Source organism: Zonotrichia leucophrys, chromosome 9 (genome assembly GCF_028769735.1).
Source record: "Zonotrichia leucophrys gambelii isolate GWCS_2022_RI chromosome 9, RI_Zleu_2.0, whole genome shotgun sequence".
Classification (NCBI taxonomy): Eukaryota; Metazoa; Chordata; class Aves; order Passeriformes; family Passerellidae; genus Zonotrichia; species Zonotrichia leucophrys.
Genome location: NC_088179.1, coordinates 18,466,340 through 18,583,788, shown reverse-complemented (window position 1 = coordinate 18,583,788; position 117,449 = coordinate 18,466,340). Strand labels below are relative to the sequence as shown.

The 117,449-nt window shown below is 39.4% G+C and overlaps 1 protein-coding gene across 9 annotated transcripts; it reads right to left on the bottom strand.

Annotated features, from left to right (window-relative positions):
* Positions 1 to 1,857: 1,857 nt before the first annotated feature.
* On the bottom strand, positions 1,858 to 104,351 carry PEX5L (peroxisomal biogenesis factor 5 like). Of its 9 annotated transcripts, XM_064721637.1 has the most exons (18): positions 104,290 to 104,333; positions 103,515 to 103,611; positions 43,777 to 43,842; positions 41,919 to 42,023; positions 40,583 to 40,621; positions 29,991 to 30,102; positions 27,954 to 28,163; positions 26,768 to 26,894; positions 26,166 to 26,262; positions 25,662 to 25,736; positions 20,554 to 20,649; positions 13,745 to 13,861; positions 12,698 to 12,841; positions 11,761 to 11,831; positions 10,776 to 10,973; positions 9,323 to 9,488; positions 8,802 to 8,959; positions 1,858 to 8,167 (listed from the first exon to the last, which is right to left on the bottom strand). In XM_064721637.1, the coding sequence occupies exons 1-18, from the start codon at positions 104,298 to 104,300 to the stop codon at positions 7,963 to 7,965; spliced, it is 2,094 nt and encodes a 697-aa protein (XP_064577707.1). In that variant the 5' UTR covers positions 104,301 to 104,333; the 3' UTR covers positions 1,858 to 7,962. The 9 variants fall into 9 exon arrangements, with proteins under 9 accessions (XP_064577707.1, XP_064577713.1, XP_064577709.1 ...); XM_064721643.1 differs by lacking the exon at positions 27,954 to 28,163 and having other exon boundaries at positions 104,290 to 104,351; XM_064721639.1 differs by lacking the exon at positions 43,777 to 43,842 and having other exon boundaries at positions 104,290 to 104,339.
* Positions 104,352 to 117,449: the final 13,098 nt, after the last annotated feature.

The following is a 117,449-nucleotide window of genomic DNA, read 5'->3' as shown; positions in this document are numbered from 1 at the left end:
GAATAGTGCTGTCATTTCACTCCAAATTTCTGCTTTATCATGGTCTGTAATTCCTCATACTCAGAAATTTCTTCTGCTGCTCAGTAAAGGAGAAAGAACTCTGTTTTCCTCACGTGTATTTCTTCACATAGAAATGTGACTTTTGGGACTCTGGTAGATGCAAGAGGCTGAAAAAGAAGACTGAGAGGTGACAGCTTTTTGTAGGATCACAGGACCAGCAGCTGGAGCAGAGGTAAGAGGTAAATCTGCTGGCCTCAGTTATTGACATAGCAGAGGACATGTTCCATGCTGAGTGATAAGAAATGTAGAGATGGTTCAGCTTCTGAAGTCTAAACTTAATGATCTGTTTTGGTTTTCTCTTCTATCACAGATGTCCCTTGTGACCATGGCAACCCAAGCCACGCTGTTCACACCACTTGTGGCAACTGGAAGAGGTGGGAGAGGTGGAGAGTGGCTCTCTGTAGAAGCTAACCAGCTCTGTTCACAATTTCCAGGAGTTTCCTGTATGGGATTTGTGCCTGGCTGTTGCAGGCTGTTTGTGGGAGGCAGTGTTGGATACCTGACAAGTTCCCACCCTCTGCTCCCCCTCACTGAAGTGGGAAATTGTCCCTCAGGTGTACAAGCCTTACCCAAATAAGGGCAGCACTGACAGCCTGTAAAATTACTGAAATGCTGTAAAATCATTGAAAACAGTTACTGCATGACTGACAGCTGTTTGGAGTGGGTGATTATGTTTTCAGATGTCTTTAGCAGTGATTTTTGAGCAGTTTTGCATGTGGATTTGGTACTGATGCTTTTCTCCCACTGCCTTTGGCTTTAGGACAGCAGTGCTGTGTTCCTGATCTGGAGCACAGAACCAAAGGATTTTCCTGCTGCTGCTTTGTCAGTGCATTTGAGCAAAAAGAACTAAACTAGCAAAAAGAACTAAACTAGCTTTAATATCTCCAGCAAAACACACCAGTGTCAAGAGCCCACAGTTAATTTTGTCCTAACCTAAGGGTTAGTGTGGTTTGTGTGTCTGTTCCCTTTTGTTCCTTGGTGGAAGGTTCTGGTTAAAGCCATAGGTTTTTGCCAGTTTTTTTTTCTGACAGAGCTTTCCTTCTGCAGGCAAACCATGGCTGTGTGTTCTGTTTGTTTTCTGGAGCAGCCCCATGTCCATGGAGAGAATCCTGCTTTTTCCATGGCCCTGTGCTGTCACTGTCCCAGCCCCTGCTTGGCTGTCAGCTTTCCTGTCCACAGCAGCACGCAGGAATTTTTATCCCTGGTGTCTGTGCCTGTGTTGGTGTCTCACAGCAGAAGCAGAGCAGGAATGACATCAGCCTTGTCAGCACTTTCACCTCATCCCATGGAGGACAGAACTGGGAAATGCTGAGAGCCAGCTCCTACAGTGGTATGTGGGAAATTGCCTGAGTAGTGATTTCAGTCACTGCATGTTGGCTTTGCTTTTCATAAAGGTTGGTTTGGGATATTATTACTTCTGTTTTAATTATTGCACGGCCTTCAGGAAAAATTCTTATCTACTTTTTTCCTATTTTCCTCATATGGGCTGTATGTGCAGAGCCCTTTGGGCCAGGCCTCAGCTGGTATAAATTCCAGTTGTAAGTATAATTGAGCAACATGTCAAAATGAAAATCAATTCTAAAAATAACTCTGCCTCAGAAAAACAATGAATTTAGGAAAAATGAGAACAAAAGCATATTCTGAACTTTACTTTTAAGCAGAGAAGTGTGTTCAATTGGTAAACAATAGAATAGAATACCTTATTGAAAAAATCCTTTCAGTTGGAGACTTAGATCCCTCCTTTCCATTTAAGTAATTGAAGTCAAGACCCTTTCAAGTTGAAAAGAGATTTTGAAATATTTGAAGCCACAGACAAAGTTTATTTTTAAAACATATTTAAAAATTGCACAGTTATAAATACAATTAATAAATACAATTTAATATGTGGAAAAGAACCCAAGGAAGGCATGCTTCCATTACAGTACAAAAATACTACATTAAGTGTGGTGCTTTGCAAATAGTCATCTATGACCTTAATAAACTTAACACATCCAGTATGCACATCATTCTTTTTTGAGGAAATAGATTATTTTAAACAGCAGTGCAGGGAAACACCAAATTAAAGCATCAGTAAACTATAGTCTGTGTTTAATATTGTACACAGCTGATAATGCACGAAGCATACAGAGGCAGAGTTACCTGTGGTAAGAAACTGACCTTGCACCCAGGATGTTCTTACATTCAGATTCTGAATCTGGGTCAGTGTGAGCCTTGGGAAGGGAATGTAAACATTCAGGTGTGGGGCTGAGCTCCCACCTGGGCAGTGCTGCCCAGCCCTGCCTGCGCTGCCCCACGGGCCCAGGGAGCTCTGCAGGGCTCTTCAGATGGCCCAGGTGAAAGGATCTGCCAACCCTGGAATCACTTCTTTCCTCTATGTTGGCTTAAAAATAAAGCCAAAAGAACTGATGCAAGATTGCAAAGGTTTTCAAACAGTTTACAGCATATAGAAGAAGCCACACAGAATGCCTCTCAAAACTATATAGTTTTATTTTACTCTAGATATGTTATACTCTGATATATAAAATATATTTATAAATTTTTTTTATTTTTCTGAATTTACAATAGCTTACTGATATTAAAAAGGCTATTTAAATTAAAGGTTCAGCCAATGTCGATGGCATTCTGTAAATGTAGAAGGGGAAAAGAGATCAAAGCACATCAAGTCTTGACCATGCAAGCTTGCTCAATGGGCTGTCACATATTGCAAGCATTTGTAAAGTTACAGCATATTGTAGGAAAATTTAGATTCCTTCTGTCTCTTTACCTTGCCTAACACCTGTTACTTTGTGGGCTGAGGCTCTGAAGCTTCCCATGGATTCTCTGACATGCCTATTTTTCATTTTCCTACCTTTGTTCAAAGTGTCAGTGATCTCTTCATGCATGGCACTCCTGTTCTCTCTGATTTATTTCACCAGTCCAAAAATCAGTAGAACCATAATGAAGGAATCTGATTCTAGCCTAGGTAAGGTTTGAATAGTAGATAATACTGTATTGCATATCCACCATTTTTTTTTCACAACGTGCAGTGCATTTTGTCTTACCATTTTTGTGAATAATTGGTATATTATTAACATTTATTACATAGATTCACTGTACAGACTGCTAAGCTGACAACACTGGTGACCAGAAATCACATTTTTTCAACTGTGCAGGTAATTCATGCGAAAATAACTAATATGTCTCCTTTTGCAGATGCAAGTTTGGGCAAAAGAGATCTACAACCAATTTATGCTCTGCTCCATTTCTCACTGGCTCCAGCAGACAATGATTGAGGCCTCAGGCTCTGGCTGTACCAGTGAGGACAGCTGTTGTTATTTCTGCCATGGAGTGCGCTGTGGATATTCCTAGGATAGCTGGCTGTTCTGTGGTTGAGACTAGAGTTGAAAATGTGAAAATCCAAACAACCCAGCTTCACTGTGAAAGCTGTGCAGATTTAGCTTTTTCATTCTTGAGAGGGTCCTGCTCTCAGGACTAAAAAGCAGGACTAAAACATGTCTGCAAAAGCTGCTATACAGATGTCTGTTATTAATTAAACACTTGGAGCAACAGTGAAACCCACAACACAAAGTGAATTCTAAGGAGGGGATTTTAAAAGGGCTCTGTGTTTGGTCTGGCCTGTTCCAGGTAATATGAACAACTCAGATTTGAGTCTGGCAGATGCAAAGGACTTGTAAAATGTTCCACAGATGATGTGAATCAAAAGTTTTGGAATAGCCTATGTGTGAGCCTTCTGCATGCATTCTCTAAACACATGCTCAGGTAGTGTTGCTGCATGCTGGGGGTTAATATTGCAGAGTGGTTACTGGTTAATGCAGTTGCATGCAATATTGTCACATGAGCTTTTGTGTCATTTGAACCTCCCCCTCGATATTTTTACAAGAGCTGTGATTTGTCAGATCATAAGGAAACGCCACTGGACACAGGTGCATTTATGTATGTGCCTAAAAGTCAGATTGGTTCTTCCAGCTGACATAAAGCAGCCTGTGGCCACCAGGCCCCTGTGACATCCCAGTTCAAAGAGGTCAGGCAGCCAAGAGCCCTTTGCCTTCATGGCAAAGCCTCACTCCCTGCACAGTCCCTGGGATTCCTGCCCAGCACCTGCAGTGGTACCAGAGCCAGCCCTCTCCTGCAACACCTGCATGTGAACTGGTCATGCAAAGTGCAGACTCCAGGCTTACAGGCTCAGCAGTTTCATGGATCAGGCTTCTGGGTCATAACTATTCCTAAAGCTTTGCGGAGGACAAGGTCAATCCCATGCTCGGGGTAGGAAAACTTTTTTTTTTAATTGCATGAAGTATAAAGTAGAAAAAAAAAGTTTGTTCAAAAACTTGGAATCAGTTGCCTGGCAGTGATCAATCACCTCTGGAAAAAGAGAGGAGTAACAAGAAAAGGAAAGAGGAGTGGGACATGGTGATACACCATTGCAGCAGTCTAATTGGGCCTCACCTCATGGATGCTCCATAGCATCCTGAAATGCCTGAGTCTCTCCTCTGCTGAAATCAGTAGTTTCTGTGTGAAGCTGCTTCCCTAGACCTAAGCACCCTTGTGTTTGTGTCACCTTCCTGCCCAGGGGAGGGTGACCTGGCCCCTGCAGTGGGAGGCAGTGATTGCCCCCTGCTCCCAGGGAGTGCCAGGAATGCTGTCCCCATCTTCCTTCCCTCCTTGCACACCTGGGCAGGTCAGGGATGGCAGGAGGCTTTGGCTTGGTCGAGCTCCCAGGGAGTGCTGAGAACAGGACCCAGATTTGCTGTCTCTCACTCTCAGGCTCAATCTGCTACTGTTCAGCACCCGCCTTATTTATCTTTATCCCACCTCATGCTTGGTTAGAAGCACAAGGAGATGAATTTTCTATTCAGGTTGTTAATATGCTGCAGCCTCCTCACATGTTTCCTCTTGCTGTTTCAGGCAAATATACAAACTTGTCCTGAATATTTAAGGAAAGCCAAGAGGAGGTCAGCTCAAAGCTGTCTCTAGTCCTGCCTGCTGCACTGGCAGTGCTTGGCAAGGGGGCTGAAGGAGGGTGATAAAGCCCAGGATCCCAAGGAATGCCCAGAAGTCTCAAGAGTTGCTGGGTCTGACCTGTTAGAGTGAGGTGAGCTCAGTCTCCGGGCACTGCCCCACAGTGACCAGTCCAGAGCGGTGTGAGATGTGCCCCTGTCCCCTCCCATCTGCCCTGCTTTAGCCTGTCAGTGGCACACAGGCTAACTAGAGCAGAGAGAGCAGCTGGGATCAGAGCTGGGATGGGCTGGGGGCTCAGCCTGCCTGGAGGGCACAGCCCAGCCCTGCTGAGCTGTCTCAAGGTTACACACACAGCTCCTGCCAGTCCCATGGGTGTGGACATGTGTCAGCAGATAAATGCAGTTTTCAGCAGTGCATCCCAGGATAAACCAAGAGCTACCTACTTAGTCTGTACTTTTTGGAGAGGCTTGGACTTGCATAACATTTTCCTAATGGTTTCTGTGTTACTCATCCACAGGCTGGAGGAGATGTTTACTGAACTGCCACAAGTATCAAATACCCCTTGTCATTTTGACTCTGAGAAATACTTTTTTGGTGTTGTTGTTGTTAATTTCAAAGATACAAAAATAAAGTCCCTGAACAGCTAATTCCTCTGCATAAGCACTGATTATCCTACACCCCAGCACAAAGGATATCCTAGAAGAACTTGTGGTGATGGCAGGGCATCAAGCAAAACCTAAGCACATATGCCTTTGCTTTACAGCCTCTTCTCAAAGCTGCCTCCCTTCTCTCTTATCACTTCCCAGATTCAATTGCACTGCACCTTCTGCTCTGCCTTATCAATAAAGAGCTGTCATCAGACATCGCTGTCAAAGCAAAAGAGCAAACTGTTGTCAGCAGATATGCACACAGCAGCCCACTTAGCCAAAGTGACATTCCCAGCACTCCCATCCTCAGAGAAAGCTGCAGGAATCAGTTATGAAACACCTGATAGGTAAACAGGAATATATGTGTAAACAAGGCATTAATATAGCACTCCTAAAAATTTTGGTGGCTGTTTTGTCATCTCTACTGAGTGGGAGAGAGTGAGGAGTAAGACTTTTATTTTCCCAATGAGAATTATTTGTATTTAACAACCTATAGATGGTGATTAGATGCAGTGATTACACTGTCTTAACATGGAATTTTCCTTTAAGTGGTGGCTCAAAATAACAGACAGCTGCAAGAAACTTTAGGTTTGTACTGGTGAAACTGTCCAACTCCCACAGAGCATCTTTCTCTGTGATCTGTGCAGTTGGATTTCTTTTTTTAGACCTCTGAGCTGGATTTTTCTTCTAATGTTGTTTATGGGAAATGTGCTATTTGTCCCACTTTAACACATTTCCATAGCTACTCTGCAAATTGAATTCCTGATCAACACATCCAATAACACTTTTTATCTTTGCTATTCAGGAAAAATATTTAAAATATCAACAACTGAAAATCACCTCCTAAAAATCTCTCTGCCTTTTTTTGATTGACACATTCACCCTGAGCTAAATGTGTTTGATTGTAGCTGAATCCATCCATTCATCAGGGATTGGTACTGCCCCAACCCTGCTCCCCATTCATCCAGCCAGGGAAAATGGAAATAGTGTGTTTATGCACACATTTGTGAGCAGCCACACATACTGGTGTTATCTGAGGATTTTCTCTGGTATCATGGAGGTTGTGGAGACTTTTGCTGCTGTTTGCCATAACAGCAGGATGGAGCCTTGGTCTCAATCCTACAAGCATTGTACAGACCAATTTCTTTAGGGAAGGTTTTCCCTTGAGCATGGTCTGCAGGCAGTAATCCCTACAAATATTTTTCTTCATTTGCAACAAAGATCTGTAGCTTTTTATGTTCTGAAATGACATAATTTGCATTCAACATGTATGTGCATGCACATGCATGTATATGTGCAGTACCTGATGGATGCATATAATAATCTTTCTAGCTGTTAATGCAGTTTATACTGTATTTCCATTTTTAAACATAAAAATATTGAGAATCCTCTCATTACATTTCAGGAAGTTATATTTGGTCCTCTCTGCCAACAAGGCCATCCTGTACATTTCATTGTTGGTGACTAAAAGAAAAGCATAGCACTATTTTACAAAAAGAAAGATTAAAGTGCATTAAGTACACAGAAAGGTGCAGACCCTGCCACGAGCTCCTTCAGGAGCTGGTTTGAACAGCAACAATTCCAGTGCAAATTGCCTCTTCTGCTGGCAACACCTGGCTTCCCCAAATGTACCTGGCCTCACTCCATAGCCCTGCATGGACTGTGCTCCTCCTGACACTGCACATGGCCCATGAGCCTGCAGAACTGGGCCCAAATTAAACCAGGTACCTTTGGAAGCAAAACATTGATTGCCAGCTAATAAATACATTCAAAACAAAACACATCCCTGTACATGTATCTATTTTCAGAGCTGTGTTAAAAATGGACCTTGGGAAGATTTTTCATCAAAGAAACCAAAGGATAGGGAATCCCCAGTGTGGGGCAAAGTGGTGTCAGCATAGTGCAATGAGCTACTAAGCAGGTTCCTTGGATGCACTGCTTGCCACTCTAAGGTGCAATAACCATTATCTAGGTTTCTTGTTAAGATACTTTTCTTTTTACAGCTGTATGTATGTAGAGAGATATAGCTTGCATGGGATGGAGATTCTTCAGAAATTGCTATTTCATCTAGTTCAGGGCTTTGTCCGATTAGCCACAGCTCATTTCAACCCTTTGACTTTGAATTTATTTACACTATTTTTGTGCTTTTGAACTTTCCCTTTATGAATAATGTCTGAAGGAATTCCCCTACTGATCTACAGTCATGATCTTTTGGAAAATGTGGTCATTTGGGGATGAGTAATAAAAAAGTTCTCTGTTTCCTAACACAATTTAATCAATTTGTGAATCCTTTTTATTACGGCTCTAGGTTAAAAGCTCTTAAGAGAATGTCTAAATCACCCACATTGGCAGCTTGGAATAGTTCTGGCTGGTCCATCATAGACAGAGCAATCCGAAGTGCTGTCCAAATATTGCCTGATAGAGCAGGGTGGGGAACGTTCTGCTGATTCCTGCTTTTCCTTTGCAAACTGAGAGCAGTGAGGAAGTTGCTGACAGCCTCTCTGTTGGGAAGAAGAAAAAGAAAAAAGAAACAAGCATTATAATTTGCTTAACAACTACAGGCAAACTTTTTAAAGTTCCATGCCAGGCTTAAATACACTATTTTACAATGTAAAATAATACAATGTGTTGTTCTTGCTTGATTTTCATCAAACAGGAGGGCCTGGCTTGGGGTAACACAAAACTCAGTCTACCCAAACATTTGGGGGCACTGTCTTCATTTCAGCAAAGCTCCCCTTCATCTTCATGTCTCAACCTGACAGCTGGGACCCTGGAATATCATCTTGAATATCACTTTCATTCCTGTAGGATGTCTTTGATGGCCCTACTAGAAGCAGTTTAACTCAAGTTTTCCTTTAAAAGACAGGCTCTTACATTTTCTTTTACAGAGGCTCTTAAGAGCTGGACTATTTTAAGTGCAAGAACAATCCCACTGATTATAAGAGTACTTACACATAGAGCTAAAAAACTGCATTTTAGTCCTCTGTAAAATGATATGACAACATTTTACAATAGCTGACCTTATGTAGCTATATTCTGATTATTTTTTTTCTTAGATGCCTCCAGCTTGAGAATGAATTTTTCCTTGGCAGTTGTGATGCCTGACTCTTTGTTCACACATCTTTTTGTGCTCACCTGTATGCCCCTAGGTTGATGCAGCTTATCCCCAGGTTGTACCTGGACCTGATGAAGCCAGGCTGGATTTCCAGAGCTCTTGTGTAGGCTTCCACAGCTTCCTCACTGCGGTCCCCGTTCGCCAAGGTTGCCCCAAGGCGGTTCCACAAGGTATAGTCCTGGGGAGAAAATGGCTTTTCTACAGTATGTCTCATTTTTGCTTGCAAAGGAAGAGGACTGCATAAAATAGTAGTATTGTATCTTAATTGATAAGGAATGTGAGGCTCTGACTCGTGATCAAAAGCAATTTTATGTATTTAATATCATTAATCAGCACATAGGTAGGAATTGGACATGCATAAATCTGCTCCTAAACAGAAGAATGACCATGTTAATTATGTCTTGTAATTAACATTTCTATTTTGGGTTTTAAAATTTTAATAGCAGAAGTGACATGTCATTAATAATAGCCTGATCCAGACAGGAAAGTGGAAATGGCCTGTAAAGCTAAATTTAAAAAAATGTAAAAGTTTAAAATGTACCTCTGGTCGAACAGTTAAAGCGGCACTAAATGCATCTATTGCTCTGTTAAATTCTCCATTCAGGTGAAAAAGAACCCCAAGTCCTGTCTGCAGGTCAGGGTCTATCATATCACCATTCTGGTGAGCAGCCTCCAGGTACAAATCCTTTACTTCTTCAAGCAATGAGCTAGACAAGGAAGAAACATAACTTACAGTTATTTTCAAATATTTCAATGTTGATTGCATAGCCTCAAATTAAAATCTTTGTAGTGGATTTATCAGAAGTGTTATATTCCTAAAATTTGTGAATGAGCTTCTTCATCATGGCAAAGGTTTACTTCAGGGTGCTGTTGTAAACTCACGTCTGAAATAAAAAAAGTTCATCTATGAAATGAGGTCAAAGTACAGCTGTGAACCCAAGTGGAATGACATGAAGGTTTATTAAAATTATTCAAATTAGATGAGTTTCTCAGACATAAAACAGTTCTTTACTAGCAAAATTAGTAGTATTTTTAAGAGGAATACATAAGGGACCAGCCAAGACCCTTGAAGAAAGATGCCAAAACATAAGACTTCTGTGCCCACTTAAAACCTTTGCACTGACAGCACCAGATGTCAGTAGGATGAAGCCAAAGTAGAATAACACACTTAGCAATTAAGCAAAACCTGCATATTTTATTTTTACTCACATGAAATTATCTTGTCAACCCAAGACTTGTAAGTGATGAGGGTAAAACATAAGGCCTGTCTTCAAAATGACAAGCAGTGAGATAGCCTGAGTGGTTTGGTTCTCTAAATCATGTTTATGCCTTTAATGACTTTATCATGCATCTCACAGCCCAGAGGTACTTGTTTCTTGTCCTCACGAAATCATGATGAGGGGCTGCCAAATCATGATTTTTTTTAAAATTTAAGATGGCCAAGATAAATCAAATGGCTGTGTTGTCTCTTGGTTAGACAGGTGCCACCTCCCAATATTTTCAGAGAACCCAGGTTGCACTGCAAAATGGCTCATTCCTGGATTCTGCTGGGCTGGGATATGGAAAACAGCAGGAACAGTGAACAGTAGGAAAAACACACACAGGTAGAGCTGGATAAAGGCTCAGTATGGATATGGAAGCAGCTGAAGGATGAGGGTGCAGGATATGGGAATAGAAAGGCAGGAGACAGGGATGGAGGAAAGGGATGGGATTTGAAGAGAAACATCAATTTTAAGCTGTTGTTTGGTTGTGGGTTTTTTTGGCTTTTTTTGGTGTTTTTGTTTTTTTTTAGCTTCCAGGGATGGCATAAAAGATAAAGCCTTCAGTCATTAAATCAAATGTTCTCTGTTGGCTTCCCTCTCCTGCTATTAGAGACATGTTCTTCCAATATAGAAAACAGGCTGGACTTCTACAGAACAAGGGGACACAGCAGACACCACCAGTTCTAGGGCTATCATTTGTATTTCCACTGTGAGGATTTCCACTGCATTTACCTGTCATCTGCTGTCTTAGACATCCTCCTTGTCAGTGCTGGGGACCCTTTTTTGCTTCTCACTATGTACTTGTACTTTGGATTTTGCTTTATCCAGTTTCTCAGGGCTTGATAGGCCTCTTGTTGATGGCCAGTGTTGGTGTAACTCACAGCCAGGGCCATCAGGGCTTTCAGGTTGTTTGGCTGCAGTTCCAAGCACCTAGGCAGAAAATAAAAAATATATTGAGAAATTTCTGCAGCCAAGCACAATGCTTGAATTGTTCCAAAGTAATCCATGTAAAGAAAATCACAATCATCACTGTTGCTCTTTTGAAAACTGCTGATGATCAGTTTGGTTTTTTTTGCTCCTAACCAGGCAACCCCTTGGATTTCTATCCAGGTAAGCTAATAAGGGACATATAAACAAGTTTGAGTATCCTTAGGTGAAATAACTTCATGGTTATCAGTGCTGATGCAATTGAATATTGCTTGAAATGGAAACATAAAAACCCATTACAGAAAGATAATAATAGTAATAATAATGCTGATGTTTTGGACCTCACATTTTAAGTACAAGAATTCTGTGATCTTTACATCTCCATCAACCTAAAGCTGTTGGCAGTTTAGCATTCAGCAGCTGAAGGGAGCTCACTCCAATTAAGAAAACCTCTTCATTAGAGGACAGACTACAGAAAATATGCCAAGTGGCTGGAATGTAAAAAAAGCACTTCATTTGCATCATGCCTAACTCGTATTTATTAGGCAATGTAACTTTTCTTTTGTGCATGTACTTGAATTACTCCATGAAATATTTCACTTATTTAATAAAACAGAACTATCAATCACTAGTCATCCCTCTGAAGTCACTGGGAGTTTCTGTATCTGTCAATGCTCTACTCTGCTGAACAAATGCTTCTCATTCCAAGGTAGGGATGGCATTAAACATCCCCAGGTCTCCAATACCCAGCACTCATCAGACCCCAGGTTTTGGACAGATCTTCCTTTACCTTTGGAGGGCCACGATGGCTGCCTGCTCATTTTCATTTTCTGCCTGTGTAATACCCAGGAACTGCCAGGCCTGCAAAAATAACAATCATTTATTTAGTTTCTTCCATATATCCAACTGCAAACAGAGTTACAACCAAAATCACTGTTAAACACAGGGGTGAGGAAAAGCAGCAGATATGTCCAGCACTAACCACAGATTTTTCTACAGTGTGCACACCAACAGTCCGAATCAATGCAGTTCTGAATATCTTTGGGGCTAATAAATATTCATAGTCAATAAATGTATGGGCATTCTGTCAGTGTACAATCACATGCTGATCTCTTAAATTTGAGTTACTGTACATTTTTTATTTTGCTTCAATTTTATGGAAAATATAGAAGAACAATTATTTAGTTTTATATTATATATAGGGGTTATTCTAAATATATTATATGTATATTATATATTAGGGCTTCCTAGGGAGATTGGGATTCTCTGATTTTTTGAAGTGCTCTGTTTAATTTAATGTAGGAGGAGATTCAAAGAGCCCTAGATACAGCATAAATATTTTTAACATTTCACAAAAAACAGACTTTAAATATAAACCAGTCGAAACAGCAACATGAAGAAATTTATATAACTTTAAAATTTTTTCAGCAGTCTTGTTAAATCAAAAATATTCATCTTTTGATAGCAGTGTTTACAAGACAGTTTGAAAATATCAGGATGTGAAGGGAAGGTTTGAAATACTTCAAACAAAAATATTTCAAAACCAGATTCTCATCCAGTGAAGAACTCGTTATCTATTTAAAGGCACACACTAATTCATAACCCTTGGAATCCAATGTTTCAGTCAGTCATGCCTGGCACAGGTTTGAGCCCAGAAACCATTCCCTCATTCCTTGCTGCAGGGAGCTCCCTTTCCCTTAGCCAGGAGGAGGCAGAGCAGTGAATACCTCAGCATCGTTGGGCTCCTGGAGAATTGCAGCCTCCAGGTAGAGGATTGTAACAGGCAGGTCACCTTCTTTCATTTTTTTCAGTCCTTCCTCAAAAGCACCAGGCCAGTCTTTGAAGGGATTGTCAGTGTGGAAATAATAACCCTGGAGCAGAGAGATAATGGAGCCGTGGTGAATGGCAAGTTGCAGGGAATGACAAGTCTAAAAAATGCAGTGACTCACTGCTTTCCAAATGGTGTAAACAACCTTTGCTCTGTGGAAATGGCACCAGCTCCCCCCGTGGGATTTCAATGACAAAAAGTGGAAAAAGTCACATCGCCAGGCATTTATGTTTCTGCTCTTTATTTTTAATTTAGCTCTGCAGTTGTACCTAGTGGTGCTTGTGCTGGGCTCTCCATCACAGGCAATGTCAACATCTCACAGCGCCCAAGAGCAGAGCTGAACCTCTGAGCCCAGGACATCCAAAGTGGTGCTAAAGAACACACCAAGCAGCTGAATCCCTGCAGAGCTCATAACCTCACAGCTGCTCAGCTAAAATCCTGAAATCCTCAATTAACCTTCCAGACACACAACTGTGCTGCAAGCACCTGAGTTTATTTTAGTATTCCTTGAAGTTTTGCCTTTTTCTCTTGTCACTGCAGTGTAAAGGGTGTGTGGTAATATCAGCTACATAATAGAAATCAAATTGAATATGGAGTGGAAGGAATGAAGAACAGAGAAGGAATCTCCATAATTTTTATCCTCAGCACTTTGAATGTGCTAGCCCAGGTATTTTTATTTGGTGCTTTTCCTTAAGTGCCTGATTTCAAAAGTGCTCATAAATCCAGCAGTTGCTTTGTGATCCTTTCAGCTGAATTTAGGCTGTGTGCAAGCCTAAACAGATTCTCACTGTGTCAAGGTCTTCCAAATCTGCCCCACCCACAGGCAATTAAAGAGGATGAACTCTTTGGGGCAAAATTATCTTTCATGTCCAAGAGTTTCCTTGGGTTCCCTGGAAGAGCTGAGGCTCATCTCAAAGCTGTACTGCAATAAAAAACCTGGTGTTACCTTCTCAATGGTTGAGATGGTGACTTGTCCTGGTGCTTCCTGGTTCTCTGAAATCCAGTTTCTGCGAGCCATTTCTTCCCACTCTGCTTGCATTTTATCCCAAAACTCTGTGTCAGACTAGAAGAAAAGGAGGAAAAGAGAAAATGAGCAACAAAACTTTAAAATAAAGGTTTCTGCTTTTTTTTTAAACAACTTTTGAATTTCTTTCTACCAGTGGTCTGGGTGTCGATTTTGCTGAGCAGTATTAATTCTATTAATAATCACATGGACTGAAATGCTACAGCTCCTGTTTGGAGTTCCAGATAATTAAATCTCATCTCTTATATTGGAATGCATTTTGTCAACAGAGCACTCTTTATCTCAGAGGCAGTGTATGTCCTGTTTGAAGCAGGATTTGCAGCAGCTTACACTGCATCTTATTGATGCTAACAGCAAATTGTTACATAAAATTTGAAGGCAATCAATGCTGCAAGTCCTTGGATAAAGAAAAGAAAGAAAAAAAAAAGGAAAATCAACTAAGTGCATATGCAAAAGAATAACAATAGATAAAACAGCTTGAAAGAGAGCAAGCATTGCTTGCTTTGGTATATTCAGCATAATTTTCAGCTGTGAGAAAGAGAAATGCCAAGCTTAGACAGAGGGTGTTTGTGCAAGGGATGTAATACAAATTGGGCTTTTTGACATAGTGGAGAATTGTATACTCTGCTGAGAAAGGAATCTACAAGAGATCATAGAATCATACAGTAAGATTAATATTCAGCTCAAAGATGAGGGAAAAATGCTCATACAAGGGAAGGAGAAATTATGAAAAACAGATGAGATTTAGGACAAGGAATGAGATTAGCAACGACCAGAAGGAGGGAACAACTGTGGCTACTAGGAAAGGATGCCAAGAAACAGAAATAGAATTATGGAAGGGGAGAAGCCAAATTAAGGTGCTACTTTTTCAGCCTCCACACACTAGTCATGGGACTCTGAGGAGGAGATCCATAGCAGAGTATTTGCAGAGCACTACCAGCCTTTCCAAAATTCTCCAGTTCCTACAAGGACATGGCCAGTGTTTCAGTGAGCTGACAGCACTGGGGGCACAGTTTCTCAGCTTATTTATATCAAAGACAACAGCACAAATATATCTATTGAGATTTAGACAGAACCATTTGAGAGCAAGGTGCTAATCAAAATTAATTGAAGGTTTTGTGAACTGCTCCAGATAGTTTTGTGTGAGGGTTTGTTATAAGGCTGACAGCTTTGGTGCAGCTCCACAGCCAGGCATGACTGGAAAAATAGAGCTTAAAATGTGATTGCATGGCTTGCTGTAAACCTCCATAGGTGCTGGGGAAAAGGAAAGCAAACTGTCCTCCATTCAGGAAGAAATTCAGGATTGTCTGAATCATGCAACTATTGGATCTGTGAAGGTATCTGCTATGCTCCTCTGTGCAAAAGGAAATAAGTTGGGAATCATTCACTCTTGGAGAGGAGATTTCACTCCAGGTAACAGCAGTGAACTGCCCCTGACCACTCTGTTGCACCACTTCAGAATTTGCTCTCATTCCAGACTTGAAGAAAATACTTTCATATAAAGAGTTGTGAGATTGCACTGAAATGTCCATTTAGGGTCTGAAAAGGCTGGGAGCATGAATCAGATCACTCCCTCTTTAACTCTTAGCAGCCATGACCAGAGGCAATCGAACCCCCAAAAGGATCCTGTTCAACAGATGCCTCCATCAACTGATTCTCGTTCAGTACAAATCTGCCCAGCACTGAAATAAAAATTATGTGATCATGTTTAACTAGCAGTAAATTTGAGATTCAGCATGAGGTAAAGACGTGAAATTTTTCCTTTCCTTCAGATAAAAATTGATACAAGTACTGAAAACTAATCAGTAATGGCCTTATTTAGCCAGATTAATTTATAGAAATAATTACATAATATATAATATGTTATATATAATATAAATATAAATATAAATATAAATACAAATGCAAATATAAATATAAATATAAATATAAATATAAATACAAATATAAATACAAAGATAAATATAAATATAAACATAAATATATAATATATAATATATAATATATAATATATAATATATAATATATAATATATAATATATAATATATAATATATAATATATAATATTATATAGGTATAATACATAATATTTTTATATTATATATTATATATTATATATTATATATTATATATTATATATTATATATTATATATTATATATAATTATTTATATATTATATATTTATAATTTCATCTATATATTTTTTAATTAGAATTTTTGCTTGCATTTTTCTGACAAAAAATTCTTTATGAATCAATGGTGTGGAAATATCACATCATATTTCTGTGGTTAGTAAGCAAGTGGATTTAGGTCTTAAATTCAAATTTTGCTGTTTAATTATATATTTATATATTTATATATTTATATATTTATATATTTATATATTTATATATTTATATATTTATATATTTATAATTCTCACAGAAGTTCACTCCATGTAAAAACCCAGTGAATTGCTGTGCACTCAAGTAGGTGCCCTGAATTTGCATTTACAGAGTCAAAGGATGGGGGAAATGCAATGAGACCAGCTCTGCTGTAATCTCTCTCAGCTCATCCTGCACTCCTTGGACACAGGACCCAGAGTGACTTTGCAGGGATAAGGGGAGGTTTGGGCCAGGCAGAATTCTGAGGATGTTCAGCACGAGGGGTGTCTGAAACAGCCACAGCAAAGCTGCCCTGAGCCCCTGGACCAGGCTCTGACCCAATGCTGGTACCAATGTCAACGGCAGAGCAGTTCAGTGTCCTTGAGGAGGAGAATTGTAAATATTACAATTGTAAATATTGGAAATATTACAGTCTTTGCTGGAGGCCTAAGTCTATTTCAGCTGCCTTTAGCAATTTTTTCATTGACTTCAGTGGCAGGAGGGTTAAATTAATATTGAGCCTTTCTGAAACCTGGCTTTGGATCAAGGCTCCTAGGTCTAATTTTAGCTCCATTTGCTACACCACCAGTGCCAATTAACCTCATTTCAATGTTTTTGCCACCTTAAGGCTGGCAAAGTACTTTGGATAAACCAAGAGTTTTCAGCCCAGTTGAACACATTTAACACATTCTCAGATCATCTGCAGCAGTTAAGAGGAATGACAACCAGGAAAAATGTTCATACCATCTGACTTCTTCCAAGCAGAAAATTCTGCATTTTGTCAAAAAGGCTATTTTTACTCTTTGTATTTAAAAATATGCTGAAGCAGTTAAACAAATGGGAGGCAAAATATTCCCAGGCTCTTTATTTCCTATGATCCAATGAAAGAGGGCAGAGGAAGTATTTATAAATTTACCTATTGTCATAATTTCTGGAATTTTGCCTGTCCTGTATTGCCAAAAATTAATTTGAAATATAGCTCACTGACCAATGCATGAGCAAGGTTCTGTCATTGTTCTCTGAATTACTGCATTACCAAACTCTTTGATGTGAAAAACCCAGTAAGTTAAACTTGTGTGCTTAAATAGGTAAAATTTCCTTAGCTGATATCTTCTTGAAACAAAATCTGAAAATTTTACTGTGGTTTAGATATAAAAAATGTTTATCAAGGCAAAGATTCCCACTGTGTTTTGAAAGAATATCAAATGAAATGCATCTGAATGACTCAAGTTCCTGGTTCCTAATTTAACATATGGTTTGGCCAGTTTTAGGCCCATCCAAAGAAATGTCTAAATAGTGAGACAGGAATGATGTAGGTACAGAAAGGATCCAACCAGCACTCATGGGAACCACAAAGCTGATGGTCCTGGAATGTGTTTTCCTAGGCTAGAACAAATTAATCCCATCTTTTTCCTCCTATTGTCACATAATTTAGCTGTAATGTGCTCTGATGCTTCAGAGCAGTACATTATAGAGCAGATGGTTCATGTGACATTGTGTTGTAAATAAAATGATGCTGGGAAGGACAGCTCAAAATTTCTTATGCATAAGCTCACAAAACAGTGTGGCATCTGCAGTTTAATCAGAGAAATGTGGAAGAAGAAAATAGCAAAACAGCTTTTCTTTCCATCTCTGTGAATTCTCAGTTGGAAGTTTTTGTACCTTGTTGCTTTTATTTTTATTTATTCTAACTCATCACCGGTAGGGTGGTGGTATAATAAACAATTGTTTTAATGGAATAGAAGTACAGGATGGATCTGAATCCCCATCCTGGCATTTTTAAAAAATTCAAAAGTACATATTTTTGGTGAAACAGAGCTAATTATCAGAAGGATTGTGTTCTTATGGAACTTGGAAAATATTGAGACAAAAAATCATGAGGCAAAAATCAAATCCAATTTCCAGAATAACAGAAAAGGTAGCAAGGTCTGCAAGCACCCAAACACTGCAAGGGAATCTGCCCCCTCTCTAGTAAAAAAGCTATTTTACTCACCACTTTATTCTTAAAAGATTCCCCAATGGCATAGACATCTTTAAACCTTCTTAAGAAAGAATTACCTCACAAATCTTCATTAATCTCAAAGTTTGACATCTTAAAACCATTCCCCAAGCGCTGAGGTGAATACTGGGTGGAGGATAAAGTTTGGTGTCTTCATTTACTGAATTGTTAATTAATTCCTTTCGAACTAGGCCACCAAGAACCTCAGATTTACTTCCTTTTCTTGATCAGTTCTCTGGCTAATCTTCCCACTTGGAGCTTTCCCAACTGAAGAATATTACACAGAAACATCCAAAGCCTAAAAAATGAATTTTTGACCTGTATCTATTCTCTGCTTAAGAAAGAACTAATCTTTCTGAGATGGGCTCCAATTTATTTCAATCACTCCAGCTTTCTTACTACTTCATTTTAGCTAGGATGAAAATTCAGCTCTTTTCAGATGCAAATGGAAATAACTGCTCTGTGAGTTCTTAAAGAATCCTTTCCTTTACATTTTAACTACCTGGCCCAAGTTTCTATTTTAAGCAGAAAGAATAACTTAAGGCTGCCAGCTACAGCTGGGGAAACATTTAATTTAATTCTTTTTAATAGCCATTTTTGAGAGCATGTTAAAGTATTTTAACAACCTGTCTCTGTTGCCTCAGAACGACCTTTTGGTCTGTAGGGTTTTGGGGTTTTTTACAATATATTCTCCTCCTCACTTTACTCTGCACAGTAATTCAATAATGTCTTGTAATCTGTTGTTGGACTCAACTCATATTTCTTACTGTGAGTGTCTGGAAACTCCCCACCACACAAGTTTCTGGCGATTGCAGGAGTTCTGTCATCATTTGCTTAACCACCAGCACTGAGACGTTCAGCATGAGATTCCCTGTGCTGCCTTCCCAGCTCTCAGCCCAGCACATCCCACCCTGAGGATCAGCAAGAAGGAACATCTAAAGCATCTCCAGCAGTGGCAAATTGAAAGCAGTTCCCTCCTTTCCTGCCAGGAGCAAATATGTGTGGGATGTGTAACACCAGAAACATCTCCTGTGCCTCACCAGCAGTTGCTGATGAAGAATTTATTTGATCTGGAAAGAAAAAATACCTTCTGCGCTTGGTTTATGAAAGAGTTAATTTACTGATTTTGTGCATTTTAGCTTTGTATGCTGAGACCAGATTGTTTTTGTGTGTGCAATAAAATCCCAAGAAACCATGGTACCTGCATCTTACCATAGCATAAAATGAAAAAACTCCTACAAATCAGATTAATTACTTCAACAAGAAATTCTCTTTCTAGTTAGAAGCCAGTATCAGACTTAGGCATAGTTTTGTTTCTCATCAGCCAATATTAGTCTAGAATAGTTCATTTGTCGACCCTGGAATTAGAATGGTCTATAACTTGAGTTAGAAGAGTATTAAAGTACATGACTAAAATTTAAATCTAAACTCAAACATCCCTACAGTGTTCTAGATGGTTTGGAGACTAATGAGCCTGCAGTGCTGAAAATGCTAAAAATAACCAGTTTTGAGGAACTAGTTTCACAGCTTCATCCTCTGCACCCTAAGAACTCATTTCAGTGGCTGTTACATAATTTAGCCTGAAATTCTGTCCTTGCTGGAATGGAGCTGTCTTGGCTCTTTGTGGTAATGGGAACCCCTAAGAAGATAATGAAGATAATGATGCTTCAGATCAATGCTTATATCAAATTTTGTGAAGTTCTGCTAAAAACCTGTGTTCAACTTTGTGTCTAGACAGGATCAATTTGGACTAGTGGTATAGGACAACACACAAGAGATGTTTTAGATGCTGGAATTGTAGAAGTCAGTGAAAAAAACCCAGAAGTACAATAGGAGAACTATCCAAATACCTCTATCTTCTCAAACCAAATAGATTTACCAGTAAACAAGAATACTCCTGTGCTAAGCATTCTGCCACTGGTTGTAAAAATGTGAAAATGGTGCATGGTTGGTGCTTCTGCACAGCTCTGCTTTACAGCAGGTAATTGTGCTGTTCATCAGTGATTCTGAACTCTGGTTGCACAGGGAGACTTGGTTTGTGTCTGGGTGTAAAGAACTGATGGCACACAATTCCCTCTTTTCCTTGTGGTTTGGAATTGCTACATTTATGGGGCATTTACTCATTTGCTCTACCAATAAAAATCCAGCTTAAAAACTTGATTATCTCTAATGCTTTTTTATAGCTCAGTGTTTTGGATTTCCTTTTTTTAGAGAGACAAGTTGCTACTTTAAATTAATAGCTCCAGGAACGGCATATTTTCTCTGTTTTAAATAATCCAATTCCAACTCTCCTCTGCTTGTGCTGCAAGATAAAAAAGAAATCTGTAGAACTTCAGCTGAAAATGAAAACAGTAAATGAAATAATACCTCAACAGCTGCCTTTGCTCTTTCAAATTCCTCCTCCAAGGAGTGATTTCTGGAGAGAAGAGGTGTTCCCCAACGCTGCTCTTTACTTGACCGTGCCTAAAAAATAGAAGAATAAATCAGAAAGGGATGATAGACCCTCTGTCACACTTCTGAGTTATTTCCTTAATTGTCTAGAGCCCCAAATGACCTTTTTCTTGGGGAAAACTACTTCTTTCCCTGCATGAATTCCTCTGAATTCTCTTACGCTGTAGCACAGTTCCCACTTCTCATGGGAAGCAGAGAAATTTATCTTTTGTAGATTTTTCATTTCACTCAAGATGTGTGAAAGATAAAGAGACATACAAGAAAAGGCAATGCAAGGCTTGGACTACAAAAGGAGAGAGCTGAATATTTTGTATAAGATTTTTACCTTCCTTGTTCCTTCTGCACTGTGACTGTGGTGATGCTTTCCACTGACTATGAGCCAGGAACATTTTTTTTCCCTGCACAATTTGTGGTTTTCTTTCAGGTTTTCTTTTGGGATCACATTGGAGAGCCAGGTTTGCCCTGGATATCACTGGAAGGGCAAATCCTTTTCACAATCAGCATCTCTCTTATGTACCATAATATTGGTCAATCCCACTGGAAGCACATAGTAACTTTTTCCCTGTTCTTTTTCTAAAAATAATTTTTTTTTTTTTTTTACAAAAAGCACTGTACAAAACCAAACAATATTTAAGGATGGCAGAAAAAGCACAAAGTGGCCTAATCTTGCTAAACAAAGCTCTGACTGCTAATCCCTTCCCCAGTGTTTGTCAAGAGGTTAAACTCATTAGCCACTTGTGTGCCCATGCTTCCAATTGCATTAATTTCCCTGATTATATTTCTGATGACTGTACTTGTAATATTAAATTTCTGTGAACCACACTGCTAAAAGACTAATTTTGATCACATCAGACTCATTGAGCTGTCTCTGCAAAAGTTGAAACGGGCTCTGCTGGGATGGAACATCTGACACTCATTTGTCACATGTGATGTATGGTCAAACACATTTCTCTGTGGTTGAACACACACATGGATTTTTTCCTAGAAAGATGACATTCATTTGTCAAATGAGCCCCAGGTTTTCTGTTTTGTTCCTGAGGCTTTGGTCTCTCAGTTAGAGAGCAATGAGTGAAATGCACATTGAGTGGATGAAACACATAAGGTAAGCAAACAACAGTACAGCACAATTTCTGTGAGAAGCTCGTGGTGGTGGTGGGAACTGTGAGTGCTCTCCTGTGCTGGCCTCTGGACTCTGCTCTGACAGGAAACTCAGAGTGAGGGAATGTCCACACTGAGGATCTATTGCTTCTGCTTTCACATCTTCTTCCTCTAGTCCATGTTTAGAAAATATTATTTTCCTTTGGTGAGGCCAGGAAGAGATTTCAGGTTGTCATTGAAAACAAATCAAAACCCAGTCCTATACATAAAACAGGTGTTTTACTGATTAGTAGAACTTAGGGCAGAAGAGATAACTGGTTCAGATAATTTATTTGTCAGTGTATCACATGATGGCCTTTGTCTGTCAACACCCATGGAACCAAAATGATGTCTCGAATAAATTTCTTTGAGAAAGTTGCTTGGGTTTAATTTAAAGTTATCAAGAGACCTTAATGTCATCACTTTGTTTGCAATTTGTTTAACTGCCCTCCTTGTTTCTCTTATTAATTTTAATTTCCGTTTCTCTATTACTTCTTTTTTTTCATACTTTTTAAATACTCCTTATTTTCTCTGCAGAAAGATACTGATGATTTTAATCAGGTTTTAGTGATATAAGGACATTTAATAATATAAAAGCATAAAAATATTAAAAATTCTCAATATGAAATATTCAGATTTTAACCTTTTTGTGTCACTTTTACTCTCCCCCTTTATTTTTTATAGCCATCCAGACAACCAAAATGAACCCTTTATTCCAGCACCTGTGTTGCTGCTTCTCTATGCAGAAATCAGGTGATCTCCTGTCTCCCACTAATTATGTTTGCTTCTACAGATTCCTCTTCCCCCAGCACTGCACAGGGAACACTCCTGTTGTTTCAAACTGCTTTCCAGCACATCGTTGTAAGCAGAGCCTACATTCTTGCTCTGAAATGTGTGATTTTCCCAGGGACTGTATTGCAATATGTATTTAAACAGTTGCCTTGATCACCAGCTCCTTTTTACATATCCCTTATTTTTGTTTTTTATTCCACTGTTGCATCATATGGAAATTCTCTGAGGAATTTGCTTGCATGTTTATTTTCAGATCAATAACACTGAAGAACATTGTTTGTCTTTGGAATCCCAGAACAATCCCTGTGTGATTACAACTCCTAGTAAATAACTACTGCTCCTGAGCCCTCAGGTTGGCCAGTTTTAATCTGTTTAACAACTGCTTTATTTCACATTGTGTCATGCCAATTTTACAAGCAGAATATGACATATTAATTCAAAACTCTTGTAGAGTATCACACATCAACATTTATCAACTCAACCTGTAATCCGATCAAGGAATTAAATTTGTTTTCCTTGACACAGGACTCTATTGATAGGCTCTAATTATGGTCCTGGCCTTTTCATTATTTATGACTTGGCTCCTGCAAACAGTTTGATTACTTCTGCTTTTTACCCATTTGTTTCCAGTGACTGCCATTCCTTGGGTCAAGGACAATGCTGTAAATGAGGATATTCAGATTGAGCTGTACTGCAGAAGGGCAGAGAGAACTTCTAGGGGCAGCACAGAGGGGAAAGAGGACAAGAAGCAGAGAGCTCCCCTCCTCTGCCACATGGCACTGTCCCCACATCATCCCCACAGAAATAGATGTTCTCCTCCATTAAATGAACCTTAAAAAACCCACATAAACTGCATTTGCACATAGACAATGCAGAGCTGTACTGTGGGCTGTGACACCCTGAAATGAAGAGCCCCTTGAAAAGCCCCAAATTTGCTGCTTTTTGCTGGTCCAGGGAGAGGGGATGGGAGTGGAGGGGCAGCCCTGGAGAGCTGCACAGCCCCAGCAGGGGATGGGGCAGAAAACTCCACAGATCCAGGAGGTGATGGAGCATCCCTGGACAGCTGAAGAGCTCCAGAAGTGATGAGATGGGGCAGCCCTGGAGAGCTGAAATATTTTAAATGCTCAGGAAAATATTTAAAGAGTTAAAATATGAGCAGACTTTATGCATAGAAAATGGAACATATTATCTTCCTCTGCAGTTTATAATTTTAAGATTAAAAATAACCCTTCAAAATCCCCCTTTCCCCCCAAACACTGTAGGACATCTCAGTACCAATAAAAGCACAACAAGGAAATTTTCAGAATGGAAAATAAAAGAAAGAACAAGGATACTCTGGGTCAATACAGTTTAAAAGTTAATAATATATAAAATATGATCTGAGTAAATGCTGAGAAGCCACATCCAGTGACAGCCACCAGTGACCACTGCCCATTACAGCCTTCAAACACATTTCTCCTTGTAGTTCAAAGCTTGTCCTTTGGATTTTGTATTGGCACAAGTGCTGGTAAATAAAGGATTTTCTTAAGAAGATTGCATAATTTTAATGAAAATATGACCTAGTTACTTAGCATTTCACTTTGAGGAGCTAAATCTAACATGTCAAAGATGAGTGATGAGGTGATTGGGAAACTGCTGATGGAAAACTGCAGCAAGTTTGACAAGATGAAATCTTTAGGGTATGGCAGAATGTGTTGCATTTGCAAAGGTTGCCCTTAAATGAGATAGACAAGACCTATAGAGGACAAAGTATGGAAAACATATGCTTTGATAAAAGCCCTAACGTGATTTCTCCTGCAAGCAGATTAAGAATTCAGTCAAGACAGATGAGCCTGAGTGCTGGGAGCTGACAACTCTGACAGTCCAAGTGTGAGCGGGATGAAACAGGCAGTGAACAATACCACATTTCCCTGTAACCTACCTAGAATAAGAGCAAATTCTCACTTCATTTCTCTGCATTATTAATTTCACATTTTTTTTCTTGAATGGACGACAGGTTTGAAACAAGCAGGTTACGACAAACCGAAACAAAACATGAAATGTACCAAGACAACAGATAAGAAGTTTAGTCTCTGCTTTTTTTTCAAGTTGACTTATTCAACTTCATGTTTTTTTAATTTTGAAGTAATTTTAAAAAATATTATGGAGCCTTAACTAACTGAACTTAAACTGTGTGAAAAGTGTGGATTTTTGCTTCTGCAGTTATTCTAGTGGAAGATAAAAAGGAAATAGACCTTATAAAGTAGAGATTCACTGAATTTGTAATTGCTTTTACAAAAGCCAGAGCATTTAAATCCTGTGACCGTCTACCTGGCTTACACACATTCTTGGTTGAGCACAAACGTGCTGGAATTTGGATCTGCTGGGCTGAGGAACAGCTTCCTAAAAGAAGGTCAGAGGTGCTTCAATATCAGCCCAAAGCAAGTGAGAACACAGCATCCATTTCAAGTGGATGGCACTGTGTAATAGGTGTTCTCCATTACTGAGATGTACAAATCTATTGTAGAGAAAGGAAAGGTATCATGCATTACAACTTGTGTAAGGCTTTCTAGAGGGGAAGAAAAAAAATCCCTGTTTGTACTGTAGAGACAGCAGGGAAGTAAAGAACATGTTTTTGCCTAAGAGAAACCCAAAATGGATCTAATAACTGGGTTCTGTTTCTAATTTCTGGGAAAAAAAGTATAATCTTAGCATACACATTTGGCACGTAGTGTCTCATTTTTTTCATTTTTCCATTTTTAAATGAGGCAATTATTTTTCATTAATTTCCAAATTTTCTATCTGACAGAAGGTTTTTCAGCCTCATGCCTAAAAATAGCTGTGGGAGGCGAGAAAATGATTTTCAACTAAAAGCCAATCCACAAGAAAACTCTCTCTTCCCCCCTTCAAGTGGCAATGGCTGAAGTCTTTCAGTTAAAAAGTAAGTAGCAGCAAAGAAGGTGTGTGAGCAGCCTGATCTATCAGAATGCATACATAAATGTATTTGTGTATATTTGTACCTGTGTGTGCATACATGCATGCAACCCTCAGCAATCATTTCCAACAAGACCTGTCCAAGACACAATACAACAGTGGAATTGGGCAAATCTACAAACCTTCAGCCCAGAGCCCTCGGTATTAGAGTTCCTTTTCCAGCAGGAAAAAGTCCTGTGACCACACTGCTCCCCCACCTGTGGAGATAAACTGCTAATGAACGTTGCTGCAATGATTGCTTCCTGTTTTCCTCAGCAATTTCCCACTTCTGGGGGTTCCTGCCTGACCAAGAGACCTGAAGGATTAAATTTAACATGGGTAGGGAACCACTACAAGTCTGAATTTCAGAGCTGGAGCGAGGGGAAAAAGATGATGCTGTAAATTGCAGTTTGACGTTTTTCCCTCTGTACAGGAAAGTCTCAATCCACTGCAGTATTAAACTCTGAATGTTTCAGGTGCTGACATACTCAATTTCATAACCTACTCATTTCAGAGGTGTGTGAAGATATTTTCCCTGATGATCCTGAAAATATCCCATGAGCAATTCTCCCAGAGTGTCAGTGATTAGCCAGTGGGAAGTTCCTCCTTGCCTTTTCATGGTTAACAAACCTACCAAACCCTCTTACCTGTATTGCAGGTGCAAGTTCTAATTCTGATGCTGAATCAGAGTCCAAGGCACTCTTGACATTAGCCAGCTCAGACTGTGATCTGTTTTCTGTGGACCTAGAAATAATGCATTTACACACTCAGCACTAGGACACACTGCCCTGTGTCTTCAGCTTCACAAGCACACAATGATGAATCAGGTTATTTCCTTCAACTGAATTGTTCAACTTGCACTAACACTTAACCAAAAGTGCCTGGACCCTTCTTTGTGCTCTCATACTCTTCCATTTCAACTGAGGCTAGACAAAGACACAAGTCTGTGCCTCAGTCAGTGTCTAAAAATCAATCACCACAATAAAGGATTTCCCTGCATGTCTCTGTAGAATTCTCACCACCATTTATTAAGTAACTGCACCTGCTACTTTCCACACCATTAAAAATTGCTGGCAAAATGGCATTTTATCGTGCACTTGTTTGTGATACATTGTCCAAAATATATGCTTGGACACATTTAATGTCACCATAACAGGTTTAAAATTATGATTTGTTATCAAGCAAGCATCTCTGTGAACTAAGAAAGCCAGGCTGGAAATATTTTTTTAAGGAAAGCAAAACGTTGTACCATAAAATCTCCTTTGATGGAGCTCTGGATGATGATGATGTTCTTTCTGCAGAAGGGTGGGCCTTGCTACTCCTGTCTCCATGAAAACTGACATCATCCCATTTCTCTATCTGTGTCTGAATATCAACTGAAAAACAAGAATAAATATGAATCTTTTAAAGAAACTACTGCTGAGAATTTTATCTCTGTAAAATGTGTGTTATAGAGAAAATAATGCCACCAAAGCCTATATTTTTATAAAGGTCCAACATAAAGAAATATTGTGCACCTTTCTAGTCGATACAGTGTGAAAATATTTGGAAATTCACAACACTTTTCTAAATCTGTTAGCATTCATAGTCAGAATGTCAGTGTAATTCTTGAGTTCAAATCAGTAATTTCTATGTAATTTAAACAAATTGTAAAAATGAAGCCTCTTTTAGAGACTAACATGTGAAAATGACTATGTAGGCAACTGATATTATTTGGTCATGTCAGACTCATTTTGCAAAGATCAGATGTTCAGCTCCTGTTTGAAGATAAAGGTCTCTAAAAGAATTTCTGTGATGATGAATGGAAAATTTGCTGCCTTGGTATAAATTACATTTACCTTGCAAATTTCTCAGTTGCACTGCAAGTAATTTAGTTTGGATGGAACTAAATCAAATTCACCTTTTCCAAAGCTTGTCGATAGATCAGGCTTGGCAGGAAATTGAGCTGTTTTGGGGATTTTTTTTTCAGTCTGTATAAATATATCTCTCTTGTCAAGAATGGATGATTTTTTTCTCTCCTATGCAGAGATAAAGCAGTATTTACAAATATAAATGTGCATTTCTGACACCTGCAGTTCTGAAAAGGACATCAGCATGGGTGCCTCTCATTTGTGTCCTTTACCAATTTCTCATCACACCACTACAGATTTTTCTACCATTTTACACACCCTGACTAAATTCCTTTTTCCAAAGAAATTTCAAAACTTTATTAGCACACTTAGGGTCAACTTAATAGGTATAATGGCAGAGGCAAAATGAAAAATGTGTTTAAGGTTTGAAGTGCTTCAGGTAGTTTATAATGGGGAGCAAAGGCTACACTGCTGAAATGGGGTGCAGCAAAAATTCTGGTGTTGCTCATTATTTTGTGAACGCAGCCAGGAGAAACTTGTGCTAAGCAGGGCAAGGGAGCACTGATGAAACAGCTGCACTCTTACCTAAATCTAGAGAAGACTTGTCTGCAACTCTGGCAGCCTGGACTTTCTGCTCAGAATCCACACTGATCAGGTCAGGATTCTCTGTCTTCTTTCTGAGGGTTGAAGCTTTTACGCCTTCAGTTCTTGAAGGATTCTCTGATTTCTTTGCTTTGTTTTGGGTTTGTAAGACAGGTTCACTAAGATCCAAGAGATCCAGACCTGTTGATAATACTTAGAGACAAAATGTTAAAATTCAGTGTTGTTTGAATTCAAATAGCTCACTTTTTAAGATTTGTTTTAGTTGGGGAAAAAAATTACTGATGTGTTTGCATTTGACCAGAGTAAGTGTGTATTTCCTGGCTAAAGATGATGACCAGTATATTAAAATCTGCCTGGGGATTTCAAGTGCTTAACTGAATGCTGTTAAGTGGATTTGCTAAAAAGGCTTTTCCTCTGAAAATCTTAAAGACATCTGAGGTCTTATGGCTGGGGCCTTCACAGGGTTCTCTCTTTTGTGAGGGTTCCCTGTCCAATTCAGCTTTTCGATAAGATTTGCTTTAATATTAGATTTTTAAAGTCCTGGTCACAGCTGCTTAGGGCAGTGCTGTTGTGCCACAATCCATTTGGGAATAGCTCCCAGGGTGGACCTGGGTCAAACAGGAATGTGGATGTTTATTAAAGTTTTCTGCTGTTGTTGGTGTTTGTCCTTTGGGCCATAAATACTGAATATAAAGTCTAATGCCATTTCTATTAAGGACTGTATCAGTATGGAAAAAATGTTCAATTTCAGCTCTTCTTTTAATATTTGCCTAAAGGGTAACATTAACAATTCTTCTGCATGTAAAAGGTAGAAAAACTCCTTTATCATCGTGTAACAGGGCAGGTGTTTTTGACAAATCAATTTGCATTACCTCTTGCAGTGCTTTATCTGTGTTCTTGTAAATCACTAAATTTCATCAGTCTTCATAGAATATTTTTTTATTTTATTATTAAATAAATCTAATTGACACCCCCCACTCCAATCTGATAGATATTCAAGGCAGGTGTAAAATTGACAGGTAAATTTTAAAACAAACACCATTCTTAAACAATCTGAAAGAGTTCTATTCATCCCTGTAATATCTTCAGCTATATTTTTTAAAGGGAAAAATTATTAATTACATTTGTTATCTAATTCAGTATTTCAGCTTTTGTTACTACAGACACATTAATTAGATGTGCAGAAAATCACTCAGCTGTCAATTATTCATTTAATAATTTGCATGGGTGTAAATTTTAATTAAATGGCTTCTAACAAGCCAAGTCCTTTTCTGAGGCAGGAAGAGAGCCCAGTAGGGCTGTGCTGATATTATTGTCTCAGCTGATCTCTCAACAGCATTGATTACCTCTGCACAGACACCAAGGAGGAGTGGGATGATTTCTAAAAATTATTTCCAAATGACAATATACTTCAAATAGAATTCAATATAATTCAAAAGGTTTTCAGGATTCACTCTTAGATGTCATTATCTTCTCTACTGCCTCATTACAACACAAAGAAGGTAAGAAATATATTAAATCCTTTCACCAACAAAATGTCTGAACTCAGCCTGGTTTAAGTGTTCTGATATTTCCCCCCTTTTTCTCTCTAAAAACTCATCCAAGATTTCATTAAAAAAAAATCTTTCTAGAGTAAAGAATGAGTTTGATTAAAACCAGACTAAATATGAGTTTTCCCATAGGTTAAAATTTTGCAAAACCAAATACAGAGAATTGATTCAGACTCATATGTACATCCTGTGAGACTTAAACAAATTGCATAAATTTCAGCCCCAAAGATGTCATTAATTTCACATCTATCTGCTAGAATTTATGTGATTTGAATCACATCAGATTTCCCCATAAATGTAATGAACAAAGTTTTTCTTCTAACAGGTCAGGCAATCACAACTTAATGCCAGCTTGTGATTTTGTGCACACAGTAACAAACTGAGAAGTCACTTGACAAAAATTTGCCATAATGAAGCTAAAACTAAAACTATTTTTCTCTAGTGAGGGATAATAAAACATGTTGTTTACCTGCAGTATTTGATGTTACAGGCCTGGCAACAGCTTCTGGCTTAGTTTCACAGAGAAAGTCATCAATGGAGGGGCTCAGGAGGGGTCTGCTCTCCTGTTGCTCATTCACCAGCTAGCAACAAAGAACCCCAGGTCACAGAGTGTTCTTGGGATGCAGAATTTACAGAAATCAAACATATTCTCACAATAGCATGTGCTTTATTTTTAATTGTGAGAGTAAGATATTGCAATTAGATGATGCACAAATAGCACTGGGATTAAAATAAAATAAGCTTTAGTTACTCTTTTGGGGCAAAATTATCTTGCAGTTTAACAAATCACACAAAGATAAAGCAGCAAGATGATTTTTCCTTAGCAGTTATTGCATACTATTGCTTATAGGACTAAAGTTTCAGGGCCTGATGCAGCTCCCTTCAAATCCATGGTGAAGTTGCCCTTCTCTGTCACCAGGATGATAAGCAGGGCTTGTTTTGCTTTTTTTGAGGTGGTCTTTTTTCCCCCACAAGTAACATGCTTCCCCACAGAACTTCCACAATAGCATTTCATCTTGCAAATAAGCATTAGCCCACTAAACAATAACCTGCTGAGACAGAAATTCTCTGCCATAAATGATATGTGAATGACAGTGGATGGAGCCTGGTGAGTGTATGAACTTCCTGCATGAGCTCTGACTGTGGGAGGACTCATAAAATGCTTTTTATTTATGAGCAGTTTTCCATTTTTATTTGGACGAATGCACTGGTGCTCTGCTACCTGAGAGAAATCTCTGTGTTACAGGCTATTTAATGTATCAGAATTACAAAGATAAATCTGTACAAATCTCAGAAATAAAAGTCTCCTCTTTGCCATCTATCTCTGATTAGAGGATTAAGATCTCAGCTGAGCTGGAGGGATGTCTGGTGGTGTGCCCTGCACTTACATTATCTTAATATCTTAATTTCTTTATCTGAAAAAATGCTTTCCCACTGTTGCCTTTGTCTGGAGGTGTCTCAGCTTTATTTTATCCTCTCCATTTCTTCTCAACCTTCCGTTCTAACTCTTCTTCCATTGTTGAATTTTTAAAGTTTTCTCTCAGATATGTTAGAATTTTTAAATTTAGGATGCTAACAAGGACTAAAACTGGCCAAAAAGGGTATTTACTCACCCTCATGTTTGTTAAATACTGGCTCTGAGCTACTCCAGCAGCAGGATTATCTCTAAAGTTATTACAGCAAACCAGATTAGATTCACTGCTGTTCAGTACTTGATTTCTGTAGTGCAAAGCTGCAGCAAAATACTGGAGCTATTGCAATAAGAGACCCACTATTTTGGGTCAAACCTTTAATCTGATATCCAGCACTGACTTGCGGTGCTGCAAACCTTGCCCAAATGCATCTGCCCAGGAGCTCAGAGCTCTGCCCTGAAACACCATGGAAGTTTCCATGGAACACAGAGGAGGGATTGCCTGCCCAGCTGAGGGCAGATGTGGCATCTGAGTTCAGAAATGTGGCAGTGACGCTGTCCCAGCTCCAGATGTGCTAAACCCAGACTGCAGATGCAGCTCACCAGGGAATTCATCCTGGGGGGTTAACTCTGGGTTGCCTGTCCAGGTTGCTGTCTCATTCAATGCACAGAATTCCTGCTTGATTTCATTGGAAATTGCATTTATATCAACTGCACACCTTTGATTTCCATTATGCCCTGGTCTACAAATTTACCTAATGATTATGTTTAGGAATTAAGCAGACCTATATTTTCTTTCTATGATTTGGTGACAATCCTTACTCATGACTATTTTGAAAAACATGTGGATGCCTTAAGAGTTGAGTCTTTTCCAAACTACTTTTAGTATTTTAAAATTTAATCCCAATATCAGCAAAAGATGCTTGTATATATTTTTCTTTTTGCATTCACACAGCATAAAGAAAAGTCCTAGATCATTTGGAGAGGGACAGGAGGGAAAGAAGAAAAAGAATCATTGAAAATATAAAAACTTCTTAGGAAATAAGTTTCTTTATCTGTAAGACTATCAATAGGATACATTATCACATAAGATTCAGATGCTTATCAGGTTTTCCATTACATTCCATGGAAATTTTTTTCAATAGGAAAGAATGGGGGAAGGATGAAATGAAGAAAGAATTATGAGAACCAAAGTACCCAAGCTCACTCATTGCAGACAGTGAAGAATAGAAAGGCAATTTATTGCCCAAACCTGCTGCAGAGGTCAGAGGATAAACTCTGGGAAGACCAGAAATAATGTTAAGAATCAGAGTCACGGAGGGGAAGGAGATAAGACTTAATAAAGAGCTGAATTTTACCAAGGTCTAACTGAAATATGAGGTCTGACAATTTCTTCTCCTTTTCAAAGATGGCTATCATGTCCTTAGAATTTTTTTTCTTGTGTTCATTACATTTATTACATTTTAAGGGAACACTATAAGAGTTCAACCTAGGCTAAAAAAATGAAGATTGAGTGGGACTGCAGTTATTCTTCATGTGCACATGAAGGGGGAGTGGTCAGATGACACTGGAGGAGCAAAGTTATTTCAGCTGTAGAGAAATGCTGGCCCAATAACAGAGTTCTACACTGGGCATGAGAATTAAAATGCTGGTCTGGGAATTAAAAGAGCTGAACTATCACAGCAGCGAACTTTATGAACAGGATTATTTTCTTATTGTGGGGGGACAAAATGCCCACCTATTTAAAACAGCTTTTGCCAAGCCTTCTACATTGCTGTTTGTGATGTGACTGTGACCCACTGAACCCCTCCTAGTCCTGGGTCCTTTGCTCCCATGGCTAAGGACCAGAAGCTGTAGGAATGTCTTATTTAAAGACATTTCATGTCTGTGAAAAATAATCTGCTTTCAATTCAAACATTTTTGTCAAAACAGATTGCAAAAACATGACCATGGCCACTAATTCTCAATAAACACAAACTACCTACGTATAGCAATAGAAAATATTAGAAAAACTATTTTGACATTAAGCAGACATTTAATGATGAATTAAGACTTAAGTTAGAGTGCCATGAGATGATATTTTTTTTCTGCAGAGAAGTGGGCAGGGGGGTAGGTTTCTGACATTACTCTGTAAGAAATGCCACTTGTAAGCCCTTGGTCTCACACTTGGAATTTCATTTTGCTGCCTCATATACTGTACCAAATTTATCCCTTGCTTAATATTGCACAAGTTATTAGAGTTATATCAGGCATGAATTTGGAGTAGTACATAAAAGATTTATGAGATGAAAACTATGATCTATATTAAACCAATAATTTATGGTTCTCAAGCACCTTTCAGGCTGAAAAATCACAGAATGCCTTAAAACATTCATGAATCAAGGCTGGCACCACCACAGAGCTGAGGAATATTATCTCTGTGTTGCAGATGAGGGGAGCAAAGTGAAATTAGGGAAGTGACCCAGCATCCCTGGGTGCTGGGGAAGCAGCACTGTGGGCAGGAGCTGATCCCACACTGGATTTATGTGCCCAATATCCTCACACACACCAAGTGGTGCAGACTTATGGAGGTATCTCAGTAGTAATTTAGCCAGTGGGTGCCATAAATTCTCATAATGTCTCTAGGAACTTAAATTCTCTCTGTAAGATTCACTTTAATTAAAGAAGAAGCCCACACACTCCTTTAATTGAGGGATTTGTGAAATCTGTGGAGGCTGGTATTTCCTACTACCAACACATCTGAAGACACTCATCCATAGTACAAGATACTCCTAAATTCAAATGAGTCTTCTGGGAACAGCACAGCAGAAAAAGGTGGTTTTCCTACCCCAGTGCTGCCACTGTAATCTTTCATTCCAAAAAGCATGAAAGTTCGTTTTGGAATTAAATTAAGTGGGGCTTTTGGGTCCTTTGGGAGAGATACTGGGAGAGTCAAAAGTGTCTGATATCAGCCCCACTGCTTCCAAATATGCAAAGCAAGGGGCATTTAGCAGTAACTAAGGTATGGACCTTCCATCCCATTTCGTATTCTCTCCTACTGCATTCCTGATCTTGATCTGTTTGCAGTGCACAAAGCATGCTGGTTTGTTTCTTTTTTAAACTTTTACTAGGCCATAACACAATGCTAGTCTTTAAGATAAATTATTTAGACTCTAAACTGGGAGGGTTTCCAGTCAGGCATGGGCAGCTAATTAGCACCTATGTTTTGAGCACAGAGTGAACTAGTTCTCTTAAATTAAGTGCCTCAATTCCCTCCATGTTCAATAGGGAGAGATAAATGCCCAGAAAAGCTACTCCAGAGGGAGATTGTGCCTGCCCAATTTAGGCTGTCCCTAAGGAGGCTCTCAAAGGCACCTAGCTTTCCCCCTGCTATATATGGGATTTATTTTAGAAGGACTGGCTCAAAAAGCATCTAAAATGTAGATGTAATTTGCTACTGAAGTGAGTTGGATTGAATTTTGGATTGGATCCATTTTGTTGCCTGAGCCTGACTGAATTACTCATGGCACTAATTTAGGAAACCCCAAACTACTACTGGGTAATCCCCTGTGCAGTTCAGCATCAAAGCTGCTCCTGGGCACTGAGGCTTTTCCCTGTAGTGCCCCCTCAGTGTGTGAGAGGGTGGCAGGGCTGCCTCAGGGACATCAGCTGCTCCACAAGGCTCAGAGTGAAAATGAACATGGGGGAAGGCAGGAAACATTGAACTCAGGTTTTCTACTGGAAAAATGTTGTATTTGAACTTTGCTCTGAGAAACTTTTCTGCTCTTTGGGTGGCACTGGAAAAACTGGTACAAGAGTGAGATTGATTCCAGCAGCTTGTAAGTGTTGTGCTTAGGCAGAGACACCAGCTAATTTCTATCACTGATTATTTTTATGCTACACAGCAATGGTATCCTGACAGACAGGCTCCCTGCACACACCTGGCACGTTGGTGACACTCCCTGGGATAGGAGGAAACAAATCAATTGATTTCTGGCTCTTTCTAAAAACAGATAAATGGGAACCCCAACTTAGAATGTAGGTTATTGTTTTCTAGAGCATGACTGGAAGTATTGGCCTGACAGTCATGTCTGGGGATCATTATCTTGGCAGGATAAGAGCTGGAAGAACTCCTTTCCTGGTTGCAGAGGGTGTTTGGAGAGGGAAGTCCTGACTAACTGGGTAGTCTCGTGATACAATTTAATTGCATGAATTTTGCTTTTCTTCTTTTCTCACTTTAATAGTATGCTTATAAAGATTTCACAAACAAAACTACTGCTTCACACGCTTTATTTACTCTTTTGTAGTAAGTGTGATTACTACATTATTATGATTACTATTTTTCTTAGCTTTTTGCCCCATCCTTGTGCCAGAGTGATACATTTATTTTTCTCTGTCACTCTACTATGAATGTATGTCCCAATGAAGCTGACATAAGAGCCAAATACCTGGTTTGCACCAGAAGAGAGAATAGATTCACATGGCCCATGGAATACCTGACTTCTGCCTCTCATGAACTGTGGGAAGCTCTAAAACCGAGATGAATTCTTTGCTCCCTCCTCACAGAGCCCTCAGGTGCTGCTGCCTGTCTGGAGGCCAGCCCTGCTCCCAGGTGATAACCAATGCTCTCTGGCCAGGCAGGAGGAGGTGTGGGGTGTGAACCAGAGGTGACAATTCTTACCTGAAATCACACAAGCCAAGTCACCCCAGCTGCCATGGTTTGTCTGAAGTCAGAGAAGCTGTGGGAGGGTTACTGTAGACACTGCATTGGATATTTGAATTCAGCTGTGTTGGTTTTAAACAACACAGTTTATTGTTAATGTTGCATCTCCATAAAGAGCAGTTGATTTGCTGAGTGACAACTCTTGTGATCTCTGTGTCACACCAACACCCTGCCTGTGCTTCTACGTGCTGACCTGTGCAAGTTATGGTGTGTTGTTGTAAAAGTAAACATCTCACAGCTCAGTGTCTCCTTCCCTCTGTTCAACCTGCTCTGCTGAAAGGAGGTTTAACATGGCAGTCGTGTCTGGCTCCTGCATTTTGGCCTGGCTCCAGCTGAGCACTTAAACTTGCCCTGCAAAACTCAAGGTTAAGCATGTGCTTAACTGTCCTGCTGGATCAGAGCCATGGGGGAAGAGGAGGAGGAGGAAAGTCACTCTTGTCATACTTTAACTGTGACTGTGACTGACAGTTTGGCCTTTACCCACACAGAAACGTGATTTATTGTAAATCTGCCACTTGCATTCATGCCTGCATGCTCCATGCTCTTCTCTAAGTTAAAGGAAGCTGTTATCAAAAATGGAGTGCCTCTCCCTCTGGGTGGTAGGAGATTTTATTTCTCATTTGGCCGTGAGTTTTCTTTGTGGTGATACCTGGTGATTTCTGTTTTAGCCTCTCCCCTGCCCCATATCATTGTCTAGGCTGAAGATCTACAGCAGTGATCCAAGACAACATTTTGTCATCACCACAGATTATTTGACATCCCTGCTATATTTTTGCATATGGGCTGTAATTGCTTGAAAACCACATGGAATTTTTCTTGTCCTCCCTGTGGATTTTTCTTCTCAAACAAAATTCTGCAGCATATCTAGAGTTAGGCTGTGGTTTTGGATGTGTTACTGTGTCTGGTCATAGGAACCAAATCACAAGTTCTTGTTAAATGGCCTTTCCCTGTCATGGCATGTCTGGTTGCTTTGGGATGTTTTCAGCAAATTGGAGAGCTTGAAACTCATAAGCTGTTAGTGAATTGCAATTCAGTAGAGCAGTTTCACTGGAAAAACAGCAAATTCAGTGAATCTAGAACTGTAGTAGCACATGGTTTGCAACTCTTTAATAGGGCAGTATATTCAGGCTTGGAGTATTAATGAATGAAGACCCAAAAAGTTTCTGAAAAGTAACTCCTATAAATTAATATAAAAACCAGAGCTAAACTTACATATTATATAATTTGCAAAAAATAGTTTGTCCAATCTTTCTGTCCTTAAGGAATAGTAAGGAATTTTGCAGTTATGAAATGGTATGGTTAATTTTTTTACTTTATTAAAAAAATACATCATCAATTCCCATGGTAATTTCAAACTAAAATTGCAATTTTGTGAAAAATGTATTTAATTTATGTGACAGAGAGATCTACATAACTTCAGGAAAGCAGGCAATTTATGACTCTTAAGGATATTGTCAAGGCAATTTTATTGTACTCATGAGAATATTCCTGCTGAAATTATGCACGTGGCCCTAAAAGCAGTAAATGTTGAGCAATATTTAACTTAGAAGTAAAGAATCAATTAATATTTGTACTGCTAAGCATGCATTTATTCATTTTTATATTTCTTTATTTTTGCTCTTCATGTATTTACCCTGTCCCAATGGTAGATTAAAAAGAGTTATCAATAGGAGTGAGGATGTGTTCCCTGATAAAGTATTCAAAGCTTCTGTAATAAATCAGATTTGAGATGTATAGTATTAATAAATTTATCATTAATCTTTTAAAAAGAGTCCAAAAAGTAGGATCTCAAGCCTAGTTATCCTAAGATCAGTGAGGAGATTGCCACTATTCTCAGAAGGCAGATTGGAATGTACAATGAATTCTTGCACTGCAGACTTTGATAATGACAACAATTAAAACTGGGATGATTCTTACATTTTTACCTGAACATATTTAACTTAGATAAAACAGAGTGAACTCTGGTTTAGGTAGGTGTAAAAGAGAAGGGAAGCTAATTGCATCCACAGGAACCTCCCACCATTCTGTTTTAATCTTATTGAGAACACATTTATGGAGTGGGCTGGAAGTCAGTGCAAGCCTAATGCTAAGAAGCTTAGAATGAACATGATTGATTCAAATGGGACTGTTAAGTTTATATGGAAAACTGTGATTATACAACCAAATCCATGTAGTGAGCCCTTGATACACACATCAGAAAATCTACTAACAACATTGGGAGCTGAATATTAGCTATCTTTAATCTGTTTCCTTTATAAAATTGAATGGAAGCATTTAAAAATCTCCTGTTAGAGACTTATAAAACCCCAGACAACCCACCAAAACCCACAAAAAAGCCACAGAACAAAACAAATATAAGAAAAGCCTAACAAAGCAAGCAAGAAAAAAACCAAACTAGACCTAAGCAGAAATATACCACCACTGCCAAAATAAGTAAATAAATACATACACACATATATACATACATACAAACATACAAAAAAGCAAATGAAAACCAAAACACCAAAACAGTGGAATTTAGGCAGTGGAAATGTTGAAGTATTTTGTTCACAAGCCCTTAAGCAAATATAAATGTGCTTAGATCAACTAAGTATCGGCATGCAAATGAAGTTCCCTTAAAAAAAATAATAGTTCCTACTTTGAATGCTAACTAATACCTTATAGACCCTAAAAAAGCCTTAAGCATCTGGTGGAGTTAATTGGGGGGTAGTCATGAAACATATCTCTTTTTCTGACATGTGCTGTAAGCCTGCATTTTTCACAGGGGAGGATGAATTTCAGCGTTTTTCTTATAATGTAATTCCAGCTTTTTAAATTTCTTCTTTCCAATTCAAATTCTAAACCCTAAGTGTTTTGTGGGCTAACTTTTTAAATTATAAGTGCTTGAGATCAAAACTGTGCTCTGAGCAATGTCTGTGTGGGTCCCATAAATTCTAGGTAGGCAGCTCCAATATTTTTCAGATAAAAGCAAAAGTGGGGAATGGCTTTCAAGATAAACTTTGCTTTTCTTTTTGCTGTTGATGAAGTTTTCATGGACTCCAGTTTCTGTTCTGTATCATTCCAGAGTGTATTTGCCATAGGACTTTCATGGACCACTGCAGTTCTTCCTTCTGTTGGCTTTATAGGGATCCTACCATGAGTATCTTTCCAACCTGTGTACTCTAATAAGGAACCTAAATTAGGTGTGATGGATCTGGGACAAATAACTCCAGTGACACTGTGAGATTTCTTTTGTTTTTGCTGGCAAAGCATTTAAGCATGAATTTTTTACTGCTCAATAGAGCAGTTAATCATATTTTAAAGTATAAGTCTGGGTCGAAGTGTGTGATTGAATCAGATCCTTTGAAGTTCACTGACCTGTAGTAAATTGGGAATTTCATAGCTGACTGCACAATTAAACTTTGACTTCAGGGCATATTTAGGTATAAATTTCTCATTAGGAAGTAATTCTGAAGTAAGATTTTTTTTTCTCCTGACAAATGCAAAGTAGCTATGAAGAGGTTAAAACAAAAGTTTTATTTTGCAATTAAAACCAAATTTATGCATGATTTTTCTAATTTATTTCTCTGCTTCTGGTAGAAGTAATTGGTTCATATTCAGGTAATCTTTGAACCTTCAGCAAGCTTTCTTACACATTTTCTAGTTTCAATTCATATGAAAAAATACATTTTTAAAATTTGTCCCAGTCTCTTATGAATTATCTTTTAAAAGATAAAGGGAGACAGCAACACGGATAGAGTTATATTCTACAAAATCCTATTAGAACTGAAAGATCGCTCTCTTGATGCTTAAAGTATTAAATTTGGCAACTACTGAATCCTTTTTCACACCAGTAAGTGTGAAGAAAGTGACTTTTATAGAAGGTAATTGAGACAGGGAGACAGGATTACAAAAAATAGATACTGAGAGGTCCATTCAATTACCAGGAATACTCCTCTGCCTACTGTAGTACACTCATTACTGCTGGAATGGTGATTGAGGCTCCCAGTTGCCATATACTGCCACAGCCCCACAGGAGTCTGCAGTACATTTCTGGTTCATGTTATTTGAAGATTTGCCTTCAGTTTTGATGATGTAAAACCATATCTGATGGTATAAAATAATCTGTGAATTGGAAACATAATTTAAATTTAATTCACAGCACTTATTCAAAAAGTAGGTGTCATGTTTTAAAAGCTGGGGTTTTGCTAGGAGCATTAAAATAAAATGGGGCTATTTATCTGTCTTGTTCTGTGCTGGATGTGTTTTTATCACTTTCCAGAGGAAAAGAGCAAAGATATGTATTTTGAATTACAAATTCAGGGGTGTATGTACATTATCAAAAAGCAGATTGAGAGACTCATCTTTGTGTATCAGATTTCAATTATGCTTCCTGTGGAGTCTGTCTCCACAGTCAGACATGATTAATCATTCTTTCATCAAGGACTTTGGAAATTAGGGATTTCACTTGTTTTTTTCTCTTGGAAAAGACAGTGCTCTGTCTGGGCTTGATCCTTTCATTTCAGTTGCAGGTTTTTTGCTCAGGTAGCTGTAAGGTTGGAGGAGCATGGATACCTAATGCATTAAATGACTCCCTAAGATGTGGACCTGCCCACTCTGGGTTTGGTGGCAGTGGGACCTTTGGAAAGACCAGGCTTTGTTCTCCTGACCCATCTGGCTTGGGAAGTTTGCAGTGAATCTGGAACTGGTTCCACCCCATGATCAGCAATGATATCCACCTGTTTCACCATGTAGGGAGCAGAGACAGACACTGGGATGGGGATGGCTGGCACAGCAGAGCGTGTTCCTGCACGGATGGTGGGGATGGAGGCTCACACGGACACACTGCAGGGACAGCATCTCAAACCAACACTGCAGCCACAGTCAGGGACAAACGATGGATGCAACGTGGTCGTACAGCTGCACATCACACACACATGATGCAGAGATGGCCATGGAAAATACTCACTTTTTCACTTGATTCTGCTTCCTTTTGGCTTCTGCACCCCTTTGGTGCATAGCAGGGAAGTAGGTATTTGTGTTTAGTGGAAGAAATTACACTGACTAACAGACACAAGCATTTTACTCATAAATTTATCATAGACTATTGCTGAGGAGACTGACAGACAGCCACTACAAATGGTGTGTTAAACATTTAATGAACCCAGGCTGAACTCCTGGCCCTGTTGAAGCCAATGGAAGTTTTTTGCACGTCAATCTTTTTTGGGGTGCAGTGAAGGTTTAGAGGGGGTGGCATTTTATGTGTGTTTTTAATTGCTTGTTAATCACTTAATGGAAAATTAGAAATGATGCCTTAAACAGAGCATCTTTTTCCTCTGTGCAATTTCTTCACAGACATTGGAGTTCACCATGAACAAAACGTGGTGTTCAACAGGGCCTGAGGAGGAGGTGCCAGACCTGGTTTCCAAATTAGTAGATGATATTTCTAGAATGTGTATTAGTGCAGCATATCTGTGATGCTCTGCTGGAGAAGTACGTGCTGGTGTTTGTGTATCTTAGAACTTTCTAAAGTACAGTAGCTGTTATCCTAAATCATGAGAGGAATAAAACAAGACTGGGGATTTCGTTTAAGGCTCTCATGTAAAACCATCTTCCAGCAATTTCCATTCCTGGTGAGCTGGAAGCATTAATGTGCAGTAAATATCGTCAGTAAACTAAATGCACTTGCCTGGGGAAAAAATTCATGTCAGCAACATGAGGGAATAAAACCCAGTCTCATAAAAAGAGTAGTTTACAGTAGGGTTCAGTCACTGTCTTTAAGGAACTAATGGAACCACCAAATGCTTGGTGGCTACTCCAAGGTAGGTGTAAGGTTTAGTGTGGGGACGTACATCCTTCCTTTGACTGGAGGTGTAGAAATGAAAGCAATGAGATGTGCCAAGTCACATATTCTGATCCAGACCAGGAGCAGAACCCCAGTGAGAGCTTAGGAATGGGATCTGAGATATTGGAAATGACACTACTGTGAATGGGTTGTTTCTTATTTTACATATGCACGGAATGGGAATATTTTATATATGAATTGCAAATGAGTATTTATGGCGTGACAATTGATGGCATGAATTAGAACCGAGATTTTAAACTAGCTTTAAAAAACTTTCTGGTAACTGAACTGGGGAGAAAAAATGCATTTTTGTTTAAATTTTCACGTCAAACCATCTACACCCCCAATATTCACCCCAAGCTATTTTCCCCCCTCAGTGAAGCAGCGGGATGGGTCACCCAGCGGGGCTAGGGACTCGCGCAGCCCCCGCGGCCCCCTCAGAGCCCCGCGCTCTGCCCACCTGGGATGCCACAGTGAGGAGGGGCTTTTCTTCTGCAGACTCCTCCCTCGGAATCTCCTTCATCACCATGGCCACAGCCTTATCGGCCGCCCTAGCGCCTTTGCCCTACAACAGCGAAACCAACAACGGGGCCAGGTCAGCAGTGGGCTCCGGTCGCCCTCACGCGCGCTCCCGACCCGGCCCGCGGGACCCGGCCGCGCCTGCGCCTGGAAGCGAAGCTTGGTTGGAAGCAGAACACACACACACACTGGTTAAAAATAGTAAAAATAATAATAATAATGTAACAAGTGGTCCATCAACCCAATGGTTAAGGAGGCAGTTGGGGTCTAGCCGTGGTCTGGTGGCTCGTTTGAGTTGCCCCAATGAAGTCAACAGGAATCTGGCACTTTCCTGCTGGGCCAAGGCCTGCTGGAAGATCCCCCGTGCCAACCTTCTGTAGCATAGGATCCCCAGAGCAGCAGGGGTTGGAGGATCAGCCCGTTGATTTAATTTTAGTAATCCAAGTTTGTACCCAAAATACCTCTTTGTGGTTTTTCTGTTTTTTTCTTAAAAATAGTGTCAAGCAGAGTTTTCAAATAAAGCACAGTTCCTTGTTGTTCACTGAGGCAAACTCTCCCTGAAATTTGAATGTATAATCTGGACCCACAGAGTTTATAGCTCTAGTAACATTTTAAAAAGCAATTCACATCATATAAACAGTCTGGGTTTTTGCTAACAGAACATACGGAGCCAAATTCTGCCATCATAGGCATTGCTACAGCTCTCCCTAAAATGATCATTGTTGTAGAACTTACTGTATCTTAAACTTCTCTTAACACATTGTAAACATTCTGGACAAGGTTAAGATATTTTAACATTATTTAATATAAATTAGCCACATAAAAATTGCACCAATATTATGTGCCGCCATGCTATTTGATGCCATTCTTTTTATTTAATGAGGGTCTTTATCATCTTGGGTTCACATGGGTTTCTGTATCTTGATCTTTGGTCTTATTTTGATCTCTGCCTCTTGCAAGTGACAGAGAAGGTGGGAGCTTACACATAAAGCATCACAGCAGAGCTGCATTATGCCAGTGACCCCGGGCAGGTCCTTATTATTACACTTTAAAAGCTCCCATTGATTTCCATGGAAGTTTTAGCTGTGCAAAGACTGCAGGATCTGGCTCCATAAAAAAAGTATTTTACACTGGACTTAAGTATATTTAAATCCTTAAAAGTCTATTAACAGAAGGGGTTCTTTGCTAAGACATCATATACAAGAGTTATCTTCACTAGCAATATATTCTGTGTCAAGTAAACCCCCACTATTGCTTATATCAAACTACAGATGGTTTCAGGAACATTTCATTAATTGCAGGTAAAACCACTACATACTATTGCAGGTTCTAAAGGTTTTATTACTGGTCAGGTCAATATTAGATTAGCTTGCTTGTGCAACACATCACAGATACCCTACAGAGAGTTCTTTGCATGCTGTAAGAAATTCTCAGAGCAGAAGTGTCATAAATGATAAGCATGCTGGACTTGTGATGCCTTTGATATCCAAAGAACTGCAAAGTCATTGTAAAATTAAATATATTAAATTCAATGAGAATTACATTTAATTGGTAAGCATATCAAAGGTTCTGGGCCAATTACGTGTTTGTTCATGATTCACATGACATATTCCAGGTCTATGAAGCTTGTTTCCAGTATGACACATGAGCTATCATTAGCTAGCACTAATAGCATGCTATTGGTCTTTATCAAATGTAGTCCTTTTGTGCTGAGTGCTAGAACAAAATCGTTTATCAGCTAGGAAGGATGCATTGGAAAGCATGCAGTGCTTTTTATTTCTTGCAGAGTAAAAACCCACCAAAGCAAAGGTCAGGTCACTTTTTTGAAGACAGAGCCACTTTTTCTTCAAGGTTTCACCTACTGCCTGAAAAGAGTCATGATACTCGAATTAGTGCCTGCTGTTCATCCTCCGCACACGTAACTGCAAAGCTCTGGGAGTGGCTGACACCAAATATAAAATCTGTCTCACCAGTTTAAAGTGGCCATGCTACAATGGAGAAAAGCAACCCAAAGGATACCTCTGTGTTGTTTTTAATGAGCAGACTTAGTTTATTTGCTGGGCAAAGCAAGTGGTTTGATGCTACTTTTTTTAAAAAAAGTTAGAACTTTGCCTTTCCTAAAAGTTAGATCTTTAACTTTCCTAAAAAACTTTCCTGTGTGAAAGTCAGGTTGACATTTCTGGCTGTTTAGCCCATGCTGTGTGAAACATTTTGAAACTAGAACTTGGTAACAATTTCCTGGATACCAAAGAGAAAGCCAATGCAGTGGAATAGTTTAAATTGTCAGATTCTGCTGGAGAGGTACACAGGGGAACAATTCACTGGAAAATGTAGCCTTTTATTCTGTTGACTACAAATTAAATTGTTGTCCTATGTAAGGTAGGTAACCTTGAAAATGTTGGTCTCTCTTTCCTGCAGTGACCACTGTGTAGCCAATTCTTGCCTATGAAGCCATTAGGCCAAAGAATTGGAGAGAAATACAACCAGTTTTTCTGTGGTCAGGATGACCTTGTTACTGTTGTCAACTGCAGCTGAAATTAAAATCTCCAGCACATTTATTTCAATAACCATTAAAGAATTATTTTTAAGGTGCTATTTACTTAGCCTCTTCTGATATTAAGTGTTGTTTCTTAGCAAGCCAAAGTGCTATATGAATTTACCTGGCACAGCAGTTTATTGCTCAAACCCTGTAATTCTGTAACAACTCATTTTAGACATGTCAGAACTCCAAAACAAAGAGTTTGTTGGTAGTGGAGGTTTGCAAGGTCAGTTACTTTCTCATGTAAACCACAGTTTAACAATTTAGTAAATAAATTTCATCATTCCCTATTGGTTTGCAATATAGAAATGGAAACAATTGTGATGTAGAACATGACAACCCATGTGCAAATTATGACAAATGTAAATTGATGAAGGAAAAAATGTATTATTTGTTTTAATGGAACATACTCCTTAAGAGAAACTGAGAAAGATGTCAATGTTTTGTTATTTGATACATTAAAAAATGCAGCATTTCCTTTAGGTAATATCTCCATAGCAAAATAAGGACTAGAGTTCAGAGTATTCCCCTGATGCTAAATACTTATAACAGCATTGGGTTCAAAACTTAATAACAATTTCTGTAAGCTTTTCCTTTGGGATCAGATAATGAGTAGTAATAGATATTTCCATAAGAGAATGCTGATTTAGCAGGATTTTGTAAGGAAATACTTTTATTCTGCTGCTGTTTCTAAATAGTTCCAAATTCAATTTTGTACAAGTCACACTATTTAGATGTGGTACTTAGTAATGAGTATTTAATTAAATTACTGTAAGAGCATCTTAATGTAAATTTCTAGTGCAGCATAAAGTTGATTTTTTAAAATAAGTGATGCATATAGCTTTGTAACCATGCTCATCCAGGATAAAGCTTAAAGTACTTGGGACCAACAGATCACCTTCAGGTCCTGATGGAATGAACACATGCTCATACTTGAAACATTACTATTTATTGCAATACTCTATAATTCTGTAATTATTTTCTTCCATTACAGTTATTTGCAAATTTGTTCTTGCATGTGAAAAACCAACAGCCAGTGCTGTGTAAATGTTTAACATTTTGACAACAGTATTTCAACTATAATGATTAATTGCAGAAATTCTTTGTTGTCATCTATACAATAAAAGGATTTTATCTAAAACCATTTCATAATTATAAGTTTGCTTTTGAAAAATATTTAAGGTACTTGAGTCCTAAATTCATTTTTCAGGAATATTTATAGCATCTGTTCTTGTGAGAAAGTGAGCAGAAAGAAATGATCAGATTTTCATTTTTTAAAACATGCATACATGAAGAAAGTATTCCTTCATTACACAGACCTGTGTCTGTGTAATTTATTTTTCAAGGATCCTACCAAGCTGTTTCAGCTTTAATTGACACACTACAATGCATCCCTGTTCACAGAAATCATCTCAGCATGGGCATGTTTAAATTTAAGCTTCTGTAAAATAGAAGTTTTATGACAGCTTTCCTTATAAATAAATTTGATAGACAAAAGAGTCATCTTCAGGCAGTGCTGTTACAGGTATGGCAGGATTACTGCTTTCATGGGCATCTCCCTTTCTAGCTGAGGAGAAACAGAACAGCATTTATAAATGTAATGCCAAAAAATATGGCCAGATGTCCTGACTTTTCCCACTGGGCTGTTGAATTGAAATGTTTGAAAACAAAACAAAACCAAAACCCACCAGTTCAGGACATCTTGAAACACCAATCTGCACTTTAAATATCTTTAATAGGTTGGAAGGGCCTTTTTAAAGCAAACTTTGTGCAAGATGCATTAGTGAGAACTTGGAGTTTGAGGAGCTGTTGTCCTCCTGTGCTGGGAGAAGGAGCAGGGAGAGCGGCAGAACGTGCTGGATCTGGGAGCCTTGGCTGCCCTCCAGATCCCCCAGCAGCTGATGTATTAGAGTACCAGCTAAGCAGCCTATTCCAAATGGCTTTATGCTCCACAAATCTTCCTGTTTTGTGCAAATTAAAAATAAAAATGAAGGGAAAAACTTGGCTTTATTTTTTTTAAATCGTGCAGCGCTAAGGTTTTTTACCTCTCAAAATGAGCACACAGAGCTATGCAATGGTACCATCGGAGTTCTAGTCCCCACAATTCAACTCTGAGCTCTTGATTTACACAGGATCTGTTTATGACTTCAAATTTTTCCCTTCTCAGGCTTTTATGTTCATGTTTTCTGCATATGTCTTTCATCTATACTTTTCTACCTTTTTCTAGTGAGGTTTTGTCCTGCATTTTATATATAATTAAAAATAATGAAGAAACATATGGTGAGGCAGTTTTATGGACAAATACAAGATCGATAGTTAAACAGAGAACTCTGTTTCATCAGAGCTCGTGGTAGTATTTTTATTACAAGCCTAATAAAATCAAGTATATATCTAAGACAAATGGGAACACAATTCCTTTAAGCAGTGCCCGGTTGGCCATGGTGAGGAAAACTGAACAAGCTCTCAGTCCTGAACTGGAAGCAGCATTGTCAGGGTTCAGACTAGATTTCAGAACCTGAGCTTCTATTTTGATATTGTATTTGCATCATTTGGAACCTCTTATCAAGCTCTCTGTAAGTGATTATCCAAACTCTTTTGACTCGTGACCTTCAGTAGCTCATTCTTACAAGATTATGATGAAATACAGACAGAGCTGGTTACAGACAAGGAAGCAGCTATAGGAAGACTTGCCCAAGAAGTAATTTATAGTAAAGCAGCTAAATCCATGTTGGCTGAGTTCAGTGTTCTACTCCTCTTTCATCCCTTTCCCTGTATTTTCATTCTTATATTGGTGGAATAACAGATTTCAGAGTTAAAATGGGAAGACTTTACTGCATTCAGGAAAAATGGCAAAGAAAGGGACATAAGCTTATAAAAGGCAATCAGCATAAATATTCACATTTACTGCCTCTGGGCTGTGTCTTATGCCCATTTAAATGTCGATAGGGTGGTTAAATTGAGTTCCAGTTTGAGAAGCATTTGCATGGAAATGGCACTGGGAGGTTTTCTGTTTATTGACTCAGTAACTGTTGCACCACATGCGCTCCCTTGAGAGGCTGTCTCAGTCTGAAGCTATAGATCCATTCCCAAAGCCAAGTGGGACAGCTTCCAAACATCTCTGGTGGAAGCTCTGCAAGACCCATTTTGCTCTCAAGAACTTGTGCAAAGTCACTTGACCTGACACATCTGAACACAAATTATGACTGGAAATTAATAAACAATTCTGCCAATCTAACTCATTCTCTATAAGCTAGTATGATTCCTGCAGGCTAAGAGGAGGAGGAGTAGGATGTGAAATAAGGTTTTTTCCTCTCTTAAGTCAAAGAGTTTTATTTGGGGTATAATAGGGAGTGCACAGTTTGAGATAACAAGTTAACAACACTGTAGTATTGGAATAATGATGATTTAACTGTAAATAGTAAATCCAGCTGGGAATATAGGGCAGGGTTGGTGAGAAGAAGGAGGTCTGGGACAGAACTAATATTTAGAGGTTGTTTAAGGTTCTGCTCCTTTTATGAAAGAGTTATATAATCAATCTCCTTGTGATAGAAGGCTTGGATGAGACGTTTTGCAGTCTTTTCTTTCTTTGCAATTGTCATCTTTTAGTAAGACCATTGTGAATATGTAGAAACTATTTTTTAGCACGTATTTGATTGACTTCTTAATAATTTGGAATTGCTTTGCCAAAGGGATGAGTCCTTTGACTGCACAATGGTATATGACTTCAAAATCTGAAGGAATAGCTGCGAGGTTCCTTTCATCTCTGCTTAGTCTGTGTCAAGGAACTTTGCGAAATCACTGGGTTTAGCAACTGGCAATTTTAAATTTGTTTGGTAGTCTTCAGCAGAGAATTAATACTGAGGTATTTTCTCTCCCATAATTTGAGTTCCTTTTATGTTGACTTCACGATCATGATCCCCAGTCACAACATACACATAGCAACAGAATTACTTCCTATTATTTGCTATATTGCCATGATGATGCATGTGGTGAATTAGAATAAGAGATTCCTCTGGTACCAGTTCAAGTGAAATTCCAGGAGATCAGGTCACTTTCAAAATAAACAATTGTGACTAAAGTGCAGTCTGTTGTTTAAATGTTTACTGCATACATGATGTGTAAATTATGGATTTTGCTCCCTCATTTCCTCCCAGCACATGATGTATTGTTCTTTGAAGTGGTAGGGATTCCTCACCTCCTACTACAGAATTTTTATGGTTTTGTTTCATGAAACATTCAGAGAACTCAGACTAACTCTGCAGTCTGTTTAGGAAAAGCAATGAAATAAACTGAGAAGTGGTGGTATTTTATGTGGAAAAAATCAGCAGCTTATCAGTGAGCATGAATACAGGACATCTTTGTAGGAAATGCAGAATATAAAACATTGTTCCAAGTTAACTGGAACAGGCAAGGTTTTAAAAGGCAGCTGTTTATTTTACACTTTATGTGTAAAAGACAACTGGAAGTACAACTGTGTCTGGAATATGATGCAAGATATATTTAAAACAAAGTTATGCAGGTTCTGATGTTTAAATAGTATAATCTGCACTCTGCCAGCCTGGAACATAGAAGAAATATGCATTTTTTCCAATGTTTGCAGATTTTGTTGTTCTTGTTCCAGATATTATTAAATCCTGCACTTCACAGTTGTAAACCTGTGTAGCCAGAAAATGAATTAAATCCCATTAGCCCCATAATTTTGTTAGTGCAGACTTTTTCTAGATTGGGCAGACACTTATCAGACATTTAGAATGAGAAAAAGACAGGCAAAGGAATAAACAAAATTTAAAAGAAAGAAATCTCTGACAGAGCTAGAAAAAAGATCTGAATGCATAATAATCTGATCATATCCTACAGATACAGTTCTGTGAGAGTTTTAAGATAATTTTCAAGTCCTGAAACTGTGATTTTCTGCAAAGAAGGGAACTGGTACTCCTCTAAAGAATATAATAGAAATTTTTCTCAAAACTCTTGGAGAGGCATAACAGTTGCCTGTTGTTTCCTCTTGTTTTACATTACCAGATTAAGAGCTCAAATTGCTTATTTTCATAGTCAAGGTTTTACTGTTATTTTGGAAGTCCTTAAGGAAGGTGTTGTTTTGGAAAGGTGGAGTTATGTTGAATGAGGGTCACTGATGAGATGACCTGTTATAAAATTCTGCATATTGTTTTGAAAAATAAGGTATGTATTTAAATAAGTGAATTGGTATATGTCTTTTGCTAGGTACCTAATCTCAGAACCATTTAAAAATAGTATTAGTTCTTAAATTACTTATTTTGATTGTTCTGGTTTTGTTTATGAAGGATGACAGCTTGGGCACAGAAGACAGTTTGTAATGCATTGTCACCACTATTAACTCTTATTGAAGATTAGGATGAAAATCTCAGGATTTGAGTTCTATAAATATTTGGTAAACATTATGTGATCAAAATTCATGTCCTCAGTTTAATGTTTTCATACAGATTCTTTCATGGTTTGTGTATAGCCATACAAGATTTAATTCTGTTTAGGATTTTTGTTTTTCTTTGGCTTGCTTGTTAAACACCTTGCTCAAAGGCTATTACAAACAATGAAAGCTTTTATAAACATGAAAAGCCAAAATAGATTTAATCCAAACATAACAATAGATGTGATTCTACCATGTAAAAGGATAGAAAGATGATGAGACAGAGAATTAATGGAACAAAAAAGTATCAAAGGGTAGCTGGAAGTTTGTGATTGGGTTTTTTGAAGCAGATTGATGTTACTTTCTCATCATCTGTGATTAGACCCGTACATATTAAATAAGGAAAACATATCATACTGGATGGCAGGTTTGAAAACAGCAGATCAGGATAGTTTATGATTGAAAAATACTTTTAAGGCTTATTTTCTGAAAAAATGACTTTTCTCCAGCCACGGTTCTAAATACTGCCAGGATAAATTTAGCCCTTCCTGTAATACAAACATTTGATTCCCACCATAGTATAAATTCTTGATACCCTTGAATTTATTATGTAATTTTTTTGCCACAGCCTTAAGATGTGAGTCCTTTCTACAGTGAATGGTGTCAAAGTAGAACTCTTTTAGCACTTTGGTCATAAAGGGTCTTTATGCTGTATCCTTGACCCAAAATTCATTCTGAGTCTCTTGCGCTGTGTGTTCTCTGCAACAAAGGGTTCAGAGCCTGAGTGTACTTACCTCCAGAATAAAACCCTATTTTTAACCTGTGTAGTAGAGTATATTTACCCCCGTATTTTTATTCCCTGAAAAGAGTAAATTGTCACTTATCAGACAGTGGCAATGGCAGATGAGGAATTTGAATAACAGTGTGGCTGCAAAATAACTTCATGTCCCTGACCTAGACACGGCCTCTGCATGCACTTTCAGCTTCACAATGATCTCATCTGATGTTCCAAAGTATGTTAATGCTGCAAATGCTGCAAATGCAGCATTAACAGCATCATATAAAAGCAGCATTAGCAGCATCATTTAAACCTATTTAGAGAGGATTATGCTACTGTCCCTTCATTTACACAGTTTGGAAACCTTCAGGGAGAAATTCTTAAAATTGAGGTATTGTGATTGTGCTCTTAAAAGATGTTCCTAATTCTCTGACGTGCACTGTTAGTGTGGAGAATGGATTTTTCTACTCTATTATTACAAATACATTGTAATTACAGACATGAAAATGAAAAAAAAAGTAGGTGCATTAGTAGATAATTACTTTGAGACCTAATCATAAGTTCAGCTGCCTTGCACAACTAAAAGTTTGTTCTAAGCAAAAAATCATAGAATGATTTGAGCTGGAAGGGATCTTAAAGACCATCTATTTCCAATTCCCTGCCATGGACAGGGACACCTTCTACTAGATCAGGTTGCTCAGAGTCCCATCTGGCCTGGTTATCTATCTTTACTGTTTTAAGATAATTTTTTTAGCATAATGGGCCACATCAGTTACATTTGTATAAATCTGCTCTTTTGCATATATTTGCAAGTACTCCATACTCTTTTTTGCTTTGGTGGATTTAATTTCATTTTCATATCAATGACAGTAATTAGCACCTGGCCTGCTGTACAAGGAGCTGAAAGCAACATCTCTATTTCTGATAGCCAGCACATTACTGATACTGGATATTCTCTGAACTGTTCTGCTTGAATAGGCATTTACCCTCTCCTATAGAAATTTTTAAACCTAATTTATTTATTTTTGCATACTTATATGGTAAAAAATATCTATTGAAGAAAAATCAAGAAAATTATGTACTTATTCACTCACTTCATACACACTTTTAAAATGTGTGTTTTATGAGTGTACAATGTTTATAAAGTGCAGTGTTTTGCGGTCCACTTGTGTTTAGGTTGGCAGGTTCCTCACTAGGGAAGTAAGTTCTCTGTTTTTGTTTCTGTAATTCAACAGTATCCCAAAATTCAGTTGTTAGCTATCAGTTTGAGGATGTCTGCAGTGTAATTAAAAAGGTGGTGACTCCACACTTTTTACAGCAGCTTAGTTTAGCTGGAAGCGCAGCAATTTTGTTTAATAAAAACTCTGTGGGTATCTACAACATGATATCCGTGACCAAGTAGTAAAAGCAGCTGGTAACAGCAAATGGCTTTTATGGAGAAATTCTTAATCCTCAAAACATCTTAATTAAGATTTCATATGCAAAACAATTGCTAAATCATCAGTTATATTTTCCAGAAGCTTCCATTGCGATTACTTTCTTGGGATGTAAATGGTGCTACTTTTATTTCAAAACTGGGTTCTGGCAGATACAAAACCCCGTGGACGTACAGTTGCTCCAGTTAATTGTGCTTCTTCAGCTGGGATGTCAAATCTAGCACCGGTCTGTCCTGTGTAGTTAAAGCCAAGCTGAATCTCCCCTGCACCCCAGGGCACAGTAACCTAAGGCTGCAGAGGTTAAACGGCCTGACAATAGCATGACAGCTATTGTCAGAAATATTTCTCCTCAGAGGTTCCACAAAACAAATAAATCTGTCTCAATTGTGCAGTGCAGTCCTGTACTCTGCTGGTGTCTCCTTCTACAAGATCACATTCATTTACCACAGACCATTCTTGAACATCAAAATCGATCTTGCTCAAATGAAAGAGCAGGGATGAGTTAACCATCTTCTGAATGGCTTGAAGGCAGCCTCAATAAATGTGCTTTTATCAAAGAATTAGCAGGCTTGTCGCTGAGGGAAAGGGGTGCAGCAGCTCACTCATGTCTCATTGTACCAAGGACTAGCCCAGGATGTGGATGACAAACACCTGGAGAGGGGTCGGGTGTTTCTGGCATGTGCAGAGGATAAATTGTGGAACTTCAAACATACATATTTGTATGAAAAAAGATTTATATATATTTTTTATCTATCAAATATGTTTTCATAGGTATATATTTGCTTTTTACTCACTGAGGAGAGCAACTGAGCCAGCACAGGGAAAGAAAGGTTGTTTTGCTGTTGTAGTGCTGCAGTAATTCACTATCCTGTCTCTTTTTGTATTTAGGAACAGAGAGTGGCCTTAGATGGCTTCTCTAATGACAGTGTTATGACTGACTGAAATCAGTCTATCAGCCAGTACTCTGGATTTTGTATTCACTGAAACACTCTGCTGCTTCATTTCACTCTGAAAATCTTGTAAATAAAGAAGTTTTATCCCAACTTCACTCCTTCCCATTAAGCGCGAGACACTTCATATTAATGAAACTGCAGTGAAATGATATGAAAGATGGCATTGTCAACTCAGATCGTTAAAAATTACTTGAATAAATACACAAGCATATGCTTAGACTGGCAAGGACTGGAAGTTTTTTTTTCAGCTCAGATAGCACAAGCATAATTGAGGAATAAAAGGAGCTGCCGCAGATGGTGATAGCAGTGAGAGGCCCAGTGACATGTGCATCAACTCCAAGTTTGCTACAGGGGAGTTACTGAGGTAGGATCACACACCAGAGCTACTGCCAGGATCTCAGGCTCCAAGAAACATGCTCATTAGCTAATTAGAGTTGCATATTCATGAAGAGAGTGAATAGAATCCCTCCTTCCTATGGCGAGGTGTTCAGGAGTTGAAAAGAGAAGGGAGAAACATGTGTCTGTCCCAAGAGATCAGTGCCAGAGAGCATCTGGCAAAGAGGAGGGAAGGAGGATTTCCAAGAGAGAGGCAACCTGTGGTTCTGGCACTGTGGAGGCACTGCCTGGGCAGGGGGAGGAAGGATTACCTGTAATTGTGTCACTGCCCAGTAGGATCGGAAAATCCCGGTGCTTCCCTGGAAGGGAGGGAGGGCGGGACGGAGGGTGTCACTGGGTCACAAGGTGGCCTTGTTTGAAACCCTGCCAAGCTGTGCTTGGTCTAAAAGCTGAACTAAGACTGTCCACAGCAAGATCAGGATTTTTTTCTCCCCTCCTGTTGACACCTTAACATGAAGTGCCTGTGGAGTCACTGGCAGCCAAAAAACATTCCTGCAGCTGATTCCTGGTCAGTGAAGTGGAAAGAACAGCTTGGATCAGCTTTCACACACTCCTTTCTGAATTGCACTGTCCACTCACCAGCTACACTTGAGTTTTGACACACATTTTGCCTCATTTCATTAATAGAATAAGTTTTTTGGTCAGTAACAGTGCCAGTGGTTGGAGAGAGTTTGGCTATGTCAGACTGAGAACTTTTATCTCAGTACATGAAAGACCATCTCCTTTCAAATATTACCATGTTATCCTGAAAGTGTTGGGAGAAAACCCTCTCTTTTTCATGCTTGTGTTCCCTGAATAGTAGAGGAATACCTCCCCATATTTCCAGTAGAGGAAAACCTCCCCTGCTGAGGCAGGTTCTATTTTCTATTTTTTTGTGTTGGTGTTTTTCTTAAATGCTGACCTTTTATTTCTCTATTGTCTGTGATCATATAGTTTAACTGTGCATTTTTTCCATATAAAGGCTTTAAATATTTCTATTTTGCACTCTGTTAATATCCTTACATTACCAAAGACTGTGAGTTTCTAGAAGCTCACTTAAAGATCTGCTTGCAAATGTAAAAATATGCATGTTCCACACACAAAGATAGCTGGAAATCAATTGTTAATTAAAACAAGGCATTTTGTTCTGTGCAAATGTGAGCTCTTTAAGAGTAAATGCAGAAAATAGACACAGACAATGAATGCATTAAGTGCTTGCATTTGAGTAAATTTGAAATTTCAATCTGAATTTTGCTGGTTAATTTATGAGCCCAAAGCTCTGGGCACGATTGGTTTTCTGTGCACAAGAGAAGGATCAAGAACAAAAGATGGTCTTTTGTTTATCTTGTAGCTGCCTAATTTAGAGCTCCTATTACTGAGCATGGCTTGTTTAGACTATATCAAGTTAGCCCTTTAACTCTAATGAGGAGTATTACAGATATCACCAGATCAGCAAATTACAGCTGACAGTTCAAATTGTTACAAATATTGTGGGAGCCACAAGAAGGACTTTCTTCCCAAGGTTTTTTTTTGTACCATTGAGAAAATGGCTTTAAATTTCTGGGCTGTGTGATACCATGTGATATAGCAATTCTTAGTAATTCCTAGATTTTGAGGTTAGGATATGCTTTGTGCTCACCTTAGCTGGCCTCATATATTACAGGTAGAGAAGGCCTTTCTTTGTTTTGTACATCACTTGTATCTTGCAGGGAATATCCTCTATGAATTTTTGTGGAATTTGTATTATTCTGCTTGGGAAGTGCTCTGGTGCTGCTCTTAAATCAGAGGAACACCTTTGCTGATTCTCTGACCTTTCAGCTTGGAGAAAACCAAGCTCAGATGGAGACACTGATTTGCTCCCTCCACCTTCCTCATGAGATACATCCCCAAAAACCATTCTGCTGTTCACATCAACGTGTCAGCACTTCACTTGTGCCCTGGGAGTAGATGGTGCTGAATACTCCCACAGGCAGGGATTTCAGCAGCCTGGAGAAAGGATCTCAACTGATCTGGAGGGGAAAGTTTTATTTTGGGAAACTGCTACCTTTCTTCTCCTGGGTTCACACTTCAGGGCTGGTGTGATGTTGTGCTGAGAGCATTTCATGAATTTTCAGTTTGCATCTCCCTTCAGTGGCCTTAGGATTCTCTGCTGGATGTCCTCTTTTTTATTTTGCTGCTACTTTTCTGGTCTCTGTAGTGCAGCCCAAAAGGCAGCAGAGCCCCTGCTATTGTAGGAGTGTTCTATTGAATGTAGTAGTTGAACTCCAGATAATCACTTGCTGTCTGCTTCAAGTATGATTTCTATAAATCCTCCTAGGAGATAATCTATAAAATAGCAATGAAGGCTGGTTTTTGATCCTTAATTTTACTTTGCAATAAATCTATCAACACTTGAAATTCATCCTCTGAGAATTACATGTTTAGTGAGTCAGAAATGCTGTTACAGAACTAAAATGAGATATTTCTGTTTCACTTTGTGACTACCAGGATGTTTGCCCTGATGTCTATTGCTCCTATTCTGTTTCTTATACAGAATATCATACCTAGAAACAATAGGTTCTCTTTGGATAGGGGGATGGGAAATATTCCCTATTGAAACTGCTGAGTTGGAGTTACACTGTGGACCAATAAATCTCAGCTGTGGCCTCTCAGGGACACATATCCTGCTGCAGAAGCTTTTGTACAGTGTTGACATTTCTCCTACCATGTTTGTATATTGATTTAATATCATTATTTAGAAAAACATGCAAGAGTGGTCTGGAATAATGATCACCTTACAAGATGTTCTGAATAAAGCAGCATTGAAATATGGATTTATCAGGAGGACTGCTGGAACTTCTGCTCATTTGGCACCAGCACCAGTGTAAATGCTATGACAATATCCTTGTAAATGTTCCTACCCAGACTGCATCTGCCTGCTCTGGCTCATTGTCTGACTGGAAAAATCACAATGAAAAAATTGGGTTTTTGACCCAGAGCTAAAGTGGCTATCAATGCAATGCATAATTTTGAAAGCTGTTAGTTTTGAATCAAATGGGATGTTTTCCTAAGTCCAAGTTATCCTGTTACAGAGGTGACAGAAAAATATATAGCTCAGAAAGAAATCAGTAACTGAACATTTTGAACGAATATCTAAAGATATTTTCCACAGAAGACTGTCGCCAAAAGCTGGAGATGTTATGTGCTATATCCTTCCTGAAAAATCTCTGTACATCAAATATTTATTAAAATTGTAGTCATGCTGAACAAGCCCTTATTACATTTCAGTGAAAAGAAATATGGACATTTAAAACAAACATATATATTCAACCAGAAGGACTTTCTTGGTTTGTTAGGGTTTTTTATTTAACAATGCCAATTCAGTGTTTGCTGCATCAGATTCATCTTTCTTCCTTTGCTGGCTTGCTTCTTCTATGGATGAATTCCAAACTAAAAACTTGTATCTCCTTTCTCAATTGCTCATTTTGTAAAAACGACCTAAAGCTGGCAGCAAGTAGAATAAAACCATCAGGACTAGATGGATGTAATGGAATTTCTGAATTTTATGGCAACATTCAGAGCTCAACAGGAAATCTTTGCAATGCAGTTGTCATCTCTACAGTAGAACAAAACAACTTTTGAGTGCTTGATGTTTTTCTCCCTGGGGTCCTGATGGGGGATGGATGTGAGGAAACACATCTACAAAGGACTATTAGCTTCTTAAAAGTTGTTCAGAATTGTGAAGGTCAGAGCCAATACAGCAACATACTGCCTAAGAGGATTCCAGTGTGAAAGATAAATTGAAAGAAATCAAGGAATGTGGCACAGAGAGTAATGAATAAGCACAGCTTATTCACCACTTCTCACCACTTTAAAGAGAAAATATTTTTCCACAGCATTTTATTTTTAAAACTAATTTCAGCTATTAAAGTGAAATCAAAGATCAGACTGTCCTTTTTGCAATAACTGTGTCCGTATTCTTCTACTTCTTTCACGTATAAAATGATTGAAAAAGGAATCAAGAGCCACAAGCATCAGAGAGATGCTTTGTCTCATCTAGGATGCTGGGAAATTATGATGCAAAACAAACTATAGAAAAATAATAGCATTTTAGCTCAGAGAAATCCAGAACAGTATCTCCAGCAGCTCAGTTATCAACTAGCAGTTATCAAAATGGCTAGAAGCCAGTTTAAAATATTACAGATTCTCCTATTGTGAGGTTTTATACTGCTGCCTATCTACAGCTGGTACTGCTGTTTTACAAGCCCCTGAGAACATGAATATGGTGTTTTCTGGAAGTATTTCCTAAGTCTGAGTAATGCAATTACAGAACCAGAAACTATACCCTGGATTGTAGTTGTAGTTACATGTGACTCACATATAAAGATAAAAGCTTGTCTAAGATGTAACAGCCTATTTTGATGTGTGTAAGGACTAAATCTCATATATTTAAACCCTAAATATAACTCCCTGTGTGTAGTTAGGGGTGGGACCCAGGCCAGCCTGGTTATCTGCCCTCAGAGCATTAACCTGCAGGCATTTAGGCAATGGCTGTGGTTTGACACTGTAAGAAGTTAAATGCTCCCAATCCCCTTGCCTCCTCCAGCTATAAGGGGGGCTCAGTAAATCCCCTAAGCAGGAATTACATTTAGCAAAATAAGTCCTCCTTCTCTTGTTTTAATCACTTGAGTTCCTGAATTAGTGGGAGCATTCAGAATCCATTAAAAATAAACATCGAAAAGCAGCCTGAAGTTTGTATTCAGTCAGCACAAACCCATTTGTGACTGAAATTTCCAACTTTAGGCTTTGCTTGGTTCCCAGTGACAAATGAAGCTCATAATTGTATTGTGAATGATGGGGAAATATGCTAATGAAACATCTGGAATATTTAGGACTGGGAGAGCCTGGAGGTAGCACCAGTCAGTGTGCACAGCTGCAGCAAGCCAGAGTTCCTGGGTGGTAAATTCTCCTTATCAGTTCTTGGTACAAGTTTAAAAAAAAAAAAGAGTTGTTGATGAAGTTCACAGTCCTATTATCAGTTTCACCACATCTCCCTGTTCCAAATCCCATCAGGGACTGTGTGCACTTACAGACAAGTGCTTGTCTCCTGGTTTCAGGAGAACAGAGACAGCTGTGAAAACTGCCAACGCCAGACAGAGGAAGAGAGAACAGGGATAATGGAAAATGTCAGAAGTGAGGAGGAGATGAGAGTGATGAGATCATCAGCCCTCATGAAGTATGCCATGTCAAAGGTGGCTGACATGATGAAGTGAGATAACAAGCACACACCACACACTGAAAGTTTCTCTGCTTACATACTTGCATATCTGCAGCACAATTTTACTATTTTTTAAAGCATTTTTCATAGAATGGCTGGGGTTGGAAGGGACCTTAAGGATTATCTAATTCCAACCCTTCTGCCATGAGCCAGCATGCCACCCACCAGCTCAGGTTAGCCAGGCTCCCATCCAGTCTGGCCTTCAACACCTGCAAGGATGGGGCATCCACAGCTTCTCTGGGCACCCACTGTCCCACCACCCTCTGAGCAAAGAATTTCCAGCACTCCCAGGCCCTTCTCTGCAGCTGTCCTCAATGTTTGTGATTAAAGGCTCAGAGGGAAAAAAACCACTTTTCCCATGGACTTAGCCAAAGCTTTCCAAAGAGTCTGCCACAGAACTCGCAGCATAGAGAGTTTGAAAGGCATTGGGAGCAGCCAAGAACCTACAACAAGTGAAGGTTCAAGTTCAACCTACAAGAACAAGTGAAGGTCAGCAAATGCAGCTGTGTTATAAGGAATTCATCATGGCAGTGCACTTTTATTCACAGTTACAGGCAGTGATTAAAACCTGTGGATTTCAGAACTCAGGTTAGGGCAGTCTCACAGCAGCTGTGAAATTGGAATTCCAGCACAGCACATTGCTCTAACTTAGCACCTCACACTTGCAACTTGTCCTATGGACTTTGAGGGAAGATGTAATAGAGCTGGGCTTGTTCTGTGTGTAGCTGCATCTGCCTCTGTTTCCCTGGTGTGATCTTTTTGGTAAGAATGTATTTTTAATAACTAATAATCCTATTAAAGTGGACAGGTAATTGACATATGCTTGTGCAATTTCTATTTTGTCTTAGTACATGTGTTGTCATTTTTAGTCTTTCTTATGTTATTTTTAATTGTATTTTTGTATTTTCAGGGAGGTAAATCTCCTATGTTTGGCAGTCTTTTGAGACATATGCAAGGATATGGAGTTGTGCTCCATCAGGACCCTGTTACAAGGGAGGAGGAATGGTGTTTGCTCCCAACCAGCCAAAAATTACAATGGCTAAAGGTACCTTTGCAAGTTCTCCTATCAGTTCATTCTCAACAGATGTTCTGCTGCAATTTGCTAAAGCTCAAAAACATCTTGTGTCCAGTCTTTGGTAGTTTCTGGACTACAAATCTAGCTGAACTTCTACTTTGATAAAGTTCAGATTGGTAATAAATAGTGGAAACTGATTGTCCCAAACTCCAGAGCTCCATAGCACAAATAAGGCCTGCAGTAATCCCACAGCTCTGCATCTCCATGCACTGCACGTGCTAAGAAAATATTGTCTCCAGCTGCTGCCTGCAAAAGACTTTCTATTCTGAGGCACAACATTTCTCTGTAGGGATACATTAGCTGAATTTATATATATAGCCTGTCAGAAGTCATAATCTAGAGAATTAAGCTTCTAAACATTTGTGAACTACCTTGTATAATGAACTTCTTATCCTGCTTAAATTATCGAAAAGACACAGTGAAGTGAGACACTTAATTTTTGTAGAGTGAAATCTTTTTAAAAGACCAGTTAGGGAGAAAATTCAGTATCTGCAGAAACATGAATATCAGAGTTTCAAAGCTTCTAACTATTGCATTACTGTATTTCACATGCACACATTTGCAATAAATCACATTACCCATCATGCTTTCCTAAATGTACACAAGGATGTAAATAGGTATAAAAACTTCAACTGGAAAGTTCCATTATTTGCAAAATTTTGCAGGATTCTTGCTGCCAGGTTATTTTACCCATTGCAGGTGTAAATTCCATACAGAGACAAGTTGCACTGGGCAATCTCTTCTTGAGACTAAAGGTCTACCACGTAATCAAAGACAGCAATAAAAAATCCAGTAAAAACTGGAATTGAATTATTAACCTCTAGAGTTCTAAATCAGCCTTAAAAGTAGTCTGTGGAGGTTTGGTCTCTGCAATCCTCCCTTGCAGTAGATTTCCAGCTCTCAGCATGCAGTCTGGCAGCAGTAAGTGCTCTATGGCTGGGAGCAGCTGTTCATGATGGTATCCAGCAGCTGAAAAAACCCCACTGAGAATGCCAAAAAACAAAGTTTTAAAATCTACTCTAGAAACATCTCTCCATCCCCCCCTTCCCCTAAAGGGAAATTTATTCTCAAAAATTATAGTTAATTTTGGATGAAAAAAACATGTATCAAAATGTAGAGAGTTTTCTGCTTGTTTTGGGGTTGGTTTCCCCATCTCCTCCCCCTTTTTTCTCCTATCTATATCTTTGCACCCTCTGAAACTAATCAGATGCCTTGGCACACCAGATTGTGTGACTCCTCAGCCTCACATATGTTATAAATTCAGGATCCTGTTTCTGAAAGGCTGGGGTCTGATGGGATGTCTCCTGTGAGTCTGCCACACCTGGAAGGCCAGGTCCATCCCTCCTCCTAATTCTGTCTTGGCAATTTTTCAATCTGCCTCTCTTGGAGCTGGTGGCTCTCAGGTGTCAGATGTATCTTTGTCAGGAAAATGTACTTTGTGCTTTTGTTGCAGTGTCTTTTAGACCAGTTTGGAGCACTTGTGATTCTATATCCTCCTCTTGGAAAATGTAGGTGGACTTTGACATTCTTGTGGAAGGCAGAGTTGTTGATGGATGGGTTGAAGTCAGAGTTTCTTGTAGGTGGATGCAGCCCCTGTGTCCATGAGTGACACTGAAAGACAACTCTGTGCTGTCCCCAGGCCACCCTGTCCCTGTCACCACTGCCCAGGGTGGATCCTGGGAATGGCTGCAGCCTTGTCTTCTCCATCCCCTTCCTGGGAGGTGAGTTGGGAAAACTCCAGCTACGAGTGCAAGCAAGAGGAGCATAGATAATCTGGTTCTTTTTATTGTATTCTGCTCTAAACTCATTTTCTGTAACTCTCACCTCCCTGCTTATGCTGTGACCAGACACTGTGGTCATTGCAGCATGAGGCTGGAATGGTGTCATTGGAAGAGCTACCCACAAGACTATTTAGGATCTTTCTTCAAAGGAGTTACTAAATCTGTTTTACCAAAGGGAGCACTATGGTGCCCAGATGCAGCTAAAGACTTTCATCTTTTTAAAGTGTTGCATTTAGTGTGGATCCACAGAAAACAGAGCTGGAGATGTGGCCCAGAGAGCTCTGTCAGGGTGCAGCTTTCCACTGGGTTCCCTCTGGGAGTGTTTGTAGCCAATATTGCTGCTGGTGTCTAGCCATGGTTTGTGGGCACAAAAACTTCCTGTGGTTAACTCAAGTGCTGTACTCTGATCCTAACCTCTCCTTTGAGTCTGGTTTAACTCATTTGCACAAGAAGTAGTAGATGACCTTTACCAGATCTGTATCTGACTAAACTAGCATCGGATCTTTGCATTTTGCTTATTGGTTTCATAGCATTTAGTTAAAAATGTGTCAGGGTATGTTCTAAGCTATTGCAAAATTGTCACAGTAAATGATGGATCTATGGATTTTTTAAAATAATCTCATCCATTTCTTTTTATTTTGTCTTGACTGTATTTCTGTCATAAAAATAATTTTAAAATGGTATTTTTTAATAGAGCACTAATGAAATCTGCAGGCAGCATCAGAAAGCCCGTTGATCTCTTGTCAGTGGGTCCCACAATACTGGCTGATTGTAATTTTCTTTTTATGTCAGAAAATGTATTTCAGTGGAAGCACTCCAAACTTAAACTAACTTGAGAGTTTTAATTAAATGTCATTTGCATTTGGCTGCTGCTGTCTGTGTGGGGAAGAGTGGGATGACACAGCTCCTTGGTGCCTTTAGCTGTGCTGTGGTGCTGCTGAATGGAGCTTCCTTTTTGCCTACTCCATGGTGGAAGACAAAGCAAAATACTTGTTCTTTTATTGTAACTGTTCATTCCTGCTGTCAGTGGGATACGTGGGACCTGCATCATGACAGAGGGTGGAAATCATTCATATTTAGGAAGAATGTTAATACTTATCCCAGGAGCCTGAATGCATTTCCCAGATAAAGCCTTTGATTAGGTCAGTCACCAGATACCAAAAATACAAAGGTGGTCGATGCTTTTTAGCACTGGTTATAAGTTCAGTTAATTTATATGTCCTATAAGGGATATTATCATATCTGTATGAGGTTATCTCCTGCAGATTTATAGATTCTTTGTATGGCATAAATAAAAAATACCTACTTTGGTGGGGCTAACGGTTTGAACCAGGTGATCTCCAGAAGCTTTTCCAAACAAAATTATTCTATGATTCTATTCCCTTTTCCTGAATTTAATCTTTGTTTCCTGTTAGGTGAAGACCTTTTATATTTCAACAGTGGGCCCAAGGTGAGGGAGCACAACCATGGTGTGAGTCATTCAGTACCTGGGTGAGAACTCAGGGACAGTGTTTACCAAGCTGCCTGGGGTTCCTGTTCTGCTGATGCCATCTGGCAAATCACTTTCTCACAAATGGTGGGAGTATTTAATCTCCAGTGTGTCACATAAAGTATAGACTGCAGGATAATCCTGAAGGCACTTGCTGCAGCACACGGGGTCCTGACTCAGGGAAAAGCAGCTGTGAGGGAACGTGAATGAGCTGGGAATTTGCAAACACTGGAACTGACAGAGTGAGTAATTACTGATCTGGAAGGGAAGGGTGTGAAACCCCATCCCTTCTGCTTAGCTCCAATGCAAAAACCCAGCCTGTCCAGCACAGGGAGGTGCAAGGATGTTTCAGGGCTTCCCTTTTTCTTGCTCACCCTCCTGCTCTGGTCAGGGCCCTTTTGGTCCAGAGCAGGAAGAGGGACCCAGGACCAGCCCTCCAGGGATGCTCAAACTGCAGATGGCACCGCTGGATCAGCTCCTCTCCCCTCTCTGTCACTTTGATTAATTTTTGCAAGGATGTTCTGCAGCCTCAAAGCTGATGATTTAAGATTAGCCTGGGTCAAAGAAGCAAAAGTCTCTGATATATTTCAGGATTGATGGATAGGAGCAGTTCTCTGGTGCAGAGAACACAGTGCCTCATTAGGGCATTTCCAGAGGAAAGAAATGTTACATTCTGTGTTTGTTACACAAGGCAATGATCTTTAAAATTATAAACTGTTTGTTTCAGTATGAAGAGAAAATGACTCTCTTTAACAATTGCTCTCCACTGATATTCTCATTAAAAAAGGGACATCACCCTCTAAAGGGTAAAAAATGTCAGAATAATGAGGAATGTGCTGAACAGACAATGGGAGCTTTTTGCTGGCAAGGTGCTAACTGGTGAAAATGTAAATGCCTGACCTTTAGATTTCTGTTGGGAGTTTTGAAATGTGTCTTTGTTCTGAAAAGTGAAATTGTTACATGGTTTCTGATGGAATTGATAAACTATAATGGCTGTAGGGACAAAAGGATGACATCTGCAAAACAAAGATAAAAATTAGGCTGCTGAAGAAATACATTTGGTTTCTATGTTTTGTCAGAAGATTATAAACAAGAAATAATCATAAATGGTATTGGTCCCTCTCCAATAATTTCATTTTACTGATCTTTCAAAAGCTATATTAAAGCTTCGGTTGTTATCCACCCATCAGAAACATTTAAAAGTGCAGGTAAACTCTGAATTCTTCCTCTGAAATAATTGAACCCTACAGAATTGCTAGCTATGTTCAGGAGCATGATTCTACTGAAGATTATTGTCTCCTAGGAGATAATGATCATCTTCATTTTCACGCTTCTAGAAAATTCTCAGTGCCCTACGGAATCACTGAACTAAGAAATTAATTTCTGTTGCTTGTATGAGAGCAATAATGTCTCCAGACTCACTGTTTTCAAGTAGCCCTTTGAGTACTGATGTTTACACCAATTTGATTTTTTCACAGGTTAAATTATAAAGTAAAAATGGCCACATGCTTCCAGGTCTTGGTTTTCATTTCTTCTTGTGTTGCAGTTGATTTGGACCATGAATTCTTCATGTAGGCGCACATCATTTGGTGTAAGTTATCAGAGAAACACTGGAACAGATCCATGCTCACCAAATTTTCTTGTTACAAGAATCCACCCAGTTCCTCTATACCTGGAGCAGTCAGGCTCTGTTTCCTCTCCTAAATTTCATTTTCTTTCCACTCATATTAACATTGAAATAGGCACTGGCCCCTATTTGCATCCTAGCTTGAAATCCATGGTGAGCCATAACACAAAAATAACCAAATCTCAATGTTAGGCTGCAAATTTTGGATTATCTTTTGACTTAGTAGTGTGTCACTCACATAACCACTGAGGTGAAATAAATCTTCAAATAAAGAAAGCATGCCTAAAAGGCTAACAGCTTGGAGTGTAAACCTTTTCCTCCAGTGAGTATTTGATATAAATAATGAATCATAAACTACTTTATAAGTGGTGCTAGAGATGGGTTGAGTATCCAGTCTGTCCTTCTTGAGAAGCCACATGTGAACAGTTCTTCATTTTCAATTCCAGACTTTTTATTCAGAATTACTGAATGGATTCTCATGTAAACATATTTCAGTCTAGTGAAGAATTACAAATGTGATTTCAGCATTCAGCTCCTGTGTGATTTGTTCCTCTCAGGATGTGGTGTTGGCTCTCTGTGTTTTGTGGTTGGATGAATGCAGCTCTAGCAAAGCCTGGAGAAACATTATCAGAGCTATAAACATTTTTAAAAGGCTGATAGAGGAAGGCTGGCTGAGTAAGGGATCTTTACATATTCTCTTCTGGGTTTCCTGAGCTGAACTTTGCTAGAACCATTGTTACAAGGAGAAAATATCCTGTATAATATTTAATGTGGTGAAATTTAAAGCATATGTATGCGTTTGCATTTCTGTGTCAGGACTTAAGCCCCAGGCATTGAGGACGCTTCTTCAAGCCCTTCTGTTAAATCCATTAAGCATTAGCCTCTGCAGTGCTCTGCTAATCATCACCAAGTTTTGCAAGCTAAAGGTGATAAAACATGAAGGAGGAAAGAGTTTGCCAAGCAAATAAACTTAACTCTGTGCATATAACTCACATTATCGTGTCACAGATATTGGTATTGTCCTGGAATTGTGCTGCCTATGCTCAGACACTTTGGGTATGAATGTTACTTTGTTTTGTCTAGGGACAAAATATAGGGGATAGGGAAAAGATATTTAACAGGATATATTCAAAATTATATTTAACAGGATAAGAAATGGTTGATGATGTTGCCAAAAGCTGAGAAAGATATGTGCTAGGATGTACGTGGTGAAATTTACAATTTACTGTGAGAAACTAATTCTCCTTGCCTGTGTATACTGTTAATCTCTCCTTGAATTTATCTCCTTAGAAAGTTTATGAAACAATTTGTTCACTGATTTGCTTATTGCAAATTTCTACTGAGTTTTCATGCTTTTTCTTCCCTAAACTGGTGCAGTATTTAAAGGGTGGGGCTCAGGCTTGGTGCAACTGTTTGCATTTGAACTCATGCACTTTTAAAACACCTTTTTTTTTTCTTTCATTTCCAAGGATTTTTTTTTTCCCACCTATGTAAAATATTTTGAGTATTTGCTCCTGTCCAGTCAGTAGAAGACTGGAATTGTATTGAAACTGAATATTTTGGACACATGATCTCTCCTTGAAGGCTTTCGGGGTTGTACACAGAGCCAGCTTGTGCAGAATTCTTCTAAAACCAATTATATTGGAAATCAGACATAGATTTTTTGGGGGGGAGAAAATTACAAGAAAATAATACATGTTTCTTGAAGTCTTCCTGCATTTCTCTTAACAAAAGTACTGAACTTTTATAGGCTCATTGTGAGGGAATTGCTGTATTAATTACTGAAATTTAGCAGACTCTGAAATGTGATTTAAGTCCTGGATTGCATTACAATACACATGTTACTAGGTGGATTGGCATTCAAACAATCTCTACCAATTTACTAGAAAACTTCTCAATCTTATTCCTTTGAAAGCCTAAAGTCAGAGAAGCTTTTGAGTTGCAGATGCCTTAAAATTTTGAGAATTTTGAGAAAAATGTGCAGGCAAGTGTTTATTTTGGTTTAAATAAGAGTGTTTATTGACTACATGAGCAGTTTTAGGTGTGTGTTTCCATTTGCATGTGAAGTGCCAAAAGCATTTATTTTGGTAGGCAAAATGAGATCCAGGTAAGCCCAGGAAACCAGGCTGCACCATCCCCTTTGAGATGACAAAGTTATTTGCAGATGCTTCATGAAGCAATGCATGGTTTATTACCTTCTGCTTTTATACACCTTTTTATGGTCTTCCTGTTTTTCTGCAGAGAAAATGATGTTATTCCAAGTCTTGTCATCTTCCTGAAGACTATTCAGCCTATTTTGACTTGAAATAAAACTGGAAACTAACAGTGCTGCCCAAGATGCAGAAACAATTTTCTGAGAAATTTATCAGGGGCAGGGCACACTGAATTCAAAGACAAACTTCAGGAAACCTTCACTACAGAAAACCTGGATGGTTCTGCTTCAAAAATTTGGCCACCAAGCAAATGAGCAAATAAGATTGTTAGAGGAGGATTGTTAGACATAAAGCTGCTGAGTAAGTATGATTTATTGCAGTATTTTGTTTCTCAGATTTAAATGTTGTTTTTAATTTTGTGTATTTTATGGAATACCACTCACACATTTTAGTCTGAATAAACCAGGATAACTCCTAGTGAGATTTTTATTGCTTCTGAAAATGTTTTATGAGTGAGGTTATTCTTGTGATCACCTTTCTGTTACTTGTGTTTATCGCTGCAGTATGTGAATGCTTCACAAATATTTATCTTTGCATTCCCTCACCAAATCAGTCTGGGCCCTGCCAAGGGCAGCATTAACCCTGCCTGTGTCAGCACATGGATGTCATCCTGCCTGGGCACTGACAATCACACACTGCATTTTAATGCTCTGGCCTGCACTATCCAACACCTCTGAAATCCAGTGCTGCCTGTTCAAACACAGATTTCTGAATTCACAGCATGGCCAAGAGGCAGAGGCACCCTGCACAAAGATATTTAGATAAATACTCAAGTCCTTAGCAGCCTGAAATGACTCAGTGAGTAGCTGAGCAACTGAATTGACCAAAGCTGCCAGAATCCTCAGCATTATTCAGAGCATTGCAAAACATTTTACATTATGTTACTTCTTCTGCCCCTATTTAATATTTTTTATGTTTTTTATTTTTGTGCACTTGGTAGATGTATGTTTCATCTTGGGCATCTGGGAAAAAGAATCCTTGATTGTTACTACCTGGAATAACTCCACTGGCAACACATTTCAATTTATACCCCTTTTTAGCTTGTATTTCCTTACTGACAAATGAATGCAAAAAAAACTTTTGACACTTTGGACATCAACATTTCTGCTGGAGGAGGAAATACAGAGTATCCTAAAATTGGCCAAGCAGGACTGTTTAAATATTGGAGGCTTCGACTGTCTTTGAACTTATAAATAGTTATGGAAAGCATTTTATTATCATACTTTAGTGTCTAGAAACAGTGAAGAAACAAGTTCCTGTAGAAGTACTGTCTTCCTTGCAAGTGCAAAATGAAATCCTTTTATGCTGTGACTGAGCATATCCCAAATAATTTTAAGCTACTGATTGATTTTCTCTTGCTTCCTGTAGGCTCTTTGGTTTAATAAAGGGTTTGAGCAGGGCAATGCAGAGTGACTGATTTTATCCTGTGATTAATCTCATATATGACAGTTGAGGGATACTTCTGGCTTTTTTCCCCCATATTTTTTCCCACAAAAACCTTTCATTTATTCATAGCTGTCTCATAAATGACTACACAGATGACTAGATGCTGTTTCTAATATTCCTTCTTCCACACTGTGGCAAATAAACCCACTGGTAATTACAGGCAGCTTCCTTTACAAATGCTTCTAAAATAATTCCGTGGACAGCTGTTCCCCCAGCCTGTGGCACCTATTGACAACAACCCATTTGAAGTGCACACCTTCAGTGCCATTCCCAAGGATCTGGAGATCCAGGGCAGTGCATGCCCTGTTCTGCAGGCACAGGCTGAGGAGCAGAGGGATTGATTTTCTAAAGGTCAGGGAAATGCACAGCAAGGCAGGGGTAGGAATATTTTCTCTCCAGCTCATGAGCTCGCTTTCTAAAAAATGAATTGTTTCCCTAGGTGGGAAGTATGGGCACTGTTTGTAAATAATTTTCACTTGTAGATGTGTGTGTGTGTTTCTAGTGGAGGTTGGAACCTTTGCAGAGGGGATTTAGGCCTAACAACTGTGACATTGCTTTATTAACTGCATTTCTAAGTCTCTCCAGATATCATCCATGGATTTTCCTTCTTTGTGATTTTTTCCTCCTCTGAGCCATAGATTGAAAAACCACTGGTGTGAACTAAGAAGTAAAGGTGGTATTTCTGTCTCTGCTTTGTATTTTGCTACTGCTGCCTGGATGGCTCCGTAGTTGCTTGGACATTCTGGATCATTGCCCCTGGCTCGTGTGCTCCTTCACAACAAATGGTGAAGGAGCACATGACCCAGGGGCAATGATCTTGAACTTAAACTCTTACCTTTACTACCCTTGTGGTAAAGTTTAATTCCTTTATTAACTTTTTTAGCTAAATTTGACCACTACTGCATGGCAAGAAATGAGATGAGGTCTTCTCCAGTAAAATGTCTGTCTTTGAGTGACTATCTGTGATCTGATTAGAAACCACACTGCTTCCTGTAACTTCACACTTACTCATCTTTCCAGAATCAACCCACTGAAAACTGACAGGAGAATTTGGGGTAGTTTTAATTAGTGATAGAAAAAACTTTCTTAGGATCTACTAAGATTGCATAATCTGGAGGTGTGCAACAGTCGCCTGTTTACACACAAGAATTTCCACCAGTTCACCTCTGTAAAGTCTGTCCTTCACTTACTTGCCTTTTGTGCTCTCAGAGTCTTGTTTGGGCTGAACTTCCTATCTGGAACCCCATGAACTCAGCACCGAGCAAGTGAAAAATCAAGCAAATTTCTCCTGCTTTTCTGCTCACCTTCCTCTGATTGCTCCTTCTGTCACTGTCCTGCTCCAGGCTGTGGCAGACTTGTGAACCAGACATGAGGCAGGAGGACAGAGCTGGAGGAAATCAGCAGCAAGGAGATGTCCAAAGATAAAGTAAAAACCTAATTTCAATGAAAACCAAGCTGTCTGTTTCTTGTAACTAGAATGGATATATATAATCTGCATAACCTTCATATATCTTCAGTCATTTACCCACAACTTAATTCTGAGAGGAATGATGCATAAATCAATGTGATTAGGTTCAGCTCCTGGCTCTGCTACAATCTTTTTGTGAAACTTTGCCCAGATTTTTAATGTTTCCATTTGTCACCATTAAATGCACAGTGGTAACTATTTGCCCATTTATGAAGTAAGAATAAAAATTTCCAAAGTGGCAGGCTTTTTGGCAGCAGACATTTCATTTAAAACACAATTCCTGTTTGATTTATCCCAACATTTTCATTGCCAAAAGATGCAGATAAGAAGTTTTTGATATTTTAAAAGTTATTTACAAAGATTAGGTTGCTGATCCTAAATAAAGTTGGGAAGATAGTTGTTTGGTGATTCTCTGACTACTGCAAAGCCTCATCGTTAGGCACTTAATGAAGTGGGACTAAGACTCAGACAAAAATAAATTGCTTGAGCTGTAGGAAAACAGTCCATGTCTGCTTGTCTACCCCAGGGATCAATAGTGGATGAACACTGTTAAACATCTCCATTAATGACCTGCCTTGTGGGCCACAGTGAGCCCAGCAGGGCTGCAGACACTGAATTGGGAGTGGCTGGGTCACCAAATGGTTGTACTGCTGCTTAGAGGGATCTCAGGAGGCTGGGAAAATGGGGAAAATGGGCTCCTGAGCTCAACAAATGCCTGGTGGGGAATGACCCCTGCACCAGTACAGGCCATCGGGCGCCTGGATGGAAAGGAGCCTGGCAGAAAAGGGCCTGGGGACACCAAACTGAGTCCAGAAAAGAGCAGTGAAGATGATGAAGAGAACTGGAGAATTTTAAATAAGAGGGATGTCAGAGAGAGCACCAGAACAGGTTGCCTAGAGAGGCTGTGGACTCCCATCCTTGGAGACACTCAAAATCCCAATGGACACCGTCCTTGGCAACTTGCTTTTGTTAACTCTTCTCCCAGCAGAGATCTACACCATCTCTAGAGGTTCCTCCCACATCAACACTTACATGATCCTGTGGAAGTGATGAAGAAAAGCTGAATTAACTGGAGTTGTTTTCTATTTGTGCAGTCTAGGGGAGTGAATCCTTGTAGCCTGGTGTGTTAACTCACTCGTGGCACTCCCATGTGTCTAAGCCCACGGTGTCCTTAATTATACAGCTAACTTTGACAGATTTATGTAAAGCCTTTGATGTGAGAATGTGTTTTTTATTTGTGGGGAATATGGCTCTGAACCCTCCCTGAGCCATTCATTGACACTTCCTGACAAACTCTTAGATCTTATTGTGATGAGCAGCTCCAAATCTCCATGTACTCTCACATTTATTTTGAAAATGGGCATGTTAGCTTAGAAAAGTTAAAGTTTCTATATTTTTACGTAGAGTGTTAGCATATTTGTGTGTGAACAGTGGTAGACATGCGGAGCTCAATGTGTGAGTGTGACCTCTGGGGCGTTCTGCTTTGGCAGGATGCTTCTCCCCGCTGGAATCCCTAATCCAGCTATGTTTGCCAAGCCAGTTGAGAGGCTTGGATGGGAGGTGAAACAAAGGTGCAAAGTATTACAGTTACATGATATTTACTCTCCAGCTAAAGGGCTCTGAACAGGAGAACCCAGGGGACCTTTTTTATGACAAAAGTAACGTTTCATTCCAGGGTTTTTGCCAAGCTTACACATCTCATATCTGAGCACTTTGCAGGCCTTGCTGGTATAATTGCATCTGCAGGTGCTGAAAAGAAACAAATTTTCCTGCTGAGAATATCACAAACAGATGCTGAATTCACAGTAGATTACAATACATTGAGCCTTTGCAGTTTTTACCAAAGAGGACATGAAATTGTTGAGACTACACACTATGATGCTGGAGAAAGCATAGCACAAATACATATTTTCCACAGTTGTGGAATTTATTATTCTAAGCCAGTTGAAGTCTACATACTGAAATATATCCAGTCTGCTAAGAAAAAAAAAAAAATATATATTACACCATTTTCAGCCAAATGATTATTCATGTGACTCCTCCTAATACACAAATACACATAGTGCAAAATTTGGTCATACAGGATTGTTCATGAGGATTTAGCTTGGAGGAACTGAAACTGAGAGAACAGTTTGGCAACAAAAGAGAAAACTTTGTACTCCAATCCTAATTAAAGCAGTCAATATCAGGTTCAAATGCTGCTTTTTTTTTTGATTCACATTAAGGCTAGGTATTGATTTCAGCACAATGAGGGAGAAGAACAGCAAAGGCAGCATTAAAGGAGATGTCTGCTGCACACGTGCAGGTGTCTGGTCAGGAATTGAACAGTGTAGGGGCTGGAAACTTTGGATCTTGGTACCATGGGCAGGGTCAGAAAAGCACAGATTGAAGCTGAAAGACAGTGGGTGATCATGATGAGACACTAATGGCTGAAAAATGTTTAAAGAGAAATATCCAAAAGCCACACTGATTTATCTGTGCTCAGCCTGTGCTAGTAGAAACTGTTCTGCATATTACATACAAATCTAATTTCTCTCAAATTCCTGTATTACAATAAATCTGATATAGCTTTCCACAGCATGGTAATCTGCATTTATTGGCATTCCTGTCCCCTTCAACAAGAGGTGCCTTGCTTTATGTACCCATCACAAGAAAGAGGTGAGAACTTGAAAGACTGTTCTAGATTAAAGCCCAGTACAAATTAACTTGCGCCAAGACACCACCAGTCACCTGCTTCTTGCAGCTTTCTTTAAGAAGCAGATCTCTCTTTGGAATGCAGATTTGGTAACAGCTAATTAGTTTATGTAGCCAATATTTTGCACAGTCTTTCAGGTTATGAAGATAACTAAACAGGGTGAATAGGAAAAAGTATCTACATCTTGCTGATAATAATCAATCCCCAGAAATTTTCCCAGCTTAATGTACATTGAGACATCTTTCAGAGCCAAATGCTGCTGGAACAGCTGAGAGAAGCTGCAGAAAGCCTTGAACAGTGAATCACATCTGACTGCTTTGGACTTAAGTACAGAAGGGCTGCTTACTGTAAGGTGCTTTTCAGTGCTGGAACTGGGGGCAAGGAGAGATCAGGGGAAAGAATGATCCAGGCAATTCCAGGGAGGGAAGAAGTGACCTGATTAATCTGTCCTGTTGGGCCAGGTCAGAAGTGAATGCTGTATTCAGCTCTGTGAAGGCAATTTTCAGCTGAGTGAGATGTGGATATGGAAAAGCCCATTTACAGTGGAAAAGATCAGAAGGGATTTTTTCAGCTTGCTGTTACTTGGATTTATGTGGCCCAGTCAGGTTTCATTGAACATTCTCACTATCAAAATATTTTGTTCCTTTAGTAACTCTCTCTTCAGTCAGCAAGTTTAAAGGTACTTCCACTCTTAGTTTTAAAAGAAATTAAGTTCTATTTTTTCAGTGTGCTTTATTTGCCATGTGAAGCAAAATCAAATCAGCTTAAACATGGCTCTTTTTTTTTAAACATATGTGGGAACAAATAAATAATTCTTTGTATGTGCTCAAGCACTCTAGGAGTATGTTTGTGGTTCCCTTTGCACACACAATTATTTTCAATATGAGGAGTTTTATACTTTCAAATTCCTGAACTAGTTCCACTTGCAGGTCTGTATCTTCTGAAAATTTGCTCTCTGAAAAGAACATTGCAGATTTAGATTCAGTGTTGTCCTAAAGTGGCACTGAAAGTCAAGAATTCCTGAATTCTTTAGGAATACAAACTAACTAATTAAAAATAATGAGATAGTAAAAATAAAACTGTCAATTATTCTGCTTGCTTTGTGACTTGTTAAGTCTACATTTTAAAGTTCCTCTCCACAACCAGAAAAGCTAAACACATTTTTCCAGAATCAAAGACGTGTGACTCTAGAGGCTGGCTGTTCAAAAAAGAACAGAATGAGACCAAAAAGCAAATTGGTGAAAATGGAAAAGGATGCAATAACATTTAAAATGAAATTTATGGCAGAAAGCTCCTTTGCGTGGCACACAGTTGTGATGGAAGTCAGCTGGCATCCATTGTGTGTGGATATTTTCTTTATTAAGCCAGGAGCACGTGTACAGGAAGGGGACAACTGATGCAGATGAGGAAGTGACAGTTGTGTGTAAAAATGTGCATTCAATTTGTGTTTTATTGAATGCTGTCAGTAGATGGCTTGGTGAATGGCAGAGCATCTGTCTTTTTAAACATAATTAAATTCTCACTGATTTCCATCTCAGATTTGTTCTCTTGATAATAAGCTGTTCTGTGGATGTGACATCATCCATTGAAACTGCTTGGAACATCACACAATTATTAATATATTATCACTAAATTGATAGTGAATGGTTTTCCAAGCCATAAAATGAAGGACCAGATCCTTTCACATTAAAAAGGATGTAAAATAGCTAATTACTTGGACTGAATTGGCAAAATGATTTTGTTCTGCACTTTGTGTGTTAAACACTGACAAATGAGGGCAATTAATACAGTACTAAAGTCCAGAGTGTGCACTTACAGCACAGAGTGCTAAGTGAAGTTCTTCTCCTTGGTACAGTCATTTTTCAGTCACTCTTGGGTATTAGGACCCACCTGTTAGCATTTCAGCCAAGATTCCAACAATATATAAACTACCCTGGTTTTACTGTGTCTGTACTGGCCCATATGTGCTGGATGTGTAGGACATCCATAAATTGTGCTGCAAAGCTCATGAGTGCTTGTGAGATCTTCCTTGTTACATGGCTGTGCAGCAAGACAGCCCATATCCCTTCAGCTTTACACAGTCTCCAAAAGAGATTGGTTATTTTTTCAAATTTATTAAATATTAATTATATATTGTATAAACGTCCTCTTCTATGCACCTCCTTTCTTTTGCTGTGACAATTTCCTTAGGTGGGCAGATTTTAGATAGAAAATTTCTCCTCAAATCATGTAAGTTCTAATTTTAATTTCTCTAAAAAATGCTGTCTTGTCCAAAGAGCTTCTAAATGAAGTAAAGGCTCTTTGTTTCAGAAGGTTTGTTTTTTTTTTGTGGAGAATGGATGTCCTACAGTAAAATTAATTATTTTGCAGTTTCTTGATTACCTAGGTTTTACTTCTGGACATTCCCATCTTGATAGGTCTCATTCTGTGTTTGTAAAATTAACAAATAAATGTTCTTGTATCTCTTTTGCCTGCTTAGTTTAATCTGGGAGGCCTTTGGGGAGCATATCATGTTCACACAACATCCTTCTATTTCACCCAGGAGTGCCATGGTTAGAATAATCATCTTCTACCCCATTCTGTCCATTTTCCAAAATTATTTGATTTTCCTTGCTCCATCAGAGTGCTCATGTGCCAAACTGTAGGACACCCTGGTGTAGTGGAAGCTATTCTTACTACTTTTTTTTGTAGCAAGTCTACTTTGTATGAATAGGAATAACTGTTTTTCAGTGGACTGTAGAAAGCCCTGTTTATGAATATAGAGAAAACCTAGCGGGAGAAAAACTAAGAGGAGAATACCCTGAGTTTCAGACCCTTGCTTTACTGAACACTTCATTTTTTATTTTCAAATAATCAGCACAAGAAAGACTAAAACTGGGGTGTTTTTCTGCCCAGCATAACTACTTTGGCCTCTGGGTTATATCCAAGTTTGCTTTTATCCCTCTTCTGACTGGTGCTATGAATATTTCATCAGCTCCATGCAGTGGAGCAGATTCGGCAGGAAGGAATGAAAATTCCATTAATACAGCAGATTGTCCTACATCTGCTGGCTTGGGGACACCTTGGAGGTGGCAGATGTTGCTGTGGATCCCACAGACACCCCCTGGAAGAGGGGAGATCTCTCCTGGAGCCTGAGGTGCTGGGGAGGGGGACCTGGACCACCTCAGTTTGACAGGGACACGTTGGGTGCTGGATTCCCAGGAAAGGGGCAGAAGAAATCTTTCCTCTGTCTCAGCAAAAAAACCAAACCTGCCTTTTCTGAGCAGTGGATTTCTGAGCAGCTCCAGCTCTGAATGGCTGTGAATGGTGATTTCAGGCATGCATTCACCTCAGGTGTCTGGGGCACAGCTTGAGCTGAGGATTTCAGGGCACAGTGCAGCACTTGTGTGTTAGATGATGCCCTGCTCAGCACCACTGTGCCTCTGTGCTTCTCCTGTGCTTCATGGAAAGATTAGAATCCTAATCAGCAAGAGTTTTCCAAAGATTTAATCTCTTTCCTCCTTTTTTTTTTTTCCAGCTTAAAGCATTGTTTTATCCACAATAATTTTCAGAATATTCACAACAAAAAAATAAAATGGTAGCTCAAATGATCAAAATCACTGCCAATAGTACATGGAGCAAACAGGCTGTGCTTTTAATGATGCAATTTGAAAAGCACATGCCAAAACACACATGAAATGTCTTACTAAAGATCACACCAGTTAGGGAAGCAGAGCACAGCACTGTTGGATAAAAGGCTGTAAATAAAGAGCTCTGACTTCTGTTAAAGCAGCACTTCACGTGACCTTCTGCAGCGCTTGAGCTGCACAGCCACAGCAACACTTGCAGGTACAGTAAAGAACTATTTTGCTCCTCTTTTACAGAGGAGATAATTCAAAGCAAAGACAAGTAAAAGCACAAAAGCAGAGGACATACAGAAATATCCTTTGTTTCTTTTAGCTCAGAGGCAAACCATGAATCTCACTAGGTGTACAACAACAAGGGCAGAGTAGAGCTGGGATGTGCTGCCACACCCATTGCTGATCCTGCTTTATAGTAAACCCAGATAAGACCAAACCTATCTGAGCTGAGTGAGCCTGCCTCCTCTCCCATCTGGATGCAATGTTGTTCTTTCTCCCTGGAAGCCTCTAGAGGCACTTGGGATGCTCTGCCTCCTCCCTCAGCACTCCAGGCAGTGGCTCATTACAAGGTGATAAATAACTCGCCTGCGGTTTCTGCAGCTCGCTAATACCAGGGACAGAAATAAAACCAGCCAGAATTCTTCTGCCTATTCATTTTCAACTTAATGAATAGTGAATGGCAATATTTGCTATTAATGAACTTTGATGGAAGCTGAAGCCTGGACAGGATGGAAAGAAAACAGAGAACAGTGTCACCCTCTGTACACAGTGACACATCCTCCCATGTAGTCCTGAAATTGTCAGCTTTGATGCTCCTTTGGATCTTTCCTTTCACCTGCATCATGTTCTTCTTCTGCAGCCTTGTGTGCTTAGGATGATCTTTGTGAGATAGGTTGCAAAGCTTCTTGCCCTTCTCAGCCTAAATGCCACTTTCATGGTCCTGCTTTCAGGAAGGAGTTATCTAGCAGCAGAGTCAGAAAGAATTAGAAGAAAGCAAAGTCTTGTGCTTGATGAAGATGAATAAAAACATTGTGCTGGTGCAATAATCAGTGCTGCACTTAATTTGCTTGCTGTAATTTGTCTAATAAATACCTGGTTCTTTGGACTCACATCTAGTTAGATGTAAATTAATTAGGATAATTTTGACTGACACTGCTGCGCTGTTTTTCTGCTGACTTACAAAAAATTGTTTATTTTTGCTTAGATGTTCAGTTATGTTTTGCTGTGGAAAAATCTAATTGTCAGCTATTAGTGGCACTGCCAGGAATCACCATGGAGGCTGGTCTCCACTTATTAATGGGATTGCTATCTGGTATTTTCTCTACTGTCATCAATTTTCTCTCCTCTCATCAATTTATAAGTCTTTCTTTGCACCTCTTATCTCTTCCAAGCAATCTGCCTTTATTCCTCTCCTGACCTTTCCCTACTGGCCTCAGCAGTTTCTCTCTATTCCTCCTTGGCTCCTTCTCCTCATTTTAAGTGCAGGCTCCCTGTCACCATTTGATCTCTCAATAGTGATGGTCTTTTATTCCCTGCACTTTGTTCCTCAGTCTGGCACAGCCACACCAGCAATCCAGGCTTGGGTATCTCCCACCTGCTGCTCCCACAGCCTTTTCCTATCAGGATCTGCAAGAGGAGCAGGACCATGCAAGGCAATGGGACTTCACTGGTTATTTTATGGGTTCAGTAAAAACACATGCTGGCAACAGAATCTTTGCTGCTGCATGGAAACTTTGGAGTAAACATTGCTTTTCTAAGAGTTATCACTCCCAGCAACAGCCACAGCCAGCTCTTGGAGGAGAGGAGAATGGGAGGGGCTGGAACAAATCTTGTTCTTTTCCTCCCATAATCTTGACCAAGGAATTTCATTTGGCTTTACATGGAAGTTTGACATTTCAGAATAAATAAAAAAACTTTCAAAATGCCCTTCTTCTTACTCATTTCCACACTCATATCATAACAGCATTGTTATCAATGTAATAAGATTAAATTGAAATTGCCTGTATTGACTTAGATTTTGCTGAAGAAAGCAGCTTGTACCCAAAAGCATACTTGCTTTTTTCAAGCTGTATCAGCTAATCTAATAAAAGATACAATTTTCAAAATACTCTCTTTGCTTATGCCCATTCCTCATATCCTCCTAAATCAATAAATAAAGTTAAGGGTATCTAAAAATAAACCAGGCTTGTTTTGTGGCAGGTTCCCAGGCACACCATGCAAAATACCTTAAGAATCTGGCTATACATCTGCTCAGCACTATTTTATCTGGGAGACAACTGCTAGGAAGAAAACCAAGGCAGAGTCAAGGACCTGGATTTTTTTTTTTTCAGAATGTAATTTTCTCACTTTGCATAAAAGACTTATTTATGTACAGACAGTGAATCCTAAAGCCATGTGAAATGGCATGGTAAATTGTTTACTGATTCCTTCCCTAAGAGCATAACTGTTCAGAGCAGTACAATTTCACACACCACCTGGTACTGTAGATGTATTTCATTCTTGTAGGCTTGATTGGTACTGAACATTTCAGTATTGCTGTAAATAAATGAAATACATGGCAGGTAAAGAGATTACAAGCACATTTCTTCAGTGTAAGCCAGAGGCTTTCAAGCAAATATCTCTTAATGATGTGTTGACTAATCCACAGTCCTGCAGTTAGTGAGGCACTATTCCCTTGAATTTCATACAATGTAATGAAAATATTCATACTTGTATCTAAACTTTCACTCCTCATCTGAACATGTAGGATTCTGAGATGTGGTTATAACCTTACAAATGCTTATTCTGTAATTACTTGCATGTAAAAGAACTCACAAATTCACGATATTTTTCTCTTTTTTTTCCCCCTCTCCTTCTTCAGCTTCTTAAGTGGAACCTTCTAAGGGAATGTCAGAAATTTTATAAGTCCTCGAAATGGTTCATCCCCAACTGTTCATTTAGTGCTCATTATTTGAAATCAAAGCACTTCCAGCAACACGAGCCCAGTGTGGTACTGGGGATGCTCCTAAACACCAGGAACTGCAAAGTGCTTCAGAAACCTGAAATTTCTTTGGGTCATGTACTCACTGCCTTGTGGAGCATGAGAAAAGCCCACCAAATCACACTGACAGATATTTGGCAGAATGTATCTTATAGATATTCTTCCACTGAACCTCCCTAGCATGCATTGTCCTGTTCCAGAGATGCTGATTGTTATACAGATGGAATATTGTCCTTACATGTAGTGTTTGAGGTTCTGAAATTCTTACTTTTCCTTCACTAGCTGGTACTTAGAACTCACAATTAGATTTATTACTTGAGTGCAATTAGTCAGGATTTAAATCAAGGAATGAGGACTTTTTCATTTTGACTACTGGAGCCACTTGGTTACTATGAATTAAAAGTGATATCAACCTTTTTACTCAAAAAAGATACTGAAACACTGTGTCCCCTAACAATAATTCAGCTAAAAGGCAAAAAACTTTTCACAAAACAGTCTGCTTCTTGAAGTTGCTTGTGCTTTTTTTCCTTTGCACATGTTCTGAGGTAACAAAACCCCTCTGAGAAGGCAGGTTATCAACTCCCAACATGAAGAGAAATCTTATGTCTTTAATCCTTCTCACCTATGTGAGAAGTAGGCAACCTGGAGGGAAAACAACTTGCCTTTACTGGAGTCAGAACCAATCATTTACATTAGTGCTTGAACATTGAGCTGCATTTTCAGTTTGCTCCACCAGCATTCTGACTTCTGTGAAGTAGAATGAGCTCAGATGGGGAAAACATATGTTTAGAGAGTGTCAACTGAACCTGTTTTCTTTCAAATCTATCTCAGTGTACAGTAGGAGAAACTTTTCCCTAAAATGAGATAAAAAGAGCATTTATATTGACATTGTAATTAAAATTATAGCTCTCCCAATTTCTCTGTGAGAAACTATCTGGAACCCTCTGGAAAGTGCTCCCCAACATATAAAATATTAAACTGATGCAAATCAAGCATTATATGAATATGAAGTGAGCATTTGATAACTCCTCTGTGAGAGCTTTCAGTGCTATTGCTCTCGGATTGTGCTTAACTTCAATATAAATGATGGCAAAGTGCTGTCGTGGGTTTTACCCAGTGTCTTCAGAATCTAGGATGTTACAGTAAAAGAAATGTGTATAATCTGTTTTGTGTGTTAATAATAAGCTACAGGAATCAGTGGAGTTGTTGAGAATTTGGACTGATTTGGGTCTGACCTACACCCAGCAGCTGGACTGAGGTAACTGCACTTTACCTGTTTTATGGGATTTCTGTCAGACTAGGGAGCAAAAATCTCTGATAGTTCTTCCCTGGCACGTGGAAACCTGTTGTGCTGTCAAATATAACACAGTTTGTGGAGGGGAAAGCCCAAACTACCAGTGCCTGTGCTCAAGTTTCCTCCCTGCTCTGTGGATCCAGCAAGCACAAGGCAAGAAGGAAAATCATGGAAGATCATGGAAAGCCACAAGGCAAGAAGGAAAATCACGGAAGATCATGCAAAGCCATGGCCAGGAGCAGCCCTTGTGCTGCTCAGTTCTCATTCTGTCATTGGCAGCAGCGAGCAGTGGTCAGATCTCAGCATCCTCATTCATTCACCCTTTGTCCTGCTCACCCCTCTGTGATTTGCACTCCTGAAGGAAATCACCAGCCCTTGCTGTACATCCAAAATCTGATGTTCCCATTTAACCAGCAAGGCACATGGGCTTCTTTGCATAAACATTGTTAGGTGCTTGTATGCACTTACAAGGCAATAATCTGACTGCAGCTATTATCCAATTAAACTGACAGAACATGACAGGAATAATAATATTAGTGTAATAACTCCAAGGGAGAAGGTGTTAGTTAAACACTGTCTGTACCCCAAATACCTCTAAAACTTCAAGAGTTAAGGAGATTTTAATTTTATGTTTATTTTAGGAATTACTTGGTACTGTAAGGTGTAAGTCAGACACCCCTGTTAGAGTTTGCAAACACAGATGAAGTCTCATAATCAAAATGATGCAAAATAAGTCCTGATCAAAGTGAATTTTTTTACTTTTATCTTTTTTTTACTTTTCCAAAAGTGAGTTTTGATCAAAACCAAATGATCAAATAACACAGATTCTGATCCCCATTCCTATGGCATGAGATGATACTAATTACGGCATTTGTGACATTTATGTAAGAGTGGAACTCACAGTTTTATAAGGGCCAGGTTGATTGACAGTGTGGCATCTGAGATTTTATTTTTATTGCTGTGCTGAGTAGGCCAATTTGAAAGGCAATTGGGTTTATACTGGCTTCCAATTTGGAAATTGTGTTGGAGAGGAAACTGTAATTGAGAAACCACAGTTAGGGTGACTGTTTGTGTTTGGGAAGAATGTAAACGGAAAGAACTTCCCTCTGATTTCTCTGGTCCTCTGTAACAGACTGTCTCTGATACATGGTCCAGTGCAATGTCTTGAAAAATTTGCATAAATATTAAATAAGCAGCTCGATGATATGTAGTAAATGACTATTTGAGGGAACAAAGCCTCAATGTGATGGATTTTCTGGCTTGCAGTGACAGATCTGATGTCATGCTCTATGCTAGAGTAGCTACATTACTTCATGCTGCTGGCACTGAGAGATCCCAAGCACTTCCATCAGTAGGGAAGACAGGAATAGCTTTGAGAATAGCAATGTTCCTTACAATGTTAAATTAGATTGGACCCCTTGGACAGCTGTTTCTGTTGTTTCTCTATTTGTTTTTAGGAGACAACTGGGTAGATCTTATGATTATCTAATTATTAAGAGTGAGAATCAGTCTTGCAGGGAGGTAATCTTAAAGATTTGTTAGTTGGTAACAGGAGTTGGTAACAGGAGAAAGCTAAAGCTGATGCTGACTAGTAGCGGTGTCTTTAGTTGACTGGTATAACTTAAGCAGATATTTTGAGACATAAAATCACTATAGTATCAGTGTTTTCCAGATGAATATTATGTAGGGAATAAACCCTCCCTGTCTCTTAGTCTGAGGAAAAGGTATGTCAAATAAATTCTTAGTGACAAATCTGCAACGAGCACTAGACAGACGCTGACTTTTCCAGACAGCATCACTTATTTTTTTTGACAAAAGAAACTGCTGAGAATGGCTAAGACGGCAAAACATACATATCACCCAGAGACATCAGCACAGTCTACCTGCCCTCTGCTGACTGCTTGTTTTCACATAATTCTGCATATTTTTGCATAATGGGCATGCTATAATTTCTATGAGTACATTTTCAGTTCAGAGGTTTTAAAGCGAACCACCTTCTCTCTTTCAGCTATGAAAATCTTCTTCCAAAGTTGTCATTACCACGAAGTTAGTGCTGGGCTGTACAATTAGGATTAACTAATTAGACAAAGCAGGTAACAGTGCTAAAACCACCCCAGCCGTGTGCATTTGAAGTGAATGAAGCATCCTGTTTAGCTGGGATTGCACTGGGGAATGCAGCTTGTCTGCCTCTTGTTCCTGTCAAGATTGTTTGGCTTTCTGGAAGATGCATTCTGAACAGATTCTCTTGGTCTCAGCTGAGGAACTGGAATCTCTTTCTTTGGTTTGTGCTGCTGCCACTGGAAGTGGTCACTGTCCTCTGCCACCTCCTGAATCCTGCCTGGGAATTGCTTGGAAGAGTGCACAGGGCTAACAGAGGGTGAAAGGCTGTCAGGGGCCATTATGGCAGCCCAGCAGAGATTATTCCAGCCCAGCATCCAGGCCCTTCCCTGACCTTTTACCAGCATAAATAAAACCTGTAGGGCAACAGCATTTAGCCTAATTTCTCTGACTCTGAGCTCAGGATTACTGCCTGGAGGTTGCTAGCCATGTATGAGTTATTATTTTAAAAAGAGGCTAGATTTTGAAAAATGAAGCTTGAAAACTCTTTGAGGCTGCTTTAATATAACTGCTTCCTAAACCTGAGAGGAATGCTGCTTTCTCTGCTCACAGCTCAGGATTGCTCTCCATGACTTGGTGTTTTTGAACACCACTTCTAAAGCAGACAGACAATGTGTTTCATGAAGATTTGTGGTACAATTGCAGAATACTGGAGCATCAGAATGAGGAGGCAGCAATGTTAGGATTTGCAATGGAAAATGTGACTTGTACACTTGATTAAACTTCTGACCACAAACTGGTTTGTGTTCCAAAAGCATGAATTTGTCAGATAGTTTCCTCATGGAGGACTGCTGGAGTCTTCAGCCTCATTCACACATGGCATGGGCTTTCCGGAATTGCAAATGCCATGTTTCCTTCAGGCACTGGTGTTTGGAAGAGGGAAGGAACAGACTGAAGGAAAAAGGCAGCATTACTGAGTGGGATTCTGGAGGCAGTGGATGGCTGTCTGCAGAGCCCAGCAACAGGCACTTCACTGAGGCAGCAAGGGGAATAGTCTGCGCTGGCTCCCACAGGGAGCCTGCTGATTTCCAAGGCACCTAGGGAGCTAATTTAGGTGCTGAAACTTAGGTCTACAAGTTCTGATGTGTTTTTACCTCTCAGTCTGCTGTGTAGAACTGAGAAGTGACTTCCTTCAGTAGCTTTTACCATTTACAAGATGGAGATAAAACTACTGACCTGATTTCCAATGACATTCTGGAAATAAGTGAGAATTGTTTAAGATACTTTGCTGACAAAGGCTCACATGTGTCAGGAGGGCAGCAGGTACCACACTTGTCTCTGCAGCACCTCAGTGACCCTGGTGATTGCCCACCAGCCTCACCCACACCTGGGCTCCCCCCTCTGCCCCTCACTCCTCACTCCCATCAGCATTTTAAGGCAGAACTTTCACCACTCTCACACCTACCCTTCTCCACTTGTGCATGAATGAGAAGCTGTGTGTATTTAGTGAGTATTTTAAGATTATTTTTCCAAGTTTTCATGGTGATAAATAGAAGAATTAAAGGCACTCATATTTATAACATACTCACAGACCAACAAAACCAGAGAGCTCTTTCTTCTTTCTCCTGATCCAAGGGCCTGAGTCCCAAAACAACTTGGAGGAGACCACAGGGTAGTGTATAGAGGCCATCTGTCTACAAATCTATCAGCTGTCGTGAAATTTGGCAATAATTTTCCTATTAGGTACAATGTAGCTTGAGGCTCCCCATGTATTTTTCAAAAGACACTAAATCTTTGGTGATTTTAGTTTTTGTTGCATGTATGTGTGGAAAACAAGCAAGTCCACTGGTGAGTACCTGCAAACCTGGAATAATGGAGTCAGAGACATTCCCTCTGCAGCTTTCTCAAGCTAATGTCTCATCCCAACTTTCATTTTGTTTTTCTCCCTCAGTATCTCTCTGCTCACTACTGCCAGCCAGAAAAACAGGCTGAAGCGCACTAAGACGAAGTAGCTGGGTCACTGCAGAAAGTGCTGATGTGAGCTGTTTCTTAACAGGTTGAGCTGTTATTTTCCCACATAACCCTCTGGATGTGCTGAAACAATAGATTTTTTTTAGTCTGGGAATGTATGTGCATCTTGGACTAAAGCTATGGATGTCCTGAATAATTTTTAATGGTGCAAGGTTTAGTATTTCCTGTCCTATGGCTTAAAAACTAAATAACTTGCTATATTGTTGTAGCTAATAATTCTCACTATTTTGAGATAGTATTTCAGATTATACAAAAGGATCTAAGAGAAGAACTTGACAGGCATCAGTGAATTTAACCACATGATTATCTCTCTCAGATGGGTTGGTACTGTCCCTGAGGTGCTTTCATAAAGAGAGGAACTAAGGCACAGAGAACAGGGGATTGTATTTACAGGCACAGTGAACCTTGTGTCCAGTGAGACTCACTCTTCAAACACCTTGGGAACCCAATAAAAGATCTTTGGTGTATGCCAAACCAACAACACACCAATAAATATTGGTATGAAATGTGGATTTACTGTTGATTTGCCAGCTCTGTGGTCTGTACGGGGTAACTTCCAGCATGACACCAAAAGTTCATGTTCAAGGCAGAGGGGTTGATGAGAAAATATTAAAGTCCACACACAGAGAAGAATAACTTTTAGAACTGTTTTGGAAATGATATTCTGGTGTTTGCTGGTAGTTTTAGACTGATATCATAGATTTTCTTTAATTTTACTTTTCTGGTTACATATATAAAAGTACATATATAAATAAGAGCTTACTTTTCCAAAATGCACTTAGAATTTTAGCCTTAGTGATTACCTCTAGTGAAGATACAGCTATTGATTTTCTGGGGACAGGAGTACTCTTATTATGTAGAGGTTACAGTCCTACAAATTTTCATAACAACACAAACTATTTTTCCATTATAGGTCTGGTAGGAAGGGAGAATGGAAATTTTTTGCAGTCTCTTTCTGTGACCTCCCAAATGATTCTGTTTAATCCTGCATTTATCTGCCTGAAGCATTAGTCATACAGGTAGCCTATTTAGAAAAGTTCTTTAGTTCTATTTACAAACGACCTAAACTTCATGTGGAAACAGATTTTGATTGATTTCTCTAGTTTATTCTTAAATCTACCATTGGAGATTAGTCACAAAGTTAAAGCCACATTTCCCAAGTACCTCTGGCTATAGAGCTGAGCATGTTCAGGATCACTCAGGCTGGAAAATGTTCCTTACACAAATAGCTTAATTTCCCACCATGCTCACATTATCTTCCCAGTTCTACACAAAAACTTCATTCTTTAAATACATTTCATATTTTAGATAAAGCCAGAAATCTTTCAAGACACTTGCAGTTCAGATTGCTGCACTGATAAAATAGACAGGGATTTATTTTAAGAAGTTTGAGGAGGGTGCAGCTCTGCAGTGTGAACTGCAGCAGTTGTGGCCTTGCCCACTCATTGCCACGAGCTCCATGTGCAGATGGATGCCAAGGAGCAGAAAGTTCCCCCAGCTGCAGGCTGGCACAGAGGGCTGCTGCTCAGGGCTGGAACGTTTCACAAAATGGTTGTCTTCCCTCTGGCACCTGCCCATTCTAATTTTTCCTTAGTGCTTACAGCACAATATATACAGAATCCACAGCTTCAAGTGAAAAGATAAAAAATTGTGTCTCATGGCAGGGTGTTCAAGCTGTTTTGTTGGAGCCATTGGAAATTTGCTACTTCTTTCCATGCTGTTTGATGTAAGTCTCAGGCACTGAACTAACTCCAGCTCACAGCCACTCCATACAGAAAGCACTTTAGACACTATTTTTTGTGGGAGGTGATGGAGTGAAAGTGGAGTATAAGTGTTTAAAAGAACATGTACTATTGCTCAGTAAAGTGATTTTTTTTAAGAACATCTATGTTTTGTTAACTCACACACAGCCATGGGCAGTTAGCTCTGAGTTACATGGGGCAGCCTGGCAGAATCCAACAAGTCCGACATCCTGGGAATCACAAACACCTCACAGCCTGTCTGGGTTATTAACATATCCCATTTGGTTCCTGTGAAAACCCTTCAGTATAACCTGCTATGCTGAGCTGTCAAAATGTTATTTAAGTAACACTGACGGATGGCATGTAGGAGACAGGCGCTCCCTTAAGCAAAACACCTGGCAGTCTGCAGCTATTGATAAAGCTTTTATTTTATCATCCAGTATTTTTAAACTGTAATTTCAACCCTAATTGTATTTAAAGTAAGCTTTAAAAAGAGATTATCTTTCCCTGGGAATTTCCAGGTAACAAGTGATGCTGCTCTCCAAGTGGAACTGTGGAACTGGTCACAGGGCAGGACACAGACTGGCCCAGAGGGACACTCTGGAAGAGCTGTGCTGCCAAAACAAAGGGTCAAGCATTATGGAGCTCCTCCATCAGCTTCCAAGAATGGCTCAACAGGCACAGAAGGGACAACATTTCTGCTGAGTACTCAGGGGACCCAGGTGAATCTAAAATCAGCTCAAAGTGGCATTAACGCCACATCCCAATGGATCCAGTCTGCCCTGTCAGAGAACTGGCCAGAATTCCTGTCTGGGGCTTCACTGCTGGCACTCCCACTGAGGGGATCCGGGTGGATTTGCTCACACAGTGAGCAGAATGATGTGTCTTGATTAAGGCTCATTTGAATAGCTTTGTTTTGGGTAAATACAGCTGCAAGGGAAAGGTGCAGGCACACAATTTTGTCAGCAAATTATTAAGTATCAGCTTTTGCTGCTGGATAAATACAAATAAAATACCTGGGAGAAAAAAAAAAGTTGTTGGTCAAAATGTTAGAAATTCAAGGTAAGGCACAGATTTAGCTTAGTCAGGCTGACAGCATCCAGGCAGAGATTCATTTCACTCTGCTGAGCCTGTTCTAAATAAAACAAGTAGGCTTTGCTTCATAAACAAGTGGATTGTCTGAGTCTCTGAAAAGGAATTTTTTTTGGCCTTTATACTGTCATGAAGATATAATAAAAACATTCCTTAAGTCCTAATCCAGCATTAAAAAGATATGGTAGATGTATTTTGGTTTGAATTAATGACACTGAATAATTTCTGTGAAAGGAAGTAAATTTACTGTCTGAAATATATAAGCTTCTGAAATTCAGTATTTCTTAGCTGATTAGTCCTGATAAATATTCAAGCACTTAGTAATGTACTTTTCAGGCAAGGTCACTCTATTTCTGTTTTATGTGTACACAAAACATTTCCAAATCAGTGCACTGCATTTTGGTATTAGTTTCACAGAAATTACTAATATTTATGCCAAGAAATGAGAAGGGAATTAACCCAAGAAACTGGTCTCTTGATGAGTTAACAGGATAGAAATGAATCCAGAGAATGCAACTGGAAAGCATGAAATATTGCTTTAAGTGCTGGGAACATTGGCTTGGTTATCATAAATAAAGCAGGGCAGTAGGTGATATTGTATGTAATTTCCACTGAACAGGGAAATGACAACTTAGTGGTGGAGTCAATGCTTCTGCTATTCTGACCTGTGTTGATCATTACCTTGATTTACCAGCACAGTGCAATTTCCCCTTTCAGCCTCCCTCTGGTCCTTTCTTGGCTTCTGACATTCTCCTGGAGAGAGGACTGTCTCCAACTGTAGTCTGTTCAGTGTCTTTAAATATTGATTATTCTTCTTCCCAAATCAGGACACATGCTAACCTATTTCTTTCACTGACAAGTGCAAACTTCCTTGTCTTTTTCTTCCACTCTTAGCGTGGGTAAAAATGGTTCTTCCATGTTTTGCAACTGGGTGAATAACCTTATTACCTTTCCATGCATAAGAGAGGAGTTTCTTATCTGCAGCCTTGTCCACATCACTGTTAGGGAGAACCGTTTCCAGGCTTAGAGACTGTCACTCCCTGTTTTGTTAATTGGACTGTAAAACCCCTAAAAGAACTTTCTGAGAAAATGCTAAAATAGATGATCAAACTACCTCAGAGGAGGTAAGACCTCATTTTGCCTACTGCAATGTAGAGATACGCACTCCTGATACAGATGTGAATAGATTTTATATTTTCTCTGCAGATTAGCTCTCCTGTTACATGACCCAGCTGTTTTCTAAGAGTTGATCAGAATTCCCTCCCACAAGACTGGAGGTGAAATCCTGGTTCCTCCAGAGGCAGTGGACACTTTTACACTGTGAGCTCATTTTGTGCCATGTACAGCAGGAGGCTGCTGATGCCCGGAGGGTTTTCCCTCCAACTCCTCCAAGTGCCACTTTCAACCACTGCAAGTGAACTGGAAAACTGAGTGGGAACAAGAAAGCTCTTCTGACTGATTCTTTGTGTGCTTGTTTGCACAGCTCCTGAGTCAGCTGCATGCTTCGTGGCTATAAATGTAATTTCAACACTTTACATTGCAACACAGCTTACTTGAGAATTCTAAAAATATTATCTGCTTTATTACATTACTCTAAGGTAGTTTCTAATGTATTTTGTGTGTGTACGAAACAAATATTTTGTTGATGCTGAGAATACTTCGAAGAGTCTGGAGAATCACTGCAGGAGTACCTTGAGCAAGTTATGGTGGATTTTTGCATCACTTTAAGCTTAAAATAAATGCTTTTCCAGAGTATGTGCTGCTCCCATTCAAATGATGATGTTCAAGATCAATTGTGTCAAGTGTGTGAAGTCCATCAGCATGTATTATGTTACACTTCACAGGGCAGGTCAATAAATGGATCCTCCCAGCCTCAAAATCTGTCAAGGTGTTGGAACACAAATTTTTTTTTAAACTTCAAGTCTGGTCCAAATGTCAAAAACATTTGCTAGTTTTGCTATTAGTTATGCATCACAGTGTCTATTTACAGTCTTTTAAATGGTACAATGTCATAGTTCAATGGGAGCTTCTGCCTAGTTTTGTCTCCAGCTGCCCACTATACATTTGTATATAGGAATAGGAAATGTATATACATTTGTATAAGAAAACTTAAACTAGTAAAAATTCTGGGATGATCAGCTTAATTTTTCATTTTTCCAGGAGGCTGAGGTTCTAGAGTAGCTCATATATCTTCATTTCCCTTACAGCTGTTGTTAAATTGGATTAGAATTTAATTTGGAACTCTTTTGTGTTTTCTCCTTTGGGACCAACCATATGGAAAATCATAAAATAAAATACCTTGCTTGCAGCAGTGAAATAACTTTCAATAAAAAGGAAAGTATTGAAGCAACTTTACTAAGTGACTAGGATTGTTCAAATTAATTACAAATGATATCTAAATGAAATTTTAGAAATGGTTGTCTAGACCTACTGAAAAGAACATGTTAAGTGAAGCTCTACCTCTCAGCAGAGTAAAGCAGAGTACCACTTTAATCAAAGAACAGTTCATTCATTCATTCTTCTTCATGTCAAATGATTGACTAGAAAAGAAAGCCCTCTATGAGGAAGAATAGTACGAAAAGGAAAATAAGCAAGAATTTTTTTTTTTTTTTTGTAACAAGTAGAATTTTAGAAATTTGCAATGAGAGAAACTCAGGTTTGCTCTAGAGAATAAACCACAAGTAAACAGGAAGTGGTGGCTGAGGGCTGGTTTATGATACCCTTACTCCAAGAAAAATCTTACTCTATTAGCAGCACCATTAAATCCAGCAGTGCTACTTGTACACAAAGCTCATTTTTGTTCCTTTAAGTTGTCACAATCTGACGCTACAGGAATAGAGTTTGTAAGACAGCCATGAAATGTTTTTCCATTGCCGCTCATCTGCACATTCATAATACATCAGAAATACCTTTTTTTTTTTAGCTCTGTATCTATTCTTGGCTATGAGATTTTGATAAAGAATTCACACAACATCCTGCATCCCTGATGTTTTGTTCCTACCTCTCCCAACTGTATCTGTCTGCATGTACCATTTCGTTATGTACATCTAAGCACCGACGTGGTCAAAAGGTTAATACATTGCAGGGAGGAGGAAAGGGTTCCCAAAAGGTTATGAGCCTCCCTAGGGACTTCACAGCAGCCATGATACTCATATTCCTTTTAGATGGTAATATCTGGCAACACACCGGCATGCTTAAATTATTATATGTGCAATTTATATTCCCCCAGTTTGCTCTCAAAGCCTCGCTGTTCTGAAGCAATCTACTGCTTGGTGACAGAAGATCCAGATCTCGCTGCTCAGCCTCTGAGTGTTTGGAAATGACTTTCTTTTCTCAAAGGTGAGAAAACATTCTGATTCCAGCACCTCACGCTCTCTCCTGCGAGCTGCGCGTTTCTGACTCCCTTCCGCATTCAGTCTCTTTACCACTAAACACAAAATCCTCTTAACAATTTTTTTCCCCCCCAAACTTACCTTGCAGTATTTTGGCAGCATATTAGCTTGCACTGGACCTTCTTCCCTGGAGCCTGGCATCAGAGTCCAAATGAGGTCATTAATCTAGAAGAGTGGAGTGGTCTCATGCTAGCCCTGGTTCCGGAGGGCTCGGTCCCGTTCCAGGCAGCTCTGCAGCCGGGCTGAGCCAGGCTCAGGCTCCCACAGCAGGGCTGCTAATGGTCAGGAGTGCACAGCTTGAGCACTGCTGTGTCAGTAGCAGGAAGCTTTTACCGTGCCTGGGTTCCTGTCAGTGCTACTAATTCAATCACTTACATATGCAATAAATTCACATGAAAAATTAACAAACACCTAGCTGGCAGCAGTGCCCTCTGTTCGTTCTCTTTTTCCTAAAAAAGCAATGTAGGTTTGTCTTAAAATGATTGGATTTAATGGTTTCTTTATTTTAGCATTTAGTGAAAAAAAATCCTTTATTCCTAAATAGCTTCTTAATATTAATCCATGACGTTATTTTATTTAGCTTTTGTTATTAATATCTTCCATCAGGTTCTCTTCTAATTACATCTGCATCATCCCTTGAACTCAAAGGGACTGTGCAGATGTCAGGGTGGGCTATAGCTCAGCAGCTTGCAGTGATCTATTCCACTCAAGACCTATTTGATTTGATTTTATTTTCCATCTCTAAGATCCACTACAGATAATTTTTGGTATCATTAGTAGTAATAGCTCTAAAGGCAGTGCAGCCTAAAGAGGAAGAAGGAACTCAGGACTCCTTTCTCCTTCTAAACAAGAATCCCTAGGGAATTGAGGTCCAAGTACACATCTTCCCTTATTACCTTTTTTGAGAGATTGTTGATGCTCCCTGGAGAGCTGGTCTGGGATTCTACAAGCAGTAGCCTACAGCTCACACAGTCTAATGACAAACAACTGTGTTCAGAGCTGAGAACAACTTAAAGCTAAAACTGTGGTTTTTAACAGCAGGTTTTGTTGAAACTGTCATTCCTAACACAGCTTGAGAAAAGAGGGTGAAGTGAATGTACACATCCCCTGCCCACGGGGCAGGCTGAGATTCATCCCAGCTGTTAAAGCAGCTGGTGACCACAGTGATATTCAGGATGCCTTTGGCAGATTCCTCCTCCCAATGAAGTGCTCCAGCACCTGGGGCCATGTGTGTCAACTGCCTGGCTCCTCTCACAGCTGCTTTTTGACACTGTAATAAAATGAAAATCACATGGGTAAGGATGTGTCCCAAGTGAAATAAAAGAATTAATCTTAAATTATTTGAAGTTTTATTTGAATTTTTATTTCTGGTATTTGTCAGTGACTACTTGAGAAAAAGGCAGTGAAATGTGCTTTCTCTTTGACAACTATAAAACACTTTGGAAAAAAAATACTCATTTTTTGTGTAATGGCAGGAAAAAAAACTTATTCCTCTACTCAGTAAATTTAGTGATATGCTTTTGCATATCTTTGTCTAGCCAAAATCCAGTGATCTCACCTATTTGCAAACTCTTTTGCTGGTGTGAGTCTTGAAATTCTGAGTAGCAGAGTGATGCTCAGTACACTAGAGTACAGAACTGAAAATGACCAAGAGCTGCAAGGCTGCAGTGATGTTATCAGGTTGTGATGGAGCGTTCAGGGACATCTGTCTCCCTGATACATTGTGGGATGCAAATCACAGAGATGGGATGGGACAGGAACTCCAGAAATCAGATCCTGAGATACTTTTATGAGCCTGAATCAATCCAGAAGTAATTTTCTGACTGAGTACAGGGAAGGAGCACTGACACTAAGATGTGGCTTTGTGATCCCTTCCAAAAGAACTGTCCAAAGTGAGTTCAGCAGTTTTTCCTGACTAGGACTGCAAAACAGAGATCTCTTATTTAAGACCACATACTCTAAATAATAACCAATGCATTTGTTTCTGGAGCTCAGGAGAGAAAAGTGAGCTGGTGGTAGTACAGAAAAAGAGCTTAGTCCTGACTCAGCCAGTGTCAGGGAAAATATCACTGCTGGTTCTGACAGGTTCTAGTTTATATCCTCGTGCACACAAAATTTGGTTATTACTGAAATAAATTTAAGCTTTCTGTTACACAATGTTGACACAGCTGGTGATTTCCAGCCCTCAGTGCCCACATGAATACGAGGTGGTGAAAGGCTTCAATGTCTCCAACATGAGCCATTGAGTTTAGCTGTATGGGGGAAATACATTTCCTCTGATTGTAAAGGTTTTAGATGAAGCAAAACATGAGTTCAGCAGAGTGGGAGACTTGATAAGAAAGCTGGCAGAGAGAATATTCAAACTTTAGAGCTCAGCTCTACTCAAAATAATGTTTTGGACTTGGCAAAGTGGTACAAATTTGTCACTGCCTGTGTTGGTCTCCTAGCAGGAGGTTACTCAAACTGTGAATGCAGTCAAACCTTCCACAGCTGTAACAGGAAGACTTCTGACTTCTTGATGTTGAGTATTTTGGTTTTTCTGAACCAGACTCAGGGTGTGTTTCTGCTGAAGTCACATAAATTTGAGAATGCAATTTCTGAAAGGCTTCTGAGGAGAACTTCAGAGGGGCAATGGAGAGGGGACCTCATTCATTTGTATAAATATCTAAAGGGACAGGGTCAAGAGGATGCACCAGGCTCTTCTTGATGGTGCCAAACAACAGAACAAGAGGCAATGAGCAGAAAAGGATGCACAGGAAGTTCCACCTGAACATGAGAAAGAAATTTCCTTGCAGTGACTGTGCATTGGAGCAGATTGCCCAGAGAGGATGTGGAGTCTCCCTCACTGGAGACACCCCAGAACCATCTGCACACAATCCTGTGCCACGTGCTCTGGACGACCCTGCTGGAGCTGGGAAGCAGCACCAGATGATCCACTGTGGTCCACCTGAACCAGGTGATCCACCTGAACCATTCTGTGATTCTGTTAAGACAAGGAAGGTGCTGTTCCTTCCTTGGAGCTTCAACCTTCTGGTCTCAAAGGCAGCACGTCATACCAAATCTTTCAGAAACTGACTGTGTTTCATCCTAAAAGTAATTATTTTTTTTTTGCTTTCACTATTCCAGTTGGAAGGCTATTGGAAGTCTTGATTGCTCTAATGATCAGAAACTTTCTTCTAATTTCCAACCTAAATTTATTCACAGCTGGTTAATATCCATTTGTTTCCGTGCCAGTTTTGTTCTTAGCTAATTTAGTTTTTTCCATATCTGGTGTTTATCTCCCTGATGCATTTACATGCTGTGATTATGGTCCTGCTGAGCTGTCATTCTGCTCAATGAAATAAGCCAAAATCTTTTGGTCTCTTCTTGCATGATAGACTTTCTCTTCTCCTTGATCATCCTTCTTTGGAGGCGTTTCCATGCCTCTCTACCGTACAAGATTCTCAACTGAAAATCTGCTGCTGGCATTGTCAACTGGCACTGATATTTTCCTGACTATTCTGGAAAAAAAACTCTTCTAAAACTAGATCTGCATCTGTCTTTTTTATGGATGTGTTTTATCGACAACTTGCAGTCATTATGTGTGTGCAAGTCGTTCTTCTCAGTAATTTCTTAATGATAGTCCATGGCTTAGGGTAGGCTTTCTGTTATTGATGATAGTGTTAAATGAAATTGTATTTTTATTGCTGAAGTACAGACAGGTCCCTCTGTGTGGTGACTGCAGCTCAGCAGTACTGAATGTTTCCCAATATTGACAATGTTTTCCAGCCCTGAGTAATCAACAAATGCAGTCACCATCTTCCTGCTTCTTGTGTGTTTGTGGATGAAACATCAGAAACAACCACTTCCAACAGTGATCCACAAAATCCTTCCCTCTTAAACTTTCCTCAGTCTGACAGTCCTTCCTTTAGTGCTCTATTTTTCATTTCCCCATGAACAAGTTTCCTGCCTTCTTTACAGATTTAGTGCTATTCTTTACTTTCTCCAACTTCAATAATAATTTCTTTTGTAACACCATAACAAATGCTTACCAAAGATCATACAGATCACACTAGTTATACTTCTCTTGCCTAAAACCCAGCTATGATAACAGAAAATGCTGTCAGGTTAGTCTGACATTATGTTTTCCTGACAAATTATTTTTTTTTTTTGGTCTAGGTTTGTTTAGCTCTCCTTGAAATCTGTTCCCTAAAACCTTGAAGATTACAGATAGCCATATGGGAATCTGGGCTGTTGGCTGTCTTACCATTTTTCTCACCTTATCTTAAATCTGGTATACTTTATTTTGTTCTGTTCACATTTGTAACTAGACTATAACATATTTTCTATCAAGTCTCCAATTTAATATAACACATTTGTAACAGCTGAAGAATTCACACCCTCTTAAACATTTTGGTTTTGCACCATAAATTAGGTTATCCATAATGCAGATGCCACTTTGAGTACGTTTTACTTCTCCTCCCACTTTTTCATGAGATAACCAAAAAACTTCCAGTGATTGTTTTAATATACTTTAATATTTTTCTAAGATCTAAATAAGCTTTGCTTTAGGCAACTTTTTCCTTCTGCCTATGAGGGACTATCTTCATCCTCCATGTGCTCTCCATACTCTGTATTAAGGCATAACCTCAACAATATAAAAAATTGAAAATATTAGTTGTGAATCTTCTAAAAAATTTTTGCTCATTTTCTTTGGGTGCAGGTTCTTAATACAACCAACACCTTTGTTTTTCTGCCCTTCCTGAACAGCATGTAATCCTTTTTTGTGAGTATTACATGGATTATTGTTCTTTCACTATTTCCATGTAGTATCTACCTGTCTTTTAATAATTATGATTTCTTTTGCTTGCACAGGTTCAGGCAATCCTGTGCATCCCTTCCAGCTGTAAATAACTTGTCATGCTGTGTACATTACCTGGACTGGGTAGAGTGGTAATATCAACTGCTCAGAACAAAACCAGCATCCACTTATTTCCTAGTTCTCATACTTTTGCATTGTTTTCTCTGTTATTCATTATAATTTCCTTCCTTTCTTTTATTATACATTCTTTCTCGTGTTCCTTTTTCAAAGCCTTCTTAAAATTGTCCTGGTTCTTAAAAGGAGTGTTAGACAACAAAGAGCAAAAGATGAAAGATGTCATCTACATCTCAAGCCTGCAACTGGAAAATTATATTCCTTGTTAAACTTCCATGAATGACAGCAGAAATAACCTGTCACTTTGATGAGACACATGTCAAGCTGTATTTTTTATTTTATTAATCATTTCTGTCACATTTCTGCCATTACTCCTAGAAAAATGGTGTCCAAGACCATATTGAGGACTAAGGCCATCTCCTACCTAGCATAAATAATATTAATCTGTTCTTTTGTTTAAAATGTGATTTTTTTTTTCAGTTTTAAGAAGTTCGGACAGATTATTAACCTATCAAAATGTGATGTTTACTCTCAGTTTTATATAATACTCAGAAATACTTAAAAAGCTTCTGTTATTATGGTCTTTGTTTATTCCTACATTAATATTAGCAAAACTGACTACAGGAAATTCTGTGAAGCTAAACTCTAATATTCAGCATTACTTATTGAGAACCATATTTCTGTATTTCAGGCTAAGCTTAAATGGGCAAGTATTTCCCCTCAATTGATTTTTAATTAACAGTGAGTAAGAGTTCCTGGACCTTTTATTGATACACCTACTAGTCAGAAAATGCTGAATTTGAAAATGCATTTTGTGACAGCTTTCCTACCCCTATCCAGAAAATTCTGTATTCACTGCTTGACACTGTAGCTTTGCACCCAACTGGTGACATTGGGAAGACAGAAATTAACATGAAAAAGACATGGAAGCAAATTCCTGTGTTTTTTACAACAGTCTAATTTCAAATTAGATACACTGATATAAAGGTTAAGATACAGCTGGCTCTAATGTTGGTGAGGCAAATTTTAAAGTTTGTTTCCTCAGCTTTTGAAAATTATTAAAGTCTATAAAGCCAAATGATTGACAGTAAATGCATGTCAAAATGATTCTGAAGGTCTCATTTTTAAATGTCAGTGGACAAGAGCATCTAAATTTCTTTTATGTATCTCAAAACACCAAAGTCCTAATGTAATCAAGGAAGTTAATTTGTCTAAATTCATTGTACTGCACTTTCCTTATCACACATGCTTTTGCTGTTGTTCTAAATGTACACTAGATGTTACTCTGTTCTAAATGCATATTTTATTAAAAAATGCTGTCCAAAAGTGTTTGTAACTTGCATTCAACATCCACATTGGGGGTAAGAGGTATAAAAAGGAAATGATATGAAATGAACATGAACACAAATGAAGCAGACTGCTCTAAGACAAGAGAACATGAAACAGTAGAGTGTTCCACATTTTACAGGGAAACTCACAAACACTTTATTTAGTGTGGCTCTTTTCCCCTAGGGATTGCCAAAATAGAGAAGCATGTGAGAAAAGTGAGTTTATGTGCACAGGTCTACCCTGCAAACAGATAAAATTCAGGTGTTTTTTTTAAAGCTGGCTACTTCCCTTCTCATGGGAGTCCCCTATTGCTTCCTAACCCTCACTCAGGACAGTGAGAGGAGCAGCAGTGGCAAATGAAAGTGTCGTCATAGGCAACAGAGGAGAAGTAGAGGAAGAAAACTTAATGCTTACATCTACTATGCCAACCTAAAGAAGTCTGGCACTCTCAAAAATGCCAGTTCCTCTCAAAAATGTTTTTTTGAGAGGAACTGCAGCAATGCTGATACATGATTAATTGTGCAAACTTTGGGAAAATCCATTCAGGGGCTAACATTAAACTCTGGGCTGTGATTTGTATTTTTGGGCATGGGTAAACTGATGAAACATGGATTTTTTTTTATCATTGCGTATAATGAGTTTCACTTACTTGATATTTTAGAATTTACTTTATTTATATGCAAATAAACCACTGGAAGTAAAACTAATGTACCAATGACTCAGAACTTCAAAAGCCTGAGAGCAGAGCAATGAAATGTTAGACTGTTTATAATAATTCTAACCTGGCAGAAAAAATTGCTGAATTTGGTCTTTATGATCCTTAGGCATTTTATTAGAAATATTACTGGACAATGATGAAGATCTATAGCTGCAGAAAGTCACCTACTAGTTTACATGCCATTACTCTAATTTGGTAGGAAAGTGTTTCTCTCGGTTTTGCATCACCTGTTTCTGAAGCAGACTGTGCAAAATTAGATTCTGTGATACAAACTAGTACGTACTTTGTGTGCCGGGTAGATTAATTCTAAGCACTATTTCAATGCTTTTACCTTTTTCATTTTCAACATTTGCAAAAAGAGTAGCAAATCAAGCTGGATAGAGGATTTTAAATGGCCCTGGTTTGTACATCAACGCCCTTTTTTTTAAAGCTTGCTTAGAAACAAGATTATTATAAATTACAAAATAATCTAAAACCAAGTTATGAGACTGCATTTTTTAAAGTCTAAATTTCTGCATTAATTATTTTTTCCATCCTTTTATGCCTGCTGTTCTATTTGAACAATTCATCCTGATACAGCTGGTGGACTTTTCTCCCAACTTTTTATCCTCCTCCTTTGCATAGTAAATTGTGACAATAGTGGTAGATTAAAAACATAAAGTACAGCATGGTTCTTGAGTAAACAGTGCCTCTTTGGTGAAAGTTATACACTGGGTTTAAACTAGCATTTATATTAATATATGACAGGGACTATGTAGGGGCTGTTGGTTTTCTATTTTTTGAATGAATTTAATTCCAGCATAGAGGCGTGGATCTTTAGTTAGTTAGTAAAAGTTCTTCCAATTTACATCCAGTAAAAATACAGCATGAGCCAAGAATTCCTGAGCCTTTGCAAGATTTTCTACTATGCTCTTATAAAACTGCTCAACAGCTTCAAGGAATGCTTCCTCTACCAGCATTGCAAATGCTCACTATTTTTACAGTTTCAGTCTGTGCCTTTGCCAAATGCAATTTATCATCTACTTTCTTTGAATTAACTTCATTCTATGAAAGCGAGCTCATTAGTTTTACCTTTTTTCAATTTACAAGCAGTTCATAATCTGCTGTTCAAAACTGGGTATGGCTGCTACTGAAATACTGGGAAATATCAAGGCAAAATGGAACACATACCACCATAAAGACTGCCCTAGTGCTGTGAGTACTTTTAGAAAAGAGTTGTAATAATAAAATATTATCAGCTTATCATAATGTAATTTTATGTAGGATAGGAGTTATGATTCATAGACACCACTAGAGATCAGTTAAGATTCCAGCCATGTGCCCAGATTTTTAAAATTTTGTAGCTTGAACTTATTAAGTTTATGTTGGTATTAACAGCTGAGCAGAGATTCAACTTAGCAATGAATTGAATTTTACATTGTGCATATTCTTTGTGGGCCATTTTATTAATGTAAAAAAATGCACATCAGTTGTTTTTTTTAAATTCGTAACTGCTTAATAGCTTGTGGTTTATTTATTTTAGGTAGCAGTGTCACCAACACTGTTGAAATATTTGTAACAGGTTTCCAAGTAAACCAAAATAAGATTTGCATCTGCAGCTCATATTGAGATTGTTCTGCTTTCCTTTCCTCAGTGACTTAGCTGTGTCTTAAATGTTGAGAAATCAGTGCAAAAATGCCTTTTATAAAATATTTAGCAATACTTTTCATGCCCACTAAAAATGTGAAGCCCTTGAGGTTCCAACTTGCAAGAATTTTCAAGTACACATACCTATTTTTTGTAGACCCTCTAAAACCATACAGGCGTGTGTTTGACAAATTGAAATTAGATGGGAATGATTAATAGGGATCATTTCATGTAAATAGGAAATGCCAATGGCACAATGTTAAATATCACAACACAAGAAATAAGGGCATGAAGCTGATTGCCTATGCAATTAAAAGTTTAGGAGACAAACTATCTGATCTGGAACCTGGCCAAGGCATCTTGACTAACAAGGCTGCTCCTGCAAAAAAGTGCCAGAGGAATTCTGATACCCCTGTGTGGTCAAGATTTCTGCTTTGTCTAAATTAAGCCATCTCAAAACATAACACTGCCATATATAAAACCCCATGCCAACATTTGGCAAAGCACTTCTTCTGTTCAAGCATTTGTGCTGGGGAAGGCTGACTAAATACAGCATCAGGGCAAACAGTTTTGAAGGCATTTATTTTGAATTTCATAGGAAGCCAAATGCTGTGCAAATCCCATTCTGCGACTGAAATTTGCCCCCTGTTCATTTATAGTACTTTCATAGAAGTCAACAGGAGGACTGGCATGAGGTCTATAATATACTGTAAAGACTTTAAAACATCTTACAATTGGTTGTTAAAATGACAGCAATTTGAGAGCAGTGATTGGGGGTTGAACTCAGCTTATGTTCTGCTTCCATCTGTTGAAGATGGAAAACCACACACACAGGACTGCACACATAATCCTGAGAGACAAATACTCTCTTTCACCTGTACAGTTCGGCATTTAGACTTGGCTCTTCTGCCTTATCTGTGAATCCCAGGGTGTGCTCCTGAATCCATCAGGTTCCATCCTGTCAGAGCCTACATCTACTGAATTAAACAGGACTCCTTACATAACTGAGGTTGTACATTTGTGGACAAACAACCCGTGCATCTCATCTGAAGTTCTCTCTCTCATGCAGAAGCCTCAGCCCCGGGGCTCAGGAGGGGCAGCTGCTGCCTCAGGACCCAGGGCAGTCCCTGAGGTCACTGTGCAAACCCAACCAGCAAACACTGAGAAATCAAAGGCTTAATCTCATGAGGATGGTGAGACAGCTTTGGAAGAGCTCCCGTGGCACTGCACTTCTCTGCATCCCAGTGCTGCCCATGGATGTGCTGCACAGGTGATGGCAAAAGCAAATCCTACAGAAAGGTACCTGGAAATGTGAAGGCAGGACATACCTTCCTGTTAGATGTTTTAAATTGCCTTTGGAATTTTAGCTTAGGACCTCTTTAGTATTCTTGTGTTGTGAGGCTTCACTTAGAAACCAGTAAGAAAAAAATCTAAACCTAGGTTTTTGGAATAAACAAAGTGATTTTCTGGCTTTTGGGAAAAAAAAAAAACAAGCAACCAAACAACAAACCTAATCTGTACTGTAAACAAAAAATTAAGAAGAGATACACACATTATGGCCTGATCTGGTAAAGTACTTTTGGTGATGGACTTCAGCAGAGCTTAATGCCAAGTATATTTCATCTACACTTGCAAAATTTACTGAGCTTAGTCAGAAATTCCCCACTGAAGCTGATAATGATTGATGCCTCTCCAAGAGAGGTAAAACCCCAATCTCTGTAATTATGCTTATTACCTTGTTACGGTTGTTAAGGTTCTCCCCTTTTAGAAGTATTTCAAGAATTAGCTGAGTTACAGCAGGTTAATAGTGAAACAGGGGCTCTGCAAGCTTCTTTTAAAATAAGGGGACTACGGAATTAATTCTGCAGATTTTACTTTTGTATCTGAGAACAGAAGAGTAGCAAAAAGGGAATGATTACTTGAATTCTAAATCAGATCCTACATTTAACCCCAATAATTTCAGAAGAACGATTGCTCTAAGGCATTCAGGATCAGGTGTTGGATATTGGCCCATCATTTTGCATTTGGGTGTACCCAGTGCAGTTTACCCAGCTAAACACCTTCTCTTCAAGAACTGTAGGTTCTATTAAGGGCTCAGTGCTTTAAAAATCAAATCATTTTTGGTTAGGAGTCCAGGGTGCTGACCTATGTGTCTGACTTGATCCACCCAAACTGGGATGGGTTTATGGTTCACCTTATTTTAGGTAATAGCAAATAGCTCTTCCTAAATTAGTAAAAGTCTTAGAAGAAGTCTTGGATAGTAAGAAAGAACCTATAATGCTTAAAATGTGCTGACATTTTTCTTTTTTTTTTACATGTATTTGTATGGTAACTTAGCTTACGTTCTAACATGGTTTAATCAACATTACAGTAGATCATCTCATTGCAAAGAAATTAGCTTTTTATTGTCTTTGCCTGACTCACTTAAAGGATCTAATTAAGGATATACTAAACATGAAAATCTCTCCTATGGCTTTAAGCTTTGTAGATGTTATCTGAAGCTCATTAATGCTTCCTGTTAGGACAAAAATGTATTCAAAAGTTTGGACGATGAACCGAGGTGGGCTTTTGTTTTTAAAAATTGTAAGTGTATTCAACAGGAATAGAATTTTTACTTCAGCATGCCTTTTAAGAGAATTTGGTTATAATTTATTTAATTTCTTTATATATACATATAATTTATTTAATTGAGCTAAAAAAATAAAAGTATTTTGAAATAAAAAATTAAAGTGTACATCAGTCACAACATATTTGCATGTTTTGACCTTATTTCCTATTGCAAGTTTGACTTCAATCTTTTAATGACTCACAAAATTTACAGTGCTGTGAGACACCTCAAGATTCCATTAGATTCCCTTTTACAAAGCGCTGTATGTTTACTGAAATCTTGCAAGATGTCACTCACAGCAAAGAACATCTGCTTTCTTAAGGATGTAAATACCTATTTGGCAACATCCCATTCAGCAGCATTATTTATAGGATTGGTTTTGTGTTTTAACTTTATTATCAGAAATAAACGGTAACATGCATTGATTACATCTCCTGTTAAAACCTGTTTGCTCTCCTGTTACAAGCAGTGTTATGCCACATTATTTATCACTGCTGCGACCAGATAACTCAAACATGAAAGAGTAACCGGTGTCATTCAGCTCTGGAAGACAGTGCTGGATCAGAGTCCTGCCTGAACTCCTCTGTACTGTGCCCAGCCCGGGCTCTGGCACTCCTGCTGTCCCCACGACCACTCAGCCGGGGTTTAAATGCTGTGCAAATCCAACACAAGTGGTCAGCTCGCACCTCCCGAGGCTGCAGCTCCCCTCTGAACAGCCTCGGTGATAACACCACACACAAGGCTGGTGCCTGATAAAAGCATTTGATTGCTCCTGGCAGTGAACACCAAGCCAGATTGGGTCACAGCAAAGGGATGAATCTGGGAGATCAATGAAAACCTTTACTCCACTTTGACAGTTCCTCCTTCAAAACAGACTTGGCTTTCCAAGGAAGAGCCATGTGAAGGAGAGCCGGAGTCAAGGTTAAAGCCATCAGGTCCAAGGCAGTGGAATGTTTTTATCAGGGAGGGGTGTATTCTGCCAAGGCAACAGATCAGTAGGACCATCAGACAAGATTTCTGCCTAAAATCTTGAAGTCTCTTTGCCATGTGTTTGAATTCATTCTACAAAGTCATTCCGTGGCTTAGCAAAATTAATCCTCATCCCGTGTGGGGAGGGAGGAACAGAAATTCATCACCTTTAAACACAACACACTGAGCAAATCGACAGTTTGAGTGTGTTGTGAAACCTTTGCAGATTTTGCAAAGCAAGTGCTCTGTCTTTTCCCTTATTGTTTGCCCTTCACATGACATACAGGAAGAGATGCATCAAGAGGATGGCAGGAGACATGTGTCACTTAAAGCATGCCATAACAATGTTTGCCCTGGAATACTCCCTTGAATCTGTTTGAACAAGCAGGCATCACACACGGAAAAACACACAGAGAACTTCACCTAGTTACAAAGTTGACAGAACCCCTTCGCCATCCACCCCCGTCGAGCAGCGCCAGCCCCGGGCACGCCGCTCCCTCCGGCCCTGAGCGCCACGGTCACACCGCACCAGGTCACTTGTTGCACAGTGCCAGGGTGGCATCTCCCCTCCGCTCAGCCCACCGAAACTTCCCGGAGCCGCGTTCCCCGGAGCCCGCCCGGAGCCGCCGGTGCGCGGCCGCTTACCTGCATGTGTCCCTGGTACATGCTGCCCGGCCCCCGGCTGCCCTCAGGCCGGCAGTCGGCTCCGCGCTGCGCGGGGGGCACTGCTCCGGCCGCTCCACTACAAGAAAGAAAGAAAAAAAAAAAAAAAAAAAAAGGGGGAAAAAAAAAAGCAAAAAGGAAAAAAATAAAAAAAGCCTAACCCTGAACGAGCTATTTTTGGCTAAATAGCAAAATTTGTCCTGGCAGCTCGTGCACTGGTTTCAGTAAGCCAGAGCTGTTCGGCGCCCTCCTCTCGCCTCGCTGCCTGCTTCCCCCCGTGAGGCGGTGCCGGCGCTGCCCAGGGCAGTGCTCGGGGGCGCTGGGCAGGCGGGCGGACCCGGGCAGGGCTGCGGGCGGCCGGGCGGGGAGAGCCGCGGGGCGGAGCGGGGCCGCCGCTGCTGCCGGGCCTCGCCCGCCCGCCCGCGCCGCGCCTCGTCCCGCTGCAGCCGCCCCGGCCTGGCGGCCCCGGCCCCGGCCGCCCTCCTCCGCCTCCCTCCCGCCGGCAGCCCCGGCCTCCTTCCCGCCCCCCTTCCCTCCTCCTCCTTCCTTCTCTCCTCCCTTCTTCCCTCCCTCTCTCCCTCCGCAAGGGGAGCGCGCAGCATCCAGGGAACGCGCGGAGCCCCGCGGCCGCCGGGCGGGTCCCGCTGCAGCCGCGGAGCCCCGGCCCCACCGCCCCGCCAGGGCTGGCGGCTCCCGCTGCAGTCATTAAAAGAAAAAAAATACAAAACAACAGGAAAAAAAAAAAGCCACAAAAAACCTGCTAAGCATCACAGCAAAAATCGGAGCGTCCCGGAGGCAGGACCCGGCAAAACCTGGCTGTGGCACCGGGTCGCGAGTTTCGCTCCCCGGCTGGAAGCGGAGGGGGCGCGCAGGGAGCGGCTCCGGCGCGGGCGCATCCCGGAGCGGAGCGGGAGCGGCAGCGCCGCGCTCCCGGCCGCGATTAACCGGGTTTCAGCGAAAGGACCGGGCCCTACCTTGTGCTCTGCGTATGGAGAGCGAACGTGATCTCTTGTGATTCCCAGAAAATGTCAGGAGACTCTTGTTCTGGCTTGGTAGTAGCGCTTAGTAGCGTTTTTCAACGCTTGCCAAAGACGCCGTTATATAGGCAAAAATCTGGCACCGGCCCTTGCGTGCAAAATTCTGACCTTGTAAACTGGCACAACAGGCCTGGCTAAATCCTGAAGGAGACACCTCCATCATCTTGGATCCAGCTTTTTTCTCTACTTCGCCACCTCAAACCTGAAACTCCCCATCTGCTAAAAGGAGCAGCTGCTTCAATTTCATCGTAAATTTCTGTCCTACCCAGTGTCTCTATATTCAGTAGCACAGAAAACCTCCAGCGCCTGGAATTTGCTAGATTGTGTAATTTCTTGGCTCTGAGCTCTCAAGTTTCACTATTAAACTACACTAAACTTTATGATGCTTTTGATGGACCAGAGCAATCCAACCTTAAGCATGCTCCTGTACTAGAGCAATGCAAAATAGATTTCTTATTCCTGAAAGCAGCACATTTCTATCATCACAGCTGACTAAAAAAGCCTTTTTGAAGTGTTCCCATTCAGCTAAAAAAATGGGGTTTTGCAGAACATGAGTTCGTAAAGTCTTCAGTGATGGCATAAGCAAAATCTATCCAATTATTTTTTTCACTTAGGCTTAAGAGTTTTATCTTTTAGATAAATAGCAAAAGTGACAGTTCTCTTACATCCAGTGAATACGTATCCAGCTCACTGAGATTTTCAGAGCAGCCGAGGAGTTTAGCCATGTATTGATGACAAAAGGAAAGAAGAAATGAATATTTTTTTTTTGTCTAAATCCCTTAAGCTGCTTTGAAAACCTCAATTAGGAGCTGATGAGCTTAAAATACATCTTTGGGATTGTCCATACATGTTAGACATATATTACTGTAAAATTTCACAAAGGGTGACTGCACTTAGGTGAAAATATCAGATTTGAATTACCATGGTTTCACTTAAAATACACGATATAGAGAACAGATTTTCCAGATGTAAATATCTGGCTGCCTTTGTGCTCAATTTATAAGTTTAGATCCAGGTGAAAACAACCAAGTCCTATTTAAACTTGGAGCCCTGATGTCTTTGCTGTTTGTTGAGATTTATTAGACTCTTAAGCTTTTAGTAATCTTGAAGGTGCAATTTTTCACTCTGACTAGAGTAGATCCAGAGTGTCCATTCCTGTGTCAGTGTGTAGGTTTTCTATAGTAGCTAAATGTTTCTAAGGCACTTGAAAATATCTTTTCCTTACTGTTTTTTTATTGTTATTGTTGTTTTAAGTCTGAGGCTCTTGTGTTTTTCTCAGGGGGAGAGCTGGGGGAAATTTGTCAATGCCAATGTGTAGCAATATCTCCTTTCTCTAAGTCTAAGTATATGCATTGTAACTTAAATTTTTTCTACAGGGTATAAAAATCACACTTGTAGTAGAAGAGTTGTTAATTTAGCAATGGTTATTCATGCTATGTTATTTGTGAGTGCAGGACAAACATTGGTAGAATTTGTCAGGATCCAAATGCTTGAAATTAATAGTGTGGTGTGTTACAGGCATTTTTCCTAATGCATCTGAAGCACAATTCGTTGCACAATTTGTTGATGCAATGGCATGTTGATGTCACATTTTGGCAGGATTTGAGTGATCCAGTAAAGCCAGACAGATCCAGCTTTTGCCATTTTCCTTAGCAGGGCTAAATCTCTTGGCAGTGGCCTGGGAGGAAGCTGGCAGAGCAGCAGTGGGTGCAGAGCAGAGATGGAGGGAGAGCTGTGCAGGGACACAGGGGCTGCCAGGGGCTCATCCTGCTTCAGGAACTGCTCCTCAAGTGTGGTTCAGCCCAAGGCACACTCACAAGGGCTCTGCTTCCACAGGTGTGAACTCTGCCTCTGCTCTCGCTCTTCACAAGAAGAGGCTTCAGTGAGATTGTTTCTCTCTCCATCTAGTCCTAACCTGCAATCAATCTATGATTCCTTATTGCTCAGTTACTTAAAAAAGGCAGTGCTGGGTGCCACAGAAAGCATTAATATGTGATTCTGTACCATGCATATAAAGGCAAGTGTTTTACAGCTTAGATACAGGTGAGTGCCAGGATCCATAATCTTCTCTGACTCTGCTCTGTTTGTGAATGTGAAAATCTGTTTTGTTGCAGGGCATAGGTAATCGCACAAGGTTCACTTGCTTTAAAATGCTTTGAAAACATTTTTCTTTTGTGTTCCCTTTTGGTCTGTCTCTGTGGCTGCATTAATATTTGAACCAGTGATGTCTGTGTGCTATGATCTCTCTAAGCTTTGTTGTTTGTTATGGCAAAAATGGAAAAAAATCATGGTAGAGAATATGAAAGTTATAATGTTTGTTAAGAAAAAGAGAAGTCACCATATGGCTCTACAGATTTTAATTAATATTAAATTGCCAGGGGAAATTTTGAGAGAAGTCAAATAAAAATCCTTTATTTTGCAAATAAATGCTTAGATTTTGTTTTTGAATGCATTGCTGGGGCAATTGGAACTATTGTGAAGACAGTAATAGGAGGGCACTCTCAGAAATACAAAGTGCACAAGGTGATTTTGGAGAGGCTGGCAGCTACCTAGTTACTGTCAAAACCCCGACACTTACCTACCCCTGGGAGGTGGTAGAGATTTCATTCCTTTCGACCTTACTGATATTTCTGTCATCCTGTAAACTTAAAATACTCTTAAATCACTGACTGTGAAACTGCACGCAATCATTTCTATAGATTCCAACTTAAGAATACTTATTCTAAAATTCTTCATTAACCCAGTGATGGGAATGGCAGAGTCTGTGATCACCACTCTAAGAAACCACATGGCAAGGGTACGTCCTGATTTTTATTAGGAAAATCTTAAACATGAACAGATAAACAGGCCTGCAGACTTCATGTAGAAAAGTGAAAATATCCTCGATGTGTTGTGTGCAAAGAAGCGTTCAATGGAAGAGTTGGAAATGCAATTTGAGGAGGATGAGTTGTAGCACTGGAGGCTCGGAGGGGCCGCTTTGGGGAAGTTGTGCCTCTGGATGCCCAGCAGGTGCTGTGCCCATCACTCAAGGGGGCTCCTCAGATCCCTCTGAATCTCTGCTGCTTCTCAGGTGTGACAACAGGTTGTGCTGCCAGCATCCAACAATAGCACATGTTTGGTCATAAAGGCACAGATTTGCTGCTTTGTTCAATAATAGGTTAATGTTCTGGTGCATATATGTTGTATAAAACATCAGTCTATTAGCTCATGTAACCATGGAGATAAGTAATTTGCGTACATGGAAACTCTTTGGGTTAATTTATGCCTAGTGCCTATATTTTGTTAAGAAATAGATCTTTACAAATATTATTATTAATAAATATTTTCATTAATGCTGTTTTCTGCTAACTGAGAATAATTGGCCTAATTTGTGAAAACATGGAGCTGATTAAAAATTAACTACTGAAAATAACCTAGCTTATTCTTAGACTCAAGTGAGGTTGCAAAAAACTGTCAAAATTAATAAACTTTATCAATAACATACAATTAGGATTTATAATATTGTTAGTTCTGACAGATTCTAATTACACTTTATACTCTGTTTTCTAGTGGCAGTTATAAGGTATGAAAGTACAACCACACATTAGTGAAAGTGCTAATTATATTATGTGTATTTACACATTCCTTTCCTATGCTAATGTGTTTATATATGTTTAGGGAATACGTATAAAGAAGATTTTTGAGATCCTTTACGTGCTTTAATGAATAATAAATGTGAACAAGACACAATCCAAAATTAATTTTAAAATTCTAAAAGTTTTGCTAATGATGCATATACAATGTTTAATTAAAAAGACAGTGTAAAAATCACCAGCCTCAGTAACAAATGACAATTAGGGTGTAGATAGTGCGAGTAGAATACTAACAGTGTAATTCTTCATTATGTTGGAGTCACACCACTTTTATTTGCCTGCAGCTCTGTATCTGTTAGTAAATACACCAGTTTTATTCACGTGCAGCTCTGTGTCTGTGATGGAATCTGTGAGCAGCCACTGAGAGAGGATACAAGCCATGGTCAGAGAGTAACACATCATCCACATCAAATCATCAACCAGGAGAACAGGAAATTGGCTCCCAGTGGGTCTGTCCTGCCTTTACCCCGCGTGGTTGTGTTTCTTAGCACCATAGTTACTGTTTGTGCAGCCACACAGTCAGCCCTAGCACAGGAGGTTTTCTTTGTTGGCAGAGGAGCTGGTTTGGATGTGTAGTGATGCTGTTCTCCACACAGAAATGCCTCATGCAGGAAGGTTCATCTGCCTGTGTAGACAAAGAAAAGAGGAGAAATCATGGCTTTGCACTCTCACCAGGCACCCGACTGCAGATCCCAAGAAGCTCCATGTCAGTGGCCAAATGGCCATTCTTGGAAGTTTTCCTGAATTTGGACCCTGGTGTGTGTCTGCTGAAGTGAATACAAACCTTCCACTGACTCCATTGAACAGAGTTCATGGATAGGGGCCTCATCTACACAAGTGCTGCAGACTTGTAACCCCACCATTCCTCATCTATGGAGTAGGAAAAGGTTTCATGGAAGATTTAGAACCCCCAGAGATACAACGGTCCTGCAGCTGCTGTGACTGCAGTGCAGCACAAATGTGTTGGAGTTGATTCTGCAACCCCATTGAAAGTCTCACAATGTTAGAAATCCACAACCCAACAGAAAATCAGCTCCAGTTCTTAACTATCCTACTATTTGAGTTTTTAATATTGACCATATTTAAACAGGTACTGATGAAGTTTATGCCCTTTGTTCTGTTTGCTTTTGACAAAATTGATGTGAAGAAGAATATGTTCCATTTTCTTCTGTGGCTGCTCTGTACACATTTTAATAAAATTATTGCATCTTCCTGTAATTTTCTCTTTTCTGAAAGAGTAAGCAATACCAGATCTTTAAACCTTGTCACACAGGTTGGATTTTCTAGATCTTGATAATCTCTTTTGTTACTTCTCTTAGACTGTTTTACTTTAGTAACGACCCAAACTGGACGAGTATGAGAAGAAATTCTTCATGTGTGTTACATGCAGTATTTCTGTTTCTGCATCTCTCTGTGGTGTTGCAACACCAGGATCCTGTTGAGTGGTGTTAATCTTGTGATCCTGTGACCTCTGGTGATATTACTGAATCATTTTCTTAGCCACGGTGGTTTTTGTGGCTGAGTAGTCCTACCTAACTTTAGAATTTTGATGCTGTACTTAACCACTCGTATTCTGCTTCTTCAAAACCATTTTCCACTTTTATTTAGATGTTTTTAAATTTTGAGCACATCGTTGTTTTATTCTCTTAAGCTTTTTCTAGATTTATGTTCCCTGTAAATTTAACTAATATGCCTTCTATTCCTTTAGCCAAATCATTAATCGAAATAATGGATTACCTGCTGGAATGCCACTCAGGAAAACCCTCTAGTCTGACAGTGAATCATCAGGAACTATTTTCTGAGTAAAGCTAAGCAATCATGTAAGTGGGGTTTTTCTAGACTGTGTTTCCCCCCAGCTCTTTAGGACTGGATTATAAAGTTCTTATTAAATATACCTACTGTGTTTTGCCTGCCTGTAATACCTGGCAGTACTGTAGAGAAAAATCTGTCTGCAATGCTGATTATTCCTCCCTTATTTTAATCTAGGTATTAAAACTATTTATTTGTTACAGTATTTCTGCTGTAACTAGAAATAAGCTTCCTAGCTCTTCTTGCCCTATTTTTGATGATAAGCACTATGTTTGTACCTGTTTATAATTCTGTTTAATGCTTCTGAGATTGTTTCTATTTATGCTCAGAGTATCTGAGGGCAATTTTGATAAGGTGGAGTACTCTGAAACTGACTTGCCTAAATGCTTTCAAGTCTGTGTTTTCCCATCACTACTGTTGGGTCTGTTTTTACACCTGACCATCTTAGGTAATTGAAATCTACCTTTTTTTCAGATACCAGTAGGATTTTAGTTTCATATAGCTCACTGGGATTTCCAAAACACATTTTAGAAGCTGCATAAGTATGCAGGCATTTATCTGCTCCAGGCTCCTGGTGTCTGTGCTGGATGGGTGACATCCAGCCTGGCTGTGATTTACACCTAGCTTTGGTATATCTGCACTGCATTGCCATTACATAAATGAGTGCAATTTAAACACATAAATTTACCCTAAATTAGGGAAAATTGCTTAGGCAGAAAACTTGTTTGTAGAGTTAATGAAAGTCTGGCTTAAATAGTTGAGTATTGCTAAAAATGTTTCTGCTGTACTAGTACCTAAAACATGCTGGCCCTGAAATGAAAGGAAGATTTGAAAGGATTTTCTTCTGATCATTTTTTTCTTGAGTACAAAAACTCTCTTCAGATCTCAAAGTGAAAATTTGGCTCTAATTAGATTTTATTCACTAGTGATTGCTGGTGATATAGATGAGACATAGTCCTCTTACTATCTAGAACTGCTTTTCTGTTTGTTGTGCTTAACAAACCTTCAGAAATTACTGGAATCATCAAAGCATCCATTTAGAGCCACTCCACATGGTTACTGACATGAGGGACTTCCTGGCAATGAAAGGTTTAATGTTGCCATATAAATTCATGGTAGGCAGCACAAAAAAAGATATGAGAGCACTTTGTTCCTCAGATCCTGCTCAATATAAAAGAAAGAAATATTTTTATTGAAGTAGGAATATTCTTACTCACTGGAGAGGAACTGCAACACAGAGGAGTTAGAAAACCCAAATACCTGGGTCTTAAGAACAGTCTTTAAACTACAGATCTCAAGGCATTTTGGGTGTAAGTGCTGTTATCAGCATTTCATGCAGGCAGAGAAAAAGATTGGGAAATTCCATCACTGACTGAGGAGGTTGTTAAACAGCTCAGAAAGTTGAGACATTTTGTGATGAGCAGTTCCAAAAACATTCATCAGGGAGTATTCAAGGAACTGCTTAAGGATGTCTCTGGACTGTTAATGTTGGTTTTTATTAATTGATACAGCACTGGGAAGGCAAATACTGTGCCAGAATTTTAAATGGGATGGCTTCATAATTACAGGCCTTTCAGCCTGGTGCCAATCTCTGGCAAAATAATGAAAGACTGATATGGGATATTATTAGCAAAATAATCAGGAATAATGTAATATATGGCAGTTCTTATTGGTTTATGGAAAATATATCTTGTTGGACTAACTCAATAACTTTCTTCTGATATATGAGGTTTGCTTGATGAATGTTCTGGTGCTGATGTAATGGACTTTCTGGGGGCATTTGTCATGGTACCACACAACCTTTGATTAAGGAATGAGAATAACGCAAATTAAACTGGGCAACATATTACAAAAACCTAAAAGTGCTTATCTGGTAGTCTTAATATGCAAAATGGGAATTAATATCTAATAGTCTCTCTTAGGGATTGTTGGGTCATGCTCTGTTTCCCATTTCTTTTAAAGACTGGGAAATTATTTTAAAAATAATTAATGGCCAATTTATGTAGATAGAATAAATTTTGGGCCTTTGGAAATAAATTTAGTGTATGAAGGGATTAATAAATCATATACACTTCAGTAAATCTGAAGGTATACCCCTGTCCTTTGAAGGGCAAGGAACTGGACTTTGATGATCTTTATGGCTCCCTTCCAACTCAGGCCATTATATGGATCTGTGATTCTAAATTATAATTGCAGGATGAATGACTGACCTGTGAAACAATAACAGAAAGTTATGTAGGGGGTCATGAGAGATAATTGGGGGAATATAGGGTTTTACTGTCCCACCAAGGGCCTAGAGGTGGCCCAAAGAGATCCTTTCAGCAGTGATGATGGAGCATCCTGTGTCAGTAGTGATGTGATAATTCCCAGCAGCTGAGTCCATGTGAAGATACAGATTCATGTGTCAGACAGGAATAAAGAGTTGGTGAGGGCTTAGAGAATGATTCTTTGCAGCAAGATACTCAAGGACTTGAATCTCTTTAGTTTTAGGCAGAGGTATTTGTCCCAGTCTGTGTCTATATAAGGCATAGACTATGAGACTGGAAAACTTCAACATAGCAGTTGTAAGGAAATTAAATAGTGTAAAGTTGGAAGTTAGGCAAAGTTAGACTCTAGGTGCAAATTTCTGTAATAATAATAATAAACCATTCAAATTATTTTTAAAGGATCATTGTGGGTCCTCTGCCTGGAGATTTTAAAATCAAAATTCCTTGGGTTTTTCTTTTCTGGAAAAGATATTCTGCTTCAAGTAGGAATTGATTTAGTCCGAACCTGTAGTCGTGTTATGGAAACACTGTGTCATGTTATTGATCATTGTGTTACTGATCATTGTTAGAACGGTTTTTGGAATTTCTAAACTGATTTACTCGAGCCTACCCAGTAAGTACACTGACAGGATAGTACCAGTTCCTACAGATTGCCAGCCTGGGGTGTGACCCTCTATACCACATAACTTCCTACTAATTGAGACAAAGGCTGGAATTTGTTCAATATATGGTTTTTACATGTGCATGTAAATGTGATAGAACTGCTTCCATGCTCAGGGGGGGAGGTGAGGGGAGCTCTTTCCCACCTGTGCCCCTTGCCCAGGAGCAGCTCTCAAGGTGCACTTTGTGCTGGGTGAGTGCAGAACTGTGGAACCCCAGCCAGGGCCAAGCTGAACCTCATTCTGTGGCGTCCAGACAGCTGATGTCACTCTGGGAAGGCTCTTCTTGGAAGTCAGGGCTCATCTCCCACATACACCCCATATCAGATGAAGAATGTGCTTTCCTCAGTTCCCTTGGAGCCATCAAAGCTTTTTTCATTACAATTTTTGGCTCTCCTCTACTGCACTGGCTCCCAAGTCATTACTTTCCTCTGCTGAGCAGGAAGTTTGTGTTTCAGATGCTCCTTTTTTCATAATGCATGTTCAATTTCAACCCCTAACAATAATTTTTATTAATGATGGATCTTTCTGGGTTTCCCCCCTTTTTTCTTTTTTTAAACTGAAACACCTGTGTTGGTTAAATAGTTCCTATAAAATAGATCAGGAGTTGTTTGCTGACAGACAGAAAAGGTGTACTGTCAAAAAGGGAGGATGTAAGGAAACACTCTTCTGAGATCTGTTTTTGTGAGATGCTGAACGTGTGTCTGTTCCACCATCTCAAAAGGCCAAATCCTTGTGCCCTTGCTCAGCTGCGTGAATATGAGAGGTTCTCTGAAATTTTTCAGTCCAGCTGGGCCAGTTCCGGAGTGATTCAGTGTCACTCCTGAAGTCATTTGGTATTCTTTATGTTTGGTGTGGTGTCATGTGGAGAGGCAGCACAAGGATCTCTGTGTTTTACAGCGTTTCACAGCAAGAGGGGCAGCCATGCAGAGGAGTGTGCACATCAGCTCGTTGAGAGGAGAACAGATCCTCATTTGATTCCAGCACAGGCTGGTGCAGGGAGCTGGGGAACACCTGCCAAGGGAAAAGCTGCTGGGCCACCAGTTATGGTAATACACCAGCTTCACTTCATCTTTTCTTCTGCTGTTACAAAAATGGCAAGGCAGGATTAATAGCAAGGAAGTAACTTTTAAATAGCAGGAGTTTGTAAATGTCAGACTCAGCGTGTCAGACTGGTCTGCCACAAACAAATCCTGCTGCTTTTTTCTTTTTGGGTTTTTTGTCATTCACAAATAACCTGTGTTTCAGGATCATTATTTAATGGTTCTAGGCATATTCATAACAGATATTCGTTTTGACTACAGAGAGAGAAAATAAGACATCATTTTTTTCATTTGCTGACATATTGGGATGCATAGATGGTAGCAGACAAAATTTGGCTGGGGTTCTTTGACAAAGAGGGAATAAAAAGCTCACTCTGGATTTTAAAGTTCTTTAAAGAACTTGCATCAGCAGCAATCAGGTCTAACAGGCTGAAATAGGGTGAGAATAATAATTTGCATCTTATGCTTATGTGAGAAATATCTCTGTAAAACAAGTGATTAAAGTGCATCACTGGGCTCTGAAGTCTCTCTTTTGAAAAACTGATTCTTTGAAAGCTGCCTTCTAGTTTGTCAGTGCCAGGGAAACTGGTTTCATTTTAGGAATTCTTTCATATCTATATGATGATATAAGATTCCAGTGCAGGGGAAATATTTTTACTTTGGCTTTGGGCCAGTTTGACTACCTGTCCTGATTGTGAAGAACAGAATAAAAACCCCACTGGAATAAGAAGAGGTTATTTTCAAAGCAAATGTGACAGATAAAATAACACAAGACTCAGAGAAAATACATGAGATTTGCACTTACAGATCTCTTGGTGCTTTTATAAATCTAATCCCAAAAAATAAGACATTCTCATTACAACCAGCTATGAAAGACACATTTCTGCCCAGCTGTGCAACTGAACAAAGCTTTACAGGACATATGTAAAGCTTTGTTCAGTTGCGTTTGATTTGTTTCTCAGTAACTATTTTCACAACTTTCAAAAAGAAACACTTCCTCACTTTGTCAGGGATGTTACCTGGTCATGTAAACTGAGGACTTAGACCAGGAATTTATCTAAACTTTCCCAGCACTGCTTCTCTTTTAAACTTGTCACTAGCACAGCCTCCCTGCTTCTGCTTTCTCAGTTGCAATCATGTCATTAGCTGCACATGTCCCAGGGCCAACAGAGAGTTATAAACTCTGATAAAAAGCTGTTACTGACAGCTCATCTTAATGGGGGATTTCAGATTCAGAAAGTAGCATGAGCAGATGTGATCAGGAAAAAACAAAAAAACCAATGACTAACAGACACAAAGCCACAGAGCTATAACTATAAATACAAACAAATCATTGTGCTGTGCTCGTTTTCACCATGACAGACAACCTTTCGCTACAACAATACATACACAGCCATAAAAGCTGGAAAATCCTGGAGCAGGGATAAATTCTCCCAGCTCCATGACAACAGCATTGTGATAATTTATACCTGACAAAGGCTTGCTCTTTACAGAACAACTCCACCTCTTTCAGAGTGGAATTCATCTTTTTGCAGGAGTTATTTACCTTCCCTGGTGTGGGCTTAGCAAGGAAATCCTGCACGAGGAGTTGGAAGGCAAATAGATCTTGTGCTGCTTTGCTGCATCAGAGTATTTCACCTGCTGTGTTGTTGCATTGTTCAGATGAACAATTTGGCCTCCAAAGAATTCCTAATAGGAAAGGCTTTGCTAACTAATGTCAGAGTCAGCTGGTGTCCCTTGAGATGCTATAATTAAGATACAGCAGATGTTGAAACTTTTCTTCAGGAGATACTAGTGATTAAGATATCATGTGTAGTAGACATATGCATTTGCTTAGATACAAGGGAGAAAATAGGGATGGAGTGAGATCCCTGTTTCATGAGGCAGGGAGGAAGATGCAGTGTGTGCTGGGAGATTTGTTTAGCCCAGCTCATGGCAAAAGAATTAACTTGGGAAGTGTCTGCCTGATGAGGAGCAAAAACACTGCTGACGTGGGGAAGCTGCAGGGCATGTAGAGAATTTGTACATTGGCAAAAAAACTACTGGGTAGGTCCAAGGAGGAGGCAACAGCCTAATTTTTTTAATGCATCCCCCTTTACTCACTTTATTTGGATTACTGCATATCATCCTGCTTTGCTCTCTAACCAAATGAATAGATGGAGGCACTTTGGAGAAACGTTTGGGTCTTGTCTCTCTCTACTTTGGAAGCTCTTGTTCTACTTTGGAAGCTCTTGTCCTTCTCTGAAGTATGAAGCGATTTCATCTGAATTTTTGCTTTATTTTATGTATTACTGCTTTTCTGCTGTTTGCTTTTGCTAAAGATACCTTGCCCAGTGTGTATCCACTCCTTGTGACAGGGTGTTTCTTACTGATGTGCTATAAATCCTTCCAGAGGCTGATTCTGGAATACTGATGCTCCAGTCTCAGTGCCTCTTCATAAATCAGATCAAGGAAATTGCTGCTTAAGCACTGTTTATGCAAACTTTGGTTCAGAAACTGAGTGGTGTTTCCATTTAGGATTCAGAAAATGCACTTCAGCTGTATAATATTGAAGTCTTTGCTCCAATAATGGATAAAGAGTCTTTAATGTGTTCAATTAAAGCTTCACAATTCTTCCAGTGGTAACAGATTGTGCTATCACCCTACAAGAACTGTGAAGTGAGTTAATAGTGATCAAAATATCTGCTGTGCCTGCATCTCAATTTCCTTACATTACTGGCATGTTGGCTCTGCTGTCTTGCTTAAATTCCAGGTAAAAAAAATAATTACGTTCTGCCCACCTTGATTGTAGCTCCTTCCAAAGCACTCAGCACTCCTTCAGCTCCCGTATTTACCCTTTATTTCTGCCCCAACCTGTTGAGCAGTCACTGGAGCTGCCAGGCTATGGAGCTCTGCTCATGATTCCTCCATGCAATCTACAAGTTCATTTTCACAGCGCTTTCTTGGGAGAAAAGGCAACACATGAGTTATTTCTTTCCGATACAGCTGTACAATTTCAGATAAAAATATGAAGAACTAAGGCCAGATAAGTGAATGTTTCTGGGAGCTGTGTTGGCACTGTGCATTTGGTGTGCTTTTATATCTGTGTCATTTGCAGTAGAGAAATTAAAATATTTTCAGAGCTAAAAACATTTACAAAAATAATGTGACAAAAACACCTGTAATCTCTTTAAAGTGTGAACTGCAGTTCAACCAAGGTGTCATTCTTCTATTCTAACTAATAAAGCAAAACTTCTTTCAATTTTTTGTAACATTTTTCTCTTAAGCACTGCAAAACCTTTTAGAAGTTTTAGGAGTTATGGATTATCATTATCTTCATTTGTGAGAGGAATTTACTGAATCTCAGAGGAAAGTTAAATGAATTGGAAACTTTGAAGTACTGACAACTTCATTTTTGAAATCATCTTCTTTCTGAAATGTAAAATCATTTGTCATTGAAGATAAACTGTTCGCAAAATATGACTTTGTAT

Bases quoted from the DNA above. Each gene is read 5' to 3' on its own strand.
- PEX5L (XM_064721637.1), bottom strand. The intron at 12,842-13,744 runs GTAACACCAGGT...TCTCTGCTCCAG, and splicing joins CCATCTCAACCATTGAGAAG to GGTTATTATTTCCACACTGA. The intron at 10,974-11,760 runs GTAAAGGAAGAT...TTTTCTGCCTAG, and splicing joins GCCATCGTGGCCCTCCAAAG to GTGCTTGGAACTGCAGCCAA.